The sequence below is a fragment of the Malaclemys terrapin genome, chromosome 3 (assembly GCF_027887155.1).
Source record: "Malaclemys terrapin pileata isolate rMalTer1 chromosome 3, rMalTer1.hap1, whole genome shotgun sequence".
In the NCBI taxonomy this organism is placed as follows: Eukaryota; Metazoa; Chordata; order Testudines; family Emydidae; genus Malaclemys; species Malaclemys terrapin.
This window is the reverse complement of record NC_071507.1, coordinates 33,956,417-34,100,595: the sequence shown is the minus strand read 5'-3', so window position 1 is coordinate 34,100,595 and position 144,179 is coordinate 33,956,417. Positions and strand designations below refer to the sequence as shown.

Below are 144,179 nucleotides of genomic sequence, written 5' to 3'. Positions count from 1 at the left end.
TAATACTGCCCTCGAGCTCCCACTGGGCAGCGGGGTCTGGGGCTTGCCCCACTCCGGCGCTCCAGCTGGGGACCGGGGTCAGGGGCTTGCCCCGCTCTGCACGGCTCCCAGAAGCAGTGGCATGTCCCCCCTCTAGTTTCTACATGTAGGCACAGCCAGGGGGGCCCACATGCTGCCCCTGCCACAAGTGCCACCCCCGAAGCTCCCGTTGGCTGGGAACCACAGCAAATAGGAGGTGTAGGGCTGGCGCTTGTGTACAGGGTAACATGACGACCGCCTGTCCGCGCCTCCACGTAGGAGGGACATGCTCCTGTTTCTTGGAGATGCTTGAGGTAAGCACCATCTGGAGCCTGCCCCCCTGACCACCTCCCACACCTCAACCCCCTGCCCCAGCCCTGATCCCCCTCCCACTCTCCGTCCCAGCCCAGGGCACCCTCCTGCACCCCCAACCATTCATCCCCAGTCCCACCTCAGAGCCTGCTCCTCCAGCCGCCCTAATCCCCAATTTCGTGAGCATTCATGGCCCGCCATACAATTTCCATACCCAGATGTGGCCCTCAGGCCAAAACGTTTGCCCACCCCTGGCCTAGACTGTCACAGTAGACAAACTGTACAACTCAAACAAATAAAGGCCAGATTGAGTAAGGGTATTAGAATATAGCCCTCAATAAACAAGGCTTTGTTTATGGTCCAAACTAAATTCTGATGAGTTACTTTTAGTGCCTGCTTGGAACTCCCCCTGAATATTTACAAGTTTGCACTATATTCAGTCTGATTAACTGTGCACACTATTATAGACTGGCAGTTTAAACCCAAAGCCCTTCTAAATAGCCAAATTAAGTGTCTTTTGAGAATTGTTTGGGAATGGGCCCACGCTGCCAAGTTTAGCTCTGGACTTGAACTTCCCCAGCTTTAGTTTAGTTGGGTGATAAATTATTTATGATCCCATTTGTCTTGAAAGTAGCCTTGAGCAAAAACTGTCCCCCCGGCATCTGCTTGTTTCCTTAGGGTAAGAAAAGCAAGGTTTGATAAAAGAATCATGAAAACTGAGATACAAAAGAGCCTCTAGTTTATCCCTATTAGGGCAAGACTAGTGGTTCTAAAATATAATAGGCCAGATCTCTAGTTTGGTGCAGCACTGAGGAGCAGGGAAGGTCTCTCTAAACCATTTTTCATTGTTCTTCTGATCATGGCATAGGCTGGGAGTGGAGCACCCACGGGGAAAAATTGGTGGGTGCTCTGCACCAACTGGCAGCTCCCTGCCCCCCCACAACTCGCCTCCACCTTCTCCCCTGAGCACACCGCCGCTTCCTGCTTCCCCCTCTCCCCCAGTACTTGCGCTGCAAAACAACTGTTTCACGCGGCAAGCCTGGGAGGGAGGGGAGAGGACAGGGAACGCGGCGTGCTTGGGGGAGGAGGTGGGGCCGGGGCGGGGTCCAAGAGGGGCAGGGACTTTGGGGCAGGGGAGGAATCGGGGCAGGGCCAGGGGCGTGAGCACCCACCAGCGCAGAAAAAAGTTGGCGCCTGTGGATCATGGGGCTGAGTTTTACATAGAGAGAAATGGTCCCCTAGGAAGCTGGAGAGCAGCATGCTTTAGCCACACTTCCTCATGCTTCCAGCCACACCCCTGGCCTGCCTGCATGGCAGTGGTGGGGCAGAAGCACATGGCATATCACTCGCTATGCAGGTTTATGCCACCTCTATGTCAGTTGAATCCCCAGCTGCACCATTAGGGTAGTTTTCTGGCTACTTCATGTGGTTGGAGCAGTAGACTATGGGTCAGGATCCGGTCCAGTGACCTTTTTTCTTTTAGAATCCTAGTGATTAAGTATTAGGCTATGATTTTAACTTCAGTACCTACTGAATTTCTAAGGGCTTGTCTACATGGTGCAGAGCAAAAATGTAGATGAAAGAAAACACGGCACTGCTCTGTTAGGGCTTGCCTATGTAATGCAATGTAGAGCACTCTGAAGTGTTGTGCTCTAACTGCCCCGTGTAGATCCTGCTGATGTGCTCTGAAAGGTACTTAGTGCATATTGGTGTAGTCCTGTCTGAAACAGTACTACATTGGTGAGATCTTTAATTTCTCCTTCTTTCAAAACAGATTGCATAGAATTGATTTGTCATAGCCGCAGTAGTCCTGAAGTTCTTAAGTATTGCTAGTGCTCTATTTCAGTGCTACAGCCAGTATTCAATTTTTCCAGCAGAAGGTCAGTCAAATTTAAATTCCATATGCAGAAGTAAGGTTTTAGGTCAGATAGACTGTAAAAAATGACTTTAGACTGACTCAGGCTGGTATTTTAGTGTAGAGATTGCTGTGATGGGTTGGATCACAGAAACTACCCTGGGAGCTGCCACCTGATGTGACAAGACTAGATGTGCTTTCCCTGCCAGCTCGGGACCCCAGCACCCTGTCTTGCTGAGCCAGACACTCCCGTCTGCTCCAGTAAAGACCCAGGATCTGAATTACTTGCTCCAAAGATGCAGGTTTACCTGAAAGCAGCTAACAGAAGTGTTCCTGTCTTTAACACTCAGATGCCCAACTCCCAATGGGATCTAAACCCAAATAAATCCGTTTTACCCTGTATAGCTTATGTAGGGTAAACTCATAAATTGTTCACCCTCTATAACACAGAGAGATATGCACAGTTGTTTGCTCCCCCAGGTATTAATACATGCTCTGGGTTAATCAATAAGTAAAAAGTGATTTTATTAAATACAGAAAGTAGGATTTAAGTGGTTCCAAGTAGTAACAGACAGAACAAAGTAAGTTACCAAGCAAAATAAAATAAAATGCGCAAATCTATGTCTAATCAATCAAACTGAATACAGATAATCTCACCCTTAGAGATGCTTCAGTAAGTTTTTTCCTCAGACTGGACACCTTCCAGGCCTGGGCACAATTCTTTCCCTGATACAGCTCTTGTTCCAGCTTAGGTGGTAGCAAGGGGATTCTTCATGATGGCTCTTCCCTCTCTCCCTTTGTTCTGTTCCACCCTTTATATATCTTTTGCATAAGGTGGGAATCCTTTGTCCCTCTGGGTTTCCACCCCCCTTCACTGGAAAAGCCCCAGATTAAAGATGGATTCCAATTCAGGTGACTTGATCACATGTCACTGCAAGACTTCATTACCCACTTGCCAGCACACACGTATACAGGAAGACTCACAGGTAAACACAGCCATCTGCAGACAATGGGAGTCATCAAGATTCCAAATCATCATTAATGGCCCACACTTTGCATAATTACAATAGGCCCTAAGAATTATATTTCTAGTTTCAGATACAAGAGTGGTACATTTATACAAATAGGATGATCACACTCAGTAGATTATAAGCTTTGTAATGATACCTTACAAGAGACCTTTTGCATGAAGCATATCCCAGTTACGTTATATTCACTTATGTTTTTATAAAACTATATAGACTGCACAACGTCACAACTGCCTTCTCTGATGCAAAGATAACACTTGCAGACAGACAGCTTCAGTGTACACTACACAGGCCAGCCTTCTACAGCAGCAGCTGGCCACACTCTAAACACTCCCTCCTGCAGTAGCTCATTCTCTGTGCCCCCACCCTATTCTTAAAGGAGCAGCTCCCATTTCTCTTATTATAGATCACCATTAATAAAGATATGTGCAATAATAAATATTCAAAATTACTACTAAAAACACATCTGTTTCTAAAACATCTATTTCAGGGACCTCACACTGAGCTCAATTGAAAACCTGGCCAATGGTGCACATCCCCTTATGCATGTGTGTGAAGATTCTATAAACAAGAGTCTAATTTCTATAAATAAGAACTCCAGAAAGAGAATATTTTTCTGTAATAGTTCCTATACCATGTCCATAATGAAGAAGAAATTTGCGGTACAGTCTAAATATTGATCATTCTTAAAGAGAATAAGATATGCCTTTCTTTGGGTGCAGGGACAAATAATAAGGAATTGTTGTATTCATTGTAACTATAATTTGATAAGAGGAAAATGCAACAATTATAAAAGAATAAAATAGTATTCCAACAGCATGCTTATGTTTATTTGCTCAGATACTTATGTGCACACACAGCATTGTGCAGTTCTTCCTTTTGATTCAGTACTGTAGAGATCATGTGTTCAATGTAGAATATGTAGATTAGAATCCACTATTAAAATTAATCTCTCCTGCACAACTGCCAGACTACCAATTAATATCAATCCTCTTGCAGAGCTTTTACAACTCACACCAGATAGTTTGGTAATAAATTGCTGAAACTATAGCCTATGTGCCTAAACTCCCTCAATATTGACCTTATAAGATAACAACTGAACAAATAAGGAAACCACAATGATAAGCTCATGTTTCTTCAAATCTTGATTTATGTTACTTTAAATAGCGAGCTGCAGTATTTAACAAACAAAATAATTAAGCTTCCAAAATGGTAATCCTAAAGTACAGCTGGTAGGAGACTTTCCTCTAATTCCAATTGTCACATTTAAGAAACATTCCCCAGGGCAATGAATCCAGTTGGATAGAATGATAATTGCTTTCCATTACTATCATCAGCAAACCAAAAGCTCAGCAAAGCACAGGGAAAAAAGCAAAAAACACCCCAGCCAACAAGCAACCAACACCCCCTCCCTCCAAAACCCCACAACTCCTATGCTTCAGAATGACAGGTTTCAGAGTAGCAGCCGTGTTAGTCTGTATCCGCAAAAAGAACAGGAGTACTTGTGGCACCATCCGAAGAAGTGGGCAGTAGCCCACGAAAGCTTATGCTCTAATAAATTTGTTAGTCTCTAAGGTGCCACAGTACTCCTGTTCTTTTTGCTTCAGAATGTGCATATAGACAGTACAAGCAGTGCGAATTTTGATGTATGCAAAAATAAATACAAAAGCATTGCAGATGTGAGACAGAGGGTCTGACTCTGCCAGTTATGTGGAATAGTATGAAATAGCCCCATTTATTTCCCTGGCATGTCTCATATGGTAAGGTTATTTTCAACATGAAGAAGGGTGGCAGAACTGGAAGTGAGAATGAAATCAAAGTTAAGTCTGACATTCCCACCTTAAATCCTATCATTAGGCAAAATCCTGACCACATCTGCACCCATTTAAGTGGACATGGAGCTTTGACTGAGTATTGAGGCCTACCTGGCTCCAGGCTCATACAACATTGCACCAGTCCTGAGAAATGAAAGCTGCTTGGGTAGCGAATACACAGCTGTCCCTTGCTTTTCTACCTGAAGGCAGAGAACCAGGGGTGAAAAACTGGCCCCACTGAAGCCGGTGGGAGTTTTGCCATTGACTTGAATGGAGTCAGGATTTCATCCCAAGATCCTATCATCCCCACTTCCCAGGGCCGGCTCCAGGCACCAGCTGAGCAAGCTGGTGCTTGGGGTGGCAGATTGTTGGAGGCGGCACTCTGCCCAATCCTAGGGCTTTTGTTGTTGTTGTTGTTCTTGTTCCGTTCTGGCCGCCCTGTAGGGGGCGGCGGCGGGGAGAACCAGAGCGCCCTGCAGGGCAGTCGTCTTCCTTCCCTCCCCGCCAATCGGAGCAGAGCCCTTGCGGCAGGAAGCGGCGCAGCAGGAGGGGCCGCGTGGCAGCGCCCCTGCAGTAGCCCTGTCCGCCCCCTTCTCTCTCTCTCCCGCCCGCTCCCTCCCCGTCCCCGCCCCCCAGCCGGTTCCCCTGTACCCGCGCTCCGGCCGCACCGCAGGTTTTTTTTTTTTTTGCTTGGGGCGGCCAAAAAGCCAGAGCCGGCCCTGCCACTTCCACATCCATAGATGGTAGTGGGATTCTTAGGAGCTGATATCCGCAGGGAGGCAATGCCTCTCCCTGCAATCCCACAAGAGAAGAATCACTTGTGGAAGAAAAGGTGGTGATACAGCAAGGATTCCAAGCAGGCTCCTTTCCCTCTCCCCAGCCAGCATTGGAATTGGATGACCATACTACTGCCTGGCAACTCCATTTCAAAGACAGGCCCATTGCCCCAATAATGCTCCCTCCCCAAGCCAAAGGAAGTAGAGTCAGCAGCTAAGCACCTTGTGACTCACCCAAGCTCTCCCCCAGAAGTGCTATGTGTGGGGAGAAGCTCTGAGTTGTCCCCATCACCAGTCCCCTTTTCCCCCACACGTTGCTCCTTGAGGGCTTCTTCAGCCCAAGTTCTATAAAAGCCACCATGGTCTCTGTGAGGGGAACAGAGGGGCCAGGTGCTGTGTAGGCCTGGTGCCAGGGCCGGCGCAACCCATTAGGCGACCTAGGCGGTTGCATAGGGTGCTACAATTTGGGGGGGCGGCGACCGCGGCAGTATTTCGGCAGTGGGCCCTTCCGCCGCCTCTGTGGGGGGTAGCATTTTGGGGCGGGACCTTCCGCTGCCTAGGGCGGCAGAAAAGCTGGCCGCGCGCCTGCCTGGTGCATGAGCTCTTATCCCTTGTTAGGCCTCTGTGGTACCTAGCCACAGATGGTTAAGCAGCTGCTCCTAATTCACCTTCATTATCACACTGATGATCAGTCAGACTGGCACGGAGCATCCCAATGTGACAGTAAGGGGCCCTCACAGGATTTCACTTGTCAAAAAGAAGAAATTAAGGACAGGGTGTCAGACTTTCAAAACTGGGTATCAAACAAGGCACATCCCCTGACATTTGTGCACGCAAAACTGGCAGTTGGTTTGAAAAATAAGTGTTTGCATGTGCAAATATTGGAGTTGGAGTGTGCAGTTTATCAACCATCCCCTTTGTGCACAGCTTTGAAAATTAAGTATGGAATTTCCACCTTATCTTGGAAATGTATCAGTTTGAATCTAAGCATTAGTATTTTCAAAGCAGAACGGTTGGTATTGAATTCCAAATGGGCTTTTTCATTCTAAGGGAGTCTTCTATGGAAGGTTATAAAAGGCTTAATACTTAACCCTGCCACCTCTCAGCTAAGTGCATAATTGGGAGCATGAGCCTTTGGATGGCGTTTTTCTTTGTGAGGAAACCCAAATGTTATGAGTTGCCACATACAACTGTAAGTGTCTAGGAAGTGTTTCTGTAGACCTTTTATATGAAGCCCACATAATGAACAAAGTGCCATGCACTGAGTCATCATGTGACTATTCTTATGTAGTCAACTATTGTAGGTGTGGTTTGACAGCGTTCCAGTTAGTCATTCACCCAGGTCATGTGACCAGGATTCTGTTGGCCTTCATTGGTACAGAAGACCATCAATATTTAAATATGACTGGAGTCCTGCACTAACTGTAGTGAGGGGTCGAGTTAAAGGAACTTTATCACATTCTCTCTCTGACTTTCAGCTCACTGCCTTCCAAGTAGTCTTCTGTGTGTATACATATTTCTCTACAAAAGTGATTCTACAGATGCTCTATTCTCTATGTTAACAGGAAGTTTTGCAAGGGAGTTCTCCAGGTGAAGGAGGAGCAAATACAGCACCCTTGGGGTAAGTGACTCTCTGTAGTGTGTGTTTGTTTGTGTTTGGGGGTTACTTGCTGTGTGCTGAGCTTGTGTTTGTCAGTCTGTGTGTTTGTTTGGTTGTTTGAAGGACCGTGTGCTGTGGCTGGCAGTTGGAAGCTGTGAGCTTCAAAGGAAGGTCTGAAAGCTAGAAGCCTCTGGTAATTGGCTGAGCCTTAATCAGTGGGCAGGGCATTCACACAGGCCAGGGCTTTATAAAGCAGCGCACAAGCGACCAGGGGCTGCTAACAGGGAGTTTCGCAAGGGAGCTTGGAAGGGGAGTGGGAAGGGAGCGGGGGTCCCTTGCTGGTTCTATCGGTTTCCCTTTATTCCCCTTAAAAACCTATAAACCAAACTACATTCAAAACTTCTTGCTTAAACAACCCTTTCATTAACTAGGAGACAATGCAGGCAGAAGCCCAGCTGCAAAGTGGGGGCTATCCAGTTTATTGCACTGAGTGTAGCATGTATGATTACCTGCCCTGTGGGCGGGTGGTGTATGTGTGCATTCGGTGCAAGGAGCTCCTGGCCCTCAGAGATCACGTACGGACTTTGGAGGCCAGGGTGGCGGAACTGGAGGAGCTAAGGGAGGCAGAGAGGTATGTTGATGAGGCTTTCCGGGACACTGTAGAATTGCCCCACCTCCGGTCAGACAGCCCCTGTGCTGTTGAGGAGGATGAAAGGCCCAGGGAAGCAGAGCAGTCAACGGGAGCAGAGGGAAACCTTCCCATAGTTGGGACCCTCCTTCCAGATGGTGCTGGGGTTGCCTCTCGCACTGAGGTTACCTCTCTGGAGGAGGGAACTCCAGTTGCTAGGAAAAGGCAGGTGTTTAATGGGAGATTCGATCATTAGAAACGTAGATAGCTGGGTTTGTGATGACCGGGAGAACTGTATGGTGACTTGCCTGCCTGGTGCAAAGGTTGCGGATCTCTCGAGGCATCTAAACAGACTTACGTGTAGTGCTGGGGAGGAGCCGGTGGTCGTGGTACATGTAGGTATCAATGACATAGGGAAGGGTAGGAGAGATGTCCTGGAGGCCAAATTTAGGCTGCTAGGGAAGAGACTGAAATCCAGGACCTCTATGGTGGCATTCTCAGAAATGCTCCCAGTTCCACACGCAGGTAGGCAGGCAGAGCTTCAGAGTCTCAATGCGTGGATGAGACGATGGTGTAGAGAGGAGGGGTTTACATTCATTAGGAACTGGGGAAACTTTTGGGATGGGGGGGAGCCTATACAGGAGAGATGGGCTCCACCTAAACCAAAGTGGAACCAGACTGCTGGCACTAAACATTAAAAATGTTGTAGAGCAGTTTTTAAACTAGGAGATGGGGGAAAGCCGACTGCTGCAGAGGAGCATGTGGTTCAGACAAAGACTTCTCTTAGGGGAGAGTCTAATGATAGAGAATCTCCACGTTATAGTCAGGAGCAGAGGATGGAAGAGGATAATGTAAGGGCCAGATCAGATGATAAACATTCACATAAAAAAGAATCTGACACATCAGAAAAGGGCAGACAAATTAACAGTGACAAGTTTTTAAAGTGCTTGTACACAAATGCTAGAAGTCTAAATAATAAGATGGGTGAACTAGAGTGCCATGTGATGAAGGATGATATTGATATAATAGGCATCACAGAAACCTGGTGGACTGAGAGCAATTAATGGGACACAATCATTCCGGGGTACAAAATATGTCGGAAGGACAGAACAGGTTGTGCGGGGGGGGGGGGGGGGGAGGTTAACACTATATGTGAAAGAAAATGTAGAATCAAATGAAGTAAAAGTCTTAAGTGAATCCGCATGTTCCATAGAATCTCTATGGATAGAAATTTCCTGCTCTAATAAGTATATAACATTAGGGATCTATTATCGACCACCTGACCAGGACAGTGATAGTGATGATGAAATGCTAAGGCAAATTAGAGAGGCTATCAAAATTAAGAACTCAATAATAGTGGGAGATTTCAATTATCCCCATATTGACTGGGAACATTTAACTTCAGGACGAAATGCAGAGATAAAATTTTTCGATAGTTTAAATGACTGCTTCATGGAGCAGCTGGTATGGGAACCCACAAGGGGAGAGGCAACTCTAGATTTAGTCCTGAGTGGAGCGCAAGAGCTGGTCCAAGAGGTAACTATAACCGCTTGGAAATAGTGACCATAATACAATAGCATTCAACATCCCTGTGGTGGGAAGAACATCTCAACAGCCCAAAACTGTGGCATTTAATTTCAAAAGGGGGAACTATGCAAAAATGAGGGGGTTAGTTAAACAGAAGTTAAAAAGTACAGTGACTAAAGTGAAATCCCTGCAAGCTGCATGGGCGCTTTTTAAAGACACCATAATAGAGGCCCAACTTCAATGTGTACCCCAAATTAAGAAACACAGTAAAAGAACTAAAAAAGAGCCACCGTGGCTTAACAACCATGTAAAAGAAGCAGTGAGAGATAAAAAGACTTCCTTGAAAAAGTGGAAGTCAAATCCTAGTGAGGCAAATAGAAAGGAGCATAAACGCTGCCAAATTAAGTGCAAGAATGTAATAAGAAAAGCCAAAGAGGAGTTTGAAGAACGGCTAGCCAAAAACTCCAAAGGTAATAACAGAATGTTTTTTAAGTACATCAGAAGCAGGAAGCCTGCTAAACAACCAGTGGGGCCTCTTGAAGATCGAGCTACAAAAGGAGCGCTTAAAGACGATAAAGTCATTGAGGAGAAACTAAATGGATTCTTTGCTTCAGTCTTCACGGCTGAGGATGTTAGGGAGATTCCCAAACCTGAGCCAGCTTTTGTAGGTGACAAATCTGAGGAACTGTCACAGATTGAAGTGTCACTAGAGGAGGTTTTGGAATTAATTGATAAACTTAACATTAACAAGTCACCGGGACCAGATGGCATTCATCCAAGAGTTCTGAAAGAACTCAAATGTGAAGTTGCGGAACTATTAACTAAGGTTTGTAACCTGTCCTTTAAATCGGCTTCTGTACCCAATGACTGGAAGTTAGCTAATGTAACATCAATATTTAAAAAGGGCTCTAGAGGTGATCCCGGCAATTACAGACTGGTAAATCTAATGTCGGTACCGGGCAAATTAGTCGAAACAATAGTAAAGAATAAAATTGTCAGACACATAGAAAAACATAAACTGTTGAGCAATAGTCCTACATGGTTTCTGTAAAGGGAAATCGTGTCTTACTAATCTATTAGAGTTCTTTGAAGGGGTCAACAAACATGTGGACAAGGGGGATCCAGTGGACATAGTGTACTTAGATTTCCAGAAAGCCTTTGACAAGGTCCCTCACCAAAGGCTCTTATGTAAATTAAGCTGTCATGGGAAACAGGAAAGAGTTGTGCAGATTTATGAGTATTATCAAATACCTGTGGAAGTTCATACCTAATCCATCCAGTTTGACAACCTACTCAGAAGAAGACTGCATGACACTGGGAATACAAAGAAGGCAGATGCAATAAAAGCATTCCTCATGAGGACTGAAAAATCTCTCAAATACTCTGCTGTGTAACAACCTGTCAAGTTATCACTTGATGCTTCTAAATCAGAACTAGAAGCAGTGCGAATGAAAAACAGCACAGCATACCAGTTAACAATCTACTAGTAACTTAGCAAAACCAACCAACTACCCAGAAACCATTAAGGCAGAGACAATGTTGAAACACTGACAGCACTAAAAAAAATTAATATGAAATTGTTGGCTCTCCAAACCAAACTCAGATGCTAGATAGAGTGAGAGAATATTTGGCTAAAGGAATGGTTATAAAGAATGAAAAATAATTATTCTGATTATTAAATGGAGGAGACAGGAAGTGTTGGAGTTGAGAAACGCATGTGTTAATGAGCAACGTCAAAGGAGATGTTCTCCCCAAGAGTTTCTAAACAGGTAAGAGAAAATGCATCTAAATATAACATGTGGTAGCAGCATGGCAATTCTAACAAAAATAAACTAATTAAATATCAGATAATCCATGGCAAATTCTGGGAACAGTCTTGAGCATTGAGTACTATTCAACAGCAGCAAATGGAGCAGGGACAAGAATGGACACCCCTTCCCTTCTGCTCCCTAGCAATGCACTGGACCCATCAGCGGGTCTAGTTTGAGGTACCAGGCCCAGCAGCCTCTCCTCTGATTGTCCTAGGAGAAGATTATAAAGGACCTCATTCCTTAGAGAGCTAGAAGCAGCAGCTGTAATGAGGTACAGTAGGAGCCCAGCAGCTCCTCTCCACTGCATCCATAAATCACTTCAGCCTTGTGTCAATCTTCAATGGACTCTTTATTAACTTTCATTTAACTCTTTAAAGTTGGTTTCAGAGTAGCAGCCGTGTTAGTCTGTATCTGCAAAAAGAACAGGAGTACTTGTGGCACCTTAGAGACTAACAGTCTCTAAGGTGCCACAAGTACTCCTGTTCTTTAAGGGAAGACTCAAAGGCTTCTGCCCCAGTGCATCTGGAACTAGCTGGCAGCAAGAGCTCAGGTGCTAAGTGAGGCCTTCCAGCCCTCATGCCCTCATTAGACAGACAGCTGCCCAAGGCACTGGGCCTCCCCTCCACGTGAGTAGCAGCAGCTGGAAGGAGTATCATAGGGACTGGTCCGTCATGATATGTGGAATCAAGACATCAAAGTCCTTCTTAAATAGGAGGCTTTTATTATACCTAACTATATACAACATGCACGCTTCCACAAAACTCAAGTTCCAGCTTGGTCTGGTTTTGCTTACCAGGGACTACCCTGTGTCTGAAATTCTGTAGAGTACACAGTGACTCATTAATATATTGAAACATACCCAAACATTCATTATTCTTCCTCAAAGCAGCCAGCTGAAGCTGAGAGCAGGGGGCAAATCAGCATCTTCTCACTTCCTCCATCTCCATATGAGAACCAACAGAAAAAGCTAGGGAGGAGCTTTCTTAGCTGATATCATCATAAGATGTACATTTTTAACAGTGAGGGTAATTAGGCATTAGAACGATTTACCAATGGTTGTGATGGATTCACCATCCCTCACAATTTTTAAATCAAGGTGGGATGTTTTTCTAAAAGATACACTCTAGGAATTATTCTGGGGAAGTGCTATGGCCTATGTTACACAGGAGGTCTGATTCGATTATCACATTTGTCTCTTCTGCCCTTGGAATCTATGAATATTTACTGAACTCAGAAAGGTGGACTCATTTTCTATGTTGCCATTGGTTACTAGTTCCCCCAACCCATGCCTACCATTGTATTCACTCTCCTCTCCCCAATTCATTCCTCATTTTCCCATGATCCATTCCAATAGTCTTACTCTCACACACCCTTCCTCTTCCCCACTTTAAACTAGAATGCATCTGTGATGGGATGAATCTACCCTGCACTGGCCCCACAGGGGTTAACAGTGCATTGCAGGCTTAGGAAGCCACACCCCTTTGTCCCTGCTGGGCATGCTCAGCCTTGAGACAGGGTATAAAGGGAAGCAGCCCAGCTCAGTTGGGATGGGTGACTGGATGTATATTGTGAGCTCCCTCCATGCAGCTGCAGGAGCACCCTGTTCTCAGATGCCAGTCACATTGAATCCCAGCTGGACACTGGATGGATGGCGGAGACCAGGGAAGGGACTGAGTTACCATAGACTTCACCAGCAGATGACCCCAGAGGATGCATGGACTGCTATACTGGGAGACCAGGTAGGAAGTAACCCAGGGGAAATAGATACTAGTCTGGTCATAGGACTGGGAGACTTGTCAGTGTGTTTTGGTGGGAGCCCTGCTGACCCAATGGTAGGACCACCCTGCCACTGTTAGGGCCCTGGGCTAGGACCTGACAGAGCGGCTGGGCCCAGTCCCTCCGGGACTGCCGACACCAGGATGGTAGCTTCTTCCCACCTTAGGCCTAGAGGCTTGCGGTTGTCTACTGTTCACCTGAGTCAGAATGCTAGACTATTAAGACTGTGTTTACTGCTGTGATGTTATTGATATAATCTGGGACCATATAGAACATGGTTGCAACCAAAGTCCTGTAGTGGCACCAAATCTTGTATAAAGGGGGTCAAATAAGGTGTCTAAGACAAGGTTATGGTTTACTGGTTATGATTATGCTGTTTATATGTGTGTATCAGTTTTTGTAGTTGAAGTTATAAATATTGGCTCTAAACTGTCTGTATTTCAAACGTATGCTATGCTTCTGGGAGACATCCCAGACAAGTTGGTGTTAGCTCTGTCCAGCCTGCTTGATGGCCCATTAAGGACCATCAGCTATACGATTGACCCATGGAGAGAAGGCAGATGCGCCTTGTGACTCAGCAAAGTATGCAGGAACTTGCCTATGTGACTCCAGACTCCATTTTGCTGTAATTTTCCACAGTAAGAACAAAGAGGTGTTCTTACACCTGCAAAAGACTATAAAAGGCTAATGCCTCTCCTCCATCTTGTCTTCAATCCTGCTTCATACCTCTGGAGGAACTTTGCTACAAACTGAAGCTTTGAACAAAGGACTGATGACCCATCCCAGCTGTGGATGTATTCCAGAGACTTGATTTTGAACCTGCAGTTTATTTCATCACTGCTACAAGCCAGAACCAAGAACTTTGCCATTACTGTATGTAATTGATTCAATTTAACCAATTCTAGCTCTCATCTATATCTTTTTCCTTTTATGAATAAACCTTTAGCTTTTTAGATTCTAAAGGATTGGCAACAGTGTGATTTGTGGGTAAGATCTGATTTGTATATTGACCTGGGTCTGGGGCTTGATCCTTTGGGATCAGGAGAACCTTTTTTCTTTTATTGGGGTATTCGTTTTCATAACCATTTGTCCCCATAATGATACTGGTGGTGATACTGGGGAAACTGGAGTGTCTAAGGGAATTGCTTGTGTGACTTGTGGTTAGCCAGTGGGGTGAGACCAAAGTCCTCTTCATCTGGCTGGTTTGGTTTGCCTTAGAGATGGAAAAACCCCAGTCTAGGGCGGTAACTGCCCTGTTTTAAGCGATTTGTCCTGAATTGGCACTCTCAGTTGGGTCCTGCCAGAACTGCATCATTACAACTGCTCCGCCCTGTCTGAGGGCCTGAGCAACCCAGACTGTTGATTTGATGCTCTACCCTGCTTGACAGCCTGAGACCCCGGGGGGTGGACCAATCTACTCTGACTACTATGTAGTGCCCTAAGGGTAAGGGTAGCCCAAAGGACTCTGACTGCTAGCTCGCACTCTCCCATCAGAGACTCTAGCAATCCAGGCGTAAGCTCCCTGCTGACTGACTGGACACCCCGTGAAGGGATGTATCTACCCTGTGACAGCATCGTTCAAAAAAAACAAACATGCCACTCTTCAAGACCCCCTTACTACTTGTGTGGGTTTTATTTTTATATAATATATATATAGGCCCTCCAATGCCTTCAGGTTTGACTCCATTTACTTCTACAAAAATGGATGCTGGCAGGGAATCCTATCAGGGTCCAGTGCTAGCTCTAGAGATTCTACTGCCCTAAGCAAACCAGGAAATGTCTGTATCTTAACAGCAACATTCAAACAGTGTTTTACTGCCCCAAATAGGTGCCTAGTTCTACTGTACAGTCACGTGTCCAGGATTATCTAGGAAGGAGGGGCCAGGCTAGTCCAGATCTGTCCTGAGAATAACCAGACCAGATGGAGTGAGTCAATGGAGACAAAGCAGGCTAAACCTAAGCCATCCTAACAGGAGTCAGGCCAGATCCTATCTATCAGCAGAAGCAGGATCAGATTGAAGATGTTTGTGTGTGTCTCTAGTAAAAATTGAAAGTCAGATCTATTGCCATTTAGTTAAGGTCTTCGGAGTGATAGACGGGAACCCTGCACATAGGAAGTGTTTATATTTAAAGCCTACTATTTCTGTTTTTTTTTTTAATTGTGTATGGGTGGCGGTTGAACAATTGACCTTATGCCTACTACCCATGAGGTCTAAGCCTATTGGCAAGAGTGAAAAATATCAAAGTGGCATGCTTTCTGTAGTCTAAAAAAATTAAACAGGTGTTTACTGGCTTTAGTTGTAACATTGTCAATCAAATTATTATTATTTGCAATATGGCTGTGCTCAAAATGTGCCAGCTGTTTTCTACACACAGTGGGAGATGTACTCCCTGCCCTAAAGAGTGTAAAATCTATTTATACAATCAAATATTTAATGCATTTTTATTTTAATACATGTTTAGCACAGCACTAAAATGTAGTCTACTACCAGGCCTAATACAGAACAGGAAATAATATCCATTAAGAATACCCCTAATTCAAAGTACGCTGGTCTCTGATTCGGTTTCTGTGATATGTACCAAAAGGATGAGAGTTAAATGATGATTTTAGGCCATTGCCTTCAGTTTTCTGACCTAATAGGAACCCAGTGTTGATGGTAGATACTGCCAAAATAATTCAGAGTTACCTCAAAGTCATCAGCAAGAGCTTAGAGTTGCTGTCATCTTTTTGGAACTTAAATAGTAAAATCTGTAAAGTGTCTGCCAAAATAAATTCAAATTATGGTCAGATTTCACTTTGCTGCAGCTTGGAAAGACTGAGTAGTAGAAGAGTCTTGGAGCTATCTGTTTGCAGACTCAGAAAGACCGCATGTAGTGGTTCAGCAGTGGGTTCCTCTCCCTCCGGGTCCGTGGGAGGCCAGTCTGCCTCACTACGTCTCTGGGCGTCACCTGTCATGGGGAATTAGTGGCGTGGCAAGAGTCTATAGCTCGGGCCTGTAGTCAGAGGCCAAGCAACCAACACAGTTAGATAGCCCAAGCCCTCAGGCAGGGCGGGGCAATGAGTCTATAGCTTGGGCCTGCTTCACCCACTCTACTGCATCTCAGCCCAGGGCCCTAACAGTGGCAGCAGGCTTTGCTACTGGGTCAGTGGGGATCCTGACTGCAACATGCTGACTTATGCTCAGGCGGTGCTGCAGCCAGACTAGGGTCAGCTGCCCCTGGACCACTTCCTAACTCCCACTCGGGACATACCTGGCTCTGTAGAGGGTTGTCCACATCTTCTGGGTAGAAGGCCTCTGGTAGTGCCGGCAGCTCCTCTGCAGTCAGGTCAGTGTACGGCTCTAGCAAGTCCTAAACTCCCCAGGGGCTGCAGCGGTCTCCCAGTTCAGGACCAAGCAAGAGGCCTCTGGCTTCTCCAGCGGCTGCAGCCCAACTGAACTTTCAGACCCGCCTTTTATACTTCCTGTCCCAGCCACTGACTTCTGGTGGCAGGGGTGAGCCTGGACTGACTCTGCCCACCAGGGCTCAGTGAGGGGTTCCTTCCCCTCCAGGGCTGTGGGAGCCCCCCTTGACCTCACTCCAGCATAGGGTGACCAGAGAGCAAATGTGAAAAATCAGGACGGGGGTGGGGGATAATAGGAGCCTGTATAAGAAATAGATGCAAAAATCGGGACTGTCCCTATAAAATTGGGACATCTGGTTACCCTGCTCCAGCACCTGACCAGTCTGCTCTGGCTATCCTGCTGGCTGGAGCTCTCCCCCTGGCTGGTGCTGCTGCAGGGGGCCCCTGCTGGCCTGCCTGTCCTCCAGAGAGGAGTGACTGACCCCACCACCACCATCCCTGGGTCAGGGGCAGCTCCAGGCACCAGCGCAGCAAGCACCCGCCTGGGGCAGCAAGCTGCGGGGGGCAGCCTGCCGGTTGCTGTGAGGACACTGAAGGCGCGACACCAGCGGACCTCCCACAAGCATGCCGCCGAATCCTGAAAGCCGCCTGACTGCCGTGCTTGGGGCGGCAAAAACCATAGAGCCGCCCCTGCCCTGGGTCTCCGCTGGCTGGCCACTGCTTGCTGCTGCTGTGTCGGAGCCTGTTGCTACCCTCGAGGAAGAGGAGGACCCCTGCTGCAGGACATTGTGGAGGGGGTTTGTTCATGGACTGAACATGACCTATGAAGGAAGGCTGAAAGAATTGGGTTTGTTTAGTTTGGAAAAGAGAAGACTGAGAGGGGACATGATAGCAGTTTTCAGGTATCTAAAAGGGTGTCATAAGGAGGAGGGAGAAAACTTGTTCATCTTAGCCTCTAGATGCAGCAAGGGAGGTTTAGGTTGGACATTAGGAAAAAGTTCCTAACTGCCAGGGTGGTAAAACACTGGAATAAACTGCCTAGGGAGGTTGTGGAATCTCATCTCTGGAGATATTTAACCAGTAGGTTAGAGAAATGTCTATCAGGAATGATCTAAACAGAATTGGGTCCTGCCATGAGAGCAGGGGACTGGACTCAATGACCTCTTGAGGTCCCTTCTAGCCCTAGAATCTATGAAACTTTGGGTGTCCCTTTGGTTGCCTGCCCTGCCCTCACTCTAGCAGTTCTCTCCTGTGATTTGCCTGCCCTGCCCCGTTCCCAGCCTGCTCCCCTTTTCCTACCTTCCCTTGCCCCTTCCAGCTCAGCCCATCTCTCTTGTGTGCCCATGCCCCCTCCCTAAGTGCTTGTGCCCCCTTTCAGTTGTTCCCCCCCCCCAACTGTTCACAGCCCTCCTGATGATATTATAGTCCCTCCCCTCCCCAGTGCAGCCAGAGGAGCTGATATCCCCACCCCATGCCAGTACTCGTGCCTCCCTCTCCCTTCCTCGCTCACCCCCTCCCCAACACCCCCGCCCTACTGGTGCCCTCCTCCCCTGCCCACAACCTAGTAGGGAGGAGTGGTTGACTTTTTCCCCCACCCCCCCACCCCTTCCTAGCACCCTCCTCTCCTGCCCGCAGCCTAAGGGGGAGGAGTGGTAGGCCTTTCCCCTCTGTTTCCCTTCCCCTACCTCCCTCTGGTGTTGCCTCCTGCCCCTTGATATGGGTGGGTGGAACCCCATCCACTGAGTCTGTGCCCCTCCCCCCACCAACTCCCCCATCTCTCTCAGCGGCCAACCTCTCGACCCCCAGTCCAGACTCTGCCGCGGCCACTACCCCCTCCACTTCGAGGGGAGCCCCCTCGGCCAGTAAAAAGGGCTAGGGGGATAAAAAGGGCAAGGGCCCTGCTTGGAAGGCACAGTCCCCTGCAGGTGGGGCTGCCTGCCCTGCTGCAACCCCATCATCTGCCATGGCCCCCCCTTCTGTTCCGTCCACCAGCTCTGGGGGGATTCCACCTTTGGCTCCCAGAGCGTACGCTCAGGTGGCCGCAGCCCGTCCACACGCCGCCACATCATCTGCCACGACCACCGTCTCCAGCTCCATTTCTGGAGGCCAGGGCCCCTTCCCCACCCTGACCAGGAAGCACAGAATCCGTTGCCTCCTGGTGCTCACCTCGCCCCACATGAAGACCTATGTGCAGGCATTGGCACAGGTGATGGGCCCAGGTCAACTGGGTCCAGAGCTCTGGCCTGATGGTCAGGGCAGGGTGGCAGACAAGCTCCCTCCCACCTGCTCTTCAAGCCATTCTGTGGAGCGCAGGTCCTCTGCTCTATCTTGGCATTTACCTTTCCGCCACCCATCCTTCTCCACCAGAGAACTGGCAGGATTTGGAGGTCAAGATGGGTGAGCAGCTGTGGAGATGGATGGCACTCCTTCGGTGCCTCTCCCTGAGGGGGAGGGCACTGGTACTGAACCAACTAGTCCTGTCCATGCTCTGGCACTGGCTCAACACCCTGAGCCCGGCCCTGGGGATCCAGCCAATCTCAAGAAGGTACCTCTGGAGTTCTTCTGGCCAGGACTACACTGGGTCTCTGCAGGGGTCTTGAGTCTTCCCCTGAAGGAGGGAGGACAGGGCCTGGTCTGCCTCTGCAGCCAGGTTCATGTTTTCTGCCTCCAGGCCCTGCAGAGACTTCTTTACCATGCAGGTAGTCCGGCATGGAGTATGTTAGCAGACATGTTCCTCTGCCGCCTCCGAGGGCTCTGATTAAAAAAAAAATCACTGCCGATTGTTTTTCCCCTTCTTCTCCATCCGAGGGGTCTTCTGCAAGACCTCTCCAAGCTGCCGGTCTTCTACCAGGACCTCCTCCAGACTTGGAAACTGTTCTTGGCGACCAGGTCCTTTGTGGCCACCATGGGGGCGGACCTCCTCATGGATCCCCTGCTACACAATCCCTACCTACGTGTGCAGGTGGCGGAATCCCCCTCGGTGCACTGGAGGCTGGTCCTGGCAGAAACCACCAGAATCAGAGACCTCCTAGACTACAATGGGGGACTGGCTGGATCCCCGAGCGCTCGGTCGGTGCATGGGGCTCTCCACCCTCCTGACCCCTCCCTGCCCCCCCGTGTGTGCTCCAGGAGGTGGGGGCAGCCTTGTCGCCCACCTCTTTGGTTTTCCTTGAGTGGTACTGTGAGAGGGTGCTCCCCGCCCACCCCTTATCCCAAGCCCTCCGGACCTTTTCATGGGCCTCTGTCCCGCAAGCCCTCCTGCCCCCTCCCTTCCACAGTCCGAGCCGGCTGTGTGCCCTGCAGCCAGTTTGCTTTTGAACTGTGCCAAGGAAACAACTATACACGCTCGTGTTCCAAACGTTTCACTTCCTCACCCTCTTGTCCCGCCCGGATACTAAGTAGCGGGATTATCTTCCACCTGTGGAGGATGAGGAACGCCAATGGGCCAGCCTCTATTCCATCCTGGTCCCACAGCCTGCCAGGGATATTGGTTGGCGGCTCCTCCATGGAGCCATGAGCATGGGTGTGTACCTGGCGCGGTTCACCCCCATCCCTGACGCCTGCCCCTTTTGCTGCTTGTGGGAGAACCTGATGCACGCTTATCTTGAATGCAGCTCCTATTCTGGCTCCTCCAGAACCTCCTGTTGAGGTTCTGGCTGCACTTTTTCCAACACCTGTTTATATTCGCACATCGTGTCCATGGCCCCACGAAGTCACAAGACCTCCTCATCAACCTCCTCCTGGCCCTGGCCAAAGTGGCCATGTTCAACACCAGGAGAAGGATACTAGATGTGGGAGTGCTCTGCGACTGTGGGGCCTATCTCCGCTTCTCCCTAGTCTCACGCATCTGGGCAGAGTTCCTCTGGGTAGTGTCCGCTGGCTCCCTAAACAGCTTTGAGGAGCAGTAGGCACTGTCCAGGGTTCTCTACTCTGTGTCCCCCTCTGGATCCCTGGTTTTGAACCTGTGACCTCTACTCCTTGCCTTGTTATTCTTTAGCTGTCTCCTGTATCTAGTTGGATCCCAGTCCAATGGTCCGTCCCGCAAGGCTGGGAGAGGGGCCTTTAGAAGCGGGCAGACTGGTGCCCGCCCACCTCCCAGGTTTTCCAATACGGCCTCACTACACACCACCACATCGTTTCATGCTTTATTCACATTTGGAAGGGTTTCTTTACAATTACAGGACTAAAAACTTATTTTAAACTTTAAAATAAAATAAAAATTTTGAACAGAAGTTGATGGCACACACAGGGGAAAGATTCCTGCTTGAAGAGAGGATTTTTCAAGCCAAATGTCTTGGCTAAAATGTCTTCATTAGTCAATAGCTCCCAGAGAGGCATTAATGTTGTTCTATGGGTGATATCAGGAACTCTTGCTCTGTGAAAAGTGTAGGTAGGCTACCAGCTTTCAACAGCCTATTACACCGTTTCCAGCCTCTCTCAGCATGTTCCTCAAAATCAGACTGGAGCATAGTGAAGTAGATAAAACAGTATTGTACACACAGAAACTGAACAGTGGGCTGCATTCACCAGAAATCAAGGTTAAAAAAACAACAAAACAATAGGTATTTCAAACCAAGGCCCCAATCTCACACTAACTTAAGCACACAGTGAACATTTTCCATCATGGGTTTGCATCCATTGAAGTCAGAGGCTACTCACACTCTGGAATATTAAGCACACACAAGTCTTTAAAAGATCAGGGCCAAACTTTTTGTTTCTGAAGAGTGTAAAGCACTTGGGAATACTCCTGAAAAACAGCATTGGGGCCTTGGTGTGGAACTCTTTATAACATTGCCAGTAGCAGGCTGCTTATCAAACAATCATTAATCTCCTCAAATAAAACTGGATCCATTCTTGTACATCTCCGCTTGGGGACGATTTTAGAACAATAAAATGCATAGCCTTAAGAAACAACAATAGCACAAAATGCTTTTAGATATGCACAGTAGCTTAAATTCTTGATAGCTACAAAGACACACATTCATTTAACTGAGAGTTCTATTACTCCCTCTCCTACCTATTAAATCCCTGCTGCCAGGCAGAATTTGCTCTGGATGAGCCAATAAGCTGCAATCACTTACAAATAGACAGGATGGAAACAGTTTCTATTATTACTTCAGGTTATGACCTTAGACGTGGCAAGAAGTAAATCTTCCTATCTTACCTCAGGCTCATTCAGCATGAAGTATATGAGACAAGAATTTAGTGTTCAATTTGCAGCTTGCTTATTGAAGAGCAACATATTCATTTCAGGAGCAGGCTCTAATTTTAGATCAGGATTGAAGGTGCTATGAAAACAAGAATGCTGCAATGTACAGTAGGGCTTTTCAAGAGCAATCCAAGTATAGTTCTTGAACTACAATACCCCAAAGATAAAAGGAACCATGGAAAAGGCTTTATTGCTGTAAACCGTACCCATTGTAGTGGTGAAATGATTCCTCCGTTGGTTGCTATCATAGGTCTGGTGTCAAACTTTCTATTTCAGTTGAACACTTGAAAGATTAAAATTTTCTTAGAAAAGAAAATAGTCTTTAACCCATCTGATGCTGGAGTCCTTTGCAACGGACCTTGCTGATGTTTTAAATGGGCAGTCTGTAGAGATCAGTATAAAATCCGACAATAGAAGCTGGGGAAAACTCTTTTTCCACAGATCACAGTGTATCATAAGTCAATGCCACATTAATTACAGTATGTTGCTTAGCCATGGGATATTTAGGGACTGTGATAAATGAAGTGTGTCTGTGTGTGGGGAGCTCCCTTTTATGAACACCCACCCAGCCAGTAGCTATAAAATCCCACTTCATAGCTGCCCTCTAGTTGCTCTACCAGCAAAGGGTTAAAAAGTCTCACTGCTATGCATAGGTAAAAGGAAGTGAGTGGGCACCTCGCCACAAGAGCCAATGGGAAGGCTAGAACTTTTAAAAATTGAAACAAAGACTCTCCTTTTGTCTGTTTGCGGTTGATCTCGGGGGAGAGGCAGACAGGGCTGCAGTTACGAAGCTTGGGGCTAGGTATGAAAAATCCCCAGTATCATACATAGAAACTACTCATTTGAAACCCAGGTATGTAAGTAGATCAGGAAATGTCTAGGAAGATGCAATTAGGTTTATCTCTCTCTATTTCTTTATGGCGTGTGGACTCTGTGCTAACCCCAAGTGCTTTTGTTTTGCTTGTAACCTTTAAGATGGACCTCAAAAAAACCTATTCTTAATGCTCAATCCTTGTAGGTTTTTTAATCTAGCAAAAGCCTATATTCCCAGATGTATTTTCTTTTTTTAATTAATAAAATTTACCTTTGTTAAGAACAGAATTGGATTTTTGTGTCTTAAGAAGTTTGTGCACATGTTTAATTAGCTGATGGCAACAGCTAATTTTTTTTTTTCCCTCTCTTCTTTCTCCGTTCTTCCCCACAGAGGGAATGAAAGGGCTTGAAGGTACCCCACAGGAAGGAATTCCCAAGTGCGCCTTCCTGGGTTCTCAAAGGAGTTCTGCACTTGGGTGGTGGTAGCATCTACCAATCCAAGGTCAGAAAAAAAGCTGTAACCTTGGAAGTTTAATACAAGCTTGGAGTGGCCAGTATTAAGTTTTAAAGTCCTTGCGGGCCCCAACCTTCTGCACTCAAAGTGCCAGAGTGGGGAATCAGCCTTGACAGGGACCAATAGAAATATGCAGATAGAAACCTAGGCTTCTAGGTGCTTTAGAAGCCCCAGTACTAACTCCCACTGATTTCCCACTAGGCATCTATCTGCATCTTTAGACAATTAAATTCCTTTAGAAATCTATTCCTTAGTCACTACAGGGCAAATCATGCCTGGCTTCAGACAGCCGAAATCTGCAGCTAGCAATTGAACCACTGTCATTCCAAATGTGGCATACAGGAGCAGGGGAGTGTGATGGGTTGGATCACAGAAACCCTCTTGAGAGCTGCCACCTGATGAGCAGGGGTAGGCCTGGTACCTGTTTTCCCTGCCAGCTCAGGACTCCAGCACTCTGTCTTGCTGAGCCAGACTCTCCCGTCTGCTCCAACACAGACCCAGGGTCTGAATAACTTGCCCCAAAGCTGCAAGTTTACCTGAAAACAGCTCACAGAAGTGTGCTGGTCTTTAGCACTCAGATGCCCAACTCCCAATGGGGTCTAAACCCAGATAAATCCGTTTTACCCTGTATAAAGCTTATGCAGGGTAAACTCATAAATTGTTCACCCTCTACAACACTGATAGAGAGAGATATGCACAGTTGTTTGCTCCCCCAGGTATTAATACATACTGAGTTAATTACTAAGTAGAAAGTGATTTTATTAAATACAGAAAGTAGAGTTTAAGTGGTTCCAAGTAGTAACAGACAGAACAAAGTAAGTCACCAAGCAAAATAAAATAAAATGCGCAAATCTATGTCTAATCAAACTAAATACAGATAAGTTCCTCACCAGTTCCAGAATGCTCCCTTTTACAGGCTAATCTCCTTTTAGCCTGGGTCCAGCAATCACTCACACCCCCTGTAGTTACTGTCCTTTGTTCCAGTTCCCTTCAAGTATCCTGGGGTGGTGGAGAAGCTCCTTCCTTAGCCACCTGAAGACCAAAATGGAGGGGTCTCCCATAGGTTTAAATAGACTCTCTTGTGGCTGGAGACCCCCCCTCCTCACTCCTATGCAAAGTCCAGCTCCAAGATGGAGTTCTGGAGTCACCTGGGCAAGTCACATGTCCCTGCATGACTCAGTCTTTACAGGTCGAAGCCATTGTCCACATGGTATCTTGTATGTCTCCAAGAAGACTTCTTATGTGGATTGGAGCATTCCAAGATGCATTGTTCCCAAGTGCTTCCTGATCAGGTACTTAACCTTGCAAATTCCTTCCTAAAGAAACTGATCAAATGCCTCCCAAAGCTTACTTAGAAACCAAGCAAGTATACAGCCCATATTCTTAACATCAAGTAGAAAATTATGTATGTGTACAAATAGGATGAATGGATATAGTAGACCATAACCTTTACGGAGATATATTACATGGCACAGGCAGCACAAAACATATTCCAGTTATGTTGTACATACATTTGTAAGCACCCCTCCATAAAGCCTTATGGGGTACACTGTCACAGGGAGGACACCCAGAAAGTCTGTGCAGTGTGCTATACAAAGCCCTATGCCTCAGGGCTCTCTATAGAGCAGCACACAGAGTGTGGGTGGGGCCACAGGATCAACTGCTATATCTACCTTCTAGCATTCACTGTGGTAACAACGTTGCATAAGGGCTCATGGAGATTCAGTTAGCTATTGGGATGCAGTAATCTTCATAGAGTGCTCTACAGCTGCTCAGACTGGGAGGAGGCAGCTTACTGTTTTCCACACCCCGCTACTTGGGTTGGGCATTGTGCTCAGAATTCCACCTTGCAAACAGTTTAGAGATAAACACTAAAATCCAAAGTGGGCATACTATAATGTGTAGGCCCGTTCTTTAGGCACACTTTCCTTAGGGACTTCCAAATTCCAAATAATTTCCCCTAAGTGCAGGGTGCCCTCTTAAAGTAACCATTTCCCATCATACCTTTCTGGGGATGGTTGTTTAAATTTAGCAGAGGCTAGCAGCTGCAGTACTATAGTAGCCATTTTGCAACTGGCTGTTGCTTCTTTCTCCTTCAGCTAGTAAGTACCTGTTTTGTTTTCTCCTCCTTGTTGCAGAGAAATTGGTACATCCCAATAGGAAGACCTCTTGGTCTTTATCAGTGGGTTAGTGTGATGGGTTCCCCCTGGGTGCCACCTGGAACTGGGGTATTATTGAGCCCCCTGACCCACCAGTCTGGGGTCTCTCTCACATTGTACTGCTGTGACAAGCTGCAAAGCCTTCCAGCCTGCACTTTAACCAGCATTCATACAGGTAGGGACACACCCAGCTGCAGTTAAACACAGGCTCTCTAACCACCAGCTTCCCAGCCTGGGACCCCAGAGCAGTACCATCCTGCCCTGGTCGAATCTGGCCAGTATATGGGTTTAATACCTGGTTTGCCTCTCCCTCAATGTGAAGAGAAAAATGAACACTTGTGGTAACCAAGCAGAGACTTTTCCCCAAGCGCTCCAATCAAAGCTCACTGGTTTAGATTAAAACAACAAGTTTATTAACTACAAAATAGATTTTAAGTGATAGCAAATGGATCAAAGCAGATTACCTAGCACATAAACAAAAATGCAAACTAAGCTTAATATACTAGAGAGACTAGATATGAATAGCAGATTCTCACCCTAACTGATGGTACAGGTGGACTTGTACAGTCTTAAGCAGCAAGCTGCACTGTGTTACAGCTTGGAATCCCCAGGTGTTTCATAAAGAAATCCCTTTAGTCTGATTCCAGCACTTCCCCAATTCAGTCTTTGTTCCTCAGGTGTTTCCAGGATTGTGTGGGGAGTGAAGATGATGTCACTCCCTGCCTTATATAGCTTTTGCATAGGGCAGGAACCCTTAGTTCCAAAGCTTGGTTCCCAGACCACTCTGTTGGAAAAATACTAACATCCCAAGATGGAGTCCAGCATCATGTGGCCAGGTCATATGTCCATGTAGCGTCCGAGCAGCCATCACTCACAGGCTGTCTGTAGCGTTCTCAGGAAGGCTCACCAGGTGGGAGATAAGCTTCTCCTGAGGCCTATTGTTCTTTCTAATGGCCAATTACCCTGAATAGGCCCTTTACAACCAGCTATTTAGACTGAAAGTATCTTGTCTAGTGGGCATTACCCAGGTATAACTACATTTGAAATACAGATACAAAAATGATACATGTATACAAATAGGATAATCATATTCAGCAAATCATCGCTTTGCCAATGACACCTCACATGACTTATCTTGCATTATAGTATAATTATGATGCATTTTATCGTATCATAATAATAGCCCTATGAAGAATATGGGGTGCAGTGTCAGTTAGCACAAAGGTACAACCCCTGGAACCACGACAGCACAAGTTCATTGCAAAGAAGGTACAAAAGCAGTCCAGTGTTGCCTGCTGCTGTGGCTGGTACATTCACACATTACACTGCTCTACAGCCAAAATGCTTCTGAAATAAATGTAGTCAAACTTTACTAATTCTGGGTCACTGAGAATGAAAATGATTCTCTAGTTTTCAAGATATGCTATTGGGTCAGTATATACGACCCTTGACTTGGGAATGGCGGAGGATAAGTGAGTTATAAAGGGAAGGGATCTCAATTTAAATGAGAAATTACTAAAATACATCTTTTGAGTGGATCGATGAATAAATCTATGACTGGGTTTGGACAGTACTTGCTTTTTAGGCAAAACAATGAATGATGCAATCTGAAGCTGGTATTGCGTCATACATGATATGAATTGCATCATGTTATTCCTAGAAGTCATGGATGATGCAATCATAACGAAGCTTACATCACTCTGCTGAACAAATTGCCCTATATCAGCTCTAGAAATCATAGTGTTGTGCTCTCTTATTTGTCAGTGTTTGATTTTGCAAAGGGACACATTTCTCTTTAGCCAAAGTGAGCAGAGATGCCTCGTACTTGCGTGAACAGTGCAGATAACTTCTGCTATGTTTGTGGTGAACTGACTTTTGCATCACAAAAGCACAGTATAACCACTATGGTTAAGAAAGCCTATCACCTTTATTTTGGCTGCAAAATTGGAGATCAGGACAAGAGGTGGCCCCCACACATATGCTGCAACACTTGTGCAACAAATCTTCGCCAGTGGTTGAACAGGAAAAGGAAATCTATGCCTTTTGCAGTGCCAATAATTTGGAGAGAGCCAACAGATCATAGCAGCAATTGTTACTTCTGCATGGTGCCTCCAGTTGGGAAAGGTGTGTCAAAGAAGAAAAAGTGGACTGTGCATTATCCAAACATTCCATCAGCTATACGCCCAGTACCCCACGGAGAAGGACTGCCGGTTCCTGATGCACCAGAATCATTCTCACTTGAGTCAGACAAGGAAGAGGAAGAGGATGAAACTTCTGGTCCTGAACCATCAATGTCAGAGGAGCCACATTTTCTCCCATCCTCCTCCTCTGAACCACACCTCATAACACAAGGTGAACTGAATGATCTTGTCAGGGATTTGGAACTACCCAAGAGTAAGGCAGAGCTGTTGGGCTCCAGACTACAGCAGTGGAATCTCCTGGCAGATGATGTTCGGGTTTCCATGTTCCGTGACCGTCAAAAGGATCTTGTCCCATTCTTCTTCATGGAAGGTGATCTTGTAGCCTGCAACAACATCGATGGTGTGATGGCAGCCCTCAACATCATTCACGATCCAGATGAGTGGAGACTGTTCATTGATTCATCGAAGACGAGTCTTAAAGCTGTTTTACTGCATAATGGCAATGTTTTGCCATTAATTCCAGTTGGTCATGCAGTCTATATGAAGGAAACCCATGACAAGATGAAACAACTTTTGAGGTGCATAAACTATGACCAACATCAGTGGCAGCTTTGTGGCGATTTGAAGGTTGTTGCTCTCTTGCTTGGTCTGCAGACTGGATACACAAAGTACTGCTGTTTTCTCTGCGAATGGGATAGTCGTGCAAGAGATTCCCACTACATCAAGGAAGATTGGCCACTCCGACAGTCATTGGAGCCTGGGAGGAAAAGTGTTCAGCATCCACCACTTGTTGAATCAAGGCAGATTTTGTTACCACCCTTACACATCAAGCTGGGTCTGATGAAGAACTTTGTCAAGGCCATTGACAAAACACAAGCAGCTTTCAAGTACCTCCGTGGAAAATTTCCAAGGTTAAGTGAAGCTAAGATAAAGGAAGGTGTTGGCCCTCAGATTTGTGAACTTCTTCGAGATGATGCATTTGACCATGCATTGCGTGGCAAGGTAAAGACGGCATGGAAAGCCTTCCAGTTAGTGGCAATAAATTTTCTCAGAAACAACAAGGCAGACAACTACAGGTTGTTGGTGGAAAACCTCCTCAAGGCATACAAAAGCCTTGGTTGCAACATGTCACTAAAGATACATTTTTTTGCACTCTCATCTAGATTTTTTTCCACTGAACTGCAGAGCAGTGAGCGACGAGCACGGCGAGTGATTTCACCAGGACATTGCAACAATGAAGAAACGCTATCAGGGCAAACGGAGCCCATCAATGCTTGCAGACTATTGCTGGACAGTGACAAGAGATGCTCCATTTAATGAATACAAGAGACAAGTCAAGAAGTGCCGAGTAGACACTGAATAGGACTAAACTATGTACATAATAGTTTTTTGCCTTTTGTTTCATAATAAATTTTATTTATATGACCCTTTTGCTTATTTTTAAAGTGTTACAGAAACAGGACAGGTGAAATATTATCATGTAAAGCAACCATAAACACATGAAAAGACCTAGGTTTACAATTTATGATTAAAACTCTATCTACACAATATACATAGACATAAAATGTAAAAACTTAAATATCTTAGAAACAGTTGTTTTAATGGTCATATTTGAATTCAGCACATCAAAATACATAATAAACAGCACATTTTATCTCTGAAGCAGACTATTTCTCAAAAATTGTAGACCAGTGTTATCAGAGATATAGGGAAATCAGGCACATCCCTTAGCTTCCTCTCAGAATTACTTCTCAAACTAAGAGATGCTTCCTAGAATGGAGAAGGCACACCCCTCGGAGATACTTGGGAGACCTTGTCTACACTTGTGGTGGTGGGTAGTGTACGTGTAGCTACACGCCACAGTGAAAGGCAGGCAGCATCCACACTTGTCTCTGATGTGTAGCTACACATGGCAGGAAAGGCTCCTGCAGCGGAGAGCTTCCAGAGCCTTTCCCTGTCACAGTGAAAGGGTCTAGAAGTGGGAAGTTGCTGAAGCCTTTCCTCACTGCCTTCCCCCCGCCAGAATTTTTCTTCCCCTGCCAGAGTCTTTCACAATGGTGGGAAAAGGCTCTGGCAGCAAGTAGGTAGGCAGGGATACACTACACTGCTAAAAATAGCAGTGTAGACATGGGAGGCATGGCTTGGGCATGTAGAGAGCTGCGTAGGGTATATGCCCTAGGATTCAGGCAAGTAGGGCCTACTCACCTAAGCTGTGTTCACCATCTATACTGCTATTTATACCTGTGCTAGCTAGGTGTGCAGTGTCCATACTCTATGCGCTGCTTAAGTGTGTATGTACCTTCATTCAGCCAGTGTATTGTCACCTCTCTGCTGAGCTGTCGTAGGTGTTGGGGCCTTTCAGGCCAGCTTCCCGTTGGAGGATAAATCAGCAGTACAGTCTGGGTATATTCTTAGTTCAATTTGTTTTATTTTATGTTGTGTGTGTGTGTGTATATACCAGTTCCTGAACAGCAGCGGTAAATAATCAACTCACCTCCTTCAGGAATCTCAGCCCAAATACTAATGCGAGGTTTCCAGGGAACACATCTGCCTCATGAACTGACTCTAGTTAGAGAGACTAAGGCAGAGGGCAAACTCCTCCACTGCTTGCCACAGCTCCTGCAAGATGAAAGTGCCCCTAAAAGCTAACAGAGCATAATTTCTTCAAAGAAATTTCTTCACTGCTCACACACTAAAAGAACCTATAAGACTGTGTAACAGCTCCATCTGGTGACTCCTGCCATAACAATATTAACAAAGTATCGAAATATACCTATCTACAGATATCATTTTTATACAAATCACTCTTGAAGTACTGTTCTAGTATCATGACAATTAAATGTCCTCAAGACAGTGTCCACAGTGGTTTGTACATAACAAGATGACATACACCTGTTTGCTAGATATATCTGCAGCAGTCATGTGATTTGAACTCACTTCACTTTGCTGTCTGACCCTTCCTGCCTGACATACGTGTGCAAACACCCCATCCTAATGGGTACCTATAATAAGTTAAGGTTCTCAAGTTTTCCAGATCTGAAACTAGGTGCATAAAATTTGACAGACAAATTCAAAATTGGACCACTAACTTTGGCAGCCTAGTTTTAAAATGAATAATAAAGTAATATTTAGCACCTCCAAAGTGATTTAAATTTTCAAAGCACTGTGCAAATATGAACTTGGTCCTGAACAAAAACAAAATTCAGCTGGATTTCAGTTTGAAAATATGTATCAATACTTTATGGGGGAAAACTGAAAAAAGCATGAAAGCTTTTTAAAAAAACAAAAAAACCCCACCACCAATCCAATAATAGAAATGTCAGGAAATGTTCATTCAGAAAAGGCAAATCTTCAAACACAAAATAAAACAAATACTGGGAAATATGGAAATGCAAAGGTCAGGTATCCCAAGCAATTTACAAGGCGTGGAATACTCTATTCTAGTCTGGTCTTTGGTGAAGCAGTATGGCAACCAGTCACTAAGAGCACCAGACTAGAGTCAAGACACCCAATACACAATACTACAGTCAGATCTTGCAGCTGTGCAGAGCCCCATTGATGTCACAGGGCTCTAGTGGGTGTAAGGATTTGACTGCAGGATTAAGGACTTGAGCCCTGACCCTGCAAAGAGAACTGTGTGGATTCAGGGTTTGAATTCCAAGCCACTGTGTGAATTTGGGCAACTCACTGAACCTCTTTGTGTCTCAGTTTCCCTATCTGTAAAAATAGTGACAATGACACGGACCCTCCTTTATAAGGTGCTTTGAGATCTACAGATGAAAAGCTCAACACTATTGCTAGATTTTATTATTTTTATTTTAAAAGTCCTCTATCATTCTGATATTTCAAATACAGTCATGAATAACTTCTAAATATGCTGTTCCATTTCTTTAAAATGGTTAAGATACTAGTTTTCATCCAGATCTTTAGGGAAAGAAACAGATTTGAAGATAGTTTGGGTTTGGCTGACAAACTTAGAGGGGGGATGACAAAAAGGTATTAAAAGATTTTTTTCCAAATGTGATTTACAGCTAACTCTTCAACACCTGTATCTCAAAAACTGCTTCTCCTGGCTTTATTAAATGTGACTAAAGCAGCCTTCTCGATCCACAGGCCACATATACAAAATTTGAAGAAGCAAGGATTATTTTTGAGTATTTTAAGTAGCTAAAATTAAATAAGTGGGCCCAGTGTCTCTTCGTAGGCAGAAACATTTTAATAAGTCCAACAAGCCACTGGAAAAACTATTATGTGGAAAAAGTAACATATGATATCATTTTTAAATAGTAGACGAGGCCATATAATAGCAGACAAGGCAGCCATTTGATTCCACACATCTTTACTTAATCAACGTTGAATTTGTATAATGACACTTCAGTGAACTTACTGTCCCAAAAGAATGCCTTTTTGAAATATTGCATCATTGCTAACCTTCAGTCCCTTTGAATACATTATAATATTGACACCTAGCTATAATGTTCTGAAACATGACCATCTTGTAGAAAGTTAAAGGCATACAACCGATCTAGAGGTACTGAGCACCAGGGCCGGCTCTAGGCACCAGCATTCCAAGCATGTGCTTGGGACGGCTCTTCTCAAGGGGCAGCTCTTTTCAAAGGGCGGCACTCCGGCTTTTTTGTTTTTGTTTTTGTTTTGTTTTGTTTTTTGCTTGGGGCAGCAAAAAACCTGGAGCCGGCCCTGCTGAGCACTTGCAGCTTTCATTGCTAGGCATCTCTGACAATCCGGTCAATATAGTCTGTCTGTTCTTCCTAGTATTGTTCTTAGGTACTACAGTGATAAATGCAGGTAGACAGAAATAAAATAGACCCAATTTAATTGTAACTCACACAATCTAGGGCACCCCACCTATATCCTACCGAAGGCTCAAGGCATAACCCGGCCAATTTAGGCCTACATATATTCCTGCCATATTAAAGTTCTTATCATTATTTATTCCAGTTTTGTCTGCAAATCAAAAATATATTAGCTGCTGGTTGTTTTTTTTTTAAAATCACATGATTAGACTCTCAGTAAATAAACTGATACACATGCATTTTGATAGCAGTCTATCCAGTCCCATCACCATCACACACACACACACACACACACACACACACACACACACACCTTTGACATGTACGCTTTGTGCAGGTGCGCAGGTTTACATTAAGTAACACTAGCTGGCACCATAGTAATTTTTAAAAAACGTATGGTGGCCAAACCAAGGAGAAGATGGATTTGGGTCTAATTATGAATGGGTGGGCCTTCACCATCTGTTGCTTGAATGGACACATAGAGATGTTTCAGTGTGTAGAATTATATAAGAGCAATAGCAGTTTCTTCAATACATTATCTCTTGTCAAAGTCTATTTGGGGATTGTTTAATAGGCTGCTCAGTGATACAATAGGTATTATGGTGCATGGTGTCAAAGTTTATTTGGGGTGGCTTCATTTCACAGATTAAGACAGACTAAAATAGCACCTGTGAAATTATGTTCTATTCTACCCAGGCTAAAAATTTTCATGAAAAGCAGTTATTGATCATGCACAGAAACAACTTTCCTAAATAAGAAAAACGATTAGATTTCCTCAAACCATGAAAGTGAGCAGAGTATATTAAGAAAAATGGCCAGCATTTTCAAATGTGGATGCCTCAAGTCAGGCACCTAAATCTATACAGAGGTTCCTAAATAAATGGCCTGATTTTCAGACACTAAGCAACCACTGTTCCCATTGACTTACATGGAGTTTTGCCAGTGTAATGAGACAAGAATTTGGTTCAACAATTGTAAATCAGTTGAAAGTTACAAGTATAGACAGAAACAACTTTTAGCATATGGTGTTCAGCTGTCTGGAAATACAAAGATTTGGATTCTAGCAATTGAATGTTTCTATGAAATACTGTGGTTTCTGATTTGTGTGACTCCTACATATGTTTGCTTAATGACTTTTCTGAAATGAGATTAAATTGCTTGCAGGAGAAATTTGTTAAAGTAGCTTTATCCATTGCTGTACTCTACATGACCTTGGATTGAGTCAAAGAATCAGTGCCAAGTCTCAGGGGATGAGTAAATTGCAGATGGGGCCATACTTTCAGTCAGTGGAACATAGGATACAACCACAACCCCCCTCATTCAGGTTTACATTGGCATTCACATGTGCAATCAAGCAAGTGAACACAAGTGGGTAGTTAGACATCTGTCTGCGTGTGTAAACTGGACTCTTACAGATACAGGAGTGTGTGTGCGCAACTCTGCATATGCCAGGGGTTGAAAATTTGACCCATAATGCTAAGGCCAAATAGGCTTTGGGGAAAATGTTGACTGGTTTCATGGAATGGATCTCCAAATCATACTGAGTTAAGTAATAGCTGTTGGCAGTCCTTTTTAATATTTCGCCCCAACTGCTAACTACCATCAGACCTTTATCTAAATCATCTTACTAGTAATATACAATGATCAGTAGGTCAAAGAAGGTATCTAAACAAAATTATTTCTGTGTCTGCTTTTAGGAACTTTGTAAAAGTATAGTCTTATAAAGATACATTTCACTAATTCTGTTTATTGAATCAGATACTTATTGAGAATAATTCAGTTCTAATATTTGAATTTTTGCACTCTTGTATCCTAAAAATAATTAAATTAATAAAATACTTGCTTCTAAGATGACATGGCTTGTGCCACATCTGAGTCCAGAAATTTGAGGGACAAACTTATAAACCTTTTACATTAGTGGTTTTTTAAAGGAAATGTTCAGAGACAGACTATAATGGCATTCACTATAATGGCATTAACAGGTGCCATTATATTTACTATTCTGTTCTGCATTTCCATGAGTTACATTTTGTCTTCCCTTATGTTCCAGGTGTCTCAGGCATTTAAAGGAGAGAGCTGTATCAATGCTTATGTCTCACAAAATAAATGTTATGCTCTTCATGCAACTACATGCATCTGGGGACAGCTTCAGCTATAAAAGGCTACATAACTGTCAGTTATAAACAAATAGTCCAATAATGCAGGCACTTTTCTACCAGGCATGGTACTTACTACTGTGAATAGCCCTATTGAAGTCAATGGGATTACCCAGAGTAATAAGCGGTAGAGCTCCCATTGACTGCAATGGGCATTCCATGCATAGGGCTTGCAGAATCCGGCTATAAAATGTTCAGCATTGTACACTAGCCTAAAATAACACCAATAATTAAACTGCAGTGTTTCAGGTAAAATTCAAGTTCCCAGTGGAACACTCTGCTTTTTCTCCATATGAAGCAGAATTATTGCTGGCCTGACAAATGTGAGCAGGGATCATTTTCTGAAAACTGTGCTGTAAGTACAAGTAGCTCCAGGTATCTAATGTACAGTTTGGTTCCTCCATCAATAGATCCCTGTGCGGATACAAAACTTGTATCCACATCCGATCCATGATCCACAAAAGTTGTCTGAGGATATCTCCGTATCCATGGATGCAGATATCCACAGGTATCTGTGGATTTGCAGGGCTCTACTAACAGCTTCACAAGTCATCGCACAGCAGTGATGCCAAGTTCCCGTCCCTCAATCACCCACCTCCCACTTCTCCCCCAAGACCTTCTGCCCCACCGCTGCTCCGCCATACCCAGGAGGCTACGATCCTGGGCCCTTGTATGCAGTTCGGCCCTCCCAGTGGGAGGGCTCAGACACCCCTATGCAGCTGCAATGGCCCTGACTCACGCAGGCCCGGCGGGATAGACAGCGGCGACAACTACTCTCTTCATAGCACCCACCCTTGCCACCCACTAGTTTAAAGTACAACCACACCTCTTTCAAAATAGGGCTCGGCTCACTCCCTTCTGGGAATTGTAGTTTACCTCCTCCGTCCAAGCAAGCTGGGATCTGCAACTCCTAGCATGCCCAGGGGCTATTACCACATATTGCAGCCCACTGCCGCGTGATTCAGAGAGCCGAGCTGGAGCCTGAGGGCTGGTTGACAGCCGCTCTATTTGGGTGACTGTGTGCTGCAGAGCCCTGCATGAATACAAAATTTGTATCCGCATCCAAGCTGCGATCTGCAAAAATGGTCCACAGATATAAAGCGGATATCCGCAGATTTGCAGGGCTCTATTAATTAGAACAGGGAATAATGATACTTAGCTTCTTTTAAAGCATTTTGAGATCTACAAATGAAAAGTGCTATATAAATGTTAAGTATTGTTCCTCCATCTTGAATCCTAGGAGATGGGGAGGCAGACATCTTCAATTTACAGGGACAATACTCCAAAGATACAAAACTAGCCACATATCTTGCTAGCATCAACCAGGTTTCAATATGGTGGCACCTAACTCATTTCTATCCCTAGCATGGCCTTAACAGCTACGCAGATATGTTGCAATTGAAATGAAAATAGTACAGAATGAAGAAATTCATGGCACAGCAAAGTAAGCCCACATAAGTCAGCTACCATGATGCAACACAACAGGACATTCAAACACGAGAGGCACAAATTAAGAGCTCATGAAAAATACAGTTTTACTAGAAATGGCCATGATCAGTCAGTGGTGGCACAAATCCCATCTGAGAGGATGATTTTTAAACTGTTTTTCAGTGTCCCTGAAATAGTATAGTGCTTCAGGCCATTCTGATAACATTTCCAGCTTGCCCTGCTTTAACAATCTACCTATAAAAACTCAATGTGTCAGATGATTTGGGTTTTTATTTCAAGTGCTTTGGAGAACATTCATAGTTGTAGGTGCATAATAAGTTTTTATTATTGCTGTTTCTAAAAAGTTAAAAACCTAGAAAAAAAGTGTTTTTACCCAAGGGGGAGGTAAAGTTTGTATTAGGGTGTCTGTGATGATAATTAATGAGCTCCACAACCAGCATCGAGAAAGAGATCCTGAATGAGATTTTCAAAAGTGACTAGTGATTTTGGATACCTTTGTGTTTGGGGCTCAGCTTGACACACCTTAAACAGGGACCTGACTTTCAGAAAATGTTGAGTACCAGGACTTTCTACAACAGCCTCTTCTCCCCGGATCTGACTGATGCTGATGCCTGCGGAGTGCTCTGGGACAGACTCCCAATGGTCAGTGCAGGCGACAGGGACCGGCTGGAGCTACCTTTCACTCTGGCCAAGCTCTCAGAAGCCCTCCATCTCATGCCCACTAATAAATCTCTGGGCATGGATGGGCTGACTTTGGAGTTCTACCATGCCTTCTGGGATGTCCTTGGCCTGGACCTTGTTGCCTGGCCAAGTTCTTAAGGAGTGGTGTGCTCCACGTCGTGCAGGCGAGCCGTGCTCACCTTGATACCGAAGAAGGGGGACCTCTGCAACCTTAGGAATTGGCGTCCCGTCTCGCTCCTCAGCATGGACTACAACTTTGCATCTCGCTGCGACTGGGGTCTGTGCTGGCAGACTTGGTCCACCCTGACCAGACCTATACCATCCTGGGCTGTACCATCTTCGATAACCTTTATTTGGTCCAGGACCTCCTCAAGCTTTGGTATAGGGATGGTCTATCATTCGCCCTCCAGTCCCTGGACCAGGAGACACCTGTTGTCCACCCTGTCAAATATCTCCTGGGTACTTTGAGGGAGTTTGGCTTTGGGCCCCAGTTTGTGGGCTTTCTCCAGATGCTGTACACCTCCATGGAGTGTTTGGTCAGCTCAACTGGACCCTGACCGGACCTGTCAGCTTTGGGCGAGGGGTATGTCGGGTGTCCAACATACTGCACACTGTCTGGCCTGCTGCACGCTCTAGCCATCGAGTTCTCCCTCCATCTCCTTCATAGGAGGTTGACAGGGTTGGTGCTCTGTGAGTCGGAGTTCGGGGTGGTCTTGTCAGTGTATGCTGATGATTGGGTCCTGGACTAGGAGGAGCACGGCAATCTGGTGCAGGTGGAGGCTTACCAGGCAATTTACTCAACTGCCTTCTCTGCCCAGGTCAACTGGATCAAGAGCCCTGGCCTGATGGTCAGGAACAGGTGGCAAGTGAGCTCCCTGCCACCTGCGCTTCAAGCCATTCCATGGAGTCCCAGTCCGCTGCTCTATCTCAGCATATGCCTTTGTGTTGGATCTACATCTCCTCTGCTTGCCTTTAGCCAGTTAACCCAGTCTTGTCTTCTCTTAGCTGGAAGGACTGTGGTCAGATCATTAGCTGACATGTGGTGGCTGTGCACAAGGTTCATTCAATCTAGTTAGCATTTCAAAAGTTTCCTTCTGTGCTAACTGGCATACAACTGCTCTCTGCCCCTAAAGTTTTTCTGTTTGGAAAGCTGCTATCTGTTCCTTTGACTAGTTCCTATCTGATTCAGTGAGTGAAAAGTGAGTGTGAAATGGTGCCAGATCTGAATTGTAACATTTTACCCTCACTCTGCATTGGTGTTCATGAATATGCAAGGTGTAGGGCAATGGTTAATCAGGGCCTCAGTGGGCTTCTGATTATGGCAGCTACAAATCCGATTACCTGTAAATAGCAACTAACAACTTTACCCTGCACACTGGATATCTCTGGGCTTGGAACACAGTTCTTAATTTGTGCCAGGGCTGAGCCCCGGCACCTCTGGGCTTGGCAGTTCATAGCCCCGGCACCTCTGGGTTTGCCATGTCTGTCATGAAAGTTAAAAACAAATTGCTTGAGTCCCAGCACCTCTTTCATTACACGTTAAGCACTGTTGGATCATTATAGTAATGGAGAAACTGAGCACTTTTTGGAATGAAAAATATGCAGAACATATCATGGTCTGGACTCAAGCACACTGAAAGAGAAGGATCAACTTGCCCCAAATCTCCATATGTTCCCTCACATTAATTAAAAATGTAATCAGTCCTTCTCTATTACAAACTTAAGTAGATTTCTCTTCTATAGTCCAGTCCAGTCAATCGTGGGTTAATGTATTTTGTCTGGTTGAGGGTTTTATGCATTTTAATTGTATTTTATTTGTTCTATATTTTGTGCATTGATTAAAACTGCAATGCTATTATTTCCCCAGAAATAGTAACAATGCATGTAGTGGTAACTGTTTGATTTATAAATAAAGATGTTTATTTCTTTTCTTATCTTAATAAAAAAATTAAAATGAAAAGCCTTGAAAAATGTTAATGCAAATATACAAAAAACATGCATGAGATCATATTATTATTAAGATCTTTGAAAAATGAATGTGAACTAGTTGGGATAAAAAAAAACTGTTCTGTGGATTGAAAACTGGTTTAAAGGCCATACACATTGATTGTAGTGTACTCACACTATGGATGAATTTGGCTGTTGCTCTGTAAATAGAATGGTGAATGACTAAGGAAGAGAGTGAGTTCCTGCAATATCTGGCAGCAAGGCAAAATGACAACAGCATAGCAGAAGGGACTATTGGCCTCCAGACTCTTTACAGAGATACTACAGTGAATGATGCCCTTGCACAGGTGAGAATGACACAAGGGGCAAGGCAATGGAGAATCACACCCTCCATATCTTGCCATAAAATTAGGCACTAACATTTTGAAGTTGTACAAAATAAGACCCTAATTCTGCAAACAATTAGCCAAGTGAATAACTTTATTCATGGGGAACAATGCCATTCAACTCCACAATACTACTCACATGGGTAAAGTTACTCACATGCATAAATGTTTGCAGGATCATTGCCTGAAGGAGCAACCTCCAGAGAGACCAACAAAGTGAGTGTCAGTTATTAAATTTGTTATACAAATACGTGAACCTGTGTCTCCATAACTGAAAAGCAGAAAGAACTCAGAGTGATACATATATAGTAAAACACAGGAGGGTGAATAGGGGAACTTAAGAACACCTTTATGAACTAATTAAAATGCCCAGAGCTTAGAAGTGATAGTGAAGTATATTTCAGGCAAATTTCTGAATGTTCCTTTCTACATTTTCTCTTTCTCCCTGTAGAAAGGAACATGCAAAACCATAAATTAGCTATTCAGCTCTAAATGAGCTACAGTATTTACAACATAGGGATTGAAACAGAGTTGAAATTCCTTTTCCATACTTCTGGTAGAGAGAAACCAAAAAAATAAATAAATAAATAAAATCTGTGGCTAGTATAGTTAAGGACAATAAGAAGGAGTTTTTAAAGTATATTAGCAACCAAAGGAATTCTAACAGGTATTGATCCATTACTAGAGAGAAATGATGGGATTATTAAAAATGCAAAAGTGTGCAATTGCTATTTCTCTTCTATATTTGCAATAAACAGATGATGTAGTCATCATATGATGATGATAACACTCTTCCTGTGCCATTAGCATTTCAGGAAGCTGTTAAACAGCAGTTACTAAAGTATAAATCAGCAGGTCCAGATAACAGGTGCATCCGCAAGTTCTCCAAGAGCTGACTGGTGAGCTTGCTGAACCATTAATGTTGATTTTCAATAAGCCTTAGAAGACTGGGAAGTTCCAGAAGACTAGAAGAAAGCTAATTCCCAGGGGATGTTTGTGGCACTCTGTACCTTAGAGTAGCACCCTTGCATCCCTATATTCGCCATGGTGATATGATGATGACCTGTTTTGTACAAAGTATGCTTTATGAGGTATCATTTTAAAAGTCTTGATCCATTGAACATTATGTAACCCTTCTGCCAGGTGGAGCCAGCAGCAACCAGGACCGTCTTCAATATCTAGGGGTTCCTTTCCATTGATGCAACACAGAACCAGCTCGAGCCCCACCCAGTAACCTGGCAAAATTACACACCACCCCTGGGTGCCTCTAAGAGGCAATACTTCCCCAGTCGCAAGCACAGAGTCTGAGTGTAGAAAATAAACTTTTAGTAAAGGGAGGGAAGTAACTCAGTGTTAATTTGGGAAAACAACACAAACAAGGTTCATAAACATAAACCATGAACAAAAGACCCACCCCCCAAGTAAGCTGAGCAGTGTTCTTTTCCCCCCAGATTCTTAAGTCCGGCAACCCAAAAGTCCCTTTAATGTGCTAATTCCTTCTCTGCACCACACTCACATTTGCTGTCCTTGGTCAGTGCAGACCCAGAGTTCAGAGGTGCATCTGCAGAGTTCACCTCCCACCCTGGGTGGAGGGGGGGTAAAGAGGCACCTTACGCACTCCGCTGCTTGGTCAGTCGCTCACCACCCCTCTCTGCCAGCTGCCCTGCTAGACAATTACCGTGCCTGTCTGTGGGGCTCTGCTCTGGCCCTCTCCACCAGCTGCCAGCCACTGCTCCTCGCCGCCAGCTGCCCTGCCAGCCACTGCTCCTCATCGCCAACTGCCCTGCTGGCCACACCCCACACCCCCAGCCACTGCTCCTCACTACCTCAGCCACTCATTCACCAGCCGATTCTCAGTCACCTTCTGCTGCCACGTGCCTCTCTGCTGTGACTTCTGCACCTCAGTCTTAGTAATTTTCAACTCTTCGCAGGCTGGGCAGAAACACTGCCCCCTCTCAAAGTGATTTCAGCTCTCAGTGATGTTTAGCTCTTAGCAGGCTTGGCAACAACACAGCTCTGATTTCAGTTCTGATTTTGTTATTTTAAATGCTCAGAGGCGCCTAATGAAGTCTATTTAGCTCTTTCTTTGAACAGTATGGGGGGAGGGAGAACAAGTTAAACTAGTCTGAGGAAGACCCTTGGGGAAGGTCTACACCTCCTGACACCACCCCTCTTATTTTCACAGGGCTCTGACATTTGAGACCCTGGCTTAACGAGGTCCTTTCAGCTGAGGTGCCCCCCTCATTTGGGACAGGTTAAGCACAGTTCTGTTCCTCTTTATTCAAACAATAATGACATTGGTAACAGCATTTCACCACCCCTGCATTCAGTACTAAAGTGATTTGTAACCCACCATCAGCCAAAGTTGATTACTTTGAGCAAAACACCATTCCATCTACTGGATAGCTAAGCAGAGCAGGCGCAAACTCTATTTATGTGAACACACCTAAAGTCTCTCCCACTCCCAGATAGCTGTCAGGGAAGAATTCATTCAGACCCTGCTTACACTAATATGCTGTTGGAATGTATGTGCTATCACTGTATGTGAAATTAGGAAGTTTTGCTATGTGTGTGTTACTGAGGGAGGTGTTGACTGGACAATGAATTTACACTGGTCAGGTTTCTCACCAGGACAAGATACTACAGTTCTGGGGTGCAAGGCAAAGGAATTGCCTGGAGCCTCTCTATTGTTGGTTCATGAGTGCTGGGAGAAGCATTCATGTAACTCAGTGGGGTGTGTCCTTGCCTGTGGATGTCTGTGTAAGTGCAGTACCTGCCAGATGTTTGTAGTTTGCCACCAGCATCCCTCTCCCCTGTGAGAGGGAGCCAAGGTTGATGGGACAGAGGGCTCAGCAGTCCCACCATCCAGGTTGCACCAGTGGTGCAGCCAGCAGGGTGAAATGTACAGCTTGTTGTTCTGAGTGAGATTTGCACTTCATACACTGGTGTAGAGATTTTAAGTGTGGTGGCTGAGACCAGTCAAAGAGAAGGTTACCAGTTTGTCATTTTCTGGTTGCTTATTTCAGGAAAAGGAAGGAGGGAAGAAGAGCAGAAAGATGAGTGAGAGTGATGCAGTAGCAAAGTTGGAACTGTACATACTGCAGGTGGCAGAAAAGGAGAGAGAACATCAGAAAATCTTAGAGCTAAACCATCTAGAGATAAAAGTGAAAGTGAGAAGCTGAAACCCAGAAGTTAGCACATCAAAGGGCTCTGGAACTGAAAACTCAGGAAGCTGATGAAAGAGGGAGACAGAGTGAAAACCTCAATTGGAATTGCTAGAAAAGCAGTACTAGAATCCTGCCACACCTCTGATTCCCACCTCTCCATAAATCCACAAATTAACAATTAAAGTATGAAGGGACTGCCATCAAACATTGGTCCCACCCCTTGACCCTCTCACAGCCCACCCATCTGTCAGGTTGGCCCTCCCCAGCTGTCATCATAGTTCACCCTGGAAAATTTTGTACAAGGGGTGTCCTTGATAAATGCTGTGCAAAGCACTCGAGCCCCTGACAGTGTTTTAAAGAAAGTGACCAAACTGGAGGATACCTGCTTAGCACATTATATTGTCCATCTGGTCTGCACAAAAAGTTATAGAACCTTGCTTAGGAAAAAGACTATTTGTAAGAAATTTAAAAGGATTAAATTAGAGAAATGAGCGGGGGGGGGGGACAATCATGTGATATAAAAGTTGGTAGCTGTAAATAAAAATATCTATTGAAAAGGGCTTTGTGATTATCTGTGTTTCTGTTAGAAGGTCTGTGTGGCCCTTAAATAAGATAAAAGTTTTGATGAAGCATCTTGGTTTGTTTTCAAGGGGCTGTATGTCTTTTAAACAAAAATAGTTTGTGAGAATCCAGCTCTTGTGTCTTTGTGTAAGGAGACCTAGGCTATGTCTACACTTGCCATTTAAAGTGCAAAATGTCCCTTTTTTGCGCTAAAACCGTGGGAGCGTCTACACCTGTTAATGACTTTTTGCAGTGAAACTCAGAAGTTTCACCACAAAAAGAAAACCACCTTCACGAGAGAGACACAGTTCTTTCTGCTGTTCTTTTTGCACTGTTGTGAAAGTGAAGACACATTCTACCGGTGTAAACACCTTTTGGCCTCCGGAGGATATCCCACAGTTCTAAAAGTGACCACTCTGGCCAGCATCTCTGTTGTTCTGATGTCAGGTAAACGGATATCCGTCCCACCCCCTCTAAGCCTCTGGAAGTTTGAAACTCCCTTTCCCTATGCTTGTAGATATGGCAGGGAAAGCAGCCAGACAGTGGGCGGGGGAGGGGGGGGGGTTAAAAAAATGCCACGAAAGAAACAAGGAAGTAATGGGGCTGCTGGGACATGAAGCAGTGCATCATGGGGCACTGAGCAGGGGTGCCTTCCACTCACCCCCCCTTCCCACAAGACCTATCGAGAGAGCTGCACTGTGGGATAGCTGCCCTAGAGTGCTGCTCTCATTGGGGATGGAAGTGTTGCTAGTGTAAACACTCTCTGACGCCTGAGGAATTAAGTGAGTACACAAACCAGCGCTTTTCTTTTACTGGTTCCCGGTCACCGGTGAAACTTACAGCACAGAAACTCTGCAAGTGTAGACATACCCCTACTTGCAGCAGAAAGCTGAAATGTGTGTAGTCGAATCCTGAGGGGGATGGGGATAGTGGTCAAAAAAACAAAACAAAAAAGTGTTTAAAACAGGGATGTTTGAGACATGTGTTTGCATACAATAGAGCTGATGGTTTAACCACACCCCCACTGAAATAGCAGGGGTAACTATTGGCGTCAATAGAGATTGACTTAGATGTGATTATCCACCTTTGTTTCCATCTGGGTTAAAGGTATTAATGATCAGTAATTAGGTTTGATGGGCTTACACCCACAGTAAGGGAGGCAAGTATGGTGAGTGCTGATTAATATTAAATGAACTAAAACCTCAAGAGTTCGTAGACACTGTTGGACAGTTTAAAAAAAACCTCAGGAGTTTGTTGAAAACCATGGGCCAGTCTTTCTAGCAATTCACAGTCATTAAAAGTTTAAAATAATATATTTACAAAATAAACAAGAGTAACCCAAAACTGAAATGTTTCAAGGGTTCAAAACCCTCCACCATACTTTTATAAAATAAGCATTTGCTGTAAGAACCATCAAACATCTAAAAGCTCTGGGTGTTTGTAGGGTGTTTACTATGGTCGTGCTACATCCATTTTATTTCAAAACAAACCAAAACTTTAAGCATGAAAGAAACATGTTTAAAATAAAATAAATCACAAACAAACAAAATCCTTAAGACATTCATTGACAGCTGCAAGGTCCCCCAGTCAGGAGAGAGGAAAGTAGTATTAAGAATTGCTGTGTATGGTGATTTTACTGTTTAATACTATAAGAAAATGCTACAGGGCTCTTGCTTTTTCATTGAAAAAGGAAAATGTATTTTAACGAAATTTTAGCCAAAACCATCCCAGTTGTGCAGAGAATTTAATTTTCACCCCAGACCACAAAAGGGGTTTGGGGAGGGGTACCTAAATTCCTTAAGTATCTATTAATTAAGACTTGTAGTGATCAAATCAACCTGCTAATTAAAGATGTTGAAGTTTGTTTGAAACAAAGAGTTAGGATGATATAACCCCGCCCCCTCCTTTGAGGGGAGGGAGACTGCCCTCTTATAATAGAAACTATCTTGAACAAATTAGCTGCTGGACTGCAAGATGAGGTATGTTGCTTGTTTTTAACTCTGAAAATATATATTATAAAATGTTACTCTTTGTCCATTCTGTCCTTACCAATAATGATACCTGTCTTCATTGCAGTGTGATCTGTTTAGCATGGAAATAGCAACTTCAAGCTGTATTTCACCAGGGCCAGGTAAAACCCCATTTTTAATTATAGTTGTGCTGAACACTGTTTAATAAAAAACAAACAACTGGTATTAAACAGGTTGTATAGGGGTTGGATGCATTTAGGGAATAATATTAACTAAAATTTTGCTTGTTCTTTAACCCAAAGGCCCAAATACACATGGGGCTAAAACAAAATAACCATGTGAAGCATCCTTTTACTCTGTGATGGAAGGTAAATTTCTGGAATTGGTTTTTAAATGCGTGTGTTTTAAAATGGTTTAAAAAGTTGGTTTTAATGTTTAAATTGTGAGTTAGGGGCCTGTGCATGTCATAGGTGTGGATTTATTGAAAAGTATTTTGTTGCAAACTGTCAGTTTGGTGTGTTTAAAACTATGGGAGGTGGGGTCTATTCTGTGCAAAATGAATGTCAAAATGGTTTAAAAGAAGATGGTTTTAATGTTTAAATTGTTGTTGGTAAGTTAGGGGCCTGTGCCAGACATAGTGGTGGGGTGTGTGTGTCTGTGTGTGAAACACTAGTAGTAGAAATAAACCAAAACCTGTGTTTGTTGTACAGCCTGAAATGGATTTTTTTTAATCTATGACTTTTTAAATAGAAAAACCACCCTAATGAGTATTTTATTTTTAAATATTTACAAGATCATTTTCATGCATTTTGTTATAATGTTGTCTGCTCCACAGTATGGTCAAAACATGAGGGACCCTTAGACCAAAGGGTAAACAAGCTCAAAAGAAAGACAGCTGAAAAGGAAAATTCACCAGCATCAAGAGCTGACAGATGGAAGAAGCCAGTAAATATATTTTGCTTATTTGATTGGTTGTTTATGCGGTTTTGTATTTTAAAGCAAATATATAGGTGTGAGTGAGAAAGATTGGAAAGTGAAGTTTTGTGGTTTTTGTGAATTTTGTAAAATGTTCATTTGATGCTAAATTGGAACATCTCTGTTTTCCTAATCAGGCCTGGGCAACTCACCTGATGATGCTATAGTTAGAGCTACAGGGACACCTCCAGCGGAACCACCAAAGAACCAGGAATCTGCTCTGAGACCTTTAACAACGAAGAGCACAGACGTAGCATCTGAAGCTCAGATACGTCAAATCCAAGGACAAAACAAAAGACTCTGGTAAAAAGCAACAATGCAAACACAGTTCCTCAGTGGTCAACACCACACAAGGCCTTTGAGAAAAAGGAATGAAAACACACACATTTACAACCCAGAGCACATGCTTTAGGGGTTGTGAATAAAAAAAAAAAAAAGGACTGAAAGCTCCTGCGTTATGAAATATCTAAAAATTATGAACTATTTTCCCATCTCAATAAGCTAGGCACAGCTCTTCAGTATTCTAAAGAGATTTGGGAAAAATATGATGCTTTGTTCAGAAAGCTGATGGGTGTTGTATCCTCAGGATTTCTAAAAGAAAGGTTGACTAGAAACTACATCAAAAATGAAAAAGCTCTTTTGGGTAACTTTGAAAAATAGTTCAGTTTTCCCGAGGTTGGTTCTGAGCAGGCACGACTAGTTGTGGACAGGAGCTCGGGTAAAAGGGGCATCCTCAAGGGTACGCATCAACTGAGGTGTAAACAAAAATGGGGACAGCATTTGGGGGATAAACAGGCATCTGCCAAAAAGTTAGGATGAGGGTTGTTGTGAAAATTTTTTTAAAAGGCTAAAAAGGTGATGAGGAGAAAAACAAAACAAGATGCCCCCTAGCGGAGGCTCTCAAACTGGCATTTCTGAGAATGGGGAGGTGGAATCTGACTCTGGGTTCCTGCGAGGCAATAGTGATTCTCATATAGACTCTGATTTAGAAAATTGCCCAGAAGAGTCTCTTGATGGGTCCCCATCAGCTCCTGATAATCCTTCTGGTGGCCCCTTGGAGGCTGACTCTCAAATAGCATCTGATGTAGAAAACGCACCTGATGGTTCTATAGAGGAACTCCCAAATAACCCTGAAAATGCAGATGAGGACCCGCAAACAGACGTGTATATGGAGCAAGTGAGAAGTTGGCAAAGGGAATTACCTTGATTTAGGGGGTTAGGTGTATTTTGAGGAATTTAGTTTTGTCAATCTTGAGCGAATAAATTCAGCTTGGCAGGTCGTTGAAGCCATACACAAGGGAATACAGCTAGTTCTTGATGGCATTAACAGTGGGCTATTACATTCACTTATGTTTAGAGAGTCATAATTTAACCAATCCTTTGTTTTCGGTAAGAAAAACTAGGGATGACCTGTCTGCTGCAGATTTTTTAAATCAAGCCTCTAAGCTGTTACAGAGTAATAGAGAAATGCATGTTGTTGGGATGTTACATCTCACTGATGATCAGTTGACAAGAGCAAACGGGACAAATGCCAAGTTTCGCCAAAAAAGTCAGGACGGCCAGGACAGGACCTAAAAAAGGGACTGTCCTGGCTGAAACGGGATGTATGGTTACCCTCAGCTGAAGTGTCCTAGCTGTAGATTGTATTGTTGAGCCAAAGAATGAAGGCACGTAGACTGTGCATTGAAAAAAAACTCGAATGCCTGTCTAAAATTGTAATGTAATAAGTATCAGCCTTATGTAGAAAAGGGCACAGGTGCAAATGGAGGCGCTGTAAGCAGCGTCAGGGTTTGAATACTGGTGATGTAGACAGCCACCTGTGTTTTATGGACAGCATTAGAAAGCCCAAATCATCAGAAAAGTATATTTTTTTATGAATGTAGGAGATGGGGTTATGTGTGTCCAATTAAATTTTTGCTATGTCCCTAAAGCCAGAAAATTTAAGGGCGGTGAGTGTCTTTCTACCTTTGTTAAGATCTTTATTTGCAAAAGGTTCCAGGACTACACATTCATAGCACACAATTCCAAAAGTATGATGTGTACTTCATCATTAGATAGTTCTTGAAGGAAAAGATGTGCACAGAACTGATAACTCAAGGTAGTAAGCTAATATGTATGGAAGTTAAAGCCCTGGGTGTTCGTTTTATAGACTCTTTAAACTTCTTGTCCATGAAGCTTAGCAAGCTTGTGCAGGCGATGGAGTTTGAAGGTTGCAAAGGGTATTTCCCACATTTTTTTAACACTTTAGAAAACCAAAATTATGTGAGGCCAATGCTGGGGGTGGAGCACTATGGTGTCAACAGCATGATGCCTGGGGAGATCGTAGAATTTCTCAACTGGTATCGGGACAACCAGTAGGAGACATTTGAATTGCAGAAAGAACACGTGTATTATTGTCAGTGGGATGTCAACATTTTGAGATGAGCCTGTATCCTGTACAGAGAAGAGATCATGAAAATGACAGAGATGGGAGATATTGTAGAGAGAGGCCCTGATAAATTCATAGAAGTAAAATTGTGTATAGATCCTTTTTGGCTACATAAAGCTGGCATCTGTCTCCATGGCAAAGTACGGGTTTATATTTTTACAGTCTAACACAGTAGCCCTTCTCCCTCTGGACAACTATCACAGGCAGAAAAAGAGATATTCTAAACCAGCCATTCAGTGGCTGTTATTTACCATTAACAAAGAAAATATACAAACATGGCATGCGTTACAGGGTGGGGAATTGTACGTAGGCCCCCGCTGTTACCTGTCAGAGAGGGTGGCAAACTTATGTTCCCGCTATGCCGAACTTCTGCAGAAACCGAGCAGAGGGAGATGTGCACCTATACTGATGGGAAGACAGCCATCCTGGGGACTTGGTGCACAGTGGAATTGAACATGGCTGTAGCGAAGGGGTACACGATGGCAAAAATCTACGAAATCTGGCATTTTAAAGAAAAGTTTGACAAACTCTTTTCAGAGTACATAAAATTACACCTCCATCAGAAACAAGAGGTTTCGGAGTATCCCAGCTGGTGCACGGATGAAGAAAAACAAAATAAGTATGTTAATGATTTCTACTGGAAAGAAGGCATGCGTTTACACCAACACGAGATCACGGTGAACCCCGCTAAGCGCCAAATTGCTAAACTGTTTTTAAATGTTCTCTGGGGTAAATTTGGTCAAAGAACAAACCTGCCCAATACCAGCATCGTGAGAGACGCTGACAAACTCTTTCAGTCCCTGTTTTCCCCCAATTATGAGGTTTCATCCTGCGACTTTGTCGATGATGAAACAGCGTGCGTGTCTTGGAAGCACGTGAAAGACCAGTACTTGGTCTCTGGCAATACCAACATCTTCATAGCCTATTTCACCACCGCTTACAGTCGCTTAGAACTATAGAACCTGCTAGACAGGCTCCAAGAGCAGTGCCCGTACCACGACACTGACTCGGTGATATTTGTGAAGAGGGAGGGTGACTGAAACCCCTCTCTGGGGGATTATTTAGGGGACCTTAAAAGCGGCCAGATCAACACATCACCAAACTTGTGTGAGATGGTTCAAAAATGTACTGGTACAAGCTATCGGGAGGAAAAGCTTATATGAAAGTCAAAGGGATTACCCTGAACATAGCAAACTGGGAAAAGATCAACTTTGACAGTTTGAAAGATCTAGTCCTGGACTATAGAATGGACCTGAGAGAGAACACCCCAAAAAAGATAGAGGTGCAAACATAAGGACCAAACTTCAGTGGCAAATAGAGACAAAGACCCTTAAGAAAACACAAAGTTGTTTACAACAAGAGGGACCTTAAAGAAGCCCTATGGCTTTTGAAAATGGATACATAGTGGAAATACCCCTTTTCTGTAATTCTCGAAGGACCTAGCAACTGTGAGAAAAGTTACGTTATAAAAAATGTGTTGGATAACGCTAAGCGAATGTTGTCAGTTATGCCTGAGAACATTATGTGGTGTTACAGTTGCTGGCAATCTCTATATAAAAAACTGCTTGGTAAATATCCCTTTATTGATTTTGTGGGGGGCTGCCCCGAAGTTTTTGATGATGACTGGTTGTTTCCTACCCATACAAATAAATGTGATTATTGTAGATGATCTGATGAACTCTGCTTGTGAAAGCGATGAAATTGAGAAAGCCTTTACCAAGTATGTGCATTACAGGAACCTGAAAATTATGTATATAGTTCAGAACATAGTTTGTCAGGGAAAAAAGAGTTGTATGATTAACTTAAACACAAAGTACATGGTCCTGTTAAAAAACTCCAGGGATAAATTACAAATCACTGTAATTTATCACAAATCACTATACTCGCTTGGCAAATATACCCCGGCAAAGCACAACTCTTTCTGGAAGTTATTGAGGATGCTACCAAAAGACTTTATGGCTGCCTGGTGGTGGATTTAAATGCTTCCACAGCAGAGGCTTACAGACTAAGAACCGGTCTTTTCTCTCCAGATTGGCCATCAGTTTATATTTTGAAAAGAACAACAGCTGGGTATAAAAAGAGATGAATTATCGACAGGTCCTGTTTAACAGCCAGGGTTGCCGACCAAAAACATGTCTAGCTGCATGAAGAGAAACCTGGTCCTTTTAAAATTACTTAGCAAATCATCCCTGCAGCAAAGGAACAAAGTATAGCCTTTGGCCTCTGACGATTTAGTAGCGGCCATCTCAGAAATAGCACTCAATACCTTAAAAGGAAAAGTACCTTTGACACAGAATCATCTGCCCGTGCTGAAAGAGACTCATGTTTATAAAAACTCTGTAATAAAAGGGTCTCTCTCAAAAGAAAGAAGCATCTGGTGAAGTAGTCTGGGGGGTTTATTGGACCTCTGATAAGTTTTGTTATCCCTCTGATAACAGGACTTTTGACTAATCAATAATGGAGTATGCAGGAAAAAAAAATGTACCTGGTGCCCAGTTGCCAATTGGAGCAATTAAGAGTTCCCCCTCCAGTGGAGGGAAAATGTCAGAATGACCGTGACTCGCTTACTGGATGCTGAAATGAAGTCTGTTCTTCAAAGGACTGACTTAGCTGAATAGGAGAAGGCTAAATTTTATGGCATTATGCTTCAAAGGTACCCAACATACGTGAGGCAGAGCGATGCAGATAATGGGAAAATAAGTCCGTTTCTCCCACAACAGGAATGCAGCATGACTGCCAAACCTCCAGAAACACCAAAGACCTCTGATTTTGTGGCTTAGGAGGTGCTGGATAATGTGAATAAATGTCATAAGAAAAATGCATTAGTATTGCTCAATAAGCTGGACCAGGATAAAAATCTCTTCGTGGAATGATAAAGGGGATTGTGTGTACAAAGGATCAGTGGTTAATGGTTCTAACATGCTTGACTTAGTCAGGGCCATCACCCACACGCACTCTGTTCCTAGCAGACACATACATAAAGGATGGGATGTGTTTATGAACACCATGTCTAATGGTACGTCTACACTACCCGCCAGATCGGCGGGTAGGCATCTATCTATCAGGGATCGATTTATCGCGTGTAGTGTAGACGCAATAAATCGATCCCCAATCACTCTCCTGTCGACTGCTGAACTCCAGCTCGGCGAGAGGTGGAAGCAAAGTCGATGGGGGAGCGGCAGCCATCAATCCCGCGCCACAAGGACGCGAAGTGATTCTAAGTCGATCTAAGATACATCTACTTCAGCTATGCTAGTCTCGTAGCTGAAGTTGCGTATCTTAGATCGATCCCCGCCCCTAGTATAGACCAGGCCTTATAGTGAAAGACTCAAGGAGCTCAATCTGTTTAGCTTAACAAAGAGCAAGTTAATGGTAACTTGATTACAATCTATAAGAACCTACATGGGGAACAAGTATTTGATAGTGAGCTCTCCGGTCTAGCAAACAAAGGTAGAACACAATCCAGTGGCTGGAAGTTGAAACTAGACAAATTCAGACTGGAAATAAGGCATCAATTTTTAACAGGGAGAGAAATTAACCATTGGAACAATTTATCAAGCTAAAGGGGGATTCTCCATCACTAGCAATTTTAAAATCAAGATTGAGGTTTTTCCTAAAAGCTCTGCTCTAGGAATTATTTTGGAGAAGTTCTATGGCCTGTGTTATTCAGGAGGATAGACTAGATGATTACAATGGTCTCTTCGGGCCTTGGAATCTGTGAATGTATAAAGGGAAATATAGTCTTTAGAATTTTTATAATTGGAGAGGGAGGGATAGCTCGGTGGTTTGAACATTGGCCCACTAAACCCAGGGTTGTGAAGTTCAATCCTTGAGGGGGCCATTTAGGAATCTGGGGCAAAAAAATTGGTCCTGCTAGTGAAGGCAGGGGACTGGACTTGATGACCTTTCAAGGTCCCTTCCAGTTCTATGAGATAGGTATAGCTCCATATATTATATTAGAAGGAAGGGTTATTCTTTCCTCTACCTATTTCCAAGAACTACATATTCAATCCATTCTTTAACAACTACAATAATAGATGTTGTAATTGACTGCGGTGTTGCCATGACTACTGTCGTACACCAATCCCCCTAATGTCTGGTAGTGTGTTGCGCATACCATGACCTCTGAGACAAGCAATGTAGACACTCCAGGCACTAGGCTAGGCTCTAGTCCTTGGTGGGCTCCCATTAACATTCACAGGTTTCAGATAAGTAACCTGGAATTATTTTACTAGGCCTGGAAAAAGTGAAGGAATCAAGTTCTCTTGGCATACAGATTTCAGCAGATCAAACCAGTTCTTGGCATAGCTTCTACAGTAGTAAAGTACAGGTAGAGAGAGAGAAAGTCTCATTGTAACCCACATGCTGTCCTCCTGCCAGCAGCCCATTGCCTGGGGTGGCTACTGCTGGCTTCCTGCCAACAACCGTTAGCAGCCTTCCAGTCCCACCCCAAAGTTGCCTGCTGCTCAGCCTTCACTCCACAGCCAGCTCCCAATCCGATGTTGCCTCTGACCTTATGCTTTGACTCACATAGCCTACAGCTTTCTCCCTAGCATGGTCCCCTCTGTCTTCAGGATATTACTACCGTTCCCTATTTACTTGGGATTATGGAGCCCTCTACTGGCTGGATATTGAACTGGATAGTAGTGTTTTCCACTGGTTATATTCTTTTGCTCCAGTTCACAAGGAGGTATCGAGTAATGAGCCAGTAGGTTAAATATAGAGATTGCAACAACAAAAGCCAGTTCTGTTGCTCTGTTACTCCAATGCATCTCCCATTGACTTCAGTGGGAGATGCACCTTTGTGGCTGAGAACAAAATCTGGCCCTATATTCCCCAAGGAATTTGTAAACATACTTAGGTAGTAAGAGCAGTAAAACAAGGACACTTACTGAGATGTGACAAGGTCAAATATTTTTATATTTCTCCTATTGCAGGAATTAGGAAAATCAATGGTAACATTCAGTACACTGGGAAATAAACTTACAGTAATAACAGAGGAGTTGATATTCATGGGCAATACAAATTAGAAGTATGCATGGCCTTAGTTTAGGGTGGATAGCCCATAAGTACAGTGATTTATTATTGTAGTGACTACTCAACTCTACTGAAGGGATTTACAGAGCATCTTGCAAGCCACAGGTTAAGGGGCATGGCCAGGGGCAGGAGGGTTATATCAGTGTTTTGGAGGTAGGCCTATTGTGATGGAGTGTGACTCACCACCACCAGGAGGCACCACAGTGGTGTCTTGCCCACTGTCACCTCTGTTCCTGGACCCACATCACTCCCAGGACTGTGGCATCCTCTTCGGTGACACTGCCCTCCAGCTGTCCCGCACTAGGTTCCCTCCTTCTGGGGGGGTACCTGCAATCCACTGTCCAGCCACTCCTTTCAGTGGTTCCAGCACCCTCTTGGCCCTTGCATCAGGGCCACAGATGCCTGCAGCCCACCAGGAGCTGTCTTTAGCCCTCTGGATCTCTGCCTGCAGCACTGCTTGGTCTAGGGTGCTTGCTACCCTCTGCCTGCAAAGCAGCCACTGTTCTTCCCTTCTCAAGCTCCAGAGACTGACTCACCCTGCTCTGCAGCTCTTCTTATATGGCCTGCCTGGCCCTGATTGGTTGCTTCTATAAGCTCTTCTGTGATTTGCTGCCTCCTGCACAGCCTCTCTAGAGCTGCTTTCAACCCCTTTTCTGCCAATGTGAGGCAGATGCCCCATCACAGCCATACTGTTGGGTCCAAAATTTGGACCCAAGACACTTCAATATTGGTCTGCCTATAATTATAAATTGATTTGTTAATTTAGTCTGTCCAAATGGGGAGAAAGGTAGTGACCTGCCCTAAGGGAATTGCCAGGAAGTTTGTCTGACCCGCAGAGGACTCCCCAGAGCAGGCTAATCCTGCTAACCCTTGGAAGGGCATGGATACAGCCCTCCACTCAGAGGATTGTCATACAAGCCGTAGTTCTTTGAAAACAAAGTCTTATTTATTGAGATAAAATTAGGAGATTACAGTATTCAGTAAAGCAAGACAGAAAACAGTACAGTAAATAATAGGCAATAAGGCAGTTACATTACATTTAAAGATTATACATTCAATTTACCCAGAAGACTATGAGACAAATACAATGTTGTGAGTTGGTACACATCAACCTTTATACACGTGCATAGGGCCCCTAGTACAATATACTCATACATGTGTATAAAACAGCATTACAACAAAACATTAAAATTACCATTTCATGAGTGGTGATCAGACAGTCACAAAATGGGGCAGGATAGATCACACTCAGAAGCAGGCATTCAGGTTTATTTACAGGCATACTCCGTCATTTCTCATAAAAATTAAACTTATACTCTTTCAATAATCCCTCTGAATCATCTAGGGTCCTTCTGCTTTGTCAAGTATGCTGCTGCTCTTTAGTCGTCTTCTTCTTGGTCTGGTCTTGTCCATCCACACACATGCACATCAGGACAGACTTATATCCAGTTTCTGGCCTCCTCTGATTGGTTGACCTTTCAAGCTGAGAACTCCCTGCATGGGTGGCAACCCATTCAGCCAATCAGCTCTACCCTTACATCATAGCTACTCCTCTTTCTGCCCCTCCCTGCAGGTGTTTTGAGTCATTCTCCTGAACTTTGTTCAACCCCTGTTTCTGACTTGCTATTGGTCAATTTAGTCTGTGTCCTCCATCTTGGGAATTCTTAATAGAAAATAATAGCGGTGGCCATGCTGGATTTTTAACTACAAACTATCATTAATCATAACTTATCTAAGGCTCTAAATTTAAACCTAACTACAGTTTTATGCAAATTTTATGCATGACACTGTCACCATCTTTGTTAAGCTGATTGAGGAAAGTGAATTTTTCAGCAATTTAAACCCCTCCGAGGGTTTTCCTTGCAGATGCATTCATATGCTTCTGTCCTGGGTGCTGCCAGTTGTCACATAGGACTAGAGCAATTAAGAAAAACCTCTTGTATCAATACTGCCCAGCTATGCTGATCAGCTCTAGATGGTGGAGCTGCTCAGAGGCTGCCCAGGCAGGAAGTTAGATTAAGTTACGTGGGGAGTTGTACTGGCCCCTAACAAGCCCAGAATACTGGGAACACAAAGGTGGTTTAAAGCTGTGCAGCACACAATCACATTCTATGGATCAAAACTTACTTTCCATACTCTTTCTATTGGTGCTATTGAGATTTGGTTTCCCTTCATTTGTATTGACCAGAGCAGATCAAACAGAAAATAATGTATTTGATTTTCTTTGATAGCAGCAAAGTCAGGAAAGAATTTCCTACCTTTCCAAGTGGCATTTGGCTACAGGTAAAGAATGTTAAAGCTTCTGGGAGTATCACCTAAAGCCAGCTACAATCTGACTGCCTATCTTGGCATTAGCATGGCCAGTGGTTTGTTGCAGATGTCTGACTTTGGAAGTTCATTGTTTTAGGATCAACCTTGATGCAGTGATCAAAATGTAGGTTGGGTCTGTTGCCCTCTCATTTATCAAGAAATTACAGTATTTGAAATAAGTATGATGGACAAGGGATACAACAATGCCACACTAACTTCTGACTATAGTAGAAATACCCTAAACCACTGCAATGCTACTTTTCCCTAACTATTTAAAGGATAGCATAAAGCTATCTGGCATTAGTCTGTTAGGCTCTCAGACACTACTTTTGTTTCAATCATTTAAAAAGAGAACAGGGTGTACTTTAGCCTGAATGTACTGTATACATTATTGGCCACAATAGTATGGAAATGATTAATTGCACATGTTCTTAGCCAACTTTGTTGTCTTGAAAGAGAGAGAAGGGAGGTGGTTTGCACTGATTCTTCAGAAACTTTCATTAATCAACAATGGAATAAACAAAAGAAATTGTTCCACTGCCTTTCTATGTAGTCATGATGATGCTTGCAAAGGTGTATGTGTGGGGTCGGAATAAAATTATTATTCCATTTTGAAATGGTTAGCTGCCAAATATTGAGTTATAAAACCTAAGTTAACGTCATTACCTACTCGATGGTCCATATATGATTAACTTTTTAGAAAGGAATTGATCTGGATACATTTTGTGTATGCCCTGTCTTGGATGATTTCCTTCCTTGCCTAAATTGCTAAAAACTTTTTCAGTAATGGTGCCAAATTTCATATCCTTCACCAAAACTCCCTGGTGACTTAATGGCTTTCATTTCTATTAAATTTAGAGGGAGAGAAGAATTACTTTGTAAAACTTTAATACAATATTCATTATCCCTTTGTGACTTGGAGACTGCAGATAATTTTTGGTTATTTTTTCTCTGTAAAGTTAACATAAATTGCAAGCTATTGGTTAATTATCTTTTAAATGGACTCTTCTGTCAACTTAGCTACCGCCTCTTGGAAAGGTGGATTTATACGGTGATGGAAAACTCCCTTCCATCATTCTAGGAAGCATCTACACTGTGGTGCTACAGCAGCATAGCTACAGTGCTGTAGCTGTGCCACTGTCATGCTCGTAGTGTAGACAAGCCCTTATGGAAATCCCAATTGATTAGCCAGCCCCTTTTACCATGCCCCAGACGTGCTTTCTTATAGCATGTCGTCCCTAGAGCACTGAGGGGATTTGGGTGCAATTAAGAAACTATTTCTACAAAATCCCCGAAGTGTCTAGGCATGTCCTGAGCTGGGCCCCCTTTGTGCCTATGCAAGCTTGATTATAACTCTTGCATATGTGACTTTTGCAAGGCCATAGTGGGACTCAGGGGTTCGTGACTCCCAGCCCTATGCTCGGACAACACCAATCACCAAGCAATTCACTTGTTATGAAATCATATCAGAAATAAGATAAACCTGTTTTTTGCCAGAAGAGGCTTTTTTTTTTTTTTTTTTTTTTTTTTAAAGAACACTTTTAAGTTTCAAAAGCAGTAGTGGGACTTACTCTCAGATACAATTCCACCCATCCCTCTTCTGAAGCTTTAAAAAGCTCTGGTTTCATTTTATGTTTTCTCACTGACCACTTCTTAAGGAGTTTTGAATAAAGAATTGTTCAAATGTATTTACAAAATAGAAAGACTATAGAACGAGAACTCAGGGTCTACACAAGCAGCTCCACTGAGTGTCACAAGTGGGATAATACATTGCAGAAGGGTTTAGAAAAGCTACATGTGAAATAGAGATTGTTAGTTAATATTGGTGATAGTTGCTGGCTGTGCATTAGTACATCAGAACATCCAGAAAGGTAGGCCTCATATAAAAAACCCAGTTCTATCATCATTGCAGGCAGCTGGAGTTTTGTCAATCTATGTACAGTATGTGCAGAGTTACATTGAAAATAACATTTTATTTCTCTTTTTTCTCAGTGGCAGAAATGTGAAGTAATCTGAGGGTATATGTACACTGTGGCTGTGGGTGAGGGTGATTTACAGCGCATGACCGCTGGCGTTAATCTAGCTAGCTTGCTGAAAATAGCAGTGAGGGTGGTAGCACAGGCTTCAGAACAGCCTGCACAAACCTATGTGACCCTTGTGGGTACTTCCTTGCTTGTCCAGCCCATGCTGAAGCCCTCACTACCATGTCCTCACTGCTATTTTTACCAAGCTAGCTAGAGTACAGCTAGCAGAGGTACGTCTACACGAGATTCCATTCGCACCCCCAGCTTCAGTGCTGCTGTGCCTTTAGAAATTCAGACCATAGTGCTCAACAATTCATAACAACTTTAACGTATTGCTTAAATTAAATTATCATGAATAACTGCTGTAGCGCAGAACAATTTTAGAGCTTACAAAATCTGACAGTGTCCCTTTTAATCAAGTATCAGAGGGGTAGACGTGTTAGTCTGAATCTGTAAAAAGCAACAGAGGGTCCTGTGGCACCTTTAAGACTAACAGAAGTATTGGGAGCATAAGCTTTCGTGGGTAAGAACCTCACTTCTTCAGATGCAAGAATCAACATACCCATTGACATACACAAATACATATTAAAAATGACAACTTAATTCTATCTATGGCCTCCATTACTGTAGTATCTGAGCACCTGACAATCTTTGTATTCATCCTCACAACCCTCCTGTTAGGAAGGGAAGTACCATCCCTATTTTACCCCTTTGATCAGCGCTTCAGTCGCTTGGTGTGGTGTCTGCAGTTGTAGGTGGAAGAGAGAGGAAGAGCATGGCAAATGTCTCTCCCTTTTAACATCTTCTTTCTTCCCTCTTGGCTTTGCCCCCTCACCCTTCAGAGTCAGGTGAGTATTACCTCATCACAGTGTTAAACCGACCAAAGGAAGGGGGGTGACTCACTCAAGAGTCCAACAGATCCTTTGTTGTTGCCTAGGCCAATGTCCTTTGTTCCTGTGAGGCTGGGCTGGGTTTGTCCCATACATGCCCTGATGAGGTGTGAACTGCCCCTCTGCTCTTGAAGAATTTTTGCCTGGGCTTGCTTTAAGCCAGGAAGACACATTCTCAGCCTCATAACTATATACATGGAATTACAACCTATAACATCACTATAATATTACTCTAATAACAATGCTCAGGGCATTGATGAGCCTTCTGAAGACACCCGACATGATAAACTTTGCATTAGATACAGGGGAGAAGGGGGGGCGGAGCATTCAGGGGAGGAGGGGGAAGTGAGCTGGGGCTGGGGACGGGGTGGACAGCTGTCCAAGCTTTTGTTAAATTTAAAAGCCCTTTTAGAACCGGTTGTCCCGGAACAACTGGTTCTAAAAGGGCTTCTAAATTTAACAACCGGTTCCTGCGAACCGGTGGGAACCAGCTCCAGCTCACCACTGGGCGTGGATATGTAACAGCCGGCATAGCTCCGCCATCAACCTAGAAGTTACGTTAGTTCCTTGGTCTGTCAGCATCTCCCGTGGCAGACCGACACGAGCAAAGTTCTGCAGAAGCTTGTTGACAATGACTGGGGCTGTGGCGGTTCATAAAGGTACTGCCTCTGGATACCACGTGGCATAGTCGACTATGAGGAGGATGTCCTTGTGGCCCAAGCTGCTCTTTTCCAAGGGCCCCACCAAGTCCAGGCCAATCCGCTCGAAGGGCGTCCCAATCACTGGCAGGAACACAAGGGGGGCTTTCAGTACCCCATTCGGGCTGGCCTTCTGACACTCGGGGCAAGAGGTGCAGTAATCCAGCACCTCTTGATGGATGCCCGGCCAGAAGAACCTCTGGGCCATCCATTGCAGCATTTTCTCCCTTCCCAGATGCCTGGTCCAAGGCACTGAGTGAGCCAAGTGGAGTAAGTTCCGCCGGAACCACCACAGGACCAACAGTTGGTGCAGGTCTTCTTTTGTTTGTGATTCCTGGACCACCCGATAGAGTACGTCGTTATGGATCTCAAAATGGGGGCCTTGCTGTCGGTGTCAGGGCAGGTCTTCCTCCCACAGGGAGCCTGTCACCTGCTCCCAACCGCGGTTGAGGGTGGTGTCCCCCTTTTGTTCTTCTAGGAAATCAGCATCTACATCCAGCCATCCCTGGCCCTCCCTTGTCGGTGCCTTGGCAGGGGCTCAGCCTCCTTCGGCTATCTCAGGATTCTCCGAGGCCCCTCCAGGGGGCCATCTGGCGCTGTCTGGCCTAGTAATCTACGCCTCTTGGACCACACCCCCCCTTTTCCTTGCAGGCTGGTTACCCCACTCCTGCAGGAGCTCAGCGAAGCCCGGCCAATCACATCCTAGAATCACTGGGTAAGCTAACTTCGGGGCCACCCCTATTCGGCACCATCAGCCTTGCTGAGCAGCCTCAAGCTGCACCCAAATGGTGGGGTAGGGTTTCATGTCCCCATTAATACACTGCAGGCGTATGGGAGCCACGGAGAGACCAGTGGGTTCTACCAGCCCAGCCCAGATCGTTGTCTGGCTACATCCTGAGTCCACTTTCACCGGTACAACTTTCTTATCCGGCTCCCACTTCTGGGCGCGTTGACCGGCGGCCCAAACCTGTCCATAATTACAATCCAGGTATGGGCAATCCCTCTGGAAATGCTCTATCTGTCCGCACTTGTAACACTGGTCTCGCTTTCCTTCTCCGCGTGGGGTGTTTTGGGGTGCTCTGCCTTCCCAATGAGTCATCTTGGCCCTGCATGAGGTTCGCCCCTGTTGGGTCCCTTACACTGAGGGCTGGTGGGGTCCCTGATGGCAGGGTATACAAACAGGGGCTCCCCCCTCTATCTTGCACGCCCCCCATGCTGGGGTTGGGTTCCGTTCACCCGAGTTCCCCAATTTGGAGCCGATCTTCTCCCCTCCCTCCGCTGCCATGTAATCCTCCATTAGGGAGGTCACATTGGCAAGGGTCCTCGGGTGGTGCCGCTGCACCCACTCCTTCCCGCTAGTAGGTAGGGACTGGAGGGACTCCTCTAGGGCAACAGTCTCGGCTACTTGAACACTTGTCCGGCATTCTGGTTCTAGCCACCTCCAACAGAGGTCGCAGATTTGCTGCACCACGGCTCGTGGCCTGGCCCCCGGCGGGTACCGCTTTTGGCAGAGCCATTGGTGATAAGTCTCAGGGTTGATGCCCGTTTGGTCCAAGATGGCTGCTTTGCCTTTAAAGTACTCCAGTGCCTCCTGTGGATCCAGGTTGCGATATGCAGATTGAGGGGGCCAGTTAAGTAATGGGGTAAGATAGTGACCCAATGTGCTGTGGGCCATTGGATGGCGGTTGCAACCCACTCAAAAGTCATGAGAAAGGCCTCGGGGCCATCCCCGGGCCCCATCTTTGTTCGGTGCACTGGTCCTCCGAGGCCATCCCCGGCCGCGCCTTGGGGAGGACTTGGTGCGTGTCTTAGCAAAGTTGCCATCTGTTGAAATAGTCGCTCCTGGTTTGCTTGATGTCGGGCAGTCAGTTTCCGAATCAGCAGCTGCTGCTGTTCTTGCTGCTGCGCCACCTGCAGTTCCTGTTGCGTTGCAAGCTGCTGGAGCAACTGTGCCTGCTGCTGTTGGTTGTCCAGCAGCCATTTCAGGAGCTTCTGTAGCTCCATCTTGGGTGTGTGGGTACTTCTTTCAGGCCCTGATCGTTGCCTGCATTCTCCACCAGTTGTGGCGGCCTGGCACCTTACCGCCCCCTTGGGGCGGGGGGGAGGGGATGGGATGTCGGGACCTTGCCACTCCCAAGTTCGCAGGCTCATCTCTTTGTAGGTGGTCCGACGCGGCCTGATGGCCTCCCTCCGTGCAATCATCCCTTGGTCAGGGTAGTGGGCCCTAGCGGCTGGAGTCCATATAATTTGCTCCCAGTGTCGGAGCCGTGCGGCCCAGTGGCCAGAGTCCATATAAACCCCCCTCGAAGGCAGGGTAGTGTGGTCTCGTGGCTGGAGTCCATGTGGCTCACCTCAAGCGTCAGGGCAGTGTGGTCCAATGGCCAGAGTCCATATAAATCACCCCCAGAGTTGGAGTAGTGTGGCCCAATGGCCAGAGTCCATATAATCCCCCTCAGAAGCGGGGTAGTGTGGCCTAGCAGCCGGAGTTCATATAATCACCCCTCACTGGTGGGGTAGCGCAACCTAGTGGCCAGAGTCTGTATGATTCCTGTTCTGAGCCACCCCCCCGACCCGGTGTTGGCCGAACATCTGGTCACCTACCAGAGCCCCCTCCTGCACCCTGAACTCCTCATCCCTGGCCCCCTCCTAGAGCCTGGAGCCCCCTCCCAAACCCTGAACCCCTAATTTCTGGACCCACTCTGAAGTCCACACCCCTAGCCAGAGCCTACACCCCTTCCTGTACCCCAACCCCCTATCCCATCCCGGAGTTCCCTCCCACATTCCCACCCCCTTGGCTCCATCCCCCAGCCCGGAGCCCCCTCCTGCACCCAAATCCCTCATCCCCGACCCCACCCTAGAGCCCGCATTCCCTCCCATACCCCAACCCCCTGCCCCATGAAAATGAGCGAGTGAGGGTGGGGGAGAGCGAGTGAAAGAGGGAGGGGGATGGAATGAGTGGGGGGAGCAGCTCAGAGAAGAGGCAGAGCCTCAAGGCAGGGGGTGGAGCAAGGATGTTTGGTTTTCTGCAATCAGAACGTTGACAACCCTGTCAGGGCACTTGTACCAGATGCAATCGTTATTTTAATCTCCTGGCTGTGCTGGGCACTGCCAGCAGTTTCCCAAGGGATAAGATAGGTGATGCAGACCAGCCAGGCCTTTCCTGCCAGCTGGAGGCCGGGGAAGGGCCTTGATGCCCTTTACTAAAGATTACTTCCTACCAGGCCCAGAACCAGGCCATAGAACATTCCAGCTAACGGTTTCCTCATTTAATTTTACCCCCACGTGATCAATCCCTTTGGCTGGGCTTATTGCCCGAATCCAAAATGGCTGCTGACGAGCCCATTCCAGGACTGGGCAATCTGCCCGAATTCAAGATGGCAGTAAACGGAGGCTCTCTAGAGCGGTTCTAGCGGGGCCAGTACGAACGCAGCGCTCCTATAGGTTGGATGTGGCCTCAACTCTATTCCTGTACTGTTCCTATTGGTCCGATGAAGGTAGAGGGCCCCTGTGATTGGCTGCGGCGCTGTCACTCCCCCATCCTTCTCCGCCCCTGGGCCCAGGGAGCTATTTTCCATTCGGTGGGGGTGCTGGCTGGGGCTGCGCTGTCCCTGCGAGGCAGCGGGAACCGGGTGGGCCCGGGAGCAGATGATGCTGGGGCCCCGGGAGGAGTCGGGACGGGGCTGAGATGCGTCGGCCCCGCCGCAGTTGAACGGTAGGAGTCTCCCGGCCGGGACTTGGGCTCCCCCGCGCTGAGGAGCGGGGCACTGGGGGCCTGCTCCGCTCCCGGCCGCAGAGAGGCAGCCCCTACCTCCACCCCCACCCCCACCCCGCGGGCTCCTGGCCCGGCGGCCGCAGGCTCGCTCTCCTCGGCCTGTCGGAGGCCCGGGAGGCGGGGAGCAGCCGCGGCGGCCGTCTCCATTCCGCCGCGGGCAGTGAAAGCTCAGGGGAGCGGGGTGGGGGAAGGATGGGGGGCAAAGGGGCTGGAGGGGAGCGAGAGGAGAGAGCGCGGGGTCAAGCTCCACCTCCAGGTGCAGTGCCCAGCCCCGTCCGTGCGCGGAGGGGTTACTGCAGGGCGAGCAGATCCGTGGGGTGCCCTTAGAGCCCGGCGCTGATGGGAAGGGTACCTGGCTTGCAGCGTCTGCTGGAGGAAGAGGGGCCTGCTGGAAAAATTTCTAGTTTAGAGAGTGGCCACTTTTGCAGAGGTGGGGAAACTCGGAATTGACACTTCCCCCGAAAACTCAGAGCTGATCTTCTCTTGTCGTTAACTTTCAGATTAACCCACGAACTCACTCAGACAAGAATGACCTAAGTCAAATTATAAATGTCTGGGCGGAAAGGGAAAATTGACTTGCTAATACCATATTGTTAGACTTAGCATAATTCAGAAGCTAACTGATAGTATTTAGAAATTTTATATATATGTCTATGTGTAATATATACACATATATTAGCTTTGCAAAATTGTGTGTCTCAGATGTTTGTTACAATCTACTTGCACAAATGGTTATAATATGGGGGTGGGGAGGGGAAGGAAAGATGGTTTATTTGCCCCAGGCACGTGGATGAGAGAAATTTTGAAAGGCTGATTTATGTGTGAATTATTGTGAATACTTTCTTGGAACTAAAGAGGTAATAAATAGCTCTATTTCTGCTGTCACACGGTTTGTAATTTAATACTTGCACTGAACCATAATAGCTTGCTCCTGTGGTGTACACTTGTATCTGTGATGTCCATGTTTATTTCAGGGTTTTGTGTTTCATCTGATCATTTATATATATTCATACCATGTAACAGTCAAGGTGTGGGCAGTTTCATCCCATCATTCACTTAGCTGCAGACGGCTGCTCTTTTCATCTGCTCATTGAATTTTTTTAATATGCTATGTAGCCTTTGAAAGAAATTGTAAACCTACAGATTAAATAACTGTTTTAATGGTAGATGATTTGAATGGAAAGTAACTTATTTAATAGTAATCTTGTATTTATGTAACTTCATTTTAAATATAAATAAATAAAACCCTGAAAAATTGCACAGATGGCTTGGTCTCGTTTTAAGTTGATCCATGGAAGCCAGAAGCATGGTGAGCTAGGGATGTGCTCTGAATAGTGAAAAGAGAAGTGAAAATCCTGCAAGCTTTTTCATGACTTTTGAATATAATACATAAGGCTAAGAACAAAGTGCTATTTTCTACTTTGAGTACTGCAAAGCCATAAAATGTATGTAAATATTCTCTACTGTTCTTGAATTGATATTTAATCATAGTTAAAGACAGCCTTCGTTCATTTCTTCTTTAAAGTTGGCATTTTTAATTTAAACTCTCTACAAAACAAGTTAACTACATTTCAAGGCACTTCTGTGTATTTCTGACATTCATCCTATAAGACCCACAGTTACATATAGTACCGTATTTCACTAGATTGTTAGCATTTGAAATGTACCCATGTACAATTCCTCCTCCTCCCCCCGCACTAATCAAATACATCTTAAGGTTGGAATTCTCTTCTGTTTATATATAGAGAAACCTTTTCTGATTGTCTTCTGCTGTTAGGAAAGGAGTGATTCAGATGTCAGTATTTCATTGCTTATTTAAATGCTCAAAAATATACTTGGGACCCAAACCTGGTATGAAATCTGCCTGGGCACAGGAATACACTAGCATGAAACACATTACAGGATGAGGTTAAACCATCTCCTAAAAAAACCTCAGAACTTGTGTGTGTGGTTTTTTTTTTTCTTAACATCAATAGGTTTCATAATCAATACTATGGTTCTCACTTTCCTTTCATGTAAAATTAGTTACAGTCAAGTATAAGGACCTTGCATCAAGATATAGTACTTGATCAAGCAAAAGGTGCCTTCGGGCCTCCTTTTCTTTGTCCCTGCAATCTGTTTTCACACAACATTGCCCTAGTAACTTACAGCCATCAAAATTTCAGAGTTGAACAACTTCTTGTTAGGAAGATACTCCTGGGGGCATTCTGTGCCAAAAAATTAAAAATTCTGCAAATTGTATTGGTTCAAATAACACTATATAATCATACCAAAATAATTGAAACTGGTAATTTATTTCAAAATACCAGTCAGCAAGTATGTTTGTAACAATACAGACACACACAAAAATCCCACCATGAGTAGAGAGTTAAAGAAACCCCTATGACAACCTAGTTCCTGTTTCTCTGCCTCCTCCCACACAGAGCTCAGTGGGGGGAGATACTCTCACCTCTTTCCCCTAGAGGCCAGCTGTGCAGCCTGCCCAGCCCTGACCACTCCCAGCCCAGACACTCTCACTCCCTATAAGGTGACCAGATAGCAACTGTGGGAAAAAATGGGACAGGGGTGGGGGGGTAATAGGCACCTATGTAAGAGAAAGTCCCAAAAAACGGGACTGTCCCTTTTGAAAACAGGACATCTGGTCACCCTACCTATAGGCCAGCTACGGGCCCCCCTCCCCAGCCCAGACATTCACATCCTTTCTTCTCTTCCCCCAGCCCAGGGATCCAGAGGGAGAAACAGCCTCATGCTGGATCCAGGGTTTGCACAGTGTTTCCTGTGCATAGCTGCCTCCTTCCTTCAGGGCATGCTGGGAAGTGCAGCTGCTGGGAACCCTTCAGTTCCCTCTACCTCCCCCCCCCCCCCCCCCGCCCCCCATCACCCTTGTCTTCTATTTGTGAGCTGGCCTCTGCTGGGTCCAGCGGCCCCTAGTGGTGGGCAGCAGCACTGCAGCCCATTTCGGGCAGGGGAGGAGGGGCGAGAAATTCTGCATGCACATTAATTTCTGCAAAATTCTGCATTGCACAGTGCTGCAGAATTCCCCCAGGAGTAGAAGGAAAAGTGAATGTCCTTTCATAAGTCAGCAGTTGGGAGGGGTGTCGGGGAATGTGTTGCCAAACAATAGCCATACAGTAGATCGTATCTACAAAATGCAATCAGTCGTCTTGGGAGTCTCTCCTCCTGGAGTTCGCTCCTGAATTTGACTTCTAGCATATTCTACAGAGCACCAAGATAACTATGTATGTCTTAAAGTTTCCTGGATTAAATTTGTTTGAAGGCCTACAGAAAGAGTACTTAAAGTGTGGTTCATCTGATCTCCTGTGACCATGAATTGTGCAGATGAAGGCTTTCCACTGAGAAATGTCCTATTCCCCTCATTTTGAGCCTGAACTCTTCCAGCTGTAGTATCCATGTTCAAACCAGGTTTAAACTAAAAAGTTAAGTTGACCCAGATACATTACTCAGTTATGTGAAAAACTCACACTGCTGAGTAATGTACTTAAGCAGACCTAACCCTGGTGTAGACAGTGCTAGTGTCAGTGGAAGAATTCTTCTGTCAACCTAACTACTGCTTCCTGGGGAGGTAGATTTCACTGTAGAGAGCTGTTACACTGAAGTGCTACGTGGGGAAGCTGCAGTGCTGCAGCTGTACTACCGTAATGGTTTACGGACAGATATTACTCCTGGAGGAATTCTGCACCAAAAAACTAAAAATTCTACACACACTATTTTAAAATTCTGCATTTTTTTTTTTTTTTTTTTTTTTTTGTGTGTGTCACAGTAATGCAATGTAATCAAGCTGGGTTCAATTATTTTGGTAATTTATTTAAACTACAATACAACGGATGGAGAATTGGAGTGGGGAGCATTGGAGGAAATCACCAAACCCCTTCTGCCTGATAGAGTCAAACCTTGCTCCATTACTTTTATTTCTATTATTAGTCAACAAATATATGCAGCCATATGCTCAGTGTTACATCATAGGCAACTGAAGAGCAAGTGAGGGTTGGGGACTCAAACTCACAAACTTATACTGGCTACTGACCATCTCCAGGAAGGTCAGTAGCAAATAGTGCATGGAGCACATTTTGATAGGAATTTTTTTCAGTCTAAAAATTTAGACCTGTTCTAATCATTAAAGCACCATAAGCATTTCTAACACCACACTGTCCTTTACAATAAGGCTCCTTTACACAACTCTGTCAATGTAAAGGAGCCTTAACATTTTTACACCTCTTTTATACTTTTGGGGGAATTCACTAAGAACAATGGGAACAATCCACTAAGCAGGCAGGCTGCTACATTTTCCTCCACCTGAGGTAACAGAGCCTGCCCTGTGCCTACCTCTTCAGAAACACCCCCCACCCTCACCCCATGCCAAGCATGCCATAATAGCGAGCAAGAAGGACAGCGTCTCTTTCTTTCTCACACGCATGACTGCCCAGCTCCTGCCCCCTCCCCCAAGGCGATTTACGTCTCTACCAGCTGCTCTGGGTGCCCAAACTGACCTGTCTGCACTGCCGGGAAGGGGGCATGTGACCGTTCTTGTGATTTCCCTTTGCTTTCCCATCAGAAGTCATTTTTCTGCGGGGAAACACACAAATCTGCAGGGGCCATGTATTCTGTGCACATGTAGTGACGCAGAATTCCCCCAGGAGTAAGATATAGCCTGAAAAAAGCTGTCACAATGGAGTGTAAAGAGACAGCCTCCAGGTTAACCAGGCCCTAGCCCATTCAGGAGTGTATAAATAAACATCAGGACATTGAAATGAACCCAGAATTTCAGTGGTAACTTATGTAGGTCTTGACGCAATGATGTAATGTGCTTTCTGATCGCATCATAGGCTAGAAGGTAGAGTGTTACATATCAATCTCTCTGTAGTTTCTGGATGCCTTCTGTGTCAGTCCAAAGCAGAGTGCAAAGAACAGATTCTGGGGTATAACAGACTCAGCTGCTGAAATTCTATGACTTTTGGCAAATTATACCCACAATGTTCTATTCCTCTTTTTTTTTTTTTTTTTTTTTTTTTTTTTTTTTTTTTTAAATTCAGTTTTCCAGATGGATTTCCCTGAAAACTACCTAGTACTGCTGAGTTTTGTTGGACAAATGTATTGAAAACCTGAGATATGACATCTGTGATCACAACATTTGGAGACATCAAGTTACTAGGTATTCTAAATTCTTGCTCATCGTGTGTGCCAAAGAGATGTTGATATTGAGAAACTTAATGGACACAATTTTACCATAAATAGAAGTATTTAAATCACTAAATGTTACAGTTCTGCTCAGAGGCCCCACTCCTACTGGGCACCGTTCAGACCTAGAAGGTCTGGCTGCTGCCCCATAGAGTTTACAGTTTAGGAAACAAAGTGACATGAGCAACAACATTTAGGTTCTTTGAAATGAAAGGGTAATGGGAGTTGCAAACCATTGTTCCATATCAGAATATGGCTCAAAGTTTCAGCCATATATCTTTGACCAAAGTTTCTAAACAAATCTGTAAACTTATCCTCAGCTTGCTCCATTATGCTTGGGTATTGCAACGCATATACAGTAGCAATAGCATCTTTGGATGAAATGACTTAACTTTCTAGAAGTTGCTGTAATATCACTTTGTATTGTCAGTAATGCTGAGCAGAAGTCACTCCTGGAGGAATTCTGTGCCACTGCACAATGCAGAGCTTTGCAGAAATTAATGTGCACACGAATTTCCTTTCCCCCACAGAAATGAGCTGCTGGCTGCCACTAGGGGCCACTGGACCCAGCAGAGCCCAGCTCACACATAGAAGACATTGCTGTGGGGATGGGAGGAAGCTAGAGGATTCCTGGCAGCTGTAGTTCCCTGCATGTCCAGAGAGCAGGAGACAGTGATGTGCAGGAAACTCCACACAAGCCCGAGACCCAGCATCAGACTGTTTCTCCCTCTGGATCCCTGGGCTCTGAGGGGTAGTGGGGCGGGTATCTGGGCAAGGGGGAGCCCGTGGCTGGGCTCTGGGAGGGGAGGGGTGGGTGTCTGGGCTGGGGGGGCCACAGCTAGGCTCTGGGGGGTGGGAACATAAGAATGGCCATACTGGGTCACACCAAAAGTCCATCCAGCCCAGTATCCTGTCTATCGACAGTGGCCAATGCCAGGTGCCCCAGAGGAAGTGAACCTAACAGGTAATGATCAAGTGATCTCTCTCCTGCCATCCATCTCCACCCTCAGACAAACAGAGGCTAGGGACATTCCTTACCCATCCTGGCTAATAGCCATAAAACCTCCATGGATTTATCTAGTTCTCTTTTAAACCCTGTTATAGTCCTAGCCTTCACAACCTCCTCAGGCAAGGAGTTTCATAGGTTAGTGAAACTGTGTGAAGAAGAACTTCCTTTTATTTGTTTTAAACCTGCTGCCCATTAATTTCATTTGGTGGCCCCTAGTTCTTGTATTATGGGAACAAGTAAATAACTTGGGGCAGGTGTCTGGGCTGGGGGGGCTACAGCTGGGCTCGGGGTGGGGGGAGGGGCGAGTGTCTGGGCAAGTAGAGGCTGGGTTCTGGGGGAAAGGGGAGCAGTTATCTAGGCAAGTGGGGGTGCCCCTCAGCTGGGCTTGGGCGGGGTGCTGTTCTCTGGGCTCAGTGGGACCCCGCATCTGGGCTCTGGGCAGGAGGGGGTTCAGGTGTATTGCCTGAGGGGGGCCCCGTGTCTGGGTTATTGGGGGGAGGGGAGGAGGATTCTGGGTGTCTAGCCCCCAGGTTGGGCTCTGCGGGAGGCATGGAGGCAGAGGAACAGGACCTGGGGTGTCATAGGGGTTTCTTTAACTCTCCTGGGGGAATTTTTGTGTGTGTCTATATTGTTACAGACATACTTGCTGACAGGTATTTTGAAATAAATTACCAAAATAATTGAAATTGGTGTGATCGAGTAGTGTTGTTTTGACAAATACTATTTGCAGAATTTTAAAATTTTGTGTGCAGAATTTTTAATTTTTTGGTGCAGAATGCTCCACAGGACTAAGAAGTTTAAAGTGAGTACAGTTTTCAAAAATGAACAGAAACAAGCTTAATTCTGTGAAGCACTTACTTTTAGTAGCCTCTGGATAATGAAGCTTTGATTAACTGAAATATGGAGTTTTGATTAACTGTCAGAAGTGACTAACACTTTAAGGGTCAGATTGTGCCACCTTACATTGAGCAAGACTAACACCACAAATAACACCATTGAAATGCAGTGTATTGAAATCAGTGAGACTTCTTGTGGTGGCAAGGCACTACTCAACATAAGGCTGGCACAAACAGGCCCTAATCAAGCATGTTTAAACATAAATACTAGGCATTTGGTTTTTGTTTTTCCTTAAATGTAGAAACTAGCCTTGAGTTTTTCCCCCTCTCTTCTCAGTAGGTGTCTGTCTGTCTGTCTCTCTCTCTCTCTCTCTCTGAGACAGACACTATTAACCTGCCTCGAAAACAAATTTAATTTAAAATTGGAAAAAAAACTTCGGGGATTGTGAAATCATAAACTTGGATGGGTAGTTGATGCTTCATTTGCGCAGCCCCCAATTTAAAGTATTGCCAACACTAAATGACATTAGGGTTAAGAGATAAATCTAAATATACACACAAACACACTATTTTGGAATTTTTTCGTGGGCACTATTGTATAAAATATTGATGTAAACAGGTTAGAAATTATCTGTTGCTTGTTTACACTTAAAATTGTGTTCGCATATTGTGTAAATAAATAACTTCTCAGTATTTTCTAACTGGTCTAAATGTTTTAAATCTATTTTTTGTTTTTAGAATTGCAGTAGTTTTTTAGCTTCTTGGCATATCTAGTAGTGTACAACTGCTTGCCATGGCTTCATACACCAGATGACATTGGATACGTGACTGTTCCAGTCCCTGGAGGGTTACCTAAGATTTCACTGTTACAGCCATTTAATGGCTACAAGTACAGCTAAGAAGAGCTGATCGGGGTAGGGAACAGAGGGTTAGGAAGAAACCATTCCCTATTTGCAAGTTCCTGCATAACTGTCCATTATGGATATTTTCACCTTCCTCTGAAACACTGCTACTTCTTGGTTTTGGAGACAGGATGTAGATGACCGTTAATCTGGCGAGGTATAGTTGTTGCTATGTTCCTTTAACCCAGGAGTAGTCAATAGGTGGACCATGGGCCAGATCCAGACTGCCAGATGCTTTTGAACAGACTGCAAAATCTTTTATTTACTTATTATCATTATTGCGGTGTGAAAAATGTTTCTCCGGAGTCTGGACCTTGACTATACCTTGACCAAAAATGACTACCCCTGCTTTAACCTGTGAATAGTCCAGTGTTACACTGTTCATTTTTCTGATCTCATACGTTCTATCTGGATTTTATGTAAGGTTCATATTTTATATATCCCTAGTCAAAAGACTAGGAAAATGAGTATGAGGGTAGTTTACTGTGAATGGTGCAATCCTATTAAAAGGAAAAGCCATAAATCTTGCTACCTCTGTCCATCATGCCCTGGTACTTAGCTACTTAATTATCTGAAGTCTTTGAAGCTTTTGTCTGTGTCTTAGTTGATTTCATGTAGCTTTCACATAAGACAGAGGGCTTTTCTGCACTTAAAATGCTACAGTGGTGCAGTTGCTGTCTTTGCCATTGGCATAGGTAATTTTACCTCCCTGAGAGGCAGTAGCTAGGTTGACAGAAGAATTCTTCTATCAACCTTGTGCTGCCTACATGAGGACTTAGGTCAGCTTAACTATGTCACTTGGGTGTAGATTGTTTTACACCCCTGAGCAATGTAGCTGGCTCAACCTAATCTTCTAGTGTAGACCAGCCCATACGCAAATGTATTTAAGTTATCTGTTCTTCCCTTAATTATTAAACTGGTGATGTTTACTGTTTTTATATGATTTTCCAGGTAGCGGAGAGAAGTATCAAACCTAGAAGTTTTATTTTTTTTCCACTGGAAATCTTGGAGTTACATAAGTTCATATGTCTGATAAGTAATTTTGGAGAATGATCAAAATAACGCTTAACATACAGCTTGGTCATAAACGCCTAAAAACCTTGATTAATTGTACTAGGATTAATGACTTCACAAATTCCTACTTAATATCCAAATTGTCGTAGAGTGGTATGTTTAATACACGCTTCTGCTACACACACACACACACACACACACACACACACACACCTTCCCCCCCACCCCACCAGTGCTATGCTTGGTGTCTCTCTCCGCAAAGGTCAGTCTCTAAAAGAAAGATGACTTTTTTTTTTATTTTTTTATTACTTCGAATTACTATTGTAGTAGTGCCTAGAGACCTCAACTAGATCACGTGTCCTGTTGTGTGTTGTATAGTTTGAAGTACATCCTTTCTAAATATTTTAAGTGATATTGGCATGCACGGATTGTTCTCAAAGACTAATTACACTGCTTTACAGCCAAAATGCTTCTGAAATAAATGTAGTCAAACTTTACTAATTCTGGGTCACTGAGAACGAAAATGATGCTTAAAATTGTTGATTGGCTCTAGTTTTCAAGATATGCTATTGGGTCAGTATATACGACCCTTGACTTGGGAATGACAGAGGATAAGTGAGTTATAAAGGGAAGGGATCTCAATTTAAACCAGAAATGACTAAAATACATCTTTGACTGGATCGATGAATAAATCTATGACTGGGTTTGGACAGTACTTGCTTTTTAGGCAAAACAATGAATGATGCAATCTGAAGCTGGTATTGCGTCATACATGATATGAATTGCATCATGTTATTCCTAGAAGTCATGGATGATGCAATCATAACGAAGCTTACATCACTCTGCTGAACAAATTGCCCTATATCAGCTCTAGAAATCATACAGTGTCGTGCTCTTATTTGTCAGTGTTTGATTTTTGCAAAGGGACACATTTCTGTTTAGCCAAAGTGAGCAGAGATGCCTCGTACTTGCGTGAACAGTGCAGATAACTTCTGCTATGTTTGTGGTGAAGTGACTTTTGCATCACAAAAGTGCAGTATAACCACTAAGGCTTTGTTAACCAATCACCTTTATTTTGGTTGCAAAATTGGAGATCAGGACAAGAGGTGGGCCCCACACATATGCTGCAACACTTGTGCAACAAATCTTCGCCAGTGGTTGAACAGGAAAAGGAAATATATGCCTTTTGCAGTGCCAATGATTTGGAGAGAGCCAACAGATCATAGCAGCAATTGTTAGTTCTGCATGGTGCCTCCAGTTGGGAAAGGTGTGTCAAAGAAGAAAAAGTGGACTGTGCATTATCCAAACATTCCATCAGCTATACGTCCAGTACCCCACGGAGAAGGACTGCCGGTTCCTGATGCACCAGAATCATTCTCACTTGAGTCAGACGAGGAAGAGGATGAAACTTCTGGTCCTGAACCATCAATGTCACAGGACCCACATTTTCTCCCATCCTCCTCCTCTGAACCACACCTCATAACACAAGGTGAACTGAATGACCTTGTAAGGGATTTGGAATTACCCAAGAGTAAGGCAGAGCTGTTGGGCTCCAGACTACAGCAGTGGAATCTCCTGGCAGGTGATGTTCGGGTTTCCATGTTCCGTGACCGTCAAAAGGATCTTGTCCCATTCTTCTTCATGGAAGGTGATCTTGTAGTCTGCAACAACATCGATGGTGTGATGGCAACCCTCAACATCGTTCACGATCCAGGTTTGTGGAGACTGTTCATTGGCTCATCGAAGAGAGTCTTAAAGCTGTTTTACTGCATAATGGCAATGTTTTGCCATCAATTCCAGTTGGTCATGCAGTCCATATGAAGGAAACCTATGACAACATGAAACAACTTTTGAGGTGCATAAACTATGACCAACATCAGTGGCAGCTTTGTGGCGATTTGAAGGTTGTTGCTCTCTTGCTTGGTCTGCAGACTGGATACACAAAGTACTGCTGTTTTCTCTGCGAATGGGATAGTCGTGCAAGAGATTCCCACTACATCAAGGAAGATTGGCCACTCCGACAGTCATTGGAGCCTGGGAGGAAAAGTGTTCAGCATCCACCCCTTGTTGAATCAAGGCAGATTTTGTTACCACCCTTACACATCAAGCTGGGTCTGATGAAGAACTTTGTCAAGGCCATTGACAAAAGACAAGCAGCTTTCAAGTACCTTCATGGAAAATTTCCAAGGTTAAGTGAAGCTAATATAAAGGAAGGTGTTGGCCCTCAGATTTGTGAACTTCTTCGAGATGATGTATTTGACCATGCACTACGTGGCAAGGAAAAGACGGCATGGAAAGCCTTCCAGTTAGTGGCAATAAATTTTCTCAGAAACAACAAGGCAGACAACTACAGGTTGTTGGTGGAATACCTCCTCAAGGCATACAAAAGCCTTGGTTGCAATATGTCACTAAAGATGCATTTTTTGCACTCTCATCTAGATTTTTTTCCACCGAACTGTGGAGCAGTGAGCGACGAGCACGGCGAGTGATTTCACCAGGACATTGCAACAATGGAGAAACGCTATCAGGGCAAACGGAGCCCATCAATGCTTGCAGACTATTGCTGGACAAGCCAAGAAGTGCCGAGTAGACACTGAATCGGACTAAACTATGTACATAATAGTTTTTTGCCTTTTGTTTCATAATAAATTTTATTTATATAACCCTTTTGCTGATTTTTAAAGTGTTACATAAACAGGACAGGTGAAATATTATCATGTAAAGCAACCATGAACACACGAAAAGACCTAGGTTTACAATTTATGATTAAAACTCTACTATCTACACAATATACATAGACATAAAATGTAAAAACTTAAATATCTTAGAAACAGTAGCCAATCAGTTGTTTTAATTGTCATATTTGAATTCAGCACATCAAAATACATAATAAATAGCACATTTTATCTCTGAAGCAGACGACTTCTCAAAAATTGTAGGCCAGTGTTATCAGTGGTTCCCTGTCAAACTGAGGCTGTGTCAAGTAGGATCCTAGAGAGATCTATCCTATGTCTGGTACCATTCCATGTTTTCATTAACTATTAGCATGATGGAGTGGACAGCATACTTAAAATAAATAAATAAACTTGCAGGTGACACCAAGCTGGGAGGGATTGCAAGCATTTTGGAGGACAAGATTAGAATTCCAAGTGCTCTGGATAAATTGGAGAATTGGTCTGAAATCAATAAAATGAAATTCAGTAAAAATGTGTGCAAAGCTCTTTACTTAGGAGGGGAAAATCAAATTCACAAATACAAAAGGGGGAAATAATTGGGTAGGCGGAAAAGGATGGTGGTTGAGCTGGCTCACAAATTGAGGGAGTCAACAGTGTGATGCTGTTGCGCAAAAACAAAAAAAGTCATTCTGCGATTCTATGAGCATTGTATGCAAGATGTGGGAGGTAATTGTCCCTCTGTATTTGTCACTGAGGAGGCCTCAATTGGAGTTATACATCCAGATTTGGGCACCACACTTTGAGAAGGATGTGAACAAATTGGAGAACTCCAAAGAAGAGCAACAAAAGCCAGAGGTCTGGAAAACGTGGCCTTTGAGGAGAGGCTGAAATAATTTGGCATATTTAATTGAGAGGGCTCAGGTTGGACATATTTCTTCAAATATGTGAAAGTTGTTATAAAGAGGATGGTGATCAATTGTTCTTCATGTCCACTGAAGGTAAGATAAGAGTTAATAGTCTCCATTTGCAGCAAGGGAGATCTAGGTTGTATATTAGAAAAAGTTTTCTAACTATAGTAATAATTAAGCAGTAGAACAGGTGAACCAGGGAGGCTGTGGAAACCTCCTTCTTGGAGGCTTTTAAGAATGGGTTATACAAATATCTATCGGAAATGGTGCTGATATACTTAATCCTGCCTCAGCACATAGTGATAGACTAGATGACTCTTGGGGTCCCTCCCTGCCCTACATTTCTATGATTTTGTTAACTGAGATAGATAACTCCCATTCGGTTTGAAGGTATGTTTCTGTGGTGGTTATAGATGTGAGGGGGGGGGGGGGGGGAAGCTTGCTTAGTACAGGAAGCTGAAGTGTGACACGATGGTAGTATGTTTTGTGAACGTGTGTGTGTAATTTGGGTGGGGTTAAGTTACGGTGTTAGAAGTTGCTGGAAGTTTTTATTACTTTCTGCTGGCAGATCGCTGTAGTATGTTGACTGTAAGCTTTTCAAATAAAAACAAATGGATAAAGTTTTAAGGATATCTATTTTAATAGAAGCAGCCTTTTGACTGGTATACCTTATCTGAAAAGGCATAATGGTAACTTCTCTAACAGTACCATGTTGCACTATTAGTTTTCAGACTAACATGTCATTCTCCTGTTAATCTGAAAAATTAAAAATGTGAATAGTCAAAATGGCTACTTTTATGTAGAATTGCATTTTAAAGCATCCAACCTTCTGGTGAGATTTAAAGTATAAATAACTGAATACTGTCCTGAAGCTATCTAATTCTGTGGCTTCAGTTATTGGGGGGGTGCTTTAGCTTTTGAGCTACATCTTGTTAAAATATTACATTTGAAGTTTGGTAAATGCACACTATCCCTTCTGGAACTTACTCTTAACACTTGACAGCTGTATAACTTAATAGTGACAACTGCACATATCTTTCATCGGCTAGTGTAGGTGGTACCTGAGTGAAATGGAGAAAGAAATTCTGTACACTGTGTGTAAAGCTGGACACTAGTACATTTGTTACAATACTGAAATTTTAACATTTTTGGGTTTTAAAGCTTAGTGAATATGCTAATGAGTAACTCACTTAACATGCAGTTTAGTTTCAGGAAATATGAAATGGCACACTAGCTTGATGGTTATAAGTTTATGTAGACTTTTGAAAACCTTGGTGAGAAAATGTATGTAGTGTCTTTAATAGCTGGCTAAAACTCTGTGTAGCTTTACATATTCCTGTTAATTTCGGGGTGGATAAAAATGGATAACTTTTTTTTTTTAATCAGATTTTTATTTTGTTTTAAATTATAATTTCTTTTTAAAAATAAACCTGTTTAAAATGAAATCTGAATTTAATATAAAATATGTTAAGGCCTAAACTTATTGTAACCTCTTAAAACATTTAAGTAAACAATGTGCTGAATCCATAAGCCTCTATCAAACTCTCTAAGTTAGCATTAAATGTTGCTTTTCTGAATAAAGAAAGATTCCTCCCCAAGCCCACCTCGAGTCTAACTTTTGAGATCAAGTTTTATAAATATGGCACAATAGTTCAGCCTAAGTATCTTTGGGTATACGTACTCTAGAAATGCTGCGGCTTTCTTTCGTCGCTGTAATAAATCTACCTCTCCGAGAGGCAGTGACTAGATTGATGGACGAATTCTTCCATTGACCTAGCAGTGTCTACACTTGGGGTTAGGTTGGCTTAATTTACTCCTGGGGGAATTCTGCGCCACTGCACATGCAGATTTCTTTGCTTCAGAAAGTCGTTTTTCTGCAGGGAAGCAAAGGGAAGCCACAAGAGCAGTCATGCGCCCCTCCCCAGCAGTATGTTTCGGGTGCCCAGGGCAGCCAGCAGAGGGGTAGATCACTGTGGGGCAGGGGACTGGGGAAGACCCAGCTGGTGGCTCCAACCCTGTGCCGGGCTGGGCAGGGGAGGATAGGATGACTTCTTCCCCTGCACGGTATCTGGGGCCGGGTCAGACCCTCCCCCAGCTGTAGGAAGCTCTGCAAACTTCCCTCACCCCCCATGCTTCCTGCACCCATCGTTCCTCAGATCCTGTACAGGGATCACTGTACAGGCAGCTGTTTCCCCCATCCAGCCAACCCCCTTGCATCCAGACCCCCTCATACCCTCCTGCTGAGCCTCCCCCCCAAACGGATACGGCCCCCCCAATGAGCCCCATTCCCCCTGCAGCACCCCAATGAGCCACCCCTACCTGGATCCCCACCCCACTGAGCCCCAACCAGCTGCACCTGGATCCCTCACTCCACTGAGCCCCACGCTTCCAGCATCTGGACCCCCCCACTGATCTCGCCAGACCCCCCCCCCCCCCAGTTGAGCCCCAGCCACCTTCACCGGGACCCCCTCTGCAGAGTCCCATTACCATTGCACCCAGAACCCCCCAACAAGCTCCTGTGCATCCAGATCCCCCCCCCCCTCCCACACACACACACTTCCCATTGAGCCACCCGCACCCAGATGGCCCCACACAGAACCCTCTCAACCCAGACCTGGATCCCCCCCATGCCAAGCCCCTCCCCACTTGGATCCTGCCTTGCTAGTGTACCTGGCACAGAGGGGCAGGGCCCGGGCCCTGGTGTGTTTCTGGGGCAGGCCTGGTCCTTGCGTTGTGTCAGGGTTGGGTGCAGCCTCACAGTTGAGTCCGTGTCTCGGGTGGGAGCTGCACAATGATCTCTCACCTTTGTGCAGTCAGTGGCCTGTGGTTCCCAGTGCCAGCCTGAAGCCTCCACATTTATTTGACAAATAAAATTTGCAGAATTTTAAAATGTGTGCAGAATTTTTATATTTTGTTGCAGATTGCCCTCAGGAATACGTAATTATGTTCCATGAAGTGTGTAATTTTTCACAGTCTGGAGCTATGCAGTTCAGCCAATCTAACTTTGTATAATGTAGATCAGTTGTTAAGAGACTGTCTGTCTGATTTTCAAGAGACTTAGGCCTGGTCTACACTACAAAGTAAGGTTCATATAAGCTGCCTGGCATTGAGCTAGTTGTGCATGTGTCTAGGCTTATAATTTGTACCACCCCAATGTAAGTGCCCTGATACAGTGATGCAGTAGCACCATCTTCCCAAATGGCATTGAACCATGCTTGATGTAGTGCAAGGGTAGACACGGTTACCTATGTTGACCCTAACAGTACTCCAGCAGATGCCTGACACTGACTGCTGTAGTCACAGTTGTGAACTTCACTGCCCAGGGGTAACGAAGACCAGAAGTGTGCCTTTTAGAGCCCTGCACATTTTTGAAATGCCATTTCCTGATAGTTCAGCTTGACAAGCATACCTAGCAGCTTTCCATTGTTATGTGCAACTGCCCAGCTGACCATGCTGGCTATATGTTCCAGATGCGCTCTGGCTCAGAGTAAAGAGGAGATGTTGGATCTCCTGGGCCTGAGGGTAGAAGAGGCTGTGCAAACACCACTATGGACCAGCTGTAGAAATACAGACATCTGTGAGCAGATTGCACTGGGGGATGCAGGAGAAGAGGTATGACACTGATGAGCAGCAGTGTCACATGAAAGTGAAGGAACTGTGGCAGGCATACTAGCAGACTAGGGAGGCCGACAGTCAATCCTGTGTCAAGCCACAGACCTGCTGCTTTTACGAATAGCAGCACGCATACTTAGAGACTGTAATACCACCCCACAGACTGCTGAGGATCCCTCTGAGGAGCCCAAGAGACAGATCACTAGTATGAATAGTAAGGTCGAGGAGGATGGAGGGACATGTGCCCATGGGTCCAGCTAATGCTGCAAGCCAGAATCTGTTTGAGACTCCACTGCAGTCCAGTCAGTCAAGCACAAGCAAGCCCAATGCAGGGGAAGGAACCCCGGGTAAGGGTAAATATATTTCCCATTACAATGATGTACTGATTGTACCCCCAACTTAGCAGGATGCAGTTATTGTCTTTTCATTAATTAACTGTCTAAAAGAGGTAGTGTATCTGCTTTTCATTCACCTGTAGAGTTAAGCAGGGATGGACATGTGGAGCAGTTTATGTATCTAGGAGGGGATTCAAGGGACTTCCCTGAGAGTTTGATGAAACATTCATGGAGGTACTCTACAATACTTTCTTGAAGGTCGTTGGGGATGGCAGCCCTTATTTTTTTCCTTCACAGTAGGACACTTTCCCACGTCAGTCTGTGATAACTTTGGCAGGCGCCATTGCAGAAAACAGGCTAGTGGCATATGGGCCCAGGCAGATTCAGAACGCCAGCAGCAGCTGTGCTCCCTGGGCCTTTTTTACCCTCAGAAGTGAGATATTGGCTAAAATCATCACTGCCTGTGGAAAATGGTGCCAGTATTCAGTGCCATTGCCCTACACTCATAGTTTCACACAACCAAGCAATTCCCTTCTCATTTCCCTTGCCTCTGGTGGGCCATACCCATTGGGTGGGCATCTTTCATTCTGGTGTCCCTGTACAGGAGATCTGGGGAAAACTCAGCACACAGGAATGTGGCCTTACACATCTGGAAGTTCTGTAGCCACTTGTCGTCCCAAACTTGCTTTATGATGTGATCCCACCAATTAGTGCTCGCATCTCAGACCCAGACATGGTGCTTTATCATCTGCAGGTGCTCTGTGAACTCCACCAACAACCTTGAATTGGTTTGTGCTATGTCCCACAGCAATCGGTCCTACACAAAATTGTCATGTTCTCTGCTAATGCAGTTCTGCAAATACCAGAGGCTCGAGTGACGCATGCTTGCAGTGTTCATGACAGTAGTGCAGAAATGTGCTGGTTCCATGCTTCTGCTAGAGATAATGGACAGTGGGGTGAAGGGGCTGTGTGGGTTTGTGGGATTTTTTAAAAAGATGCAGAAATTATCGGATACAGATGACATGGAATGGAGTAAGTTGCATGCTGGGAATTTGACACCTTGCTCCCAGTCACTCCTGCATGATTTGTTTCTGCCCCACCATGTATTGCCACAACTTCCCAAAAGACAGTGCACTAGACAGTGGTGAATTGCTTGCAGGGATAACTCTATTACACTGTGCATCGACACCAGCACTCCTGGTGAGTGTGCACATTGCTGATGCAAGGAGCCAAATGTGCACGAGCAATATTCTAAATGTGCCTGCCAAAGTTTGTAGTTTAGACATGGCCTTAGGCAAATAGGAACTCAAGTTCCAGCTTTTGCTTAGGCATATTTGAAAACTTTCCCTGGCTGATCATAAATAATCCAGTTTAATTCACTGACTACAGTTAATCCAGGGGTCGGCAACGTTTGGCACGCGGCTCGCCAGGGTAAGCACCCTGGCGGGCCGGGCCAGTTTTATTTACCTGCTGACGCGGCAGGTTCGGCCGATTGCGGCCCCCACTGGCCGCAGTTCGCCGTCCCGGGCCAATGGGGGCGACGGGAAGCGGCGCAGGCGAGCAATGTGCTGGCCCGGCCCGCCAGGGTGCTTACCCTGGCGAGCTGCGTGCCAAATGTTGCCGACCCCTAAATTAATCTCTCTGTTTAATAAGCCTTTTAATTTTAAATGTGAAACATGTTTTGATAAGTATCCAAAACATTTGTTTGTTTAATAAAAATATATTTTATATGCTATTTTGTGTTTTGTTTAAATTCGTTATAATACAGCTTGACACAAGTCATGGCTAAAAAGTTAATTATTGAGTAAATAAGCAATATATCATTCACCATTTTCTAACATACTGAAAATGTACAACTAAAAATCTGAAAATATTAACCTGTATAATTGCTTCAATAAATGTATGTAGTTATAGTGTACCCCCGTAAGTAGCAAAAAGATGTACCAAATCTAGTGGAAGGGCTCTGTTTAGTTGTAAGTCAACCTGTTTTAAGGGTTATATTAGCCATTGATAATGCAGATTTCTTTAGAAACTACTAAAATGCAAATGGACAAGTTGATTAAAATGGATTTAAATCTAGGCTTTCCACTTGATGATTTAAATCAGTGAATTAAATCATCTTGACTTTTAAATCAATCCACCCTGTTTAGCGTATATAGTTGAAACTCCCCTAAAGAGTTCTCAAAATATTATTTCCCCTCCTCCCCCCCCCCCCCCAAAAAAAAAAGATTGAATAATTTGGTTTATCTGCCGTCAAGGGACTCCTCTGGTTCCCCAGCTGCTCCAGAATTCCTAAGTAACAGTAGTCACTGCTTTCCTGCCAGTACTTTTACCTAGCTAGTGTCATTAAACTGGTCCAGCCCATAGCTTGAATAACTGCAAAGCATTTTATTTAAGAATAGGGGAGTATCATAACTATAAAGGGAAGGGTAACAGCCCTCCTGTGTACAATACTAGAAAATCCCTCCTGGCCAGAGACACCAAAATCCTTTTACCTGTAAAGAGTTAAGAAGCTCGGGTAACCTGGCTGACACCTGACCCAAAGGACCAATAAGGGGACAAGATGCTTTCAAATCTTGGTGGGGGAAAGGCTTTTGTTTGTGCTCTTTTTGTTTTGTGGGTTGTTCGCTCTTGGGACTAAAAGGGACAAGACATCAATCCATGCTCTCCAAATCTTCTGAACTAGTCTCACAAGTTTGAAATATGAAACAGCCAGGCAAGGCGTGTTAGGTTTATCTTTGTTTTTTCAACTTGTAAATGTACCTTTTGCTAGAGGGTTTACCTCTGTTTGCTGTAACTTTGAATCTAAGGCTAGAGGGGGTTCCTCTGGGCTCTTTGAATTTGATTACCCTGTAAAGTTATTTTCCATCCTGATTTTACAGAGATGATTTTTACCTTCCTTTCTTTAATTAAAAGCCTTCTTTTTAAGAACCTGATTGATTTTTCCTTGTTTTAAGATCCAAGGGGATTGGATCTGGACTCACCAGGAATTGGTGGGGGAAAGGGAAGGGGTGGAATGATTAATTCCTCCTTGTTTTAAGATCCAAGGGGTTTTGGATCGGTGTTCACCAGGGAATTGGTGGAGGAGTCTCTCAAGGCTACCCAGGGAAGGGAGTTAGCACTTGGGAATGGTGGCAGCAAAACCAGATCTAAGCTGGTAGTTAAGCTTAGACGTTTTCATGCAGGTCCCCACATCTGTACCCTAAAGTTCAGACACTTAGCTGTAGAGGCCGTATGAAACAACTCTCTCTCTCTCTCTCTCACTGTATGGTATTCTAGCTAGAGATGGTGTCCCTTAGCCTCTGTTTGCTGGAAGCTGGGAATGAGCGAGCGACAGGGAATGGATCACTTGATGTTTACATGTTCATTCCCTCTGGGGCACCTGGCATTGGCCACTGTCAGAAGACAGGATACTGAGCTAGATGGACCTTTGGTCTGACCCAGCATGGTCATTCTTATGTACCAATATGCATGTTCAAGTTATTCTTAATCAATACAGCCATGTATGGTCTGGTCCTGGCTTTTCTTCTGTCTGTTACCTCTGTGTGTACCACTTTGCCAACTGCTATTCCCTTGATTTGAATTTTTGGGATTGCACGATAGCTGGTGAAGGATCACCAATTCTGGAATCTGCTTTTCTTGTTGGGCTGCTAGTGAGAACTTAGATCTTTCACCATGCCTTGAAGCTCATCACTTAAAAAAAAAAAAAAAAAAAAAAAAAAAAGAGCTTCTTACCCTTTGAGGTTGGATGGAGGAGAGCTGTCAGATATAACAGCAATGCAGGCAGTGACTTCAGTGACTTCTTATAACTGATGGTTTTAATTATTTGTTTTATCTTTGGAAATGTACCCAGAGACTGCAATATATGCCTATTTATAAATTCTCAAATATTTTAAGGTTAAATACACAGGTCAGATTATATTAAAAAAAAAAAAAAAAAAAAGTATATCAGAGCTGAGCAAGTGAAGGAGTGAATAGCAAACATGAGACTATGGCCTTAATGGGCGGACAAGGATGGACAGAACCCTAGTAGGGATCTATTTCCAGTGAGACTGAGTGAAACGGAGTCTGAGGGGGTTCTGTTCTTGGTAGATAGGGACTTGTATTCAGCAAGATTGACTTAGCAGAGAGAGTGCTTAATCAGTCTCAAGCCAAAAGATCTGACCAGGCAGCCTCCTTGGATATTCCTCAGTCGTCAACTGCATGTTATTCTGTTGCTGTTGCTTGCCAGACTTAGATTACAGATTTCATAATCTCTCATAAAGTTGGTGAGGGGATCCTGTAGAGGTACAGACAGTATCTCCTATGGAATCCTTTATAGGCCCTTGTACACCAGTTTCTACTCCTTCACTTTTGGGACAGGGGCTTATGGAGGATGACCTATCTGGTGGACTTTGTCACCAGTACTACTGTAAGGCACTTGCCCTGCCCCAGTTTGAGCTCCTTGGATGAGTATGTGGCTCCAGTAACAAACAGAAATTGGTATAGTCTCTTCATGATGATGTGACCAATAGGTAGCCTGACTTCACATTTTTATGTGCGCCAAAAATGTATTCTGTATTGCCCTTTGTGATGGAGTGCACCCCTGTATTCACATCCTATACACTATTGTAATAATTTCGGTACAAAACATGCCTTGTGCGATATAATTTGAAAACTCATAACTTGCTGATCAGGATTATCATGGTAAAATGTATGTAGGAACATTGTGTAACGTCATTAACAGAAGCTGAAATCATACCTGAAGTGTTTTTCCCAATAAACCTGGGGAGTGGCTAAACTAATTTCTCAAAGACAGAGGGCAAGTTGATGTCCCTGCCAGGTGTCAACAAAGCTGATGGGCCATTACCTATCAAGTAGCCATTCTTTAGCAAGAAAGAGGGCAGGGACAAAGATCTGCATCTTAGCAAAGAAACAGCATGAGGTCTCTTTCCTCCACCAGACCCTGTATCTCTCAGGTTCTCATCTGGAAATGTTTTTCAAAAAGAGGAACTGCAACTATAAACCAGAGGGACAAACACCCCAAGAGACCCCCTGTCTCTCTGCCCATCTCATTCTCCACACCTGAGAAGACAAAGGAAACAGCCATTGGACTCTGGTGGATGGGTCCTGACCTGAAAGATTAGTCACTAATGCTGTTGGAAGCATGTGGTGAGAAACTTAGCTTTGAATCCAAATAATTTGTTAAGTTAGGCACTAGAAAGCGTTTATCTGTATTTTCTTGTAACCATTTCTTACTTTTATGTCTAATTGCTTGTATTCACTTAAAATCTCCATCTTCGTAGTTAATAAACTAGTTTGATCTAATCCAGTGTGTTTAAGATAATGTCTGGTTAACTCTATTTGGGGTAAAAAGCTAGAGCTGGGGTTGCCAAGCTGTGGCTCGAGAGTCACATGCAGCTCTTTTACAATTAAAGTGCAGCTCCAAGAGCCCCTTCCCCTGTTCTTAGCCTACCAGACTGTATGGGGGAGCTCGGAGCTCCTGCCCTGCAGCAGGGTAGTCGGGCTAGGGGCTTCAGTCATCTCTGGCAGGTGCCTGCTGAGAGTGGGGGGGGGTGCACAATTTAATGGTCAGCCTCCCCCCCAAACTGTTTGAGTCACACACACCCAGACACACTCCCCCCTGCTCTTCCTCTCGACGCAGAGTTAATACCTTGGAGCTGAAGGGAGAGGCTTTTGCTTTAGTTTTTTGGGGAGAGGCAGCAGCAAAAACAGTGGCTCTCCCTGCAGCTTCCAGCTGTTTGCTGCTTCCTCTATCCAAGGGGCAGCTCCCAGCTCGCTGGCTCCAGCAGCTGCCGTGCAGGGAGATGGTCTGGTGGCACCATGTGTCACCAGCAAACCCTGGAAAAAATCTGGGGGGAATGCGACCCTCCTGTGTCCCCTTCACTCATTCCCTCTGGCTTCTGCCCAGTGCGGAGGGAGGTCTCAGAGCTTCAGCCTTGTGGGAGGTGCCTGCCAGGGCTTCAGCCCCGTGGGGTGTTTGCACAAGGGCTCAGGACTTCTGCAGGAACGGGACAGGCACCTCCCTGCAGGGCTGAACCCTGAGCCCAGGCAGGTGCGTCCTAGTTCTCGAAGTTCTGAAGATTGTCATATGCGTCTCGGAGGGTCAGTAAGCTTGGCCACATCTGAGCTAGAACATATCATTCCCTTAAAGGAATAACACACTTGATATATTTGAACTCTCCCCTCATACATTTTTGAGGGGAAACCTGGGGCTGGGAGTGTTTTGGGGTCACCCTGCAGTATAACCCAAGGCTGGTAAGAGCCAGAGTGTAACCCAAGTGTGGCTGGCAGGGTGCAGTTACTCAGACTTGCATGCTGGAAGGCTGTCAGTAAGTATCCCAGGTGGGAGCTAGTACCAACGAGGTATTGTAAGGCACCCAAGGTTGCAGGGCATAAGGAATGCAGCCCCCACTGGTCTAGATTGCATCCCAGTATGTCTCACCCCTCCTCTAAGTTTATCATCAGAGCGTGTACTTTGTTGCCTTCAGTGTTTGACTCTAAGGAAGTTAATGGAAATGGTGTTCAAAGACACTTTAAAAATCATGGAAACTTTTTATCACATTAAGGTTGAGGTTATGTAGGGGTGGCTGGTCAGTCAATAGTTCCTCTCAAGATTTTGAGAGAAATTACCCCCTTTTTTATGTACTAACTCAAATAGAGTATTTGGTATTCCTTTTGATTCAGAAGAGCTGGACCATTTTCTGTTATGGTTCCACACCTAATGCAAAGTCTGGTATGATGGTGGGCAACCTGCAGCCCCCACGGGCCGCACGAGGCCCGTCAGGGTAATCCGCTGGCAGGCTATGAGACAGTTTGTTTACGTTGACTGTCCGCAAGCATGGCTGCCCGCAGCCCCTGGTGGCCGTGGTTTGCCGTTGCTGGCCAATGGGAGCTGCGGGAAGCGGCGGCTAGCATGTCCCAGCAGCCCGCGCCACTTCCTGCAGCTCCCATTGGCCAGGAACGCCGAACCGCTGCCACTGGGAGCTGTGGATGGTCAATGTAAACGAACTGTCTTGCAGCCCGCCAGCAGATTACCCTGATGGGCCGCAGGTTGCCCACCACTGGTATGTTCCAGAAAGGTAATCAGTACTCAAACCTCTTCTGCTATTGCCTCCAATATTTGTGAGGTTAGAGAGCAGCCTCATGTTTCCCCACAAGTTTTTCCAACCTTGTTTAATTGAAAGTATTATGGTTTCAAGATTAAGTAATCCAAATCATATGGCCATATAATATATTCACAAATTTTAATATATAATAGAATATTAATTTGAAATTATGACCACCTAACTTTTTTTTAAATTGAAATATATACTGATTTAAATCTGATTCTCTTTTAAATCCGATAGTGATGATCAACCCCTTCACCTGAACTTTTTGTTAGCTGCCACCTCTCTATGGGGTGATATAGGCTCAGGCAGACAGTGTTCACTGAACTTGAAGCTGTAATTTCAAGGCAAATTAGTGGAATCCTTAGTCAAGCTTAAAATTAAAGAGAAACTTGCAACTAATGACCTGTTAGGCTTGAAGAACCACTACTGGACCTTGAGGATGCATTACAGGTCCATATAGTGTTAACTGGTTAAAAAAAAAAAATTTTTTTTTTTTAAATTACATAGGTTGCCTACCCCTGCAATAGCCTTTAGCTGTTGTGCTTTTCGCCATTCTGGAGGTTAAAACTTTAATACATCAAAAACTTGAAAGCTTCAGGTGAAGACTTATCCTACCAGAAGTTTTATCCTGAATTATTTAACTAAAGAGGTTCTTTATGGCTCTCCGTCTTCTGACAATACAGTCAGTGTGTTTGGAAGGGAGGTATATTGGCACTGAGAGGAGTAACTGTTTATATACATGAAGTTTTGGCCATGTTGAAGACTTGCCACACTATGTACTGTCTTGTAACTTTTTTTAAGAAGCAGTGGCTGTCTCCAATCTTAGAAGCCTTTTGCCTCATTGGCTTAAAAATTAGAATATTTATTATGTAGCCACAATGTTTTGGTTATACAGACTGTTACCCTGTTTGCAGGGGGCAAAAATAAGAAAAGAACTGTGTGAAATTAATTTTCTTCGACTTTAGTTGATTCATTTCTTAACTCTAACTTCATTTTTCATGCTTTTAAAGTATAAATTGAATTTAAGAGAAGGATTGATTGTTTTGTCTCGTGGTTTTAAAACTTTGTACTTAACACATTGTCAACATCATATGTCAAAATATACAAAGTAAATTCTCTTAAATCAAACTCTGAATTCTCAAGCAGCACTTTTCTTTCTTTGCCTATCTGTAAACTTCGATTTATCATAAATGGATTTTTTTATTTTTTTTTGGTTTGTGTGTTTGGTGAAACTGACGTTTGACATTTACTATTTAAAAACCTAATCGTTATTATGGCTAGGCTTGACAGATTTCAATTTTTGTGTGTAATTTTGACTATTCATTTTTATTTTATTTTTTAATTTTTAACTATTTTAATTTTTACAATTGTGGGAAATTAAGAGGGTGTTGGGGTCAGGGTAGTATTTACAAATGCGCTGCAGGGAGTCCCTAGCGTTGTCAGTGGCGTCTGGGGACTCCCTCCATAGCCATGAGGCCCAAGATACCTAGGCGAAAGGAGTGGGGGAAGCTAGGGTCCTGGTCTTGTGGGGAGAGACACCAGGCCAATACTTCAAAGTGGAGGACAAGCGCCTGGTTGCAGGGGAGGCCACTGCATTGCCAGACAGTTCCTGCCTGGACACTACTCCCATGCTCCTGGCTGGTGATGGAGTGAGCAGAGCCTTGACAGTGGAGTTGCAAAAGGTTCCGTGCATGGCCACGGGGCAGCTAACACCTGATCCCTGCAGGCACAAGGTGCAAAGGGGGGCTGCACTCCTGCTGACTGTTAGAGCTTGTCTTCACTACCAGGAGATCGACGCTGCTACAATTGATGCAGCGGGTGTCGATTTAGTGGGTCTAGTGAAGACCCGCTAAATTGATGGCAGAGCGCTCTCCGGCTGAGTTGGTACTCCAGCTCCCCGAGAAGAGTAAGATATGTCGACCAGAGAGTGTCTTCTGTCGCAGTGAAGACACCGGGATAAGTCTACCTAAGCTACATCCACTCCAATTACATTATTCACATAGCTGGAGTAGCGTAACTTAAGTCAATTTACTCCGGTAGTTGAAGACAAACCCTTAGTGATGGATATTTTTTGTCTATTTTAGTGTGTCTGCTGAAATAGACATTTACTGACATCTGTGGATTTAAATTAAATCCTGCCAAGCCTTACTATGCTATATACAGATTTATTTAAACAACTATATAGCTTAACTTACAGTTGATTCAAATTCCTGTTTTTTACATTTAATATGTTAGAAAAAGGTGAATGATGCTTTTCTTATTTACTAGATTAACTTTTTTACTCCTGATTTGTGACAAGAACTATTTGGATGGAAATTGGAATTCAGTTTAAATTGCACAAACAGAATTTGAAATTTCTTTAATTAGTAAATAAAATCATCTTAGGGCTGGATACATAAGGAGACTTTTGCATTTAAAGCTAAGTTAATTTAACTAATTGTTTCTGATCACCATGTTCTTCAAGATTTTAGAACTAGAACATGTCATCCTCTTGCGCTTAGTTTTTTTTCTAGCTTGGTAGAGGAAAACAAATTTTCCTGCTTTTTCAACTTCCAGTTGGTTTCTTAACTTTGAGCAGTCATTGAACTGTATCAGCTGAATAAACTGTAATAAAGAAAATATTGTGTCTGACCTGCAGAAGAAGATACTGCCATAAGAAGATGGTTTAGAACTTCCACAGATGGATTCCAAGTGCTCACCAGTGCCTTCCACCAAAACTTCCTTTAAAACTTGGCAGTAGACTTGTATTGCTTAGTGTATTTATATTTAAATTAAACAGTTAACATATTAGAATAATTCAGGCATTAATGTAAGTTGTCCATTTCAAATTTAATTTTAAGTAGGTTTATTTTTTTAAAAATCTTCTTTTTTAAAATAAATCTGATTTAAATAAAATATTGTTTTTGTTATCATTAAATTTTATCCACCCTACAGAACAGTTTCCGCTATAAAACCTCTGTTTTCACACACGCTTAATTCTGAAGCAGTCACCTTTTTGACTGAAATGTCTTGTACTTAAAACTTTTCCTTTCAGGTGCAGATTAATAGAAAACTGAGCAATATACCTAGTCACTCCTCAGTTATGAGAATACTCACACTTTGTACAATTAAAATTTTATGTGCATATAGCAGGGTTCCCAAACTTGTTCCGCCGCTTGTGCAGGGAAAGCCCCTGGCGGGCCAGGCCAGTTTGTTTACCTGCTGCATCCACAGGCTCCCAGTGGCCGCAGTTCGCTGCTCCGGGCCAATGGAAGTGGCGCTGGAAGCGGCGCGGGCCAAGGGACGTACTGGCCGCCGCTTCCAGCAGCTCCCATTGGCCTGGAGCAGCGAATCGCTGCCTCTGGGAGCCGCGATCGGCTGAACCTGCGGACGGGGCAAGTAAACAAACCGGCCTGGCCCACCAGGGGCTTTTCCCGCACAAGCGGTGGAACAAGTTTGGGAACCACTGGCATATAGGCTTAAACAAAACTGCTTAACTTTGAAAGTTGTCATGAACAAAGTCTTTGAGCACTAGCCCTTGGTTTGGTTTTAAGAACACTTGTTTTGACTTACTAGCCTTGAGCATTTGAAAACTGGAAGCAAACACAATTAAAAATAAATAAATCCTGACGTACTGATATGCAGTTAGGTGCATGTTAGGTGCACATTTGTTGCTTCAAATGATGTACAAGTTCTGCCAGCAAAACTAACAAGCTGATTATCCCTGGACTCTTAAGTTATGTCTACACAGGGATAAAAAAACTCTCAGCTTGCCTGGTCAGCTGACTCAGGCTCAGGGCTAAACAAAAATTGGTGTGTAGATGTTCAGGCTTGGGGGTCCCAGATCTCTGGTTCCAGCCCAAGCCCGAATGTCTACATAGCAATTTTTAAAGCCTTGCAAGCCCGAGCTAGCTGACTCGTCCCGCCGTGGCTGTGCCATGGGTCTTTTAGCCCAGTGTAGACATACCCGGAGTAGTCTTCTCTTAAAACCTAACACCTGCCCTCCCCAAACAAAAGCTCAAAGAAATGCACCTTGCATTAATACATAGAAACTTCCTCACTTGAATGCTTGATTTGCCCCCAAATACTGAAGGGTGGTACACCTCTACCCCTATATAACGTGACCCGATATAACATGGTAAAGCAGTGCTCCGGGGGGGTGGGGCTGCGCGCTCCGGCGGATCAAAGGAAGTTCGATATAACACGGTTTCACCTATAACGCGGTAAGATTTTTTTTTTTGGCTCTCGAGGACAGTGTTCTATTGGAGTAGAGGTGTATTTTCAAAAGCACCTAAATGATTTAGGAGTACAAAGTCAATGGAAGTTGCGCTTTTAACCCTCTTGAGTCTTCTGAATGGTCATTCCTATAATGTTAATGTTTTCCATGTGTTTTCTATTTGTCTTCCTCTTGTTAAATGTGAACTATAACTTACTCTGGGTTATTCATTCTGGCACACTGCATATTCTGTATATTTTATATTGTGAATTACCATTTCCAGAGCAATTTCAGCTTCTTGAATTTCCATCTTTAAGGCTTTAAAATGAAGCATTCAGTTGTTGCATTGATGTTAGCCTACTCTTGTAATAGTGGGGTGGCGTGGTTGGTGCTACAGTGTAAAATGAACCTGCCACAACAGGGTTTCAGATGGGCACTGAGGCAGGTCAGTCTGTGTACAAAACAGTAAAGTGCAGCTTCCCTTTCAGCTGCAATGTTCAAACATAGTGAAGAGTGCCTTAGCTCTCTGTAGTCTAGGACAGAGCTGCCTGCAGGTCAGAGTAAAGGCATGAAACAAGTTAGATCTGGTTGCAGCCTCCTAGCTTTTCTTCCCTGCAGGATTTATATTCTTCTACCTACCCATGCCACTCTGTGGAATGAGGTGTTTGTTTGCCAATTAGTAAGGCAGCCAGAGCTGCTTCTGACAAGCTTGACTGCTTGTAGCTGTAGGTCTTCTGTCAGACAGGGTTTTAACCCCCTGTTTGCCAGGTAATATGCATGTTAAATTCCCAGTCTCATTCTAAAACCATTCAAACATCCTGCTATTTGATAGCATCATTAGACATGTGGTATGTATGAGATGGCATTCAGCAGGAAAGAACTGATGATGGTTTGAGATCTGTCCAGTTGAGATCTCTCTAAGAATTGGTGCTTAGGCTAATGCTCCCCTCCCTTAAAAGTGCAGGGGTTATTGCAGGGGAAATTCTGAGAAACATTCCCAACTTTGGAGCTTGCATGTGGGCATGCGCACACACCTAGGAGGTCTGGTCCATCTGAGTCTGGATTTATTAACTTTCCAGGCACACTGAAGCATTTAATTTTTAGCAGTGAGGAGGGCATACCTGAGATTGTTAAGGGTAAATGCAAACAGCTCACTGGATGTATTTATATTTTTATAATGTAAAGTGCACAGACCTTGAAGTGTTTAGTAAAGTGAAAGGAATTAAGTAACTTCTGCTGTATTGCATAATACATTCCTCCCCCGCCCCCATCACTAAGGTTTTCCCTAAACTTTAATACCAATACTGTAGGAGGGTTTGCCATCTTCCAATATGAAGAAATTGACAGTCTTCACTGATAACAGTGAACAGAATAGATACTATCTGTAAGACACTGTTGGGTTTCTAGACTGCTCACAACACATGAGAGGTTTCTGAGCTGAAGAACTTTAACACCATTGCTGTTTAGAGAGACAAATTTGAACTGTGTAATGGTTTTTGCAGATGTATGTTAATGTTATGCTGTGTATTACACATGGTAACGGTTTTTAATTTTCATTACCTTGTTTTTGTGTTGTGATCATATTGAAAAGTGAAAAAATAACAGCATTATTAAAAATGAAACTCAGCTCCACTTCACTGCATCCATCAGAACAGCTGAAATCTTACCATTTTCTGACTGGAAAATTTTATTTAATTTTTTGTATTTTTTTAAGATTTGCTTACCAAACTTCTCATCTAAGAGTTTCCCCAAAGCTGTGTGCCCTGCACAATCCTGCTTGCTCACAATCTTTTAAATTGTGCCAGCAGAAGTATTTCCTCATAATTCTGAAACCAGTATTACAGAAGAGGGACTAGATCAAATATCTGATTTGCAACTAGCTTTCTGTTGCCTTGTCAAAACATGTTTGTTATACCTCCCATCAGGTTACTGACATGTTAGCTAGTGAACCATTCTGACATTAAATAGAAGATTTCAGACACTTGTATGTAAAAGTTGACACTTGTACCGATCTAGTCCGTGAAATGCAATAGGAAGCTGACCTACTTCTTCCGTTTCCCTTCCCACCCCCAACTCTGGGTTGTTAAGGGATAGGCATTAAGATATCAATCCTCTTTTTTGTGGGGGGAGGACGTGGTAAGCAAGTTCTTGGAATTAATAAATATGAGCAAACCATTGTTGCAGATAACCTGAGGCAAAAAAAAGTTATGAAGCATATTTATATTTTTATCTTCTTGGTAAAAGAATAGACTTTCTTGGTGACCTTAATGGAAGTAGAATTAAATTGTACCCTGCTATGAGGAAAACTCCAGTAGACAGTTATCCTCAGAATAGTTGTGACTTTTGTAAAGGTCACTAAAAGGGCTTCCATACTTGATTTGCACTGGGTTTCTCCACCCCCCCGCCCTCCCCCCGACCCCAATTTTTTAAAATGTTGGCAGTTTAAGTGCTAGGAAACTTAAACATAGCAGTACACACAAAATTATTTGAGTCCTGTACCCCTCTCTTCCATATTAAGTACCTTACTATACTCTACTGCATGATCCAATACAAATTCATAACTAGCTGCAAAAACTGGTGCGTTAACACAATCACAAGATGTGAAACTTTTTTTTTGCTATGGTGTTTGTTTGGCCTACTCCACCTGGCAGAAGGGTTACATTAGTACAGACTTAGGTGACTGCTTTGAGTAGACTGAGATGCAGTGGTAAGAAGGACCTAGATAAAGCACAAGAATTTCTTAGGAAACTCTGTAGTGGACAGAGATCATAGCCTTAATCATGGTTCAGGGTACGATTCAGTCATGGATATTTTTAGTAAAAGTGTCCTGTCCAGGACTTACACTATAAATACCCCTGACTAAATCTTGGGGGGGGGGGGGGGGTGGCTCAAGGGGCCACCACTGAACAGTAAAAGCTCCTGCTGGGGGCTGCCTGAACAGCGGCCAGTGCGAATGGCCCTGGGGACGCTCCAGCAGCAGCCAGTGCAGCTGGCTGTGGGGCCACCCGAGAGGTTGGCAGCAGAGTTGCTCTAGCGGCAGGTGGGGCTGTCCCTCATCACACTCCACTTACTGTGGATGTCCTTGGTCAGTGAGGGCCCAGGGTTCAGAGGTGCATCTATGTGAGTTCTCCCACCTATGGAAGAAGGCACTTTGCTTGCTCCACGCTCTGTGCATTTTCTCTGGCCAGCTGTTCCTGCTGGTTGCCTTCTGCTGTCACCTGACTCTGACTTCTGCAAGTCAGTCTCTTAAGGTTCCACCCAGTTCTTAGTGATGGTCAGCTCTTGGGGGAACCTAAAGCAGGCTGGGCAGAAATGCTGTCCCACCACAAGTGATTTCAGCTCTAGTAAGCACTTAACATAACAAAAGACTCAAAAGATAGAGCTAAATGGCTAGGCTCCATTAGAACAGTGGGGAGGAACAGGTTAAATCAGACCGGGGACCCTTAGGCAGAGTCCACACCTTCTGGCTGAGACACCTGTCCCCACCCCTCTTACTTTCACAGGGGTCTGGCATTCGAACCCCTGGCTTAGCAATGTCTTTTCAGCTGAGGGTGACCTCCTCAATCAGGACAGGTTAAGCACTGTTTTGCTCTCCTTTAGTCATACAATAAAGACAACAACATTGATAACATTTCACTACCCCTGCATTCAGTACTAAAGTGATTTGTAACGCAACACCAGCCAAAGTTGATCACTTTGAGCAACATAGTTCTATCTGCTGGATATCTAGGCAGAGTAGGTGTTCATGTAAATACAGTTTGCGCCTGAAGACTCTCCACCTCCCAGCTAGCTGTCAGGGGAGCTGACAGACTCAGACCCTGCTTACACTAAAAAAATCAATCGAGTCTAACTGGTCCTATAAGGCCCTCATGAAACCACCATAAGAACCTGTTTGTTTTACAGCAGCTATGGTTGGCTAGGAGAGTATGTGAGTTGGGAAATTTGTCAGTTTAAAGAACCCTCTCTTCAGAGACTATTTTTGGTACAAAGTATCACTTTCAAGTAAACCAGAGAGTTCCTCTTAAAACAGGGTCACCAACCAGTAGATCACAATCGACTGGTCGATTGTGGAGCCTCTGACAGTCTGTCTCAGTCTAGGGTTACCAACCTTCCTGTAACTAAACCGGGAGATTGGCTGCTAACAGTCTTACGGGACAGCGGGGCTAAGGCAAGCTCCCTGCCTGCCCTAGCCCCATGCCACTCCCAGAAGCGGCTGGCACATTCCTGCAGCCCCTGCGGCGGAAGACAGGAGGTCTCCGCTTTCTGCCCTCGCTTGCAGGCACCACTCCTACAGCTCCCATTGACTGGGAACGGGGATATGCGGCCAATGGGAGCTATGGGAGTGGTGCCTGCAGACAGGGGCAGCGCATGGTTCCACCTTCCCCCACACACACCAATCCCCCCCAAAAAATGCTTGAGTCCCTGGACTGTTTCTATCGGGTTTCTGCCATATGAATGCAATAAAGGTTTTAGTTGCAGCTTAATTTTTATACAATCTGGATACTGCCGAGGACAGTCATCTAACTCTCATATAGTGCTTAATTTTTTTAAAAAATCACGCTGGATAAAGTAGGGAGCATGCTGATTCCTTTCCTCATTTCTTGACTGGGAATTCGCAAACTCAATTAAAAATTTAGTAAAATTCTGCAAGGACTAATTTTTTAATCTGTATGGGGGAACAAAATCTGTGGTCACCTGTGTTGTCTGCTATGGAAAAACTAAAGATGAAAATAGTTAAGTAGGGAATTTTTATTTCATCTTGAATACTGAGCATTGTCATTCTTTGTAGTGTCCCCAATTCAGGCAAACGCTTGGGAAGTAATTGTGCACCACCAATCTAAGAGGTTAGCCCATTTTTCATATCTCAGATCTTACTGTATGTGATTCTTACTACTAGGTTTTTGAGTGCCTCCATATCAAACACTTTGCTTTTTTTGGTATCATTATGTTATTCAGCTATTACTTGTCAACACGTTCACTGGGGAGCATAGGTGAAGCAGTTGAGCCATACTATTTCATCCCCGCCTTGCCAACCCTAAAATGATTTTCTATGGTGTAGTTAAGCATTTTACTCCACTTGGCATACTTTTTTCAAATGGTTCAATACAAAACTACAATTTTTTTTAGAAGATTAATTTTGCTGATACAACAAAGCCATAACAATCTGTCACTTGTAACCTGATCCATGTTTAGTGTAAATATAGATGTCAATCCTAAAAACATATGATAAGTTGCTTTCCCAAAGTTTGAAATAGTTGTCATGTGACTAAGAAATACAAGAACTAAAACACTGCCTTTTTTCAATATGCACAGTTCTCTAATGAACCTATTTTGGGATTACATTGAGGTACGTTATTTTGGCTTTTGTGGACATGATAAAGTATACAACCTTAGTACTATCAGTTCAAATTTTACTTCTCATCTCAACTAATTTGAGTCAGATAAACTTGCTCCTCTCTGACAGACAATGGGATAAACAAACTTAGCAGAGAATTTTCATAGTACTAGGAAATCCTATAGCAAAAAGTTCCAGCTGGTGCAGCAACTAATTACAGAAAAGAATTGAGAGAACTCAATCCATAAGAATTAGGACATGATCTGGTAGGACTCCTAACAGTTAAGACAAAAGTTAACATTTGGGTGATGTTGAACTAATGGATGTCCTAAACTTCACTAATGCTGTGCAGAGTTTTCATCTCTCCAGGTGCTGTTATCACTCAGTACAACTGCATGTGAAGCCCCACACCCAGCTAGACTGCATGAATGTTCCCAGAGCCACTCATGAATCACGCAAGGCAAGCCACCAGCCAAATCCCTCCCAGCTCCCAGCACTGTATATACAGTCTTCCACTGCTCAAGATAGGCAATGCAAATCTATTAACTGGTTCACCACTTCATCAATGGAAAGTAGATATACACCAGCCTTTTTGCAAATCTGAGCAGTTTTGGCACACACTTCATACAAACTCACTGGTAAAGATAAACAGTTAAATTTATTGACTACAAAAGAGAGATTTTAAGTGATTATAAGTGATAGGCAAAAAGTCAGAGTTAGTTACCAAAATAAAATAAGTATGCAGTCTAAACTCTCAACCCTATTAGACTGGGCAACATCTAGATTAAGCAGTTTTTCTCACCCCACTGCATATTGCAGTCCTTAATATACAGGTTTTGTTCCTTAAACCTGGACCAATTTCTTCTGTTGGAGTCTTCAGTCTTCTTCTGAGAGTCTTGGTTGCTTGTAGCATAGGTGGAGGCAGGAGAAAGCAGGCCCAGGATTTGCCTGTGTTCTGTTTTATACCCTTAGTCCATGTGCTTGGAGAATACAAGTCCAGGCATGTCTCATGGGCATTGCTGAGTCCCAAGGCAAGGTTGAGCAATTCCCCTGGTGTGGTCTTATGCAGGTGAGTCATTGCATTGTAGCTCCCTTGCTGGACAATGGCTGGCGATGGGTTGTTTAGACACCCTGCCCAGGCGTTGGTTACTTTGTTGTTGCCTCTGGGGAGTTAATATCTGGCTGATTCTCCAATTTACAGCATGTTTTTGTGACAACCATACAACACAATTTTCATAATTTCATATGCATTAAAGATGTACATACATGGATAGAAAAATAACTTTCAGCAGATCATAACCTTTCCCCAGATACTTCATATGGCCTGCTTTATGTGCAAGATTACAATTGTATATAAATGAGAAATATGGGGGTTACAGGGCGCTCTCCCAAAGGAACGAATGTCTCACTTACATCTGTATGCACTTGTGCAAAGTGGGAGTAAAACATGACATTACAGTGAAACATGATGCTAGCATTTTACACTGTGTGCTCATTTTACACAGGTGACATAACAGGTGGTGAAAACTCAAGAACGTGTAGTAGAAGTAATTCTCTTATCTATTTTATAAAAGCGATTTGAGGGTTGTTTAATAACTGCACTGCAGTGAAGATCACTGATAGCAAATACATTCCAGAAGATTAGCAAGTTCTGGCAAATTGTAGGGTGGTGTTTTACACCCAAGCAAAAAAATCAAAACAAAAACTACTGGCAATGTTAACTTTTTATGGAGATGGCTTTTTGAGCTGCTGCAGAAGTAATCCATGTTTTGTCAATGTAGTGCCAGCCCAAGAAACCCTGGAAACAAAATCTGTTGAACTTTAAAATTAAGCATCTGAAATTATTTGAATCTGGCTTTAAATACTATCTGAAGAATAATTTGAGCCTTGTTCCAATATGGGACATAAAACTTTAACTCTGACAAGTGCTTGAGTTCCAAAAACTCTCTTCCATTAGCTAAGATGGGTTACTAAAGTAGCCATTCTGCATGGTGGTCTCAGAAAGGCTTGCATACCAGACCTACATCAAAGCCGCTAATAGCGTTGACTTATAGGAAGTGAGTTGCTCCTTCACCTTCTGGAGCAGGTTTGAAGAATGAAGGGGAGACAGGTAAGGTTTAAATAAAAATATTGTTAAATCCAAAGCTTCAAGATAAGATGCCATGCATTTTTTAGGTTTTAATGAATTAAAACTGTGTGTAATCCGCCTCTCTGCCAAATGTATTCAGTAGAGCAAATGTTTTAAGTAACATAGGACTTTCATTTGTGTAAGGCAGGTATGCATTCCCTCTAAAAATCATAAAAACCTGTCTGTCTAGCACTTTTTTGATAGTTTTATATTTAAACAGGTTTCCTGCCCCCAGTTTAATTCAGGTTTTACCACTATTTTATATTTGCGGTTCTTTGGAGGGGTTGTTTTGGGGGAAGGATGTGTTGGAAAATCTTTGATTTTTCACTGGTGGCCTGACTTTCAGATGTGCTGAGCAACCTCAGTTCCCACTCAAGTGAATGGGAAGTGAAGATGCTTAGAGCTTTTGAAAATCGGGTCTTTTTAATCACTCTGGTCTTGTTCTGTAGCTCCATCTATGAATATTCATATCTTTTGGATTCCTTAACTGCTATGCCACATTCCTTATTTTGGTAAATCTGCCTTTTATTCAAATAATTCCCTTTTAATTCAGTAATATTTCAATCTCACTCTTATTACTACAGGCTGGGGGTTTGGAGTAAGGAAGCTGTAGATTAAATCATTCAATTGTTACTCCTGCCTGTTGCTATTAAAATTCTAACTAGCAGCTGAGAGAATTGTGAGTACTGTTCTCCTCCTGAAATCCTCTTACCGATTCTTGGATACCTGAAATGAAACATATACCATCATTTTGGAGAACCCACGCCTAAACTTCATAGTATAGTGTGACCTCATCTTAAGTAGATTTTCTTGTGGCTAACCGTCCTTCCCATATTTTAAGTGCATGGGTCACCACCCCCTCTGCTTTACCATGAATAACACCCTTGTGGCAGCTACAGCAGTTGCTTACCTGGAAGAGTAATAGTAGGAAAATATATTTTTAGCTGCCTTTTGATGTGATGTAGCAGCTGGAGATAAGGAGAGCCAGCATCAAGTGATCAGCTAGCTCTTCAGGCCACCAAGTGTTTCTGCAGACCAGAGCCTGGAAACCACTGCTTTTAGATGAGACCAAATATATAGCAACATTTTCCACAAGGTCTATACAAGTATGTCCATAGCTTCAGCAGCCTCAAGGATCCAGATGCTTCTAGTCTTGATCCATTTTGGGATCTTCTGCAAAGTCCTGTCTCACTAAAAAAGGAAAAACCTTCAAGGTTTTTGTTTGGTATGATAAACTGTCTGAACATAAGCCATTGCATATATAAATTAAATATAACTTTACAATAAAGTCTCTTGATAGTCAGGTGGCAAATTTAAAATATATATCTTTACCTAGAAATTTAAGCTTACTAAAAATATCATTTAACTGTCTTTCTTTTTATAGTAATCATGTTATCCACAGCTTGGGAAAGGAGTCCAGAACATACATGGTGAGATACAGTCTCAAGACAGGACATAGTGGTTTATATGTCTTTCCTGAGTAAGAATGGAATCCATTATATTTAACACCACTTAGAAGCAACTAATCTCTGGACCTAATTCTCAGAGCACCAATTTAAGAGTCCACTTTCTGCATACCTGCAATCACTTCAGGGATAGCTATAGGGAGGAACTTGCAGCCCACATACTAGTTACAAGAAATTTCAAACACATCAGGTTTATCCATTTTAGTTTACATGACTTAACTAATAGCCTTACAGGAAGTAAAATATGTCACTCTCTAGGTCTGTATCGTTTTGAATCCTGGACAACATCCCATGTGGTATCTTTGTAAATCAACTTGCCTAGAAAATGCAATTCTGAATTCATTGCACCCTCATAAACATTTCTTTTGTATGCTTGGTCTGAAGTTAAGGTAAAAAGTCTTGCTGTTTTAAAGGCTTTCCAAAAAGGGACCTATTCCCTCCTCTTTGTGTTATTCTGTTAAGCTTAAATAAGGGGAGAAGTTTATAGGATCTTCTTTAGGTTAGGTTCCAAAGAGGATGGAGCTAGGCAGTTCTGTCATCTGCTACCATTGAGAACAAGGAGCAATGGTCTCAAGTTGTAGTGAGGGAGTTCTAGGTTGGATATTAAGAAAAACTGTTTCACTCAGAGGGTGATGAAGCACTGGAATGGGTTGCCTAGGGAGGTGGTGGAATCTCCATCCTTAGAGGTTTTTAAGGCCTGGCTTGACAAAGCCTTGGCTGGGATGATTTAGTTTGGGTTGGTCCTGCTTTGAGCCTAGGGTTGGACTAGATGACCACCTGATCTCTCTTCCAACCTTAATATTCTATGATTCTTAATAAACTCTCTCTTTGCTTTCCTAGCAGCTGCTGAAATTGTCATATGTCCATAATGATAAGCAATAATGTCTCTCCTTTCTCAGTGATCTTTGTTTTCTCTCCTTTTTTTAATCTTGTATGCTCTTTTACTAGGTTGGATCTTTAGCACTATGTAGTTGCAGAGCATTGGGGACCCAGTGTTCTAGATAGTTTGTTCCAGAAATTTCAGGGAGCCTAATAAGTATTAACATTTTAGCTCTAATTTGATCTTTCCAGAATCTCCACTCAATGCTTATATTTTTCTTTTTATGAAGTTGTATGAAGACTACTGGCTTGCTCTTTTTATTCCTTCTCAAGATGTTTTAGCAGAAGCTTCTGTTGCTTGGGGCTCCCACAGCAACCAGTAGGGTGCTCCAAGTTTGTTACTCTGGAACTGTGACACAAGGTTAAACTATACATTTGATCCCTGACTCAGTGTCTCTGTGAGCAACTCTTTCAAGTGACAGGCCCACGCCTACACTTCTCTGAGGAGAATCCCTGGACTCATCCCATTCTTAGCCTGGGCCTCCAGACTACAAACACCCCTGTTTACCAATCTTGTTACCTAGTGGGTCCAATTGGATTTGGCTCCTGCTAAAGACTTCCCTCAGGGAGCTGTGAACAGTATCAAAATGCAGTGGCAGAGAGTAGCTTGTTCGCTAAGTTCCTATAGATTTTTTTTTTTTTTTTTTTAAATCGGGGGGGGTTAAAAAACAAGCCTAAATACCCATTGTCTTAGCTAAGTTTAGCATTTTCCTCAAAACTTAGGTAGGCCCAGCTTAGCCTTTGTATAACAACTTCCCCTCCTTGCTCCCCAAACCCCCAATTCTCTTGTGGACCAAGTTAGTCTTTCTCCACAGACCCTGTGTCTGTGTCTCAAGGCTGCTATTTCTAGGACCTGGTCTACACTACACTGTTAGGTTGCCGTAAAGCAGCTTACATCGACCTAATTACATCAAAGTTTACACTACAGTCTTGTCCCACCAATGTAAGTACCCTACTACACAGACGACATAACTCCACCTCCACAAGAAGCTTACGTCCCTGTAGTTAGGGCCAGGCAGTGTCTGGGTGGACACAGTGTTACTTACACTGGCTGTTAGCTCTCTTGTCAATTTCACAGCGCCAGTGGAGCAGTGAAATTGACAAGAAACCAAGCCGGGCAGCAAGAGCCCAGCTGCCCCCTGCTCCCCTGGAGAGCTGGACGGCCTGAGTCCGCTTCTGGCAGGGAGCAGTGGGCAGCCCAAGCCTAGGAGGGTAATGTGGACATGCACCACCTGTAAGTCGACCTAATATAGGTCAACTTAATTTTTTAGTGTAGACATACCCTAACAATTCTCAAGTCCTTTGTTCCCATTTTCTTCCACCTTGATTCCTCCTTTCCTTGGAGTCACTAGAGAGACTTGATACTTGTAGTATCTTTTGAATAAAGCCATTGTCTTTCTGCCCAGTGTAGCAGAAATTAACTCTTTGGTAGCAAACAATACAATAGTAATCAAACTAGATGAGCACATGATTCATTAAAATATTCCAGGCAACTCCCATGTTCTTCATGCCTTGATTCTAGGTTATCAAATTTGGCTTTTAAAGCAGCAACTGCAATGTGGATGCTGCTAATATTTGTATTTAGTTTTTGACAATGTTTTGGAGAATGGGTGGCTGTGTCCTTTTGCTCCCTCTGCAGAGCTGGTTCTGTATAATGCTACAGGTAAAAACAGAAATTCCGTGGTCTTCTCCCTTGTTTTTGGTTTTGTTTTTTTAAATAATCACTGAGAAATGCTGCTTTTTGTTAGGCATTTCATAGTTGACGCTTTGCTTAAGAGTCAACTTCTAACTATAAGCTTTTGTGAGTATCTTGCTGCTTCTCCTGGGAATTGACTCTTGTCAGCTTTGTATTCTTACTATCAAAACTTTGAATTTTGAAGTCTGAGTTCTCACGTCTGTTAAATACAGCTTGAAACTTTCTGTACCATGGCCTGACTTTTCAGTTTAGTTTGTGAATCTAACTATTTTTGCAGAGAGGGTCACTGCTGTTTCAGGGTTGGAAAGTGTGTGTTTGCCTGATTTCATAACTGCTCTGCTGGAGTCTACTCAATGGCTTTATCCTTAATTTTTCATTGTTAGTTTTGCTACAGTTTCTTGGAAACTCTCTCAGGGAGTCAGTTACCTAATATATGACACTCAAAATAAAGACTTGGAAACTTTAAATATGTTGTAATTAAAAAATATAAATAACAAACTTTTTAGGTTTGAATACACAATTAACCTCTGCAATAGTGGCTTTATATAGTTCTTTCATGGTTTTCTATATGGATGTTTAAGTACCCATCAAATATAAATACCAAAATGGAAAACTTAGCATTATGTTTGTTTCCTCCATTAATGCTTTTGTGGGCTTTTGGCTATTTTGTGGCAAGGTGGGGGGCCTTTTTGTAAGGCGAGATATTATTTATTATACTTTTTTTTGGAAACAAGTCACTTGTGCTTGACTGCATTCTTTTCTTTTCTATGCTTGTTTTCTAATGTGCGAATACTGCAACATGTATAGCACCACAGAACTATGCAGGCACTATAACTTTCCTAGCTTTCAGCTAACTATATCTTCTCCAGACCTCTAACTTACTCATTTGAATGTTTTTGTTTTATTAATTGAATAGGTATCTTTATTTTTAATTTTTTTTAACTTTGATTAAAATCTCTTCATCCCCTCTTTGAATTTAGGTAACATAATCCATGGATCAAGTGGGCAAGATGTGGAACAACTTCAAATACAGATGCCAGAATCTCTTCAATCATGAAGGTGGAAACCGAAATGAAAACATAGATGTAGACTCCACTCAATGTTCATCTGTTAAAGACAGAAGTATCCATGTACCCGATTTGGCTCCGCAGCAACCAAGCAGCCCTTTAAGAGAGAACATTGCCTTACAACTGGGTTTAAGTCCTTCAAAGAATTCAGTGAGGAGAAATCAGAATTGTGTCACTGACATCCCTCAGATTGTCGAAATAAGCATAGAGAAAGATAATGACTCGTGTGTTGCCACAGGAACGAGACTTGCACAAAGGGATTCCTACTCTCGGCATGCTCCTTGGGGTGGGAAGAAGAAACATTCCTGTTCTACTAAAACCCAAAGCTCCTTGGAGAATGATAAAAGATTTGGTCGAACACGAAGCGGCTTGCAAAGGCGGGAGCGAAGATACGGTGTGAGCTCTGTTCATGATATGGACAGCGTATCAAACAGGACTGTAGGCAGCCGTACTCTGCGACAGCGGCTTCAGGATACCGTTGGGTTATGTTTTCCCATGAGAACTTATAGCAAACAGTCCAAACCTCTCTTTTCTAATAAAAGAAAGATTCATCTCTCTGAATTAATGCTTGAGAAATGTCCTTTCCCTGCTGGATCTGATCTTGCCCAAAAGTGGCATCTGATTAAGCAACATACAGCTCCTGTGAGCCCTCATTCAACTTTTTTTGATACATTTGATCCTTCCTTGATTTCTGCAGAAGATGAAGAAGACCGACTTAGAGAGAGACGTAGGCTTAGTATTGAAGAAGGGGTTGACCCCCCTCCTAATGCCCAAATACATACTTTTGAAGCTACAGCACAGGTTAATCCATTATATAAACTGGGACCAAAGTTAGCCCCAGGTATGACTGAGCTGACTGGGGACAATAGTGCAACACTACAGGGAAACTGTGATTCTGAAGAGGACACAACAACCCTCTGCTTGCAGTCACGAAGGCAAAAGCAACGTCAGGTGTCTGGAGAGAGCCATGGCCATAGCAGCAGACAAGGGGCTTGGAAAGTACATACTCAGATTGATTACATACACTGCCTTGTGCCAGACTTACTTCAAATAACAGGTAACCCATGTTATTGGGGTGTGATGGACCGTTATGAGGCAGAGGCACTTCTGGAAGGCAAACCTGAAGGCACTTTTTTGCTCAGGGATTCTGCACAAGAGGACTATCTCTTCTCTGTGAGCTTCCGTCGTTACAACAGATCCCTCCATGCACGTATTGAGCAATGGAATCACAATTTTAGTTTTGATGCTCATGATCCCTGTGTATTTCACTCCTCCACTGTTACAGGACTTCTAGAACACTATAAAGACCCTAGCTCTTGCATGTTTTTTGAACCATTACTTACTGTATCTCTGAACAGGACTTTTCCTTTTAGTCTGCAGTATATCTGCCGGGCAGTAATCTGCAGGTGCACTACGTATGATGGAATTGATGGCCTCCCTTTACCATCAATGTTGCAAGACTTTCTAAAGGAATATCACTATAAACAAAAAGTCAGGGTGCGATGGTTGGAACGGGAACCTATTAAGACAAAGTAAATGGAATCTGGAGTCCCCAGTAGGCTTACTAGGTTATGCATATTTTTTGTGTGCATTAGTTTAACTTAGAAAGCACATCAGCTTTTTTGCAATACCGTATTTAAGCTTGATGTTTAGTATCATGTCAGATGCTGTCTGCTGTTACATAAATCAAGTTGTGATGCCTCTTGAAACAATAAGCAGAGACAAAGCGACGTGTTTTTCATTAAGATGTACGTAAAAATCATTTGCTAACTTCTAAATGTTTTCCTTTCCTTTTTTGTAGCTGTAGTAATTGGGTGAAGCAACTATGGGGCATTCCATCTAATGCTAAAGAACAAAAGTTAATGTTTTATTGGTTGAACATTTTAATGATTTGAGTAGTGTTTAAATTTTTTCAACAAAATCTTTCCTCCTTTGAAAAGTTTAATTATTCCTTTCAAACAAGTTTCCAAATGTTAAAACTGCATTTTGAAATGTTTTAATTTATTTTAGCAGCATGGGAAGCCTGTGTTCCATTAATAGTTTTTTGATGCTAAAAATCAATCACAGTTAGTACACCAGGTTTCCTAAAGATGAGGGCTTGAATGTGTCTGATCAGAAGTGGACTTCTATTTAAAACGTTCATGGGTTTAAGTGACATTATTAGCAAGATTAATACTATCTTGGACAGACAGTTAAATACCTGCTATTTGCAATTTTTAAAAAATGAAAACTTGCTTAAATTCGATTGTTGCCATTAGTTAACCAGTCTGTAAACTTTGCTAAAAACTAAATATAAGAATTAGTGACCTGACAACTATCTGTCACAGTTGCAAAGGATGATGAGGAGAAATGTTAATTTAAAACGCTATTTAACATTGTTTATGCTGAAAGTGTTCATAGCTGAATTACAACTTAAATACCAAGTATCAGAGGGGTAGCCGTGTTAGTCTGGATCTGTAAAAAGCAACAAAGAATCCTGTGGCACCTTATAGACCAGTGGTCCCCAACCTTTTGAGCCACGGAGGACCGTGGCGGCAGATGAGCATCCGCTGAAATGCCACCGACAAGCGGCAAGGTCAATAGGTGTTGTCGCCAAATGGGCAGCATTTTGGCGATGATGCCTCTGGATGACGTTGCTTGTCGGCGGCATTTCGGCGGATGCTCGTCCGCCGGCTAGTACGCGGGCTCACTTAGACGCCCCAGCGGGTGCCATGGCGCCTGCAGGCACCAAGTTGGGGACACCTGTTATAGCCTAACAGACATATTGGAGCATAAGCTTTCGTGGGTGAATACCCACTTAGTCAGACGCATGTGGTGGAAATTTCCAGAGGCAGGTATAAATATGCAGGCCAGAATCAGTCTGGAGATAATGAGGTCCAACTTAAATACTGTTTCTAAAAAAAAAAAGACTAATCTGCACTAAATAGCAGGTTTCAAAGGTACTATTCTTTTTATTCGTAAATAACATTTTTCCATTTAGCACCTTTTTGTGATATTTAGAATATGTGCTGATACCATTTGAACAGACTACTTGGAATTGAAATTCTAAGTTTGATTCCATTATTTAATATTGGATGGAAGTTTCTGATATTAAATAAGTGAATCAAACTTATTTAATCAAATAGTTTCCAACTGTTCTGTCCTTGACATTTTTGCACTAAAATTGTGTTGTAATCTCCAATCACCTTTTTAAATGTGTTTTGTACCACTTAAGTGCTCCCTAGTTTCTTTATCAGCTGCTACAGTATGTTGTTACTTCTCTATAGCAGTGACTGTGAGAGTTAGGAAACCTTTTGGCTGCAAATACAAGAAAATTTATTCTTGTATGCAACACTAACCCTTCTATCAGTGTATTTTTCTGCTTGCTGTGCCTTGTTATGGCTTTTTTGTGCTAATAAAGTACAGTATGTCCAGTGTTATACTTGTATATCTGATCTGTTTTATATTTGCATAGCTTCTCTTGTAGCAGTTAAATGAAATTTTTTAATAGCCTTTACCTAGTACATATTGTAGTTGATGCACAAGTACTGTGCAGTTAAATATTGGTTCATCTTTGACTCTGTTAGGATTCTGAAAAGTCACCTAACAATGTTTCTATAGTCACTGCAAAATAATAGACTGGCTGCAGTTCAAGTATTTACAACATAAAAGATAAGTGATAGAAAAACATTTTTTTTTTCAAAAGTATTATTGATCCCCTGTAGTAGTAGTTGCAGATGCTGTCTCAGCCAATTATAGTTGATTACTAAATTAACTGAATATTTTGATATTCCTCGCTAAATCAGGAATAGCTATTGAGTGCTGCAAATTGACAGTACACCAGTATCACCGAGACCACTTTTTGATAAACGCACATACATACAAAATGCCCCCAACATATTTTTACCAAAGAATGCTGTCAATGTCTTCATTTCTTCAGCAAAGTTAGGGTGGAGGATGTGATTTCTGTGGCATCAAATATTTATCCCCAACTAAGATTAAACCAAAGTATATGAGAACTTCATCTGAACTTGTTTAAGTATTGTATGCAATTACGTTGATGGAGCATAAAAATTGTGTACAAGTAAGTTCATCATCGTTTTTGTGAATTGACAATGCACATGCAAATAGATAAGTAAATGATTAAAACAGTTTTGTAATGACTGAAAGAATGCTACGTAAAATCATATTGAAAGCAGTTAATTTGAAATACCCAGAAAGTACTTTAAAATGTGTTTTATGCTTGTGGAAAACTGATCCCATTATGCATTTTTTGTAGTAGCTAATATACTTTCATGTGTTAAACTTCAACTGTTAAAATGAAACTTCGTTTTGAACATGTAAATACTTCTCACTAAGGTTATGTAAGCATGTGTACAAATGTGCTAAGTCACTTACGTTCTGAGTCGTGTGTATCAATGAATATGCAACTTTTGATTTAAAATCTGCTCTAAGGCTAGCTGCTTACATTAAACAAAAAATCACCAGCATGAAATTGCACCCAAGTGTACCTTCACTGTGTCTCTCTGTATTCCCTCATTTGGATTTAGATTCCAGATGAGCTTACTTTATAGTTCTTGTAATAACAGAGTTCTAATGTTAAGTCCCATCCAAGTTTTGTTCCAAAATAGGGACCTGGTCTTTGCTTTATATCTACTGCAGTCTCTATATGCTGTGAATTTTAAAAACTAACATTGGAAAACTTGTTCTTATGTTCATGTAAACAGTTGTTAGTGCTACTTGTATGGAGACGATTTATTAGGCCCCTTCTCTCCCCACCCCCCAATAAATCATATTAGAGTGAGGGTTTTTTTTAAAGTACAGAATGGTTTATTTTATTGGAAATAAATGGCAGAGTTGTTTCCAAACCTGAAGTTTGTAAAACAATCTTCAAAATTAAACTTGATTTTAAGTGTTACAGTAGATTTAACTATTAACAATGCTCTGAAAAGTAGTCATATGTTAAATTTTTCAGTAACATTGAGTTCCTTTATTTTCATTATAAAGGGGCAAAACATTTGATGCATTGAATGCTACAAAATTAGACTGACTTTGTAACTGACAAGTTAAATTAAAACGTAAGGATAAAAGTGCCTGCTTGATCTTTAACTTTCTGGATTTTGTTTTTATAACTTTTTAAAATTTCCCTCCTTAAAGATGTGCACAACCTACTTCTGTAACATTAAAGAACATCTTTCTTTAGGTTAATAACATACCCTGGCATAATTTCAGTCCTATTGGGCAGATATGTATTTGGGCCTCGATCCTATAAAAAGATCCTCACCTCTGAGACTTGTTAAAGGATTCATCCATGGGGTTTGCTTCTTAGGATCTTGGCCATAGTTGAAAAAGAACATGATAATGAAGCATTAGTGAAAATCTTTGAAGATTTAAGAAGAATTCAGAGTGTGTGTAAAATATATGTCACACTTTTTCAATTATGTAACTTGGAATACTTTTAATGAGATTAGCATGTCTAACATTTGAGAGATGGAAATTTTATAGTGAACACCACAATGGGTTACATATATAGAATATATAACGTTTCTTATGAAAGATTGTTCCCTCTATGTTTAGCAACAATGTCTATTAGACAGAAATATATTAGCTGGCCTTCATGTTACACAATGTCAACGGGTATGTCTACACTGCAACTAGACACGCACAGCTGGCCTGTGCCAGCCAGTTCAGGCTGCAGGGCTATTTCACTGCTGTGTAGACTTCCAGGCTCAGGTTGGAGCCAAGTCTTGCAGGGTTCTAGAGCACAGGCTCCAGCCCGAGACGGGAAGTCCACACAACAGTGAAACAAAGCTGCAGCCTATGCCTGAGTCAGTTGGGATCGGCTAGCTGTATGTGTTTAGTGGCTGTGTAGACCTACCCAAAGCGAATAATTGCTTGCTGAATATCATTGCAATCAGAACTTTCATGTCAAAAATAGTATTTAAACAATTTTAATTGTTCCAGTGTTTAGATTACATATAACTTTCAGAGTGAGTTTCCATGAAGAATTCCTGAAAATACTCTTCTTGTATAAAATATGGGACAAAGTGCTTCTATCAGAAGAAACTCCTTTTAGAACTTTATTTTTTTTTTAAAAGATGACTTGCTGATCATGTTTTGCATTAATGTGCTTTAAACTCCTGTCATGTATATTTGAAGTGTTCTATTACATGTTTCATGATAACAGGTAATGTTGCATATTTTTATTGTTTGCTGCATTAAGTATTGAATTAAACATTTCAATGCTTCTTCCCATTTTTAGCAAATAACTAATGTGTTTACTTGACATCGTGTCATCTTTTTATTTAAATCAGTGTTCTCCAACCTTTTTACACCCAAGGTCACTTTTTGAATTTAAGGGCAACCCAGGATCTACCCTTCACTGAGGCCCCACCCCACTTTTACCCCCTCCTCCCCCACTCACGGGCTGGGGTATGGGATTGTGGTTTGGGAGGGGGTGCGGGCTCTGGACTGCAGCCAAAGGGTTCGCAGTATGGGAGGGGGCTCTGGGCTGAGCCTGGGCCAGGGAGTTGGGGTGCAAGAGGGGGTGAGGGGTGCAAACTCTGGGAGGGAGTTTGGGTGCAGGAGGGGGCTCCGGGCTGATGCAGAGTGTTGGGGTGCAGGAGGGGTACGGGGGTGCTGGCTCTGGGAGTGGGGTCAGGGCTGGAGTTTGGGATGCAGGAGGGGGTTTGGGGTGCTCTCTGGCTCCCTGCCTGCCCCACGCTGCTCCTGGAAGGCGCCAATGCCCCTGGGGGGGGCAGGGTGACATATGGCTCCGCACGCTGCCCCTCTCTGCAAGCACTGCCCCTGCAGCTCCCATTGGCCACAGCTCCTCATTCCCGGCCAATGGGAGCTGCGGGGCTGGTCCTTGCAGGTAGGAGCAGAGCGTGGAGGGAGACCCTTGCCCCCACCCCCGGGGCCACATTGGCCACTTCTGGGAGTGGCCTGGGGTCAGGGCAGACAGGTCAGGGCAGACATTTTATTTTATTGTAAGCTGTCTTAACGGCAGCCCCGCTGTGCCGCTGGAGATCGCAATTGACTGGTTGGTGACCACTGTTTTAAATAGTAATTGCCAATATTTAATAACTTAAAATTTTCTTGAAGTACTGTAAAGTCCACCATTTGGTTCCACATAAATAGGGGCTGTATTGCTAGTTGCTGTAATAGAGGCAAATGAAAGATCCAAACAGAGAAATCTTAATAGCGATTTAGACTATATAATGGATGAATAGTGTCAAAGAGCTTGCCAAGTAATATTCGTTGATTTCATAAGTAGTTCATCTTTTAAAAGGCCTACTTGTTTAATCTTACCATCTTGTATGAGGAGTTGTTCAAGATAGCACTAAACATCATCCTGATCTGCATATACATATATCATTAAATCAATATTTTAACGGTCTGATTCTGCACCATTTGGAAACAAGCAAAGATTCTGAATGTAGCTTCATGAATCAAGATCTTGGGTGCTTTATCCTCCTTCATGATTCTTAAGGATTTGCAGAAAATTTGGGAGCCTTTATCTGATATTAAACCTGCACATAGGGCTCAATCCTGCAAGGTGCTGAGTACCTCCTAGATGTACTGAGCACTTTACAAGGTTGAACTCCTAGTGAGCATGCTTAGCTTAGGAAAAAAGTAACAGGTTCCATTATTAGTAGATAACTGCAAATTATTTATAATTTCATGTATAAAGGCCATGACTGCCTATGCTTTAAATCCACCACAATACTTTGTGTCCCTTTGTATAATCCAAAATTTTAGACAACTCAAATTTAAGTTTTGAAAGTATGTGCTTTCGTTTTGGCTTGGGTTTCTCGTTTCTCTAATTCTTTTAAAGTAAAGCACAATGTTTGGCACAGCTGATTGTGGAAAATCAAAATGGACCATATATAAACTAATCAGATGGTATCTACAAATATTCTAGTACATAGAATAAGTTTAAAAAAAAAAAGCCAACTTTAAGCCAGGCCCCTGTAGACTAGCAAAAGATTCCAGTATGTAACAGTCTCATCTCTTAACCTTGTCTTTTATTTTCCCTTGATTTCCCACATTGACAAAATGGGGAGAGGAGACCATTTTATTTTATTGTAAGCTACAATTATGTTCTATAGGTAGTCGTTCTTTGGCTATGGCAAATTTGTATCTTAACTAGTCTGTTTTCTGTCTGATTATCTGAGAAATCTGAACAATTTCACTACAGTGATTTAATAGTGTTGTAGGAATAATGTATAAAAACAGTACTGCTGTGGTGATGCAGTATTTGGCACATGTCCAAAAAAGTGGCATCCATATGGTCTTCTTGGAAATAGTCCCAACATTCCATTTGAAGGTTCCTACCACTGGAAACCTCATGAGGTGCTCCAGGATTTGTCTAAAAAGCATGTGAGTACATAGTTGGCTGGAGTTAGCCAAAGTCCTCGAATGCACTGCTCTAAGCCAATAATGGAACTTGCTTAATGCCAGAATCCCGTAACTTCATGCCTTGTTAGTCTAAGATGTCACTGGCATCCATTGTTTTAACCCACTGCAGCTTAAATGTTTCTCTACGCTGACTACCTTTTGTATCTGTAACTGGCTGCCAAACTATATTTTGCACCTTAATAGAGTAAGGAAAATAATATGACTGTTGTATAGCCATAATCAATGTGATATAAGTGTCAGACACAGCTATCCCATTTTAAGAAATAGTGGTGGATTGTGCCCTATTTTTTCTACATTTTTATATAGCCTAATATTTGAACAAATTGTGTATTTTAAAGAGTTTGCCCCAAATCAGTTTGGAAATATAATTGACATTCAGTTGGCAAACATTTTTATTCAAAGTAGATAATCTCTGCTTAAAAAGCTGAGTAGTTATCTAATTTACTGCAGATTTTTTGTACAACTATATTTAAAAAATTGTTAGGAGATCCAGTTTCCAGTAATCTGATTTATCCTATATAGATACTTTATCATATTCTGAAATAATTGGGCATCTTTTGCCCTTGGAATTTAAGTTGAAATAGAAGGTTGGTATTGTGTCCATATCAGGATTGTGGACTGAATACACAACTTTATTTGCTAGACCATCTTTCTTATAGGCTTTTCCCCTTAATGCTTTAGGATACAGCATTTAAATAGCTTTGCCTACCTTATTTTAATGTTATCTTCCTCTGAATCATTTTTTTTTCTGCTGATAGTACCTATTTTTAGTATGATTGGTGTCTTTCAAAAAGCCTAGAGCAGCGTAACTGGATCCTGGAGACATGTATCTTGCTGAAGATCTCAATCAGTTGCTTTCCACCTGTCCTCAGTTTTCCTGTTGCTTAGAAAAAGTTGATACAAGCCCAAATTGACATGACTGCCTTTTTCATTGCAATGAAGTGTTCCAAAAAGGCAGTGTGTGATTTTTGTTTTTATTTTTCATTGATTTCCATATCAAGTTTTTACTTGGCAAGTGGAAATTCGCTTTAATACTATTCAGTCTAGGTTCTGATACTCAGAGTCTCTCAAATGCATCATCACCAGTAGAAGATTCTGTTGACCAAATTATACCTTTAGCTACCTCTGTGCATATTTCTCTTCATATTTAGTGATTCGGACAAACTCACTAAAAGCTAATGTAAGTGCACAGGGGTCTGTGAGGGCATAATTTGACCTACAGAAGCTGTTCTAGTGGGAGCAAAGTATGGGTTCTATCTATCTTAACTGTCGCTAGCCAATGTGAGTTGGGGAGCTGTGTCTTAGTAAAAATATCTCTATTTGCCAACTGCTGAGGCTTGCAATGCTGATACCCTAGCTCTATAGTAGTGATTATAGGGTGCTTCTGCTCTTCAGTGTGCTTTAACAATGTAATCCTAAGGGTGTTGTGAGGAGTAAGAGGATGCATGATCTACTGCATAGAGCACTGGACTGGTGTTCAGGGTCTGTTATTAGCTCTGCTCCTTGCCTTTAGGGTGACCTTAGGCAAGTCATTTCCCTTTTTTGTGCCTCAGTTTCTCACTCTGTTAAATGGGGGTAGTGATACTGACTACCTTGGTAAAGCACTTTGAGCTCTACCATCAAACACTGCTCAATAAAAGCTTACAGGGAAGGGAGCTGACACAGATTTGTCAAAAGTCCATGGAGTGAGTCACTTACAACCAGGACAGGCATTCTGGAATACCTACTTCAGATATCAGTCATTCTACAGCAACTTTTGGGAAGTGCTTTAACATAAAAACACAGGTGTGTTAAGTAAGATGGTCACCCAGGTGCTTTTCCCTAAGCTATAGTTAAGTTAAACTGATGTATTTTGGTAAAATACATTCACTATTTTTGCCCGTGTATGCATCTAATAAAACTATCAGCCCAGGTGAGGAGCGAGAGGCCTGGATGATCTGACCCAGCTGCAAGCAGAGCAAAAAGAAAAACATTCTAGTACTAACATAGGCTAGAGCATTGCAGACAATGTACTCATTACTCTGCTACTGAAGCATACAAATTGCTTTCTCAGGACAAATGAACTAAAGCAACTGGTATGTCTCAAGAAGGCAGTTAGCCAGGATGGATTACCTTCCCTCTTACCAGGCAGCTGCCTGTCTCAGTAGAAAATTAGAACAACCTCGTCACCTTTACATTCTTTTGCATGTTCCTTATTGGCCTGAGCTTGAGAATAGCCCCATTCTCCCTATCCCCTATGTTGACATAAGAACAGCTATATGGGGTCAGACCAAAGGTCCATCTAGCCCAGTATCCTGTCTTCTGACAGTGGCCAATGCCAGGTCCCCCAGAGAGAATGAACAGAACAGGTAATCATCAAGTGATCCATTCCCTGCTGCTCATTCCCAGCTTCTGGCAAACAGAGGCTAGGGACATCATCCTGGCTAATAGCCATTGATGGACCTATCCTCCATGGATTTATCTAGGTTTTTTTTTTTTTAACCCTGTTATAGTCTTGGCCTTCACAACATCCTCTGGCAAAGAGTTCCACAGGTTGACTGGGCGTTGTGTGAAGAAATACTTCCTTTTATTTGTTTTAGACCTGCTGCCTATTAATTTCATTTGGTGACCCCTAGTTCTTGTATTATGAGAAGGAGTAAATAATACTTCCTTATTTACTTTCTCCACACCAGTCATGATTTTATAGACCTCTATCATATCCCACCTTAGTTGCCTCTTCCAAGGTGAAAAGTCCCAGTCTTATTAATCTCTCCTCATACGGAAGCCATTCCATACCCCTATTGTTGCCCTTTTCTGAACCTTTTCCAATTCCAATATATCTTTTTTGAGATGGAGCAACCACATCTGCACACAGTATTCAAGATGTGACCATACCATGGATTTTATATAGCGGCAATATGATATGTTCTGACTTATTTTCTATCCCTTTCTTAATGATTCCCAACATTCTGTTTGCTTTTCTGACTGCTGCTGCACAGTGAGTGGATGTTCTCAGAGAACTATCCATAATGACTCCAAGATCTTTCTTGAGTGGTAAGAGCTAATTTAGACCCCATCATTTTGCCTGTATAGTTGGGATTATGTTTTCCAATGTGCATTACTTTGTATTTATCAACACTGAATTTCATCTGCCATTTTGTTGCTCAGTCACCCAGTTTTGAGAGATCCTTTTGTAGCTCTTCGCAATCTGTCTGGGACTTAACTATCTTGGAGCCAGAAATGGTAGTAATATAGGAGCCATTAGGTTGGTCCTCAGCTACCTTGAGGAACTCCTCAATGTGCCGTCCCTTAGATTAGTGCCTGTCCTATTGCCTTTTTCTTTTTTAACTTTTCATCTGAAAGTGATGCAGAATAGGATGTGGTTTCTCAGACAGAACAGAGACATTCTTATAGGAAACGAGGGCAGAGACTGTCTTTTTACTTATTGACCATGGGGCTATTTATGTGTTTGTGTAAGACTCCATTCAAAAACATATGAGAGCTTGCAGGTTCTCCACAATCCTTTTAGCTGAGACCAATCAACTTTAGCTATCCTTCAGTTACCTGGTTAAGTAATGAGCTTCATGTGAGCAGCAAGAATTAAGTGCAGGGTAGAATTTATACAAACACAGAATATGGGCCTGAGCTTGTGCCTCTGACTTTCAAATGGAGTGTACATCCTAGTATTTTAATGTTGCATGCTAGTACAGTCTGCTCTGTCTCAGATGTTATTTTTCTATCCAATTAGAAATTGTATAGCAAATGGTATGACAAGATCCTACCCAGGACAAAAATGGACTGCCAATGATTAACATTTTAAAATATCTATCAATCATCGTACTGTTAAAGATGACTGCTCCCAAAGAAGGGAGGTTTTAATCAAACTCTCGGCTATGTGATTTTCTTCCTCACATTTCAGCCCAAGAACATGGTTCTGTGAGACACATCAACGTTGTCACGCTGGGTAGTAGAGCACATGTAAACCAAAAAGAATAACATTGACTAGAGATCTCCTGTAAAAATCAGGGGTCAATGCTTGTTGAACCAGTCAATTTTATAGACCTATAAAAGGGGGTTCAAGAGATCTGGATTCTACTCCCAGCTCTGACACGGGCCTGCTGGGTGACCTTGGACAAAACACTTCTCTGTTCTTCAGTTTCCCCATCTGTAAAACAATACTGGCTTCCTTGCTAAAGCACTTTGAGATCTACTGATGAAAAATGCTATATAAGAACTAGTCATTACTAGGCAGCCTTTAGGCTCAGCTGTTTAAGGGCTTCACCAGCCCCAGGGGAGCCTGGAGGAAAAAATTGTGACAGAGGCATTTGTTCCTGAGAGGAAATAACTTACTGAAGCCTTTCACTTACTTTTCACTCTATTCTCATTGGTGCCTCTGATTCCCTGCCCACTGCTCACAGGTACGCAGCACCTGCTCCTCCTTCCCGTTTACCTGAGCTGCAGTGCAAGGGGCACTAACATGGGTGAACAGGGTGGCTTAGTCCCCTGCATGTGTGAGGGCTGAAGCATGACCTAGCCCAGAGAGTTCACCAGATGAAGGTGTTATTTGATCACTTGCTTTGTTTCCTCACAGACTTACCCAACAGCCCTCACCTTCTCTAGTAGGAACTGCTCTTCTCACAAGGGAATGGAATATTTTACATGCTAACAGATTTAAGATCTGCTGCTGCCCTCACTCTCTAGGGCAGACATACTTTTGAGAAAAATAAACAGGTAAGAAAATTTATTTTCCTCTCCTGCCTTATATCATGGCCACCAGTCCTACTCTATGTAAGTGTCAGCAGTGTCCCTTTAATAAAGGGATGGAGTGAGATTAGATAACTATCCTTCCAAAGTGATACAATATTTCAGCTATGTACACTGATGATCTATTTCTAATAAGAGATCCAGCTGGGCTGGACTCTGTGCCCAAACACTGTATCTCTAGGAAACTGTAGAAAATAGACATTTTGCCAGAGGTATCATCTCTCAGTCTATTCATAGATTCCAAGGCCAGAATGGCCTATTGTGATCTAGTCTGACCTCCTGTACATCATAGGTCATAGAACTTCCCCAAAATAATACCTACAGTATATTTTAGGTAAACAGCCAATTTTGATTTAAAAATTGCCAGTGATGGAGAATATACCACAACCAATTGTTCCAAAGGTCGGTTATCCTCACTGTTAAACATTTATGCCTTGTGTCCGGTCTGAATTTGTCTCACATCAGCTTCCAGCTATTGGATTGGAATTGAAGAAGAAGAAATTGATTGCTTTACATATTTCCTCCTATGATGATCAAACTCATTTGGCCTGTATTGATGTCATTGGTATGATGGGCTGTAATTCCTTCCAGAGGATGTACACCATTATTTGTATAAGCCTCTGATATACATGCTTATCCAACTGGAGACTGACTGATTTTCATGACCTGTCTTCATACTTGAGGATGAAGAATTACTGATACTCTACACCATTATCTAAAGTATAGTACTTCTACTGTATAACACATCTACCGATGTGATATGTGCCAGCATGTTGGGACTGGGCCACATCCACCCTGATTGAATTGGCCTCATTAGCACTGACCCCCCCACTTGGTACGGCAACTCTCATCTTTTCTTGTGCTGTATATTTATACCTACCCTACTGTATTTTTCACTCCTTGCATCTGATGAAGTGGGTTATAGCCCATGAAAGCTTATGCCCAAATACATTTGTTAGTCTCTAAGGTGCCACAAGGACTCCTGGTTATTCAAAAACAAGTATCTCCTTGGTGATGTAACTGATATAAGAAGGGCTGTCTGAATAACTGAATAAGAAAGTAAAACCAACTACGTTCGTTCAAATGGATGTGTTTGTCAGTGATTTCAAAATGATGGCCCTGATTCTGCAGTGAAGTCAGAGGGTCTGACTGCATGGAGCTGTTTGCAGGGTCAGAACCTATGTTCATATTTCTTTCAGGACATCTTTTTACATGTCAACTTTTGGAATCGAGCAACTTGAGGAGGATTAGAAATCTCTCCATTCTATATAGGTTTGTATAGGTTCTTTGCAATTATAGTGCTCATACACTGTTCAAATGATAGCCTTAAACCCTCTCAGAGCCAATAGTGAGAACCATGGCAGAGTCAGTCCTGCAGGAAGTATAGAATTGTGAAGTACAGTATCTTGGGATGCCTAGGGATCCCTTTGTGCATTTAAAATCTCCCCCTTAGTCTTTTGGGATTAAGGACTGGTGTACACATTAAAGTTGTACTGATATGTCAGTTACAGGTGTGATCTCTCCTCTCCAAAAATAGTTATACTTGTACCACCTCTACTAAGGATAGATTTCAGAGCTGAAGCCATGTTAGTCTGTATCAGGAAAAAGAACAGGAGTCCTTGTGGCACCTTAGAGACTAACAAATTTATTTGGGCATAAACTTTCGTGGGCTAAAACCCACTTCATTGGATGCATGCAGTAGAAAATACAGTAGGAAGATATATATACACAGAACATGAAAAAGTGGGTGTTGCCATACCAACTATAACGAGACTAATCAATTAAGGTGGGCTGTTATCAGCAGGAGGGAAAAAACTTTGTAGTGATAATCAGGATGGCCCATTTCCAACAGTTGACAAGTTTTTTTAAAAAAAGTTGTTGCAACCTTATATTAAATAAGTATAATATGTAAACTATAATCTAAATAAAAATAACAAAAATAAAACATCAAAATAACTTATGTATAAACAAAATGCAGCTGTTGCTCATTATTGTATGTAACAAGGGGTATAAATGCTTGCTGTAATTGTTTACCTGTAGAAAGACCTGTTTAGCTCTCTCCCTCCACGCAATTGCTAAAAATAATAAAGTATCTAACTTGCTGCACCCAACCAAAGAGTAAGAACTCTGTTTTTCTCCGACAAACAGTAGGGGGGAAATTAGCATGGGGAAATAGTTTTTACTTTGTGTAATGACCCATCCACTCCCAGTCTTTATTCAAGCCTAATTTAATGGTGTCCAGTTTGCAAATTAATTCCAATTCTGTAGTTTCTCATTGGAGTCTGTTTTTGAAGGTTTTTTTGTTGGAGAATTGCGACTTTTAGGTCTGTAATTGAGTGACCAGGGAGGTTGAAGTGTTCTCCAACTGGTTTTTGAATGTTGTAATTCCTGATGTTTGATTTGTGTCCATTTATTCTTTGGTGTAGAAACTGTCTGGTTTGGCCAATGTACATGGCAGAGGGGCATTGCTGGCACATGATGGCATATATCACATTGGTAGATGTGCAGGTGAACGAGCTTCTGATGGTGTGGCTGATGTGATTAGGTCCTATGATGGTGTCCCTTGAATAGATATGCGGACAGAGTTGGCAACGGGCTTTGTTGCAAGGATAGGTTCCTGGGTTAGTGTTTTTGTTGTGTGATTGCTGGTGAGTATTTGCTTCAGGTTGGGGGGCTGTTTGTAAGTGAGGACTGGCCTGTCTCCCAAGATCTGTGAGAGTGAGGAATTGTCCTTCAGGATAGGTTGTAGATCCTTGATGATGCGCTGGAGAGGTTTTAGTTGGGGGCTAGTGGTGTTCTGTTACTTTCTTTGTTGGGCCTGTCCTGGAGTAGGTGGATTCTGGGTATTCTTCTGGCTCTGTCAATCTGTTTCTTCACTTCAGCAGTGGGTATTGTAGTTTAAGAATGCTAGATAGAGATCTTGTAGGTACAACCGCATTTGCTCCAATCCCTCAGACAGAGACAAGCAAGAAACTGCAGAATTGGAATTAATTTGCAAACTGGACACCATTAAATAAGGCTTGACTTCCCTACTGTTACTCACACCTTCTTGTCAACTGTTGGAAATGGGCCATCCTGATTATCACTATAAGTTTTTTTTTTTTTTTTTCTTTTCCTCCTGCTGATAATAGCCCACCTTAGTTGATTAGTCTCGTTATAGCTGGTATGGCAACACCCATTTGTATTTTCCACTGCATGCATCTGATGAAGTGGGTTTTAGCCCACGAAAGCTTATGCCCAAATAAATTTGTTCGTCTCTAAGGTGCCATAAGTACTCCTCGTTCTTTTTACTAAGGATAGAGTTGCTTATTCCACTTTCTGTACAGGAATAGCTATACCACTATAAAGCACCCTTATACCAGTATAACCGGGTCCACACTAGGGGTTGTACTGTTTTAACTATACATGTATAGTTATATCAGGACAGCTTTCTAGAATAGACAAGACCCAAGTCTCCCACTCCTACTCTCCCCCTCACCCCCATGCACTAGTTTCAGAACCTTAGACATGTCACATATGCTGCTGGCTTCTATCCCTTCTGTGGGTGCATTTCAGCACTTTGGTATGTATATAAAGGCTGAAATGCTTATAGTTTGGACTGCTGTGTGTATCTGTGTTTTATTTCAAGTGGCTGTGCTATTTAGGTTTTAAAGATTGTGCAATATAGCTGCTTTACATATCCCTCCCTATCAGTTTTCTAGAACAATAGGAACACGATGGCACTTGCATAAGCACTTTTACTGTCTACAAAAGTGTAAGTGCTCCTATTTATTTGTACAGTGGTAGCCCATTGGGGCCTTGCTGAAGCCTCTAGGCTTTTACCAGTAATAAATTATGGTAATTTGAGCATCCACGTACCTTCCTCTGGGGAGCAGTTCATTTCCTTGGAATTTGGTACTCTTGGACATGCATCTAACCCAGAACCCAACTACATTTTGTAAATAACATGAGATGCATCTTTGTTCAGGCATTCTACCACCTTGCTGCTCTGCTTAGCCTGCTTGCTATCCAGCTTCTCTATGTTCTTTAAGGTTAGTGAATGTTGTGCTGCAGGCAGTTGTAGTGTACGTGCTTCTTTAATGTGGAAAAATATTATTTGATTTTAACTTAAATAAGTTGAAGGGCATGCAGCAACTGGGGTGGTGGGCAACTTATAAATCTATGTTGTAGTAATTTCACTGGAGGATATTAAAGCACTTTACAAGACTAAGTTTTTTGTGGCAGGGACTGTCTGTGTGTGTATACAATGCCTAGCACAATGGACCCCCGATCCCTGAAGGGAACTAAGCACTACTGCAATACAAATAACTAATTTAGTGCAAGAATTACAAACCAGATTAATTGTTTATTTATCAAACCCATTTTAACGTATATAAGCTGAACTGCAGAATAATTAAGTTACTTGTCAAAGGTCACAGAGTCAGTAGCAGAGCAAATGAGAGAACCCAACAGTCCTAGCTCCCAGTTCTGTGGTTTAGCTACTAGATAACACTTCTTTTCCTATACCAGGATTGATCTGTGCAGCATACATATCATGCAAAATTAATTTTTCAGTGGAACTGAAAATAACACAATATTGTGGTAATATTCATATTGTAATGATGCCACTCATCTCTTTACTGTAAATAGAGGCATCATGTCAACATGTATTATTCCTCCTGTGCAAATCCCTGTCCAGTGAAATAGTTTCAGTGTAAAATAAGAATACATAACAGCTTGACAGTGATTCCCATTACATGTCAATCAAAGAATGCTAAGGACTTTTAACTTTGTAGTATATATGAATACTCTGCTAGCCCAATATAGCACAAAGTTATTGCCCCTTCCCTGCCCCCGCCCCAACGGTTAACGTAAATAGCCACTAACAGAATATGTCAAATAGTGGAGAGGGAAATTACTTTAAGGGCAACGATAACACAGTTCTCTTGTTTTGTGGGTTGGAGACATTCCAAACTTAACTCACCACATTATGCTATTATATTACGGCATTTATGGTAGAGGAGATTGCATCAGAAACATGTAATGTACAAAATCAGTTTCTAAAAAGAGGAGCTTGGTTCCATAAAGATAGTTCTAGCAAGTTACAGACGATACAGCCATTTACATGGCAAAACAAAATGAGACAGATAGCGCTACCTTGCCTGTTCATGTCACACTCCACTGCCCCACTGTATCCACCCCTCAAATCAGAGGCAACCATTTAAATAGCAGGGAATTTTCTTTTGGAACATGGTTCTCTTTATGAATTTTTTCACCTTAAAAAGGATGGTTTCTTCTTTTCCTACCACAGCTCTTTTTGAACATGTTAAATATTAATGGTCAGTTACCAGTGAGTTTTATTTTAAAACAAACTGAAATTCCTTTCATATCAAGTGTACAGTAAAATTAATACTAATGCACTTTCAATGCAGCTTAACCCCAGTAGTAGCTGGGCTCCAAAGCTGCGTTATAGAATTGCCACGTGTCCAGTTTTTGACCGAAACACCTGCTCGAAAAGGGACCCTGGCGGCTCTGGTCAGGCCTGTTGGCAGTGTAGACAGGCTAAGGCAGGCTCCCTGCCTGCCCTGGCTCTGCACGGCTTCTGGAAGCAGCGGCATGTCCAACCTCCAGCTCCTAGGCATAGGGGCAGCCAGGGGGCTCTGCATGCTGCCCCCACTCCAAGCCTCTGCAGCTCCCATTGTCCAGGAACCATGGCCAATGGGAGCTGTGGGGGTGGCACCTGTGGACGGTGCAGCGCGCAGAGCCCATCTGGCTGCCCCTTCACATAGGAGCTGGAGGGGGGACATGCCATGGCTTCTGGGAGCTGCTTGAGGTAAGCGCCATCCAGAGCCTGCACCCCTCATCCCCCCATGTACCCCAACCTCTTGCCCCAGCCCTCAAACCCCTCCTGCAACCCAAACCCTTCCTCCCCAGCCCCCCCCAGAGCCTGCCCCCCAGCCGAAGCCCTCTCACACCCGCACGCCTCAACCTCCTGCCCCAGCCCTGATGCGCGTCCCAGCCCAGTGCACCTTCCTGCACCCCAGCCCCCTCATCCCATCCCCACACTAGAGTCTGCACCCTCAGCCAGAGCCCTCACACATCTGAGAAGGTCAAATACTTTGTAGAGGACCTTTAATAAATAAGCACCACCCTAGCTGTTAACTGTCCAAGTAACCTAGCAGAATGGGAGCTCTTAATATAAAGGTCAACATTTCCAAGCAGCCACTGATTGAGCATTTAAGTTTGGGTGCTCAACTTGAGATGCCTAAAGCCTGACTTTCAGGGATGAGCACCCACAACTTCAGACAAAGTCAATTTGATCTAGCGGCAATCAACAGAAGAGGTGCTCCACACTAATTAAGCTATAAAAGTTTTAGAACCAAAGAGATGAATGCCTACCATCACCTGGATCACTGATTGCTTGTGACATTCCTTTCTCCCTTTTTTATGTGGTGTTTTTTTTTTTTTTTTGGTGGTCTGCATAGACTTAGCTTTTCAAGGCAGGGACCTTTTTTATTATTGGTAAAACAGCTAGCATGACTTGCATGCTAAACAAATGATTAGAAGACTAGGAGTGCAAATCCTATTTTAAACTAGAGACACACAGCACAGTACTTTATCTAGCTGTTCGCCCACTCTCTGGTCAACAGCAGCTTCTGAGATTTGCAATGTTAAAAGAATGCCTGGAGGAATCCCACATTATTTGTTTGAGCACTACAAATTACAATCACACATCAGTTGCAGAATTTAAAATTAAAGGGCCCAGTCTTCAGCTGGAATGAATTACTGCAGCTCCACTGTCTTGGTGCTATGCCAACTTAAACTCGTTGCGGATCTGGCCCAAGGTGTGTATTTTCTAGTTCACACTAAGATCAACGTTCCTCAAATGTTGGGAGGTTTACTGTTTGCTAATTCAAAAGTAGATGAAAGGGTGAATGAAGAATCAGTTGAAGGAAAAGGAAAATCCTGTTCTCTGCATCTCCAGCAATCCTAATAGAATGAGTCATTGCACTGGATGGTGGCGCAAGTGCTGTCCAATAACACAAGTACTAGTAGTTAACATTGTCAGTGTGATTATCTAGATTCCTCCAGTTAAATCCCTTGGCAATACTCATTTCCTAACTAGGCCAGAATCTCTACCTTGAGCCTTGCTCGTATGTTCTTCTCTGCTCTCAACACACAACTACGATTGCTCTTGGGGGTTAATTATTAAATAAAACCCTACATTTTAATAAACTAAAGCTAAATGTGCCCTGTCATTTGCCTAGTTATTATTTGCAGTGTAGAGCACCCAGGAGCCCCAGTAATGGACCAGGATCCCACTGTGCTAAGCACGGTACAAACAACAGAAAGACGGTCCCTGCCCCGACAAGAAAGCTGTTGTACTCTTGTGCTCTGTCATTGCATCCTCCCCCGTACAAACAGTGACTTGGTGATCATATATTAACGTCAACACTAAATACCTAGTTCAATTCCCCCTCAGACTAATAAAACTTTCAGTTCCTACAGCTAGTGGATGTTCTGTATCCTATGTCAAATGAGTCTGTGGCCTTAGTCTGGATCCTAGTGGGTAAGCCATAAAACCACCACCAAAGATTCATAGATTCATAGATTATAGGACTGGAAGGGACCTCGAGAGGTCATCGAGTCCAGTCCCCTGCTGGCATGGCAGGACCAAATACTGTCTAGACCATCCCTGATAGACATTTATCTAACCTACTCTTAAACATCTCCAGAGACGGAGATTCCACAACCTCCCTAGGCAATTTATTCCAGTGTTTAACCACCCTGACAGTTAGGAACTTTTTCCTAATGTCCAACCTAGACCTCCCTTGCTGCAGTTTAAACCCATTGTTTCTGGTTCTATCCTTAGAGGCTAAGGTGAACAAGATAGCACTATGTAGTGTCTTTGTTGGGGGACTTAGAGAGAGGCAAAGGACTGAATGACATTTTTTGTATTACTGTAGCACCTGGGAGGCCCCTAGCCCCATTGTGCTGGCCACTGTAAAATATATATATAACAAAGATAGTATCTGTCTCCAGGAGCTTGTAATCCAAGTGTAAGCCCTGTGGCCTGAAGCTGGAAAGGGTAGGGATCTCACTACTATTTTGGTAAACCGGGAAAGGGTGGATGGAACAGGGGGAAATGCAGCTAGAGAAGTTTATTTGCATACATTTTTACTCCGAAATCCCCCGGTGATACTTTGGGGAGACTGTACCCAGACTCCACCTTGGTGGGGCAATGGGAGTGAAGTGAGAAGAAAGGGAAAAAGGGCTCTACCTTGTGGCACAGAGTGCAGCCCCAGTGGCAAGGGCTCTGCTCTAAGGTCCTATATGCCATTGATCCCCCTCCACTGAAGATTTTGCCAAGAGACAAGGAAGAGGTGACTTTGTGATGAAAGAGACATAGAGGCAACTTTATAGTAAGAGACCAACCCACCAGCTCTTCAGTGAAGCTGCAGAGCTGAGTGAATGCCAGCAAGTACCATCCTCCCAGCACTAATTGGCATCAAGTCAGCATTACAGGGGATATCACCTCTTGTACCTCTGGCAGGCACCTCTTTAGCCATAATGTCCTGTCTCTGAGTCTTCTGTAGCCTGGCCTTCCAGCTAGGTCACTTAAAAATTCTATCACCTTTTGGGGTACGGGTCCAACCATAAATCCAAATAAATATCTAAACTGATCATTCTTCAGCTCCTCTTAGGCTACACTGAAGTTCTCTGCTTCATGGCCCCTACTCCCAACCTTTCTCATACCCTGCTTCCTTTCAGCAGGTTTCCCCCACTGCCTCTCTCAGGGGCTCAGGTACACCATGGTGTGATTTCTTCCAGACTAACTTCTGCAGTCTCTCCAGAGTTTCTTTACCCTCAGTGCATTCAGCTCTGTTTAAGTAGTCCTCTCTCTGGTCCTCTGCAGCAGGGGTCAGTCGTTCCAATTAAGTTCCATCATACCCAACTGGGATCAGTAATTATGACTACTGCTAGATCATGGGCAAAACTGAGGGCTAGTTGCTAGGTCATAGGAAAGACTCAGCCCAGCTTGCATTGAAGAGCTAACCAGCCTGTGACGGTAGTGAACTGAGTTAAAGGTACTACCAAAGATATCATGGAGAAGAGGGTTTTACTTATTATTCATAGAGACAGTGTTGATTTATTGTTGCTGTGTACCCTTGCCTCCTGATAAAGTCTTTCCTTGTTCTAAATGCAGACTCGGTGCTTGTGAGTGAGGAAGTATTGCTGGCTAATGGTATCCCAGGAAGGTATTCAGTTTTCCCTGGTATTGAGGGTTGAACCAGTGACATTTTTTAATTTCAAGGGGAAGCCCTAGATATCTCAAACTTGCCCTTGTTCCTGCTGACAACTGGCAGAAATTAAAATCACAGAAACCTCAAGGGGTGGTTCCTTCAGGTGCAAGTTGAGTCATTTGAGCAAGAAAGCTTTTAATTGCAGCTTCCTGTGCTTTAGCTGTTATGTGGATAAAGAGTGGACTTCTGTCAGCAAGGCATCTTTCACCTCGTCTGGATCTCTTGTTTCTGCCCCGTAACTTTCCCTCCTATGCCTTTGTTCTCCCATTTCATTGTCCCCTGTAATTAGCTGGACTTTGTATTTTCTTTTGGCCCTTCTCCTTTTTGGGGGCAGATGTATTGTTTTTGCAGGCAGAACCCCCATTGAGAGCTCTGCAGCATATCAGAGCCAAATAGGCCAGCAATTAAAAAGTAGAGTGAAGCGAGAATCACACCACAGATTATAATGTGCTCACATGTTTGCTTTCCAGGGAAAGTTATAGTCCCATAGTTCTGGGGTCTAGCTCAATGCTCTTTCATTTACATTTCTGATAACTAGTGCTGATGTGGCAACTGTATAACTTCCATCAAGATTACTTGGTGGCAGAACTAAAATGTCATATCAAACTATCCATTACTAGTGACAATGCCATTAGTCAAAACAATGGCTATCATTTGTTTTAATTTTGTAAAACTGAGATCAATCAAGCATAGTTAAAACTAGATGATGCTGAAAGGACCCAAAAAAAAAATTCTGTGAACACTTTCCTCTGGGGTATTGTTTATTAAACTCTTACCCAACGTTTTAGCCTGTGCACATTGCTTCAGTGTGTTTGTGTGATGATGAAGAAACTGCAAACATTTATTATTGTTGTTTTATTTTGTTGATTTGTATTGCAGTGGGGCCTAGATGCTTTAGTCATAGACTAGGACCACATTGTGCTAGGTGCTGTACAAACACAGAACATACAGAATAGAGTTTAAATGCCTAGTTTTAAAACTAGGTTGTAAGCAAAAGTCTTTTCACCAAAGGGGATTCTGACTCCTAAGCAAACCATTGCAAGAGAAGGGGTGGGGAATATATTAAGTTAGACAGCTATTTGAGGGATGTACAGGTTCAAATCCTTAGCTGGTGTTAATTGTGATAGTAGCACTGACTTCAATGGGGCCATGCTGATTGACACCAGCTGAGAGTCTGGTCCATAGTGTCCCTAACTCCATCATCTATGTGGGCGACCACACTTCTTTTGGTTCAGTATTTGTTTATTTCTGCACCAAGCTATTTGTGTGACATCTATATAACCTATCCCCCTCAATATTGGGTTGTCTCAGGTAAGTACTAGTGTTGGAAGTAAGGTCATGTCTACACAAGCACTTACTGTGGGGTGCAAATCTATAGCCCTCCAGCAAGCTGCACACTAACTCTTTGTGCAGACCATGCAGATGCGCACTAACAGTTCCCCAATGCACTTTGAAGAACTGCTGTTTTAAACCACAGTAGGTCAAAGCGCACTGCAGAACTGTTAGTGCACATCAGCAGGGTCCATGCTGATGATTAGTGCAGGGCACTCAGGAGCACTATAGAGAGCCGTGCAGGGCATGCTACTGTAGACATGGCCTAATACGTCAACTTCTATGAATTAGTTTTCATTGCCACTCACTTATCTTCATCTATCCTGCTGGAGTGGGGTTGTTTTCCTCTTTACTCTTTTTTTTTTTTTTTAAATGTGACCTGACTGTGCACTTCCGCTGTCTGGGAGAATAAGCCATTCTGTATGACAGCTGCACTATAACTGGTGGCATTGTGGAGTCTTAGTGCATTTCCAGCCAGATGGAAGGCTCACCTTTCTTAGTTGGTGGTCTATTCCAGCTACATCAACTATGTATGTATGGCCCATTGCCGTACATTTTCTTTTGTTGTGGGTTGTCATTTAGCCAATCAGTCTGTCAGTGCTAGTTGCTCTATAGCAATAACTATTTCTTGTATGCTTCATTATCACTGCTGTTTTACTCAGCAGCTTCAGTGTAGGGCAGACCATGGTGATTGAACGAGTCTGGAAAGAAATGACAAAGCAGAATCAGGAGAGATGCAGCTAACGTTATTGACAATAAGCTTTCGTGGACTACAGCCCACTTCTTCGGCTGTAGTCCACAAAAGCTTATGCTCTAATAAATTTGTTAGTCTCTAAGGTGCCACAAGAACTCCTGTTCTTTTTGCGGATACAGACTAACACGGCTGCTACTCTGAAACCTGTTATTGACAATGTTAGAGGCATCTAGGACAGGAGAGAGCAGCAATGGAGCAGGCCTACTGGATCCCAGTGCCCCGGACAGTGGGGGCACCAGTTCCCTCTCAGGATTTTCACCCTCTCCAGCTGTGTGGGACTGCAGCCCACCAAGATCCTCCCTCTATGGCCCATTAGGCTGTTGGCAGCTATGTGATGGAATTTGTTTTGTTGTTGTTTTTAAAAAACAGGAAATTCCACAAACAAAACTATGCTAAAAGAATATTATTAGTTTGCAAAGTCAAGCACTCAGAAATTAGGAAATGCCCAAATTAAGGTTGCACAGGCAACCTTAATTTGGCTCTGTTGTGCGTATGTGTATGCTATGAACTTTAGGTTTTTTTCCACAGGACCTTGCCTCATTAGTTGCACAGGATGGACTTGCTGTACGTATATACAATGAAAATCTGGTCCCTGCCCCAAAGAACTTATAGTTTAAGCAAACTAGCATTATGGCCTCTCGCTTTGCCAATGGTTTGTAGCTAAGGGATTGTATTGCAGGTCCTGTCTGCTCTGAACAGACATCCAGAGCATGCAGATAGAGAATTTTTGCCTGCTAATTGTCTTTCTGTATCTTCCATTCAGTACAGTCAACCCTGAGGAGTATCTAAATGTAGGTGTTTTGTGTGGATTGATCAAGGCTCTTGAAGCACTCAGACTTCTGCATCTTATTGAGCAAGTTGTAAGTGAAAAAGCATTTTTTGGAAACATTTTATTTTAGAGAGAGCAAAGCTCTGGAAGCCTCAAATGGAGAAAATGAAATCCCAGAGAGAAACCAATAGAGGGCACTAAGAAGTCCTGCTTACTGATTGCTTGCTGTTATTGATCAAAATGGAGTGTATGAATTGGAATGCCTCTTTTCCAAACTGAAACATGGAAGAGCAAAAAAAGATAATTAGTAAGTAATTCTCAGTTGAACTGCCTGGTAAACAACTGAAAGACATCTATTTATATTTTATGTTTGCCTTTCACTGTCCCTTTATTACATATATTGATGACTGTGCAACCTTAATTCAGCCTCCTTGCACTTATGCATTATGAGTAGGGCCCTACCAAATTCACGGTCCATTTTGGTCAATTTCACGGTCATAGGTTTTTTTAAAATCATAAATTTCATGATTTCATATATTTAAATCTGAAATGTCAGTGTTGTAATTGTAGGCAGCAGCGCAGAAGTAAGGGTGGCATGGCATGGTATTGGTTTTTGGGTCGGGACCCCCAATTTGAGAAACGCTGGTCTCCCCTGTGAAATCTGGTCCTTTGCGTACTTTTACCTTATACTATACAGATTTCATAGGGGAGACCAGATTTCATGGCCCATGACACGTTTTTCCTGGCCGTGAATTTGGTAGGGCCCTCATTATGAGATAGTCTTTAATTACATGACACACACAGGAGCTGTGAGGGATCAGAGCAGGCTCAGTTCACATAGAATATCCAGGAATGTAGCTGCCAGAATCCAACAAGGCTCTACTGAGCATGTGTGAACTGTGATTGTGTTTTGTTTTTTAAAAGCTTGTAACTTAGCCAAATTTGGGTAAATTTTCATGAGGATGGCAAAAGGCACATCCCTGACATCAGGGCAACCACCTGCCAAATTTCAAGTCCTTGCTCCAAAGCATGGGTACTAGAGTTTCTCAAAAAAAAAAAAAAAAAAAAAAAAAAAAAAAAAAAAAAACACATACAACCATTTTAATGTGGGCAAACTAGTGTATTTTTCTATATTTTCATTCTCGGAAATGGTGGAGTCATTTCAGTTGAAACTTAATTTAATTGATTGATTGAGTTATTATTAGCCTGAGGCAGACACCCAGCCTGAAAATTTTTAGCCCCAATGGCTAAAGTTTGATAAAATTAGAAACAGCAGAAGGTAGGATATTCTAATGGGAACAGTATGGCTACCTTAATAATAGGTATCATTGCCAACTCTACTGATAGCAGTCACTGTACAGCTCATTGGCAGAGCCCTGGGTGTCATCTTGCCACCTAGTAATAAATATTCTAATTATTAAATGTATAATAACCAGATGCACCCAGAGGCATTAAGTCTCGTGTCTAGTCAGTTATTTTCAGTATTGCATAAATTTTCATCAGTTTTACACAGCTTAAGCTTCATATTTGTTTTTGCCTTTGACTACATTTAAGAAACTGTAGTTTATTGGGACTGTGACGGGGGGGCCCTGTTTGTCAAGCCGGGCCGCCTCGGTTGGCCCAGTGCGGGATTGGTACATGCTATCACCCAGTTGTCGGAATTGCCTGTTAGATCTGGTAATTGCAGTATGGTGGAGTCCAGACCCCAGCAGGCTGAGCAAACAAACAGTAACACCTGAGGCTCTGGGCTGGGGCCGACAACAACATTTGGAGTTCTGGCCCTCTGAGTAGGATGGAACAACAGTCAGTCTGTAGCCCCTAGGTGGGGCTGGGTAAACAAATAGTCTATGGCCTCCAAGCCTCTTGGCTGGGGCAGGCAGTAGCAATTGGGGTTCTGGCTGTCTGGTTGGGCCAGAACAAACAAACAGTTGATAGACCCTAAGCCTCCTGGCAGGCAGTAGCAGTTGGGGAATCAGCCCCTGGAACAGAGCAGAACAGCAATGAGCTGGTAGCCCCTGGGTGGGGCAGAACAAACAACCAGTCTTTGGTCCCTGGGTCTCTGGGCTGGGACCAAGAGCAAACAGCAGCCACACTTAGTGGTTTGTGGGGTGTGGTAGGGGAACCTGACTCCTCCTGCTCCATTGGGTTCTGACCCAGGGCCCTATGAAGTCAGGGACTTCCCTGCTAAGGGTTTAGGCTTTGGCTTCTACTACATCCCCTGGGTCATTTCCTACCACAAATTGCGTCCCAGCCATCTCGTCTGTCGGCGGCTTGCCGTCCCCCACAGTCTCCGCAGTTGGTGAGTTGCCCACAGTGTAGTCCAAATCCACGTGCTCTGCCGCTTGGAGCGTCACCAGCCCTTCTGGAGGGGCCTGCAATACACATCCTTCCACCTCTACAGCCAGCCCTGACTGAGCTGGGCTGCCTCCTTTTATCCGGCTCTTCCACTTGGAGCATGCACAGCAGGGGAAATTGGGTGTGGCCTCCTGGGCCCACAATAATTGGTCTGCCCCTTTTGGCTCAGTATGGGGTTGGTACACCCTGTCACAGGAACCCTGATTCAGGAAAGCATCTCTATTCAAGAAAGAATTTAAGCACATATTTAAATTTCTTAATTTCACCATGAACCAATATTAAAAATAATTGTGTGTCGGGTCAATTGAATTGTTTTGTTTTGACAAAATCTAATCGTGTTATGATTTTGACTTTTTTCATTGTCTAGTATCTTTTATGGAATAAAACAAAAAAGTCAAAACAAAAGGTTGTCTTGAAGCAGAAAATAGAAAAAAGTTCCATTCCAAAAAGATTGAAGTGGAATTTTTCAACATTGTCAAACTTTTTTTTTTCAATTTCCATTTCTCAATGAATTTTCAAAGGTGATATGGTTCCATGAAATGTTTCACTTTTGACAAATTGGCATTTTCTAGCCAGCTCTAATTAGTTTCCCTACATAGAAAATTCTAGGAATTCTGAATCTGCACAGAGTAAAGTATTATTCTTAGTTAATTAGTCTTCATTGTTGCACAATGTGATGATCACGAGCATTAGAATAGGCCAGCCTTAAACAAGCCTTTCAGGTCATTTGTGTTTATTTATTGCATATGCTTCCAGGGGCACAATAAACTATCCATGATCAATTGACCTCTTCTCATCCCTCTCTCCATTTTGTGGGTCTTGTATGAAATCTTGTAAAGATTTGTGATAAATTTACTTTTCAGTCAAGTAATTATCCACAATGGATAAAATGAATATTGCGGAAAAGAGTATCTCATTTTAAAATGAAAGTTTGTTCTTTGCATTTGGATGTATTTTTGTATGGAAGGAAAGCACTGAGTAACAGATTTGGGAGCCCTCAGTTAGTAATCCATGCTATACGTAGTATTGCACAGTCCAATTCTTATGGGACATAATAAAACCGGAATGGGGTATAATTTATTACCCATTCAAGAGAAACCAGTCAGAGGAAATCAATAATTTGTTGCCAGCACTGACCATGAATGTACCACATTTCTCTGATAAAGTGGTATCTATGTTTCCAGAGTACTGCAAATTTATAAATCCTTCTCACAGTGCCTGTATCATCCTGAACTCATTCTCCAGCTTCAGAAGACTTAAAAATTATCTCCACTCATCAATGGGACAGACACAACTGAATAATGTAGCTGATCTTAATGTGCATCAAGACAATACCAGAGAACTAGATGTAAATAACATTGCTGACCATTTCATCCAGAAAGCTACAGTGAAACATAAAGTCTTTAAACTGGGACATTAGTGAAGACAGCTTGTAGGTGATTGCAATGATTTTAATATACTGTAATTCATGATAATATAATTGTGTAGTTCATAACAATTTAATTATTAAAATAGTAAAGATACCAATGATAGACACATTCAATAACTAGAATATGAAAGAAGTGTATAAATATGCTGAAAATAGCCTCCCCCCCCAAACTGGCAGAGTACCCCTTCCATCCCGCCACCAAACACGCACACCTCTTCAAAAGCACCCACCGGCAAAAACAAAAGTAAGCACCTCTGTCTACAACCTGTTTAATATAAAATTACCTTTAAAATATGTGACATTGTACATGCCTATTAGGGCAGGAATGCGAGGAGAGAGCAGAGCATCCAAGTAAACTCTTAAACCCAGTTAAGAGAGCACACATATGTCTTTCTTCTCCTCTGGGAGTCCCAAAGGTCAATGTATGTGTGATTTCTTATAGCTGTCTCATGTCCTGACTGTCTGAGTAGGCACTAAGGTTGCCAACCCACCAGGATTGTCCTGGAGTTTCCAGGAATTAAAGATTTTCATGTGATGAAACCTCCAGGAATATGTCCAACCAAAATTAGTAACCCTAGACACCTAGATGGGGAGATGGGAAAGGTATTACCCTAAAGACCTATTTCAATCAAGTCTGTTTTCGCTTAAGGTTTCCTTCGTTTATCAGGTTGACTATACTGGCATAAAGAACTTTATCAAGTGACTTTCCTGACTGCTAGGACAGTGGCACTTTTAATTAAACTGAATTCTCTCTCCTCCTTAAGGCCCCGATTCAGCAAAGAACTGAAGTATGTGCCTAACTCTAGGTGCAAAAGTAGTCTTATTGGATTCAGTGGGACTGTTCTAACGCTTAAACTTACGTGTGTGCTTAAGTGTTTTACTGGATCAGGGCCCTATGAAATGGTTCTTAGCTGTATGGTGGCAGACTTATTTGTTCATTGTCACCCTGGCTACAACAGTCTCTCCTCCCTTCCTCCCCCATCATTTTGTGTTGGGAGTTGGAAAGGATATTCCGATTCTCAAGAAGCATTTTTGAGACTATTCAAAGAGTGCTCTGTGGGAGCAAAGATCATAGACTTTATTGAAATGTCCACCTTTGAGTGGGCTGTGTCTGTGGAGCCCGTCCATTTATATCCAGCCTTATCTTGACATTGAAAGAGCCAAGTGTATGTCATTGCTCTGAGTTTAATTGTTCTGCTTGATAAAGTGATTTCATGTGATAGAGGATGTTTTTCATAGCTCTTAGGACCATGTACATGGTATATGCAGTACTCCCAATTCTTATTAAAGATGCAGCTTCAAGGGGAAGATCTAGCCTCTGGTACTGTAACCTTAGCAAACAGTGCAGTGTTCTATCAGAGTGGAATATGAACGCACATCTGGAAGCAATTATTCCTTTAAAAAATATCTCTTCCATGAAGTCAGCATTGAAAATACACTCACCAGGAAAATGAAAACTTACAAACATTGAAAATTCCAGGTATCCCACAGCTTGAACAACCAGATTTGGAAACAAGGTAATAGCTAGAGATCCTGAGAGGGGTGGGCACAAAGCCCGCCTTGGAACCCAAACCACTCCAATCTACGCTCTCACAAGGCCAAGCACCACTTTTTGTGTAAAAATCAAATGTCCGATGAGTATTTGCTTTTATTACGTTACAGGAGGAGGAGAATAAAGCAAGAAAACTTCCCATGCTAAAAAGTTTGCACATCAAGAAATATTGTTGCTAGAATTACAGATTTTGTAGATTAAGGGCCAGATCCTCTCCCCCTCCCCGTGTCAGAGTGGCATAAAGTGACCTTAAAGCTGCTTTAAAAGGATAGCTGGGAATCACGTCAGCCCGGGGAATCTTTGGCTTTACATCAGTCCATGGAGCTGGGGTGTAGAAGGAACATGATGGGCTGTTGGGGAGTGGAGTGCACTGTCTTCTGGTGATCCCTGCTGGCAGGGATCTTGACGAGGGGGGTGTAACCAGTGCTTAATTGGTGCTAGGGCTGAGCCCCGGCACCTCTGGGCTTGGCACTTCATAGTCCCGGCACCTCTGGGCTTGCTGCATCAGTTACGAAAGTAAAAAAAATTGCTTGAGCCCTGGCACCTCTTTAATTACAAATTAAGCAGTGGGTGTAACCCCCACAGCCAGCCCCAGGATTGGGGAAGGTGGCAAGGTGGCTTGGAGCTAATTTTGCCTGCCTTCCTCCCTCAGCTGTTCCAACCTCTGCTCCAGCAGAGGAATGAGCCTGTCTGTGCAAAGAGGTGGTTATTTAAACTGGCTTCTAGACATATATGAAGAAACATGTCTATCTTTGAGCTCTACAAATACAATTATTGTATTACAATCTGGATTCATTACTTACACGGTACTTGGGGAGGGAACCCTCGTGTAGGAGTCTTTGCAAGAGTTTGTATAATATGAAAACTGTTTTATATATATATATATATATATAAAAAATACCTGGAGCCAAAATAGGCCTATCGTGACACGTATAGCTGAGTTTATGTAACACTGACAGACCCTGGACCCTGGTCGTCGTCGGGCGGGATTGAATCTGGGACCTCTGGAGTTAAGTGCATGAGCCTAAAGCCATATGGCTCTTAGCTAAGGCTGTAGACCAGACGCACTAATCTCTCTCTAAGTAGTCTTGGTGCCACTAGAGGGGACAGAGCACAACACCCAGGAGGTGTGTAGGTTACATTTAGTTGTACTAAATACATAGGACTGCTCTTGGCCCCCATGCCAATGAGGCAAATGGGATAGACAGCTGCACTGACAAGCCAGCTAAAAATCCCAAGTTGACAAAAAGCCAGACTAGCCAGCTCTACACCATATGCTTCCCCAACCATGCCTCTGGGCAGGTGCTCCTGGGTGGGCTAGAAACAAGGCTCTGGTGATCCCTGGTGGGTGGGGCAGCCCCTCATTTTGGATCCCAGTTAGCGCCGGGGTTTCAGGACCAGAAAGGTGCGTTAGAAGCACCTTTCCTGCCCTCCTCAACCCAAGTTTCTGTGCTGCACAGGCCTCAGCCAGCTTGGGAGAGCTGGGCTATGGAGTGAGATACAGTGAATTTTTTCTCTCAGCAATATTTTCTTATTAAAAAAACCCCAGAAGACAGCACACATACCACTCGCCTGCTCCATCTGACACAGTTACTAGGTTGTAGTTGTAGTTACTAGTTTGACTTATAAGATGCTTTGCTGTATTTAATAATCTGTAGATAACATGGGACCTTAGCACACACTTACTTTAAAATTCTAAACATAGCACTGTTCCTGTGCCTTCTATGGCTCTCCCTTCATTTGCTCCCCTCCCCATATCCTGCAGACGAGCAGTTGTACTAGCACTGTGTATACAGGTTACCATTTTTGTAAGGATGCCTTCCTGTTTCCTTGTGCATGTGACCGCCCACTATGTTTTACATCCTGTTTTACTGTGTATCATTCTGACTCTCTTTTGTTGGCTGGCTGTACTTGTAGGGAGTAAATGTTTTGATCCCTCCTGGCTTATTCCATCCTAGTGAAGAGAGTGACCCAGTAGCTCATTCTACACTGACCCAGAACTTGGATCCCAATTCATTCACCCCAGCAGTGCTATTTTACAATACTGCTTGCTGGAATTGCTCCACTGCCCAGTGGTTACCATTTTAAAATATATCAGTACTTCCTTAGATGGGCTGCAGTGTTTAATTATCTCAGGCATTTGAAGAGTTTCAAAGGTGATTGCTGTATTTATGTCGTACGTACTTTTTATGGTGATATCTGATTGTTTGCTTTTCTGGTACTATGACACTTTCACTCTTTACTTCTTTACCCAATTTCAGGGCCTGATGTAGTCAGTAGGGCTAACATTAACGTCACTGATGAGCTGAACTCCTGGGGTAGAATCCTGGTTCCTTTGAAGGCAATGGCCAGGATATCATCCCTGAACATTAACACCTGATTTCAGAGTATCCTTTGCAAGGTGACAAAGAAGCAGGATTTTAAAAAGCACCAGAGAAGAGATCCAGCCTAAGACTTTGTCTACACTAGCACTTTTGGTGGTAAAACTTTTGACAAAAGTGCCGGTGTGGACAGCACTATGTCGGTGGGAGACAATCTCCTGCCGACATCACCCCCAACGAACGGAGGTAGCTGTTTAATTACACTGGCAGGAGAGCTCTCTCCTGCTGGCATTGAGCAGCTACATGAAAGACCTTACAGCTGTATTCTCATTTGGGAAGTTGAACAGACCTTGACTGCAATCAGACTGACTCAGTCCCTCACAGTAACTTGCCCTGATACCCTCCCCCCTTCCCTAGATAGAGCTCTACTTCCTGTGCAGAGCTCTTCCCAACCTTGGTTTGCCCTCAGCCTCCTTTGGATTGGGCTCTTCTGGCTCTCCAACCCAATAAAGGGAAGGAATCCCCCAGTCGTGCTGCAGGGCCCAGTCATCTACCCCACACCCTTGCTAACCTCATGTCTCACTCCTTTTCCCCCCTCTTATTTATTTTGCTCTGTCACTACCCCCCTCCTTGCCACTCTCATACTCATGGGCCTGCTACAGGCTCTGCCATCAGCTGCTAACAACACATAGTTCCCTGCACCACTGAGGTTTTTCCCTTTCAGCAAAGTCCTCAGAGTAATAACATGGTTGTAATCAGGCTTCTAGAATATGAATAGCACTACAGTCTACATGAATAAATGTCTATCCTAAAAGCATAGCCTCATTCTTCCATAGCCTCACATTAACACTGAGACGATAACAAATGTCTGCTGCACAGCAGGCTCGCCAAGGTGGCTGTGTCCCGATGCTGGTAGCCCTGTCTGTAGGCATAAGTACATTGGAGCATTAGTCCTCTCTACTGGGTGACAGTCATTCTCAAGCCTTGTGCAAGCCAGCTCCCTTATTCACAAGGGTCATAAAGGATGGGACATAGACAAGGAGCATCTGAGGAGATGCAAGCTTAAGTGCAGTGCACAGCCAGGGGTGCTGGAACAATTTGTATAGTGAGTGCTGAGAGCCATTGAACCAAACTGTAAACCCTGTATATAATGGAAACCACTTGAAGCCAGGGGGTGTGGTAGCACCCCTACTTCCAGCAACTATGTGCTCAGCTACATATTCTCCTCAGACCCCTTTCTCCTACTTCTTGGCAGCTGGGATATTTCAGTCATGGAGCAGCACACTCTTGTGACTGTGGGGGTGGACTCAGCAGAGTTCCCTGTCCTCTTCAGCATTTTTTATTGTGAAATACTTGAAACCCGTGCTGTGCAGCATCAAAATCAGTGTTACTTAGAGCCTGATTTTTCAAAGATGCTCCACAATTCCACCCAATATCAGTGGGAGCTGCAGGTGCCTGGTGCCCCCTGAAAAACAAGCCCTTACTGTGACTTAGCAGATGCCTGGGAGGCAAAACACCACAGGTCTAGTGTCAGCTCTGTCACTGATTTGCTGCATGGCCTTGAGCAAGACACTTAACAGTCCTGTTCCATTTTCCCCACAGGTAAGATAGGAATAACATTTACCTCCTGGATCTCACTTAATTATTTAATGTTTGTACAGAGCTTTGAGCATCTAAATTACGGTAGAAGGGCTAAGTGATAGTATTAGTGAACATCTTTGTGCTGATAAATATGGTGCCCAATTCATATGCCAGTTGGATCATCTATTCACCTGCTACTCTTTTTGCAAACATAATTTTTTGTAGCATGAATGTGTTTCTGGCTTACCCTACACAAGCTCATAAAGCCTGGCTGGTGTGTCTATCTGGACAAGTGTCTCTTACTAAGCCAAATGGTTTGTACAAAGAAGCTGACTCTGTACCCACTACAATGGCCATTTCCTGTTTCCTATGACTTTTTGCTCCCTTCCTCACTACTTAGATTATGGCTGCATGCAAAGAGAGTCTTATGTTTCTGTATGCGTTAATAAAGGAAACCGTATTTTTTCTAGTTAGCCTGTGTTCATATTATAAATTGATTTTGATCCAGGGAAAAATGTCACTGCCAGGCAATAGACTGTTTTCTTACTGCTTTGGGCACCAGTTCTTAGATTCTGTTCAAAGTTGAACCCAAAGCTCAGCATCCCCTAGTGCAGTTGTAAGGCAGCACATTCAGATGTAGAGACCAGGATATGCTGCACAGTGTAACACACACTTTTATATAAGGTATATAAATAAAGGATCTTTACAGCAAGTTGTCCATAGTCACTCATCCAGGCAAGCATATAAAGGTGGAAAAGAAAAGGCAGGTGGAACTGCAAGCTGGTAAAGATGCCAGAGGGAATTCTAGCTGTCATGTGGTGAGGGGGTTGGGAATGGAACAATGCACTAAAGGCAGGAGAAAATTATGAAATTATTATTTGTATTACAGTAGCTCCTGGAGGCTATACCCAGGGCCCCATTGTTCTTAGTGTTGTACAAACATGAAGTGAAAGACAGTCCCTGCCTCAGAGAGCTTTCAATGTAATTAGACAAAATGCAGGCAAAACAGAGGGGGAGGAAGTATTGCTACCTCTCTTTTCAGAGAGGGAGCTGAGACAGAGAGATTAAGGACAAGAACTCAAAGATATTTAGGCACCTAATTCCAACTGAAATCAAGGGGAGTTGGATGCCTAAATAGGATGTGGGCCTACGTGACTTGCCCGGGTCCATGGTAGAGCTGGGAATGGAACCCAGTGAGTCTCAGTGCGGTGCTTAACCACCAAGCTGTCCTTGTACCTTTGTCAGTTGAAGGGAAAGCTTTTAAAAAGCATTAAAAGATGAGTGGAAGTGATTCAGTTGCTCAGACGGAAGGAGTGAATCTCAGCAGCTGGGTGGCACAATGGGATGCCCTCCTTCCTCCCCACATGGGAAGGGTTAATGCAGGGTGGACAGAGAGGGGGTGGAGCAGCTTGTGCGGTCAAGGGAGTAGGTGCACAAACTACCAGAAAGGTGAGGGAGGTAAGTCCCTCGGAATTGGGAAAAACAGCAGGTTGTCCCTCTCCGTCAGTACTGAGGCCCATTGATGGGGGCAGCTTACACTGCGGCTGCTCAAGCTGTGCCCATTCTGTAAGTAAATGGACGGATTCCAGTTTTGAGTGCTGTTGGGCCTGCTGGTTAAAGGAACACCAAATTCTCACCATTTAAAAAAAATCAAAATTAGACAAATACAAAAAATAAAAGGTACAATAATAATGGAGAAAACATCAGTGAGCATTGTAAACAGTACTGAAGCATTTGCAGGTTTCACATTTAATAGACACTGAGCCAAATTCTCTTGTATTTACCCTGCTCAGATAGGCCTTATTCTCATTGTAAATGACCAGTTGAGACTTCCCCCAAAGGAGAATGTCCACTGGCATAACACACTGGAGATGGTTCTTGCTTTAGCTGCCCCCTCACTCCCCCATGAACCACCCCAGCATATGCAGTGGAGAAGACCTCCACTAGTGTAAGATCTTTAAGCTGCCTTAACCAATACCTGGGCCAGGGTAGCCCAGAATCAGGGAACCATATTCAATTTCCTAATAGACCTTTTCTCCCCAGAGCTCAATGGAGCTTGAACACAGGGAAAACCATTGAACAAAGGTAGCTATTACCAAACTTCATCAAAAGAAAGACTCTAAAAGTCAATGGAGAGGGTACTAAAAGATGGTTGTCACTCAAAGTTGGAGGAGATGGGGACATGGAGTAAGAGAAGAAGAATTTCAACATCTTAGAACTCATTGCAGAGGATTAGTGGACACAATGGTCCAGAATTCAGTTTCCTTAGCTTTCTGAGGGAGAACCACAAGTGGATGAGCAATCCTGAACTGAAGAGCTGGTAGCAGTCAATTGTAAAGCTGTCATAGAATCGTAGGACTGGAAGGGACCTTGAGAGGTCATCTAGTCCAGTCCCCTGCACTCATTCCAGGACTAAGCATTATCTAGACTATCTCTGACAGGTGTTTGTCTAACCTGCTCTTAAAAATCTCCCATGATGGAGATTCCACAACCTCCCTAGGCAATTTATTCCAGTGCTTAACCATCCTGACAGTTAGAAAATTTTTCCTAATGTTTAACGTAAACCGCCCTAGCTGCAATGTCCTATCCTCACTCTGGGTCAGATTTTCAAAAGTGGTCAGCTTTCCTTTTGGTACTTTAATAATGGCCTGAGTTTAAAAAAAATGTTCAGCACCCAGCAGCTTCCATTGTGACACTTAGTGCCAGATTTCCAAAAGAGCTCAGCCCGGGGGGATGTTGAGCATCTTTCAGAATCTGGCCACTTATGTTAGCACCTAAATGAGAGCTGAGCTCTTCTGAAAATCTGGCCCCAATTGTGATTATTGGACACTTCTGAAAATCTGTTCCTCTATTGTGTGGCTGGGAAAATGTTACATTGCAGAAATGCTTTCCTTCTGAATACGTACCCAGCTCTGTATCAGTACTTCAGGAATCTTTTTTACTCTGTTCATAGTCAATTGCTTTGAGATTATCTCTTAAATATATTCCACATACACCTTACTCTGCAACGGTAACTGGTGATGAAAGAACTTCTTATTTTGGTGCACCGATCTAAGTGATTCACTAAAATAATCCAATGGTGCCTAGAGGACGTGATTAAATAGCAATGATGGATCAAGCTCTACGTTACATAGAGGCCTTTTCACACATTTTAATCCTGACCTTGTTGATAGTTAGTTTGTACATTTTCCTTTGCTGTGTTTGCCAAAGTGCAAAAGAATATATCTGAGAAATGCTATGCTTGTATCGTTTTTTAGATTATGGCTGCAGTGGAGAAACAGCTCATCCAGTTCTAAATATACCTCCCTGAACAGACCTGTAATAAGTCCACTGATTAAAATAGCATCCTAGTTCCCAGTTCAAGATCTTACTGTATAACATCAGAATTTGGCTGCCCTTCTGATCAACTTGGAGAAGAACTGTTTTCCATTTTACTGCTTTGAAAATGAAGGACATTTGAGAATTGTCATCTAATAAGAATGTACTGATCCTTACCATTTCTAAACAAGGCCTCCTTTACAATGATTGACAGTGCCAGATGAGATTTATGGTCAAATTATTTGGTTAAATGTAGCCTGAAGGAATAAAAATGAACAGCTAAACAAAAAAAAATGTGTTGAATGTCTTGGCAACCAAATGAAGTTGCCTGATTTATGAGAAATAGTGAGTTATCTTTCTGCAGACAGACTTCTGAGAATTATTTCAAACCCACACATTTTGGAGCCGGCAGCTTTTAATGAAATGAACATATGGCTTTTTAAAAATTCTTATTAAAGACTGAGGGGCAGGTCCTTTGCCCCTTTACACTGCCCCACAGCACAAAATGGTTGTAAAGCTGCCCTCATAGTGCTACTAGGGAACGATTCCTCTTGCTTATGCCTCCATCCCCTCGCCTAGGGTGGTGTGTTAAGGTAGAACGAGGCATGGCCAGAGCACTGCGGAGCTCTGCTGATCCACAGCTGCTCTGTTGTCCCTTGGGAGGTATTGCTGGAGGTGTAAGCTAGAGAAGTCCCGAGGCTGCTCTAATTTATGCAGAAGGCTGAACTGGCCCCTGGCTGACCTCAGGCATGGAGAAGTTCGTAGGTGGCTAAAAGACATCTTTGCCCCTCCAGCCACCTGAGGTCCTGCACCAAATGCAGCACGGCTGGATCTCAGTGGCTAGGGTTAAGTGTAGAAACCACATCTCCTAGATAAAGCGCCTAGATTGTGGCTCCACTGAAGTCTGTGGAAAAACTTCCAGTTAAGTCTATAGTTTTTCCATTGACTTCAGTGGGGCCAGGATTCCACCCACAATAGTTTTTGTAGTACATACTGTAATATATGTGTAGGGGGTCAATCTCTCTCTCTCACACCTACACCCACACCCACAGCTATATTTTCATCAGCTGAGCTGAGGTCCTGAGCTGAGGTGCAATTTTTCTGTCACATTTGCAATTCAGTTAGGAATACAATTGTGACCACTTGCATCCCCAGCTACAGTATTTATGTCTGCCTGAAACTATAGTCTTAGCGGTGTATAATCCAGGCTGGCCTTACCATGAGGTGAACTGAGGCAGCCGCCTCAGGTGCCAGACTGTGGGGGGCGCCACTAGAACCCAGAGTGTAGAAAATTGTGTCTGCTGCTGGTGCATATGTATTCTCTCTGCTCTAGATGCACAGAGATGGTGGAGTGCTGTGCTGGAGGAAGGAGGGCACAAGAGACATAACAGGCAGGCAGGAGAAAAGGTCAGAGGGAATAACAGAAAGCAGCAGGAGCTGCAGGGTAAGAGAGGAGGAGGAGCCTCTTATGTACCTCACCTCTCTGGCACTCCCAGGAGCCTGGACTAATTAACACCAGCTTCTCAGGGAGCTTCCTGTTTCCTGCTGCTTCCCTGAACCCACTTGAGGAGAACAGGCAGTCAACTGAAGTAGTAGGAGCCAGTTAGGCCCTTAAGATGCTGATATCTTCCCTCACTCAGGCCCTGCTACCAGCCTGCTTATTTTTCCCCTTCAACTGAGCGTTGAGAGCCACTATAGCTGGCACAGAACAGCAGTCATGAGTGAAAGAAGAAAATGCCCCTGTGGGGCAGCATTCAGAAAAAGCAAGCAAGCAAAGGAAGCTTTTCTATCTAAGCAGGAAGGAGCTCTCCAGAGATACATAGACACAAATGTTCACAGTGAGCCTTCCGGCCCCAGTGAGGATGTGGGTGGTGAGGAGATGCCTGATCTTCCAGTTAGTCAGAGTGCAGGTGACCTAGCAGCTACTGCAGCATCCATATCTCCATCTCGAATGGATGTAACCATGTACATTCCTGAAGAAAAGTGTAGATCAGAGAAGAGTGTGGTGGAGGCACAAGAAACAGCTGCTGCTGAGTTTAGTTCCTTAAGTCTAGATGATCCAGGACTGTGGACCCACTTGAGCAGCAGCCTGAGGGACTTCCTTGTACTGAATGGGCCACAGCAAATGAAAAACTTCATGTTTCCCAAAGACAATGAAAATAGAAGTTTCCATCCAACACATTACTGGCGTGAAATCCCCAATGGTGACAAAGTGGAGAGGCCATGGCTTATGTACTCAAAAACCCAGAATGCTGCATACTGTTTTTGTTGCAAACTCTTCCAGTCTAATGTTCCAGCCACATTGGGTTCTACAGGAACAAAGGACTGGAAATTTTTGGCTAGAAATCTGGCATGCCATGAGAAGGCAGCAAATCACCAGAGAGCTTTCCATAGGTGGAAAGGGCTTGAGATGAAACTAAGGTTAAAGGCCACCATAGATGACCAGCATCAAGAGAAGATTGCATCAGAGTCTCTTTACTGGCAAAATGTTCTGAAAAGGCTCATTGCCATTGTAAGAATGCTTGCTACCCAAAACCTAGCACTGTGTGGCACTTCAGATCAGCTGTATGTGCCAAACAATGGAAACTTCCTTAAAATTGTGGAGCTGATGGCTGAGTTTGATGCTGTACTTCAGGAGCATCTAAGAAGAGTCACCACCCAAGAAATGTACAAACACCACTACCTTGGAAAAACAATTCAAAATGAGATCATACAGTTACTGGCAACAAAAGTCAAACAGAAGATTGTGGCAGATCTGAAGTCAGCAAGATATTACTCTGTTATTCTGGACTGCACACCTGACATCAGCCATACAGAACAAATGACTTTAGTGGTGTGTTTTGTAACAACAACAGAACCTAGTGAAAATGTCCCTGCAATGGTGACTGTCAGAGAGCATTTTCTAGACTTTATTGACATTGATGATCCTACAGGAGCTGGTTTGACAAATGTGCTTCTTAAAAAGCTGGAAGATACGGGAATTGCGATAACTGACATGAGAGGTCAGGGCTACGATAATGGCGCCAACATGAGAGGAAAGAACAGAGGAGTTAAACCCTCTAGTTTTTTTGTCCCATGCAGTTCTCATTCATTGAACTTGGTGGTCAGTGGTGCAGCATCAGCTTCTAGTGAGGCTGCTGAATTTTTTAATGTAATTCAAAGCATCTATGTATTTTTCTCTGCACCAACTCGTCAATGGCAAATTTTGAAGCAACATCTGAGAACATCCTCTCTGACACTGAAACCACTGACTGACACATGACGGGAAAGTCGAGTGGAGGCGATAAAGCCTATAAACACCAAATTGGGAAGATAGATGATGCCATAATTGCCATTATGGAGGATAATGCTTTGACAGGAATTGTTCATGGGGGAATAGTGACCGGT

The 144,179-nt window shown here is 43.4% G+C and overlaps 1 protein-coding gene and 1 long non-coding RNA gene across 4 annotated transcripts; both read left to right on the top strand.

Annotated features, from left to right (window-relative positions):
- Positions 1–43,135: 43,135 nt before the first annotated feature.
- On the top strand, positions 43,136–45,913 carry LOC128834968 (uncharacterized). The gene is made up of 4 exons (XR_008444537.1): positions 43,136–43,267; positions 44,562–44,616; positions 45,291–45,400; positions 45,568–45,913. It is a non-coding gene; the product is annotated as an uncharacterized LOC128834968 (long non-coding RNA).
- A 16,455-nt stretch (positions 45,914–62,368) lies between these two features.
- SOCS5 (suppressor of cytokine signaling 5) lies at positions 62,369–109,052 on the top strand. Of its 3 annotated transcripts, none has more exons than XM_054022375.1 (3): positions 62,369–62,529; positions 99,231–99,276; positions 102,868–109,052. In XM_054022375.1, the coding sequence occupies exon 3, from the start codon at positions 102,880–102,882 to the stop codon at positions 104,488–104,490; it is 1,611 nt and encodes a 536-aa protein (XP_053878350.1). In that variant the 5' UTR covers positions 62,369–62,529; positions 99,231–99,276; positions 102,868–102,879; the 3' UTR covers positions 104,491–109,052. The 3 variants fall into 3 exon arrangements, with proteins under 3 accessions (XP_053878350.1, XP_053878349.1, XP_053878348.1); XM_054022374.1 differs by lacking the exon at positions 99,231–99,276 and adding an exon at positions 67,641–67,759; XM_054022373.1 differs by lacking the exon at positions 99,231–99,276.
- The last annotated feature ends 35,127 nt before the right edge of the window (positions 109,053–144,179 follow it).

Coding starts and splice junctions, on each gene's coding strand:
- SOCS5 (XM_054022373.1), top strand. CDS start 102,880: ATGGATCAAGTGGGCAAGATGTGGAACAACTTCAAATACAGATGCCAG.